Here is a 140,207-nt window from a genome sequence, read left to right on the forward strand (position 1 = left end):
CGGACTCGATGGAATAAAGTTTTCTGTACGGCGCAGGGATTGCTGGATATGTTGGACGTATGCCACCCACATAGGACGAAATTCCAAGTCTAATATGCCATCACCACCAGAGTCAAATAAATACGCTCGATACATTACTAAGGCAGTCTTCAGAGCCTGTGGAGTCAAGCTTTCTTTCCTTATTGATGACGCTGTCTAACAAGTACATGCAGTAGAGAGGAACCAGGTGCCCATCAGCTTGATAATGGGAACGGTAGGTAGCGTTTCCGCGCCGGCAGAGATACCGCTCAAACTAGGAAGACAGAAAAAAGAAAACTCCGAAATTAAGGGAAATAAAAATAAAAATAAAAAAACAGATTGCAAAGCAGAACTTTTGCTCATCGCCAACCACCCGTTGTCAACAGCGAGTATGACTTCCCCACCTTTATGTGTGATTCTTTCCGTCTTGCGCTCTCCACCTTGGGTAGGAACCGGGTCTACTTCTTGACTGATTGTCTTACGAGTAAGGCCTCTCTTCTCCGTCGTGACGGGAAATGTTCTCTCCTAAATTTATCACGCTATTCCCCATGGGAGTAATCTCTCTGAAATGACAATGAAAGAACGGTGAGAGGGATTGTCCGGTGAGCGGGAAAGTGGCTGAGGGCTGGAAGCGGGCACTGTTATGAGATAACACATTTCGGAGGAATTTTGGGTAGACGAGGAAGGGAGGGTCGAGTTGCCCATCGTCATCAACACAAAAAAGGGTGCTCCGTAAGGGCGTGGATCAACGACGGGGTCATTTGATGCTCTTCAGGGTTCCTGGCATGGAGTTATTGCAGTCACTGACGTGATTTTGCCCAGCTGGAATATGCTGGCCTGATTAGAGAGACAGAGAGTCATGCCCTCTGTCAGCTACGCACGTAGGTAACCACGGAACACAAGGATTCGGCAATTCAACCTTGTTCGAGATGCCATCTTTGAGCAACCCAAGCCAAGCCGGAACTCGTGCCCAACATTGCGGCCCCGCGCCATTTTGATCCTGTACGGTACCAGTTATTATCGCCTCAGATTCAGGCTGGCTGTCACATTCTCGCTCGGGAGTGGGAAGACGGAACCAAAGTCTGAGTTTGGATACACGTATCGCCCCCATCCACGCAACAGATAGTCTGAGACTTCCGGGGCAGGATTGCAACCACCCGCTTCCCGATGTTCGGCGGGTGTTGTTGGCGATTGTCTAAGACTGGGACAGCCCCTAACCTAGAGCCCAATGTTTATATGGACTGATGAGTACCCATGAGCGTCGTTGAGTGCGCAAACTTCTCACCAGAGGGTTGGTGGGCAGTTAGCGACAAGTCAAGGTGGAAACATATCGGTCAAGATCCTAACTTGGGCTGACGGTAAAATAAGGGGGCAGATAAATACTACGTGCTCAGGGAAGATGGCGGTTAGAAAATGAAGGCTTGTCCTTTTTACCACCTCAACTACATCTGCCAATTGGCTGATCCAACTCCATTTGTGGCAGTCCGTAGATCTCTCGACAACACCTCCCAAGATCTCTACTCAGAACAATGTAACATGGAGAGGACGTTGTAGGGCTGTTAGACATGTGGAAAGACAGATGAATCGCATTCAAGAGGATCAAATAGTAATAGAATGTATTCCTGGGGCGCTTTTGATTCCCATTCCCCGCTATCGAGGAAACACTCCCGCCAAAATAAAAATAAAAATCAAGGCATACACAAACTCCAGTGACAGAACGCCGTCCCATATAGGATAATGCTGTTCCTGTCATCGCATGCTCTTTCGATCTCCGGAAACAGCTACTTCCGCTTCCTTTGTATCAGCCTAAAATGCTGTCTGAGTCGATTTAAGCCAACTCTCCTCTTCCTTTAATGACGGCCTAACATGTGCCGTTGTGAAACATCAGTATTCCCCCTCACTCCTACTTCTTGATCCGGGGCGGGCAATTTCTTTGCCTGCTAGCGGGTTCAACTAGGGAACATCTTGTCTTTACTGCTGGAACCCTGTGAGCTAATGCTATTGCGACTGTTGGTATGGTAAGGCAGATTCTCCGGCTTGTTGTCGGCATCCATCGAAGATACCGTGCTCTGACGCTGCGGGGTCCTTTTTGTGAGGACTGCTCGCGGCTTCTCGGCTGGAACAGATTCGCTGTTGTTCCGGGACTTGGTGAGCTTCCGCGATGCTCTCTTTTGCTGAGATTGCGTCTCGGTCAGTGAACTTATGTCGGTAGTAGACCGAGTGTCGCTTGAGATGTGACTGGGCGTTACATTGCTGCCCGTCGGGCGGCTATAAGCTGGATTATCCCTAATAGGCAAGGTGAAGTTGGTTGCAGCACCGTTCAGGTCTGTAGTTGCATACGTTGGTGAAGTGGCAGTGGTACGAACTCCGTCAGGGGAGGAAGCATTCTGAGCGGCGGTTAGCTTGGGAGCCTTCAAATCCCCAGCGGAGTCTCGCTTACGGATACCTGAGGGCTAACGTAGGTATCCAGTTTCTTCTTTAGCACCTCCGACCTGACAGGTTTTGCCAGGTAGTCGTTCATACCAGCTGCCAAACACTTCTCCCGATCGCCTTGGATGGCCGAGGCCGTCATGGCAATAACCAAAACCTTGCGTACGACGTCAATCGAATCTTTTCGAATCATCTTGGTCGCCTCGTAACCGTCAAGCACCGGCATCTGTACGTCCATGAGAACCACATGGTATGGCCGGCCGTCTCTGGCCTTTTGTCGCAAGCCCTCGACAGCCTTCAGCCCATTTTCGTACGCATCCACCGTGCTATACCCAAGCCGTTGGGCGTATTGAATGGCAATCTTCTGATTAATGGGGTTGTCTTCCGCAATACAGATTCTGATCTGATCCTTCGGAATGGCAGTAAGATCCAGGAAGGGATTAGGTGACGCAATCCGCCTCTCGGAGACGGGCAGAGCAGATCTCTCAATGGGCGGCGGCGACTTGATTTGTTGTGCGTCCCCGGCAGACACGTCTGACTTGGCCTTGTCAAATGTGACTGTGAACCAGGCTGTCGTTCCCACGTTTTCTTGGCTTTCCAACTGGATCTTGCCCTTCATCATTGTTTCGATGAGGGACTTGCAGATGCTGAGGCCGAGGCCACTGCCACCGTACTTCCGCGCCGTGCTGGTGTCGGCCTGGCTGAACGGCTGGAAGAGCTTGACAAGTTGTTGCTGCGGAATTCCAATACCAGTGTCTTGTACTCTGAAGGTCAGCGTCGCCTTGTCCTTGGTTTCAGAATCAACCCGGGCACCAATGGTGATTGAACCGTCTTCGGTAAACTTCAAGCTATTGCCAATAAGGTTCCCTAGGACTTGATGCAGTCTGATTGGATCTCCATAAATGAGCATTGGTGGCAGATTGATATCTTGAATGATCTTGACATTCCTCCGTTGCGTCTTTTGCCTGTTGCTGTAAGAAACAGCGCGAACAACCTCCCGAACCATTTCCTCTGGATTAAAGGCAATGACGTATAATTTCATCTTATCAGCCTCCATCCTCGAAAAGTCAAGGATGTCGTTGATGACGGTCAGCAGCAAGTCGGCTGACACTCTTATTGAGTCGGCCATCTCCTGCTGGTCCTTGTCCAGGTCGCTGTCTCTGAGCAATTCTGAATTGCCTATGACACCGTTCAGTGGCGTCCGCAGTTCGTGGGAGACATTGGCCAGGAAAATTGACTTGGCCTTTGCAGCTTCTTCAGCCAGCTTAACGTTGCGCTTAGCTTCAGCCTCGGCATGCTTAGCTTTGGTCTCTGCTTCCAATGCCTTGGCAAGAGCACGCTTCTGGAGAGCCACCATGGATACGTTCTCAGCCGAGACCTTTTCAACGGCTTTCATTGCCAGAGCATTGGAGTAACTGATGCCGATTTGATTCACCAGCAGCTGGAGGACAGATACGTTGCGGTCAGTGAAGGATCCCGGCTCGCCCTCCAGATATAAGACCCCCAGTAATGGTTTCGAGCCGTGGCAGATGGGAATGGCGATGATGGCTTTGCTCAACACATTGCGCTGCAGCCAGGCCTCGCTAACGTTGCCAAAACGCTCATCGCTAATAATATCGGGAATGAACACGGCTTCACGGAATCGGGTGCAGTATAAGATCACGTTCTCCGCGACAAGGGATGTTCCAGCAAGGGGCAGCCCCGGAATATGCGCTGACGCACCTTTTTCCGGATCACCGCTCGCCGCGAGGCACCAGCCAGATTCATCCAAGTCTTGAACGACAATGGCGGCGAGTGTGGCTGATCCGCCGCAGGTCTGTAGAATGACATCGCACATGGTCTTGAGCAGCTCATCGACTCTGAGGACACCTGAGATGACCTGCGAAGAAAGCAGAATCGCGTGCAAGTCAATCATGTCGAGCGCAGGGAGGCCTGCACCGGGTTCGTGGTGTTCATGCATGGAGCCGCGCCACGCCCCAATGCGTTCGCCTTTGATGTCAGCTATGGCGGTCTGGTTGGCTTGTTGGAGGGAGTCTGGGCCCTCTTCCCCTTCGACCGCGCGGTAGTCGACGGTACCGCTGTCACCGGCGAAGTCTGTCTGCACGGCGGCATCCGTCGTCCTTGGGTTTCTTGTCGGGCTGTGGAGTAATATCGCATGCTCCTCTTCCAGACGATCGGCTACAGCTACCGCGCCAAATTGTCGGTAGAACGCAATGGCATCCCTGAAAGAGGAGCGAGCCAGTCTTCGAGCTTTGCGCCTGACTAGGGTACCCGCCATCAGCGTATTGCCCAACGCCGCCTCAAACAAGTAATTATGTTCCTCGGCGTTATCCAGGGCCTCTTCGTACAACTTGACCGCACCGCCGTAATCGCCGGTCAACTCGCTGATCTGAGCCTCCAATATTCTAGACCACGAGAGGTAGTTGACTTCAGTGTAGACTTCCCATTCCTTAATTCTCTTCGTCAGCTCACGAAGTTTGTGCAGAGTCTCCTCCGTTTCCCCAGTTAGACTGCTGGGATCCATGCGAGGGTCGTTGAGCCTGCGGAGCATTCGTCCCGCGAGAGCAAGACCGTAGAAGAACATTACCAGCCTGCTGTTCCGCGCAGACCAGAGATTCTGGACGTTCTCATAGCATGCTTGTCCAATCTCAATGGCACGGTCATAATGACCGTATATGAAAAGGGGCACAATCTCAATACTTTCGTACCACAGGATGGATCGATTACCGTTCTGCGTGTTGGCTCTCAGCCAGGATTTGTAGCTCGCAGAGTTATGCTGGTCATCGGTCATGACTTCGAGTGCCTCAGTTGTTCGGGTCTTCCCTTGCAAGGCACGGCAGGCCTGTCGAACTGAGATGAGAAGAGTGCCACCTCTCGTATCTTGGTGCCAGTTGGGAATCTCTTCGCACCCATACTGGCAAAAAGACTCAAGGTCGGAACAGTTCTCGCTGGAGAAGAATTTAAGTTGCGCAGCCAGGCCGAAGCTAAGGATCGAGGAAATTCTATCTCCTGCAGCCGCAGCATACTCAACAGAGCCTTCCAAGTGACTTAACGCAACGGCCACCGGTATTTGTACATGACCAAGAAAGTTGGCATATATCATGTAACCTCTAGCCATGGAAAAGGGGTCCCGGTATCGATCAAGCAGCTCGATGCAGACGTTGCCCACTTCGACAGCGAAACTAACCATGTTGAACCTGGCGAGGGCAATGATTCCGATGTGAAGGAACGCCATCCCGGATTGCGGGAATGCGCCATGAGTGAGATGTAGGTCCAACATGACGAGAGAAAGATGGTAAAACCGCAGGTAGTCGCTCCACCATGCGGCGCTGACAGTCTCTGCTAGCACTGCGCCAATAGATGGCAGGCCGGGATCCAGGGATGGTGCTGGGTTGAGGAGTTCATTCTTGTCCATTGTCTGAATTCTTACTGACATCTTCTCAAATTGGTCGTCACACTTCTCAAATGTCGGCTCGTCGTCGAACTTTACATCTAGGGCACGCAGGCATTCTTTCAACGAAGCCAAAGCTCCTTTGGCGTTGCCACTCTGTGCAAGGGTCCTTGACTGCAAGACGTAAGCGGGTGCTTTGTCCAAGGGACTTCGGGCGCATTTGAAGACTGTTTCGAGCAAGGCATTTGCTGCAACGTGATTGCCCATGTAGAGATTGCATTCGGCAGCGCGGAGGTGTAGTTGCATAGTCTCATCGTAAGAAACATCTTCCAGTTCATCGTCCCAAGAGTCTGATTGCAAAAGTGCTACTGCTGCGCTGTAGAACTTGGAAGCGGTCGGCCTAGCACAGTTTTCAACGGCGGCCTGCGCACACTCAAACAAGAGCTTCCTATACGGTTCACGACGGGGGACCCGCTTTTTGATGATATCGACAGACTCACAGATATGTGAAGCCGTGTTGTCCTTTGCCCTGGGGTCGGCAGAGTAGTACTTCAACAGCGTTTGTGCAATCACAAAATGCATCTTTCGTGCATTGCACTCCTTCAACGCTGCTGACGCCTGGATGAATCGGTCGTGGGCGAAGCGGAATCTATCATCCGTCTCGCTTGGAACAATGATATAAGCTTGAACCGCAGCTTGCAAGCCGTTGATGGCTTCTTGTTGAGAATATGATGCATGGTATTGTTCGTTGCCCGATCCTTGACATGTGGTCTCATCATCGTCCTCGTACTGAAACTCGCCACTAAGGAGCCTAGATATGAGCTCAAATGAGAATGATGACCCTAACAGAGCAGCCCAGGCGAGTATCGCCCTAGAAGCCGGCGGCAGCTCGTTCAACCTCCTCGTGATGAAACCTGTGTCGAGGATATCGTAGTCGCTTTCGCCTTGAAAGTGCTCGAAAAGTCGATCTAGGTCGAAATGCCAATTACTATCTCTGTAGTCGTACCAGATACACTTTTTCCGGTAGCAGGCGCTCAGCATTTCCCGCATATAGAACGGGTTTCCTGCTGTCTTTGACTGTATGACTATGGCTAGCGGCAAGACCTCTTCCTTTGGCCTGCAAAGCGTCGTCGAGACATATTGGATAATTTCTTCCTCGCCCAAAGGAGCCAGTCTGATTCGCGTAACGACCGGGCCACCTGATCGTGGAAATTCTAAAGGTTATCAGCAGGTTGTGGTAGTAGGAGGAACATTGGTAAGACTCACCTTCGGATTCGGGGGGTTGGATGATGGATTGGACTCGCTCGGGAGACAACTCCTCAGGGCGATAAGTTATGATAACAACCATCTTCATTCGCGCCCCAATAATTTGAGTGATCAACTCCATGGATTCGTCATCGGCAAAGTGGAGATCATCTAGCACAAAGCATATAAACTTGTGTGATGTGAACATACGCAAGACGTCTAGGAAAGTGTTCATCAAACGCATGGTTTTGGTTGCCCCGCCAGCTCTCAAGAAGTCTTGAGATGCCTGGGATGAGATAACAGTGGGTTTTGGCAGGCGCCCGGGGGAGCTACCCGGGGATGATCCGCGTCTCTTGAGCCCTGCCCTGATGCTACGAGTCTGGGCAACGCCGTGTGTAATCGAGGCAGATCGCGGCAGGGAGTTGTCTAGTGCGCCGATAAGGAAGTCAGGTAGCCCAAGAACCTTGTGGAGCGTCGGCCAAACAGGCCGGACGTACTGCTTCAGAGCCTGGTGGAACGGCGTATCCGTATTACGCTCCCCGAAGACCTGCTTGAACAGTGACGACAACAACTTGAGGAGCGGTCCAAAAGCGGTTCGACGAGCTGTATCGAATTTGGCCGTTGCACAATACCCTCTTCGTCTGGCTTCCGCAAGAACAGACTGATATAAACAACTCTTGCCGAGTCCACCGGCACCTTCCACTAGGACAATCTCACAATGGCCGCGCCTCCGAAACTTTGCTGACCCAAGTTGACGCGACAAACTGGATGACGATGACTCGACAGCGCTGTGCCGGTTGCTGTCTGTCGGTGTGCCCATTCCATCTATAAGACTCCGAGTTTCGATGGATACAGACTGGTGTCTCTCCCAAGGCCTCGTCATGCGCGCAAGTGGGCCGGAGTTGGACGAGGCAATGGTGTCTCCAGATATCGTCTGCGTATCAGATAAGATGGATGGTACAAAGCTAGCCTTTGATTGCCTAGGGTCAGAAGACGTAGTATGCGTGAAGGATCCGCTGCGGCGCGTTGTGCCCTCTGCTGAGCTGGCACCTTCGCTTGATAGATCCACGCAGTCTGGCAGTTCGCTCGAGAGTTGGGATCCGTCAGAAAACCGGTTGTTTGCTGGTTTTTGGTTCATTGAATGGCTCTTCGCGACCCGCTCAATCACTCTGATTAGCTCTGCCCTTTCCCTCTGACGCCCGATCATCATGCTGGGCAAAATAAAAAAGGATGATATATCCTTCTCTCCTATCTTCCACTCCTTGAGCGCCAGCCAGTCGCCATCGGTCAAAAACTGCTGTACCTTCAACAAGTCATGCTTCAAGCCGCTTGCCGAGTGATAACGGTCGGCGACATTCTTGGCTGTACATTTCTGTATGATGCGCCCAATGACGTCGGGTATGTCAAGCCGAACCTGAGAAACGTTGGGGATCCTTCGACCCAGAACACCCTGCACAATGTCCAGCGGTGTCTCGCCCTCGAACACAGGTTGTTGTGTGAGCAGTGTCCAAAATACGACACCGAGTGAATAAATATCTGTCCGACTATCCGGCTCAGCTGGCATACGTCCAGTCTGCTCCGGGCTGATGTAGAGAAGCTTGTTCTTGGCGCCGAGTTCTTTCGATAAGCTAGACCACGAGGTACTCGACAAGCCTCCCTCGAAAGATCTCGTACCGGTGCCGAAGTTTATCAACTTGACAGAATTCGTCTCAATATTGAAGTGGAAAGAATCGGGCCGAATCTCTCCATGGGTTATAACCTGTCCATAGTGAAGGATCTCCAAGCACTGACTTGCGCCAATGGCAAAGTCGAGAAAATCTTGTAGGTTGATCTGTTCCTTTAGGCGGAAGTTTTCCTTGCGATATGCCTCATATCTATCGTCCACCTTTCTGGCCTTGTAGAAGGCGGGCCCCAGATCTACGAGGTCGAATAGGTAGTTTTGCCCCGGATGCTGGTAAATTGCGACGACGATGGAACCTCGGTCGCCCGGGTGTGGTGCGAGGCGAATGAGTTCAAGCGGTTTTACAATATGGAGCCCATTTGGATCGGCCGTGGCGAACAGATTTTTGGCTATGTGAAAGGCCCTCTCTTCACGAAGAACGTGGTACGAGACGCGGGCGACGACAGGCTCTTCTATGTATGAAATCTCCGCAGCGCCGACCGAGTTCGCAGGCGGTGAGGTGGCAGAGAAGTCGCTACTGGCATCGCTAGGGAGGCCCGAATGAAGGCTCGAGGAGCTCGCATGTTCTGAGGGAGAGGGTCGACCCGACTGTAGTCTCGCAGTTGATCCAGGACTCGAGGCGGGGTGGGACGAGGACGAAGAGGGCTGGTAGGGGGACACAAATCTAGTACCGCATATGTGCCTGCGATAATCAAGTTAGACAAGGGACCGTCAGAAGAAGAGCAACGAAGTGTCGCGCAAATGAGATTTGGACGTGGTTGCACAAGGACGCACCAGATGTCGTAGGAGGTATGAAAAGGAAGTCTAGACTCGTCCCAGGTATAGCCAGCGATCTGGCGAAGGCGCTCGAAGAGGCGCGAGGGGGGGTCGAAGTGGTCATCCGACACGATGGCAGTGCCGTCCATCGTTGAGGCCAGTCATAGGCGCAAGCCAGTCGCTTGGAGGCCGGGTGTTGTGGTGATGATGGTGGGGGGGAGGCCGAATTTTGGGGATGAAGTAATCAATCCAGAGGGTCTCGCGGTATAGATCGCGACGGGCTAAGGAGAGCCTGGAGGAAGTCGAGCGGGGTTCAACGGCGTCAACTAGGCACGGCAGGCCATATCATGTTTTGGTGATGTTATCTGACGATGTAAACGGCGAAGTTGTGCGAGCTGTGCGTGGGGAGGACGGTGGTGGTAAGTCTATGTAGCAAGGTCCCGCAACGGCCGAGTACGTGCGTCCGATGCAGTGTGATTACGCGCAAGACAGGGACACAGAAAAAGATGGAGAGGTAGAGACCGGGCGCAAGCGGGTTTACGGGTCTATATTTTGCAATGAAGACGACGACAACGGCGACAGACTCTCCGAGAGCACGGAGACGACAGGTGACAGCGAGGCTGCGTCTGGCGGTACGTCGGCGGCGCTTGTCGGTGATTGACGGATCGGGAGGTGCAGCTGTCGTCGGTGGGCGAGCAGGGGCAGAGAGTGGTAAAGAGGAAGCTCTCTTTGGACCTCACCTTCACCTTGGCCTGGACTCTGCGGTTCAGCGACAGCGGCACAGGGAGCATAAAAGAAGCATGTGGAGTACGTAAGTGGTTGGTTTTTTCCCCCTTCCCTTCTTCTTCCCTGCGGCGAGCGGATGGAGGGGTAAGGGTGCTAGAGCGCAGTAACGTAGTGCATTAGGTACTGTTCCAGGCACTGCAAAGAACTATCTTAGGTGCTGCGAGGACAGGTAAAGACCCTCCCCCCATCTAGAAAATACCCACTGACTTAGTGGAGGAGAAAGAGAGAGGGACAGAGGGAGGGGGGGAAGATAAAAACCAGAATGGCATCAGTAAAAACAACTCAGGCTCTGTGAAGCTAAAACGATGGATCCACGCCGGTGGAAACTCCGCGTTACTGCTATGTCTTGTCATGCTAGACCCTTACTTGTAGAATAGATGGCAGTGCGTTTCTCACCATGCCATAATTGCAGACATGTCAAATATCCTATGTACACCGCCAGTAATAGCAACAGCGACGGCTACCCTGTGCGGCACATATTCCTATAGCTGCGACCCGGAATCAGATGCCAAACCAAGAGACGCTCGAGATGGTGGTTTCCAGTCCCCTGCTAAAAATGCAAGGTGGAGCTGGAATCGATCCACTCATTTGGGGGCTCCAAATGGTATTACTATGTGCTTGACCAAGCACGTACCTTGCAAGCTCAGCAAACCAAAACAAGCTCGAGAAACAAAATCCAGCAGCGGTCAGTGGCAAGCTATTGCGACGGGACGCACAATCAAACGACTAAGAAGTGGCAGGGACGAAGGGGCAATGATTGGCAGGGGCCGGACGATTTTTGCCGGCCTGGTTGGCCGTTCACAGTGATCAGCATCTCCCCGATCAGCAGAATCCTTTTCGAAATTGGGTATGAGGCTAAAAAAAAAAAGACTTCACAACTTCACTATGGGGGCGCCGCAATATTAGCAATATCAGAACGTGGTCCCCGCCCCTGTGGGCAAGTACACCGGTCTTTTGTCCGCTGCCTTTCCATCACCCAAGTCAGGCAGTAACGGGTCGCTGGGGATGTGGATATGCTGTTGATGGTATAACCGTTTGACAGGAAACCTTCAAATTCGCTACCGTCTCGGCGCGACTCGCTCTTACCACTATTGCCGCGTATACATTGTATAATGCCAGGGAACATGATCCGCTTCTTTGTGCCCTCTTTCCACCTCCCTCCCGCTTTCTCTCAGGGTCCAACTGTTTCTGCCACTCTCCCAGCAGGCCCACCCCGTCTCCTATCCTTAGTACTATGTAGTCGATGCTAGTAGGACTGCCTATTTCTGCCCGGGACACTGGTCTTGTCTCAGTCTCACTTACACCACCCACATACACACACCCGGCCCGCTTGCCTTACGCCGCGCCGTTAGCTGCGCCAACCTTTGCGGACTTCTGCTGTAGCAATTACTTCAAATGCTGACATGGCACATCGTTAGGCGCAACCACAACAACGCCGTCGCGACTCAGACAGCCAACCAAGCAACAGACCCCTGCTGCAAAGGCCCCTATCACGTCCAACATCAAGCAACCTGAATCGCGGTACCCTCGCATTTGTCCCTCCTTAAATGCCACGCTCTTCGTCCTTGCACACACCAGACAGGCGTATGTTGTACACATGACTTCCTAAGAGGCTATCCCAAAACTCGGGACGGAAATGATGTCATCCTCGACCGCCTGCACGTTTCTTTTGGTCCAAATTGTTTCGCACAGTCCTCATCCTGCCGCCTGCCACCTGTTGCCCAGCTCGTCTTAGGACCCCCGACGCTCTTTGCAAGTCGAGAGGTAATCCGCTGCAACAAAGCCTCTCAGAACTTGGATGATAACAAACTTGACGAGACCTGTACCCCTCCGTCCATCCAATTTTCACCTTGTATAATTCTTGAATAACCTGAGGGAGGAACGTTGTAAACAAACCAACCCAGCCTTTCGCTAACGACCACACTCGTTAATTGCTCCCTCAGAATAGCTCTTGCCAAGTTGCAGCATCGTGAAGAAGAAATCTCATTTCCACCACATCATCGCAGTTGGATGAGCCAACACAATGCTACCAGTTAAACGTGTTGTCGTGCTGAGCAGCGATACAAGCTGTTGCCCACTTAGATGAAGCTATTCAAAGCTCTGTCACAGAATTGTCTTCATCTACTGTGAAAAGGGGGAAACCCCGCGGCATAGGTCTAGTGCGTCACTTTCGTAATTTGGCAATCTTACAAACACCGTGACAGCCTGCTCGTCAAGTAATAAATGGTATCAGCATACACGCCAAAATATATCTATACTCTATATAGGTATCCCTTTTGACAAGGTCAAGCAGGCGCTATGCCTACGTCTGCGCACGATTCGTTGATATCGTGGGTATGGCGCAAAGTTAAAATTCCCCCGAATTCAACAACATAAAACTCCCAGGTATTCTTATATGTTTAGCCAAAGCTCTTTTTCCCTAAGCTTGCCTCCTTCCATTGGTCATGCTCATGCTTTCTAATGCTTTACAGCCAAAAGACGAAAAATATCAACACATTCCTACTCCTGCCTCAGGATATCCCGCCACCACATCGCAGCCTTACTTGCTGTGCGAGGGGAGGGCGGTGCCGTTGACATTAGACTTTGAGGCAAAGTTGTATGACTGGGCTAGGCGACGTTCCTCGTTGCGGCGCGTGTTGACGAAATCAGGGTAGTTAAGCGTCAGCTCGACAGCGCCGTTGACGATGTTGTCAGCGGCCTCGACACCAAGCATGAACGAATGGTCCTGGTTGCCGACCTCGTATCTCCAGCTGCCGAAGCGTCCACGAGAGTAGATGTCGAGATCCTGAAGCTTGGGGAGAAGGTCCTTGAGAACGCCCTCTCTCTCGAGCGAGGGAGTGGGGTAGCCGTGGTCGAAGCGGCGGTGGTAGGTAGACACGATCTCGTCCTCGGGCTTAATCATATCGGTGTTGATAAGACCCTGAATGCACTGCTCAAGAATCTTCTCCTGGTCGACGGGCTTCATAGAAGACTCGGAGACCTCCAACATGATGGACCAGTAGGGGCCCTCCTTGGCGTCGGCAGAGTCGGGCTTGTTGCCATTAGCCAGGTAAAGGGTAGGCAGCTTCTTGCTGGACTCGGGCTGGTTGTAGGGTGAGTAGTTGGAGAAGATGGTGGCGCGGTAGAAGGGGCAGTTGTCCTCGGGGAAGTACAGCCAGCACTTGTCGCCAATACGCTCGGGACGCTCTCCACGAATACCGACACCGATAACGTGGGTAGAGGAGTAGAAGAGACCCTTGGACAGGTTGACGAGCTCTTGGTTGCCCATCTTCTCGACAAGGTGGTCAACAGCCATGGTGGAGACAAGCTTGTTGTACTTGACGGTTGTGCCGTCTTTGAGAGTGACGATCTTGCCCTGGGCGTCAACCTTCTCGACCGAGCCCTTCTCGCCAAGGCGGATCTTCTCCTTGGGAAGCGTGTTCGCAACAGCAATCCAGATACCACCAGTTCCATCGCGGGCGGGGAAGCGGAAAGTGGCGTTAGGACCCCAACCTCCAGCAACCTTGTTCAGGACGACGTTCTTGGTGACGAGCTTCAGGTCAGGAGCGGCGACGCGCTCTCCGAGCCAGGCGCATTGCATCTGTAAATATTGTCAGAGGCTTGGTGCAACATGCTAATTCGAGAAGTGTTTACCTTGGTAGTAGGGACAGCCCAGACCTTGTAGTTGTAGGGGCGCATAAAAATGTCGGCCACACCCTCACCACAGTTGCGAACAATCCACTCGTCAAAGTCCTTGGGCTTGGTGTTCGAAACGCGGGCCTCCAGAGCGGCGTCAATGAGGCCATCCATGCACTTGACCTGGTCCTCCTTAGGCAGAATGGAGATATTGTTTTGGAAGGGGTAGGGAACCCAGAGGTTCTTGTAGCGGACATAGGAGATGCGCTGGTGCGTGAACCAGTCATCGTCCTTGGGCAGGGCCTCATCGATACAGTCGTCAAAGTACTTGTAGTGGGAGAAGATAACATGGCCACCGACGTCGTAGAGCTGCGTGCTTTGGTCAGAACGTGTCGGCGCAACATGAGGGAAAGCTCAGCTGAGGGGAAAGAACTCACGAAGCCCTCGGGAGTGACATCAGTAGAAGCAAGACCACCGGCCTTGTCGGCGGAGTCGACAAGCAGCCATGACGGGCCGTCCTGCAAGCACCGGTTAGCACGCAAAAGTAAGGAGACAGGGGTGGCTGCCAATTTGGCGGTGAGCACTTACGATCTGGTTCAGGCGTTTGGCGGCACCAAGACCGGTCGGTCCAGCGCCAATAACCAAGACATCAACGTTACTGGATGACAAGAGGTCAGTAAGTGTTCCATTGTACTAGTCTGGAATGCAGCAGAGTGGTTTATGGCGGAGTCCAAGACGAGAGCGAGCCCAAGAGGCGGAGAGAACGGGTGGGAAAATACTCACATGTCAGCCATGGTGGGGGATGTGTGATGTTGTTGCTACAGGAGGTCTTCAAGACTAAAGGCGCGGCAAGGAGAAACTCTCGATTGTCTAGCGATAACACAGCTTGCGAGACAGCAGCAAGAAGGTGACCGAGAGGATATAAGCAATGAGGATGAGGAGCGAAAGTTGGCAGCAAAGAGAGAAGGAGAGGAGGTCGCGCGTGGCAGCAGTCGTGGCTGTCGCTGTAGATATGGGTTTCGTCCGGTTCCAAAGAAAAGGGGACCGACTGCTGTGATGGAGGGGCCAAAATTATTATTTGGGACAGGGGGGATGGCGGGGCCCCCTGGTCGCGACCTCGAGGTGCTGGAAATGTGTGTGAGTGAGAAGTTAGGTAGGTGGCCCGGTGGCAGGAGGCAGGGACGGCAGGCGGAGGTACCTGCAGATGGACAAGATTGTTAGTGCAATTGGCTCCCCCCCCCCCCCCCCCACTTGGAGATGTCGCACGCGTTGCTGGCTTTCGCAGAGAAGAGGAAGGAAATGATGATGATAGTCCAAGAGCCATTAGCTACCCGTACTGTACGTACATGTGCAGTTAAAGTTCAGGTATATTGGATACTGCATACGTTCTGCGTACCTGGGATATGCCCCCATTAGAGCGAATTGCAACTGACAGTACTTACCTCAAGGCAAGTGAACGTAGGCGGGGAGTAGTGACAGGTACTACAGCAACGAGATTCTTTCCTTCTTTCGTTCTTTCTTTCTTTTTTTTTCCTTTTTGCCTTAGCTATCTTTTACTAGCGTTCGGTGCGAACTCCAGGTAACGTCCCTCGACTCGCAGGCTGGTTCCTATGCTAATTAGAAAACGGCCCTTCTGGGAAATAGCTTGGCAGTATCTTTAGACCACAAATACTTGTTCCTACATGGCTTTCCATCACAGCCGCCACCAATAATACGTACAACCCTCACTAATATCCGCACCGCTGCACTACGCAGGTCTTCATCGTCGTCAGTATCCACTGTTGTCATTGGGCTGTTAGAAGCTGGTCCTGGGTCTAAGGCAAAACGGCTTTATTGTGCTCGCCCTATTCTGCACTGCATTTGGAATGACAACTGTGAGGACATGGCGAGGCCCAGCAGCAAGCAGCAACCCCAGGTCGACCCCTCGTAATCCTTCCCCTACCTACCCTGCGCTGCCCTGCGCTGCCGAGAGCCACATGTGTGATGCAGCAGCGGACGTTGGTCAGCAGCACAACGCAGCCCACCGCAGGGCAAGCGAGTATGCGGCGGGAAGAAGGAAAAAAAAAAAAACGAGAGGCGGTGGTAGTGCAAGGGGGGAGGGGCAAGCGGACGGGTACTAATGCCAATGTTACAGCCACAACAGTGGAGGCCAGAAGCTTGTCAAGCAACCGCAGATTTCAGTTCCCAGCAGCGGCACTGGATAAGTCTGGACCCACGGCTGGTTACAGAGTTGCGACCAGGTTTCTGATTGGGATATGCCTGAGGGTGAAGTCACCATCCGTGCCTTTGAAAGACACCGTTATGTAGTGCGCTGCAAGGTACAGGTCAGCCACCACATATGCATACTGTCTATACTTACAGCAAAAGTTGCAGCGGCAGCAAGGGGCCAGAGACACTACAAGACTTGGTTGTCTAACACTGTCTATGTGAGGCACCTTTCGTTAAACCAAAATTAACCCAAACTGGCTATCACTTATGGGCCCAATGGCTGAGACGAAAGATGCTGGGCAAACCAAATGGATCACAAGAGATCAGATCAGTCTAGTGGGATGAGGATGGAGCTCCTCCACTCAGGTCTGGTCTGGTCTGGTCTGGTCTGTCTGGAAACTGGGAACTGGGGGAGAGTTGTGGAGGCAAGTCGTCTTCGCTTCCCCAAGTCCTCGAGGACACGTTCCCAAAATTCCCGGTTTTTTCCCTTCCCATCTTTTTTTTCCCTCCCCCCAATGGTCCATGGCCTTACAACCACTTACGCACACGCACGCATGCACACCCACCCGTCAACCCATTCCATTCCGCTAGTAGGGGTGCGTGGGACTGTTTCCACCTCTGTCCAGGGCTTCAGGTTCCCAGTCTCGGGACCCAGTCCTGCTCACTTCTCACCCAGCACCCCTGCACCTCCTTCTCACCCGCGATGTCTATTACAGTCCGGATTAACGAACTGGATCACACCTTGGTTGTCAACACGGTAAGCTAACAAACTGGCAGACGGGCAGACAAATAGACAAACACGGGATAAACAGGATGCCCACATCAACAACGCCAGTAGCCATGTATAGCCTGTATATCTTCCCATCTACCAGTGTCGATGAAAGGATACATATGGGGCTACAGCATGTTTCGACCCTCGCATAGATTCGTTCGTAGCCGCTCGTCATTCTGATTGATGAATCTCTAATCTACCCTCATACGCCGCCTTGCAGCACACACCACCCTTTCATCCCAGCCCCATCTTAACCTACCCAACAGCGATACATAGTAGACCGCCAAGTGGATGGCTATGCTGTGCCATCTGTTGACCGCTTCCTGCTGAGAAGGAGCAGACCGGCACAACCAGCACACAACCAGCGCGCTGCTACACTAGGCTCAAGGGAAGGAAGGTATCGACGCAACACCGGCAAGGATCCTTGTCCTGCCGTCGTACTATGTAAAAGCAAGGGACCCGAATGACCCGCTACCGCCAGCCTGTTGTCTACGGAAGGACGCTGGATGGTGCGGTCGGCGTCGATCCGGACTGCTCCTGGAGATATCATCAGCTCGGCCACCGCCTTCTCTGCATCTTTGACTTGACATCGTCCCCCCGTTCGGCAACAGGAAAGCATACAACTGTTTGATACCCAAAAAAGCCTGCAATGTCATGCCGGTAGCTGCGCAGGAGTGGGTTCTCTGTGGCTTGCGCTAATATTCTCTCATATTCCGAGTCAAATCCACTACCAATCTGCATTCACACGTTATTTTCGCCTCCATTTCCTAGTTGGGCAGCTGCTGTCCGTCATTTCGCTCAAACTCGCACACTTGTGTTGGAGCTACAGCACATCGCTGTCACTGCTTGCGTGTGTATGTCTGTGCCTTGCCCCGCGGATGGCTCTCCGCTACCGCTACTAATGCATGCTGTTGTCGCTACCGACTTGTCACGCTGTCGTTCTCAGCCATCTCTCTGGGTCGAGCTAAGGTGTTTTGGAGCCGCTGGCCGATGGCAAATCCCTTGTTTTGGCTCCTGTCCGCGTTGTTCAGATTTGGTCAATGGTTTGCGTGCTCTGAAGCGTCCATGGTGACATAGAGACCAGTTCTTTAGGAGTTGAAGGTCCCAAGCCAAGTTGATAACGCCTCCAGATAACTGAACCCTGCTCAACGTAATCTCTTAAGATTGAACGCAATCCCACATTGGTTGGTACGCTGCAGCTTGCCATGAATCCATAATACAAAGAGAAACTTGGTTTATTAGATTATTCGAGCGAACGACAACAAGATCATCAGAGCCAAACACTTCTCTCTACTGGACGGGTCATCTGCGGTCTTGCCACTGTTTCGGCTTGGCGGAAACTCGGCGGTCTCTCCTGAATGCGTGGCCTGAGTCGTTGCCGAATTGGCAGTTAATAGAGTGAAGCCGAAACGGATAGAGGGGAGAGGGGAGGGGAAGAATGTAGACGTTTTGGACTCTGGTTACGCCAACGTCCCAAATATGTACCATCCCTGACGGCCAGCCAGCAAGCCGGATGAGAACCGAACGGCGAGCGTGCCGTATGCGACTTTGTGATTCAGTGTGCTCCGTTACCTCGCCTGTTCGTTATTTCCCTTGCCACACAGGACAGGAAGGTCGGCACTCCAATCACCTATTTGCGAAAGCCCATGTTCCCTCTGCTCATTTTCATCAACCTCGTGCATCGCCAATCAAGATGCGGACAGGGATATCGCTGTCTCCCTTGATAGTGCGTGGTTGTCTGCATCTCGCCTCCTGGCCAGCGATCGGCACTTAAGAAATTGAAGTCAACCTTTTGTTTATTTTCTAATAGCTCAGCGATTTAGGAAGGGGAAAGAAAATCCCCTCCAAGATGAGCGAGGGCAGAAACACTCGAGCCAGGTGTCATTAGTTGGACTACTGGCAATCTAGAAATCTTCCCGTCTACTGCCCTCCGTCCGACTGATCCTGACCGTTGTCGTCACCACTGGGCCAGGGTCGGACTGTTGATGGAGCAGGCCGAGTCAATTTCGATCCGTCGGTAGTTGTTACAAACAGACGCTGTTCTGGAGCTCCCCTCTACTGGCTCTCTGCACTGACGGTTGACACCCCCATCCCAATGCGGGATTGCCCCTGTCTTTCATCTGCGGAGTAGAGTAGCAAAGGAGGCTGTGAGAGAAGATCACCAACTTCAACATCGGTCCGCTGGTGGCCAGTGGCTCGACCATCTAGTATAGCGACCTTGTGCGAGTGTGGGCGCACCCATTTGGAGACATGCTCCGTGTGTACACTCTACGTGATTGCGCCAGCATGCGTGTCTCCTCCACCCAAAGAGGACCACTCAGTGAGTGACGGCCACTTCCCCGAGCAAGACACATGTTGGAGAGGCTAGCCCGACAGCCGGTGCAGGGATGAGGCCCACCCATCTCATCAGCATTCTGAAACGGACAAACTGGATCTCATGTAGATCGACCGGGTCAGTTTCGAGACACCGCATAAACCTCGACGTGGCCAGCAACTGATTCAGGACGATTCCAAACAGCGTATTCTATTAACAGCTCAAGTCAGATGTCAAAAATAAAATAAATAATACAATAAATGAAAAAAAAAAAAATAGTTACGGCGGAGACCTTCGCCAACAGAATGCTTGGTAATGAGGCTGTTCACCAAGTCGACGTGGGATTAGGAATGGTTTACTGGATCATGTATATTCGTCCGATCAAAGCTGTTGGGCGGCTGGTACATGGTATATTCGAATACCGTTCGTAAGACAGGCGAATGGAAAGTCTAGCCATTTGCCAGATCCAATACGACGGATCCAGAGCTGTTTGCTGCGGCCATGTGCAGAGTTACGTCCGCAGTTTCCGCACCCGCACCCGCGCGCACACACACACACACACACACACACACAAGGGTTCTGCGACATAGGCAAGGGCGATGAGCAGCTCCAGAATCTTAACTGTCATGCCATGCGCTACGGGCTTGGTACGGCAAATGTGGCAGCCGCACAAGACCCGGTCAGAGTAAGGCTGAAGTGAGACCTGGTTGGGGACGGAAGTTCGAATGAACCTTTCTAGGGCCCGAAAGAGCGAGGGAGACGGATTAAGGGAACATGGTACTCGTAGCTGCGAGGCGACTAGCGTTAAAGCTCCCTTCCGAGGCCAGTAGACGAACCAGCTGGTGCCCACCATCTGTCATTTGTTTGAGGGAGCCCGAGACTGACGAAAACGCCGAGCGGATGCGGCCAGTAGCGGGTGACGAAAGGGAATCATGATGCTTCACGTCTAGGCAGGGCGGCAGGCATATCAGAAACAAGCTTCAAGCTTTCAAGTATTGCACAGTAATACTCGTCCCGGCCATTGTTTGCCGGAGCACATTGGCGGTCGACATTATTGTTGAGTCGCTCCGAAAGGGTAACTACAGAATATACCAAAGATGAGGAAGCCTCGCCGTGATTGACGAGAGTCAATGCTGCTCGGTTGCCGTCGCCTGCGAGCCTACCTAAGGCCAACCTGGTCGAGGCTTCCTCTCTGGGTATCTGTACCTATTACGTAGTGCGGAGATACTTGCTAACTTAACACTGAGATAAGGGTCCTACCCTGTCGCGACTCACGGGACGGGAGAGCTGCCCACGATACCACGAGGATACAATGCCTCCCTCAAGGACAAACCTGAAATAAACGGAAGGTGCCTTGCCCTACCACGTACTGCCATGGCTTTGAATAGACGGTTACAAGTAGCAGTTAAGGTAGTTCAACCTCACGCGGCAGCCCCCGGCTTCAAATTGATCTTCTCCCGATACGTTAGGTTCAAGTGTAAGGTTTTATCGAGAAAGGGGAATGGACAGACAAGCATTCATGGGATCTTAGCGGCCCTCTTCGACGAAGAAAACCGTCGGGTCTGTAACTAGTAAAGCAAGCCCCAAGTTCCGATTTGATTGTGGTCCCCCATTGCTCTACGAAGTACACCACTAGGTATCAGTGCCTCTCTTTTTTTCAGAAAAAAACTGCTCCCAAGCTGCAGCAACCTTAAATGGAGTAAAGAGGAAGAAGTACCATGTAAAGCGCCTTGTTTTGAAATAGCTGGTTTGTCTTTACAAATTCTCCGTCGCTCGGTAAGGAGCTATATCCTAAAACGCAATAATATCATCGATGTTCATGTTAACGCACACCTGGAAGAAAATCCACTGATACCTGCTACTCGCCGCTGGAATAGCATGGTCTTGGCCGTGGCCGCGTTCCCAACCATGCCGCTGCTTTCAGTGCCCAGGCGAAACGGAGACCAGACATGGGGTGTGTGCAAGAGACGACCAGGAAAGGCATCTCAAGCCCCTCGTCTCTTTTTTTTCCCTGTCCGTTTGAGGCGTGCTGCTGTCCAGCTTCCGCAGCCGGCATGAGCAACAGCCGCCGTCAGTCCAGCACTGGTGCCAGAGCTAACAGCGTGACAAAATATTAGCTCGATCAAGTAGTGAGCTTGCTTGCTTGGAAAGTACATAGTGTCATTTGACAGATGAGAAGACCTAGTTCATAGGCAAGGTTCATGATTGTAAGTCCGGATATACACCCCAGGAATACTCGTCCTGGCCATGAAATACATTTCGCCTTGGAATTGTCTCCATAGCTGGTATCGGCTGGGGGGGCCTCCTCTGTTCATTCATCAAAATAGTCCATGCAATGCCTCGAGATCGTCAATTCGAAATACAGGTCGGGAAGGTAATCTGTAATAAAGGTACCGACCGTCACTTAGGTGAAGACCTGGTGAAATGCCAAGGACCAGAACGTGGGCGAGCGGGCAGAGCTTGATTTGCGGCCCCTATCCAAGATTGGCAGCACTAATATTAGGCCCATCGGAGCCCCTGAAAGGGTGGCGTACCACAGTGGCCCCTCCAAAGTGGCTCTCGTACCAGATACATGCGGACTGGACTGAGGCAAACTTGTCACCACCCACTAGGTCTTCCTGGTAGTCTCGTGGGCCCACTGCATCAAGTATCTGTGACTGAATATCGCCTGCCAGATCCTGGATTGGGCGGGTTCGATCGCGTCAACGTGAACCTCAATTTCCAGAAACAAGAGCGCAACGCAACAGTAGGGAAGGGGGACTGGAGGGTGAAAAAAACCATTTCGAGGTTTTTTTTTTTTTTTTTTTTTTTTTTAAACTGCCGGCACTTATCTTTACAGCACCACAACCTCGTCGTGACCTTCCACACCCCCCTTTCCACTCTCCTCCTTTTCACTTCCCAAGAGGAAAAGTAACCAGGGAAACACCGCACTTCTCTCATCAATTGACCTCCTCTCAAACTCTGTTCCATACAAGTCGCAATTGTCGACATCTTCTCGATTTTCTTCTTCACTTACTCCCACTTTGACCACAAGTTCGAAGCCAAAGCCGTGCTTAGCCAAGGTTTAGTTGCGGCTCAGGCCAAAAACCCGTGTGTCTGCTACCCATTTACCCCTGGGACCCCCGAACATTGTTAAAGTATTTGTCGCTACCCCACGACACCTTTAACCAGTGCTTGGCCGTCCCGTCCGCTCGCTCGCTCGCTCTCGTCTGGCGCGTCCTATCCTTTTTATTGCATTTTATTTTGCATCTGAGTTGTGTCGAACTTGCTCCTTCGACAACATCAACCACCGTCGTCACCACTCCCTCGCAATCCTTCTTTCCAACACGAACCCACCCCCGTCTCTTTTCCCACGCACCTGCAGTACCGTCACAATGGGCGCCGACGAGAAGACGCGCGTTTCGGGCGAGGTCCCTCGCGGAGAGAACAACGGTTCTATCCTGCCCACCACGAATCCTGACCTCGAGAAGTCTCAACCTCCTAAGGCTTCGATTCATCCTGTATTTTACGTTGTGTAAGGATCCCAGAAATCTTGCAATTCCTTCTTGTCTACTGGCCGCAGCGACAGCTTTGCTGACATTTTCTTCGCCCAGTGTTTGGATTTCACTGTCCTCTTCCGTCATTCTCTTCAACAAATGGATTCTCGACACACTCAAATTCCGTAAGCCGGTCACCGCACGAAACGATACTTTACCTGGATGCTAATGGACATAAGGTTACCCGGTCATTTTGACGACCTACCATTTGACCTTCGCGACTATAATGACCCAGATCCTTGCTCGGTGGACTCACGTTCTTGACGGACGCAAGTCGGTCAAAATGACTGGTCGTGTCTACGTACGGGCTATTGTTCCCATCGGCGCCTTCTTCAGTTTGAGTCTGATCTGCGGTAACTTGACCTACTTGTACCTGTCTGTCGCTTTCATCCAGATGCTCAAGGTAGGAACACCGCCACACTTCAAAATCGTCAAGCACTAACGACCTCAGGCCACCACACCCGTTGCTGTTCTGCTTTCTGGATGGGCTCTTGGTGTTTCCCAACCCAATCTGAAGGTTTTCCTTAATGTCTCTGTAATCGTCGTCGGTGTTATCATTGCTTCGGTTGGAGAGATCAAGTTCGTCTGGATCGGTGTCATCTACCAGATTGGAGGCGTTATCTTCGAGGCCTTGCGCCTGACCATGGTCCAGCGTCTGCTCAGTTCTGCCGACTACAAGATGGACCCCCTCGTGTCTGTCTACTACTTCGCCCCAGTCTGCGCCGTTATGAACCTGGCTGTTGCCCTTGTTTGGGAAATCCCCAAGGTCACTATGGTTGAGGTCCACCACGTGGGCCTTTTTACTTTCTTCCTGAACGGTCTCTGCGCCTTTTTGTTGAACGTCTCTGTCGTTTTCTTAGTAAGTTATGGTCTAAAAATCAGTTGTGGCTCATCAGCATATATTAATTTTATCCCAGATTGGCAAGACCTCTTCCCTGGTTCTGACCCTCTGTGGAGTTCTCAAGGACGTCATGCTGGTCGTTGCTTCTATGATGATCTGGAACACCCAAGTTACCGGCCTCCAATTTTTTGGTTACAGCATCGCTCTCGGTGGCATGGTCTACTACAAGCTTGGCTACGAGCAAATCAAGGGCTACATGGGAGAGGCTGGCCGTCAGTGGGCCGACTTCGGTCAACGCAAGCCAATTTTGCGCAAGCTCAGCATCATTATCCTCTCCGCCTTCGTGCTCTTCACGCTTCTAGGTGGTCTGGCTCCGACATATGCTCCTGAGTACGACCCGCATAACTTGATCAACGAGGTCAACAGCCACTTCGGTAGCAGCAGGGCGTAGGTCAAAGATATTCAGACCCCTGTTTTCTTTGACCTGTCATTTCCTACTTGTAAGCGTAGAGATGTGACGACTCCAGATTCTCTCCGCGACGAAATTACCCTGTTCTGAGTACATATTGCGAACTTCATTTCATCCTCGCGCCTTTTGGCCTCTGTCTTCATTTTAATCCGGAGATCGGACTTTTCGTATGTTTGGGAGTTACACGTGTACAGCTATAGAGCAAAAGCGCAGAGCGCACAAGGGCCTGGGTTGCATGGCTTGCATCAAGAAGTTCTAATCTGATGTACTCTAGAGGGCAGAGATTCATAGACATGTACGTACGCAATGATATACAAAAACTTCAAACATTGGAAACAAGGATCCGAGGCATGATTGTCGACTGCTGTCAGGAAACAATTGGGTGAACCACGTAGTTCTATTTACATCAAACTGCCACCAATCTTTACAAGATCATCCAAAGAGTTATTTGGTGCTGGTCGTATGCTATCATGACCACATAACAAGTTGGATTAGCCCCGGCATGTCACAAGTATCAGGTCACCACTGATACAAGGTCATTTGGAAGTTGATTTAGGCTTGCTTATTCATGTTCATTGATCATGGCCGTCTCCCACAGCCGAGGGCTGAATCGTACCCATCAGTCATCAAAGACCCTTCCATCACTCTCTTCGGTCACAGCAGCTGCATCCATTTTTGAGGTATCACAGGCAAAAGTCTTGATTTCAATGGTTTCTCATTGGGAGCCCTTAAACCGAGGACCTCAGATGCCAATTGATGCTCTTTACAAGCCAGCCCAACTCCCCGACCTGTTGACGATTGCAGAAATGGTTTCCCTTTTTAAAATCCTGTGTCATTCGTTAGCACAAACTTCGTTCGTCCGTACGTGATATGCTTTCCCCATCACTTCTCGCCGTCACGAGTAATTGAAGGACGCAGCAGGTATTCCAGCGGGCGGGGGTTTCCACATACTCAGAGGCGTGAAGAACCACCGGTTCTTGCCGCTCGTGTAACGCTCCTCCAGAACCTTCTTCACCGTCTTCTTGGCGTCCTCACGCTGGGTGACCTCCTTGAAGGTGTCGTTGGAGACGACGCCCTTCAGACCCTCAAGCTCAAGAGTGTAACGAGTAGGCATCAAGTGGTTGTAGTTGACGAGCTTGACGAAGGGCTTGATCTTGTTGCGCTTCTCCTGGCGGGTCTTCGACATGCGGCGGGTGATCTTGGAGGGGTAGCGCTCGATGCCGGCGACGAGGGCGTGGCCGAAGGGGTGAGCCTTGTTGCCAGAGTCGACAGGCTGAATGATGACAACCTGCAGAGAAAAAAACCTTGTCAGTTTCGCTTCACTATGTCGATTTGAACAATCCTTCCAAGCTCAAGAGTCCGTGGGAATTCTAAAGTCAGCGTCGTCGTGGACTGAATTGTGTTTGCGCGTGTTCCTTCTCTTTAATCTTGGTATTGCAATTCATTTCCTTCTTCTTAGACCCAAGACGCGCCGAACGATGTGAATTTCCCACCCCTCTGTCGCCAGGAGAAATTGTGCATTGTTGATAAATAATCGTGGGTTCGTACCTTCTTGCCGGCGTAGCGGCCGTGGGTGATGATGGCGACTCGGCCGACCTTAAGGAACTTCATTTTGACCTGCTGTCGGGGGGCTTTGGGCGTGCTGATGAGAAGTTTCGTCGTCGTGAGGGCCGCTTGCCTAAGAATTTGACGAGAAATTGGAGTTTGTGGGCTGGGTAATTTTTTCGGGGAAGCGACCTAAGCATGTGCGCGGTCACCTGACCATAAATTGTGGGGGTGCATGGCCCTGGATGACAGTGCAAGGTCCATTTTTTGTCTGCTGTGGTGCCTGAGTGTCTACCGTACCCGTTCACAACTGGCTCCACATCTGCTCAGTTACTTCGCTCCATTTCTTGAACATGTGTTAACCCAACTCGCCTCACGTTGACCACATCAGTATTCCTCTCTCCTAAGCAGCTCCTTCTATATAGCAGGACAACAACATTACTATTGCACAACATGGCTCCTCCGCCGGCCTACATCATTTCCAAGGTTGCCGACCCCATATTTGCTCTGGCTATCGGTCTCGGTGCTGCCGCAACGAGGATCAACCGCGAAGAAAAGGAGAAGGGCAGGAGCACACAGGAGACGATGACAGCTGCCAAGAGGTACATCAGCCCCCGTTTTACAGGCTGACAGAATGAATGTTTCTCGTGGTGCTTGAGCTGAACAGTGTGTGTGATATAGACGCCTAGGATTGGCCAGAGCTTCTGCTTAGATTCAAGCTCTTTCAATTGTTGAGCACAAGAACCGACGCAACACTGGGACATCAATTTTGATTGAGCAGGGCTCTATCAGAATACATTGCCTATACATCTTAACCACCATATGAAGGGCCGTACTCCTTCTTCATCGCCTCCCGAACCATTTGCCCGCACAACTTCGCCGTTGGGTTGGTGCTTACGGCCAGGCCTTTAGCTATTTCGTTCCCGTATCTGCCGCCCATTGCAAAGTCGCGCGATGCTGCTTCTTCGAAATCAAGCTTACTCCATTTTACCTCGCGCCTTGTCTCGTCAACATTTATACTGAGGCCAGTCATCGCCTTGGCTGTCATGTGATAGATGGCCGCCCTCTGTGTGTAGGCAAGAGACAGAGTTTTAGCGGCCTGAGGGGACATGGCGGCGAACATTGCTCGAGGTGTTAGAAGTGAGATGGACTTCTCAATATCTTCTAAAGCAACTTTTGATTGCTGGCTCATCACAATCAGGTGAGGTTCGTCGACGAGTCGCTGAGAAGAAGGCGCGCCTGCCAACAGCATCGTGTCTCCATAAAGACGCCTCAACGCCTGCACACGATTGTTCCTCGCGCTAGCATAGTTTGGGTATTCGGATATGAAGTCGCCCAGCTTTGCCAGGAGGGCCGTGTACTCTTGAACCGGTTCAGCCGCAGTCTTTGGCCTCAGCCCTGCCAACTGCAGTTCGAGCTGCTGCATCGATATGACGATCTCTTTTTCCTTCTGAATTACACGTTCGTAGACGGATGTATCGGTGATTTGTGGATCTCGGGGCAACGACGGATCGAGCAAGACGTTTGTGGAAGGGTCGGACTCAGGGTCTTTGATTTTGTCAAGCACATTAAAGTCGTGCCGGCTCAGCATTGAGGAAGTCATACTTGCAGCACCGACGAGAAGGGTGATAGTCAATTCGGGAAAAAATACCAATGTCCTTTCTTGGAGACTGCGGATTTGGAATGGTTGAGGCTACCGCGATATGTAACGGATTTGACGACTGTCTGGTGTAAAGTTCTGAGGACAATTAGCAGCAAACTCAAGTTGCAGGCAACTCTAAGGATTTATCAGACGCCTCAGTATCCGAGCGGATACCACGGGAGAGGCAGTCTGACCATTCCGCACTCCCACGGCTATGCAAGGGTTTCAAAGGAGCCGATAAGAGACGCGGTCATCCAGAGTGGATACCAGCACATTAACGTTCCCCGGGCACATATATCCCTGGAATGACGGAACCAGCGGCTAGGACGGGCATGTTATCAGGCTCTTTGCAACCATTACCTGAGGATGGCGAGTATAGCCTGGAGCATCCGAAGCAAGGTGGGGGCCGTCAAAGCCGCGCCGCGCACATCGCCCGGCCAGCACCGGCTTATCTCGGCTCAGCACGGCGAACTGTCGGCCGGCGGCTTTCCGCGTGCGATTATACTGTCAACATTGCACGGCTTTGCTCAGCCCGCTGCCTGCCTCTCCTTCTACTTTTAGCAATATTATCTGAAATCGAAACGAGTCTAGGATGGTGTCCGCCATGGATATGTGCCAGGTCACTAAAACAGGATCAGAGTGAACCCCGCCCCGTGATTAACCAGTGGCAAGCGTTAGATGCGGCGATTGCAACTGCCAATGCATGGTGCGGAACGCGAGACCACATCTTAATGCGCCTCCAGCCTGTGTGGAAGTCCGTCATTGAGACGGCGTGCTGTTTTAGGTTCATCCATGGTGTGCAGTGTCAGTATTTGTTTGAGTACTTATAGCAAGGACATGTACGCCAAACCATGCCCTTTCGATTCCTCTTGCCCCTTTCCAGCACAGTATCATAAGTTCATTGCAACTCACTTTGATCCCTTTCAACACAGAATCCAACGTATTCTAGGCATTATCCACGCCATTAGGTCCACGATACCCCCAAAAACTTCTGAGTGTCAATGTCCCCTTCTGCCATCACAAACTCTCCGCCACAGAACGCCGCCTACCCGGCATCAACAGATCTCGGCGATGGACTCGCAGTTCAGCACCCACCGCCGAACTTTCGTGGCTATGACCACGTAACATGGTGGGTTGGCAACGCGAAGCAGGCTGCTTCGTACTACAACAATCTCTTTGGATTCAAAACCGTGGCATATAAGGGACTCGAGACAGGCAGTAGGTACATTGCCTCGTACGCCGTCGCCAATAACGACGTCCGCTTTGTCTTTACTTCCCCAGTACGGTCCCATGTCCATCTCCCCGAGGATGAGCCCATCTCTGTTGCGGAACGAGAACTTCTGCACGAGATTCACGCCCATCTCGAGAAGCATGGTGACGCCGTGAAAGACGTTGCTTTCGAGGTGGACAACGTCGAGGGCGTGTACAACAAGGCAATTCAGGAGGGCGCCAAGTCGGTTCAGCCCCCTACTGTGCTCACCGACCCTGAGCATGGCGAGGTGCTGACTGCCGTAATCTGCACTTACGGCGATACCACTCATACCCTCATTTCGAGGAACAGCTACAGCGGACCGTTCTTACCTGGCTTCCGCGCCGCGAAACCCTCGTCAGCCTCCGTCACTCTCCCCGTCGCGCCACTAGCCCGCATAGATCACTGCGTTGGCAACCAGTCCTGGAATGAAATGGTTTCCGCCTGTGCTTTTTACGAGCAATGTCTCTCGTTCCACCGCTTCTGGTCTGTCGACGACTCACAGATCTGCACGGAGTTTTCTGCCCTCAACTCTATCGTCATGTCCTCGGCCAACAACCTCGTCAAGATGCCAATCAACGAGCCCGCTCCAGGCAAGAAGAAGTCGCAAATCGAGGAATATGTTGTCTTCAACTCAGGTCCTGGAGTCCAGCACATCGCTCTTCTAACCCCCGATATCATCACGACTGTGTCAGCGATGCGTGCCCGCGGCGTTGAGTTTATTGCCGTTCCGTCGACATACTATGATACTATGCGCCATCGCCTGAAGACGGAGAAACGTAATTGGGAGCTCAAGGAAGACCTTGCCACCATCGAGTCGCTTAACATCCTTATTGACTACGATGAGCAGGGCTACTTGCTCCAGCTCTTCACCAAGCCGCTCATGGACCGACCCACTGTCTTCATCGAGATCATCCAGCGTAACCACTTCGAGGGTTTTGGCGCGGGCAACTTCAAGAGCCTGTTCGAAGCAATCGAGAGAGAGCAAGCGGAGCGTGGGAACTTGTAATCACGTCACTTCGTGTGCGTGGCTCTGTGGGCAAACAGCATTGTCATTCAGATTGTCCTTCTGATTGTACTCGCAAATTGTACTCGTGAATAAACAACGGGTAATCCAAAATCGCATATCATGAAGAGGAGCGTGTATTGAAGCATGTATCAAGGATTCTGCGGTGAGGGGAGTCACCTTTTATTCTGATATGCATAATATCATAGGTATCTCTGAAATACGTTTCTAAATCGGACACCCCTTGCGCCTGTTTGTTGCTTCCATGTTCACTTTCCCCATGCTACCACACGACCGTCATTTATCCATTATTCGGATCTTTCGATGGAGCAGTGGCCCTGCAAACCCTGTTTCCTAATGTACATGTGTAGTGATGTTTATTTTTGGGCATCTCGCTGTGCTGTCTCTTGCTCCAGTGATATCTCCCCACCCCTGGCCAGACGTAAGCAAATGGAGCCCACCTATGGGTTAGGATAATGCCGCTGTCAACTCCCATGTCATGAATCGACCACCATAGCTGTTCCATTCGTCTGATGCTCATGTGCCCCATTAGTCTCGACAACAACCTCCATCCCCGCCCCACGGATGTCGCTTTGGCAACCCGGGCAGTTATGGATGACCTCATGGGCGTATACATCGCAGTCGATGCAAAAGTGGTTGTTGCATACTGTACAGGCATAGCGCCCGCTTTCGCTCACTCCTTTTAGTTCCGATGGTGCCACAGGAGTAGGTGCAACAGCCGGCGTGGTGGACACACCATTTCTATCCTTTTCCTTGTCCTTTTCCTTCTTTTTGACCGCTTTGGGCGGCTCAGGAAATGCCGTAAGGCAGGAGTAGCAAGCTTTACTCTTGGCAGCATCGGCCCAAGGGACTTCGACCCAGTTGCGTAGTGGAAAAAGATGATGATATGAGCGTGCAAGATGGGTGGACAGAATAAGGGTCAAACTGCAGGCTGGGCATTCGATAGGCAGACGACACACGCGGGTACGGCAACGCGTGCAGAGATAGCCCTCACGGACTGGTTTGTTGTGACACGCACAGAGGGCGGTGGTCTCGCCCTGTGCAAGTGTACGAGAAGGGAACCCCATCATGAGCAAGGAGGCCGTGCTCTGGGCAGCGGTACGGGTAACGGGCGGGGTTGTGGCAGCGAGGAGTAGGTCCCGGAAGTGAGCGTCATTCATGCAGACGCTGTACTGAGCGTCGTCCCCGACATTTGTGCGAGTGCATAACTCGGCGCAGATAGCGACCTGGGCCGCAAGACCAACAACAGAAACACGGATCCGGTCGGTTATGAGAGATGAAATCGTATCGTGAATGTCACCGGGATCCGAGGAGAGCAGAGCGCCGAAAACCACAAGGACTTCTCGTGTGCCATGGGAGGGGGCATGGCTAAACAGAGACAGATTAGCAAGCGGCTAGGATAAGTCAAACATAAGACTGTACCTACAATAGTGCTCCGCGACACATCTCAAGCGCATTCTGTAAGCTTGGATTGCCAGACGGATCTTGACCCTCGAATGACCTCAGCTTCTCGAGGTGGTCGGTAGGGTTGCCGCTCATGTCGCTGATCCTCACTGCTACACCATCGCGCATGCCAATAATTCCCAGCTGAGATATTGGATTTTGCTCGAAGTAGTCCTTGACAAAGTCCGCAGCATATGCCCAGGCAACGCGATAGCGATTCGGCAGCATATCCTTCTCGGTCATGGCGAAGGACATGTCCAGCACCAGGACCAAGTGCCGTATGATGCCTCGCTGTAGCGGTGTGGTATCTCTGAGCAGTCTTCTCCTCTTCTCCGCCTCGAGGCTTGCGCCCACCGCTAAACTGCCATCAGCGCCCTCTGTGACTTCCTCCCAGCTGCGCTTCACATCCTCCCACCGCGCCTTGGAATGACCACTCTTGCCCTTTTTGCCATTTCCACGCGCTTTTCCAGATTTTCCATCGGGACCATTATCTCCTGCTGCTTGATGATCGAGAAGTTCGTCATCGGACATGTCCTCGACATACTCGCCGTCGGAGTCGGCCATAGCGAAGGGTGTTGGTTACGGTTGAAACCCTAGGTCTTTGTACTCCCTTCGTTAGCAGTCTAGGTTGAGAAATCTCAGATCGTGTTCGGTATCAAAATGAGCGAATTTGGAGGTCAATACACCACGGTAGCGGGATCGAACATAGGTTATGGTGATGACGCGGGACAGATTGGACAGACAAGGCTGGATAATAAGATCTCAGCCTCGTAGTTTCAGACCCCAATTAGCTGAAACAGCCAATCAAAATGAGCGTAATGCACCCCCCCCCCCCCCCCCCCCCCCCCCCCCCTTGTCAAGGTCACCCACCCATCAGCATGCACAGAAGCAAGCAGTCAATCTCATGATCATGTTACAAGTCGATTACTGCCAGCTCATACAGTATGTTTTCTCGCTCTTTGACCTCTTTGATGCTTTCTTCTTTAAGCCATGGCAAATGGTTTGGCGTCTTATGCACAGGTCGTATCAGACATAAGCGTGCAAGAATGGTCTAAGCCGTAGCAACCATACGGAAGGAAATAGGGCAGCTTAATTCGACCAAGAGCCTGGCAAGCCTAACCTGCCCCGAGAAAAATCTTCGCCAGATGAAGTGCTTCATAAGTTTTAAAGGAATAAGCGTTTCCTGGTGGTTTTGGTGAAGTGTTCGCTCTGGCCTGTAATACTTCACCAACGCCATCCCGGAGTAGAATGGATCAGTGGAGTGTTTTTTTTTTTCTCTTTGCAACTTGGTTCAGTTGGGTAGGGACTCTAATATAGATATATCCTCATCACTCTTCATGACTCATTCTTTATCACGTATATGGGTGAGGCTGGTACGTAACGGTGCAGAGCCGACAGCTCGCCTTGGGTGGACTATACGATTGGGTATATTTCACGACGGCTGCAGGTGTCACCATCGCATAAGGAAATTTCAATAACCCTCATGTGTGTTTGTTCGTGATATTATCAGGAGCCGCAGTTGAATTCCAAATGATTAGACAAGTCAATTATGTCATTCGACCTTCATGTACATTAGTCGCTTCATCAGGGTATAACTATCTGCTACTACGTAAAGTGTCTGTGTCATGTGCTATACAGTCATCAACGGGTTGGTTGATAATGTATCCTGTCGTTTTATACATCCAAGCTAGATCGACATGAAACCATATCCGCCATGTTATTCTCATCCTACTCATAAACTTCACAGCAAACCGGTCTCCGCCACTTCGCCCCAGTAGCAACGTAAATATGAAGTTGCTACCCTGGCCAGTCTCATACGCCGACTCCGGCGGTGATTGGAGAATGTGAATACAAACAAGCCGCCAAGTGTGTCTCACATCTCAAAATTAAATGTTTGTCGCGTATAATTCGACCTCGTTGGTCGTCCGCAAAGAGCGTCTAGAAAGTGCGCAACCGCGGCCCAGTTCTTCATCCTCCGATGTTTTCGACATAGCGTTAGATACTGGCGCTTTTGTTTCTGCCTGCTGGCTGGTTTGGCGATTGGATGTCTGTCCAGGCCAGAGTAGTTCCCCCAGTGTAGGAGAATTTTCGCCTTTCAGGGTATCAACAAAAGTCGGTGTGCCAAAAGTCATCGTTGTTGAGACTGGTCCGATGCATTAGGAGCGTGCAGGAATCGTAAGCGTCCCAGTTGCTGCAATATCATTAATACTAACTTGTGCCTATTCTTATGGCACAGTCTTGAATGTTCTCGGCTGTCGAAGCGCCGATGCTTCTTCAACAGTGTCGCATCCTCCAAGCTTGACCGGAGGGTTCTCGCGGTCTCACTCTAGGGATATGTGTTTCCGACAGGCATCGGCCAGTCATCTTCGGTAATACTTGACCAGAAAATCCACACCGTCGCGACAGCCAGAAGAGTGAACAGTGTTTGGAACAACGAGCCATCGATCTTACCGGCGGTTCCGTTGCAAATGTGAGGGCTGACGACATAGTTGAAAATCTGGCCAATGGCGAAGAGAACCAAGGCGGCAGCCAAGTAGATCATAGGTCGCATTTCGCCGAGGATTCGGATGACGAGGATAGCTTCTAGCACGAAAAAGGCAACGAGGAAAACAAGCGGCGCTAGCTGATACAAAACGTAGAGGGCAATGTGTCGGTTTGGTGGCTGGTACGACGAATCCCAAAAGTTGGTCCATTGAAAACCGGTATCGAGCGTGATGTAAAGCGTTCCGCCGAAAAGGATGAAGGCAGAGCCGATAATCAGCCCCATGGACAGCGGCGTGCCGTCATCAACAATTTGGTAGCCAACGACGGCGTTCAGCATTAGTATCCAAGTCGTCGCTATAATCATGCCAATGTGAATGCCAGTAAATGCCTAGTAATGTGTTAGTTACACGGCAAGTGAAAAGAAGAAGAAAAAGCAGAAAAAGCAGCAAGGTTGCAACTGACAATCCGAACAGTGTCTTTTAATGGAAACTCTCCAATAGTAAATATTTCGCATAATTGAATGATGCCAAACCCGATGAGAAACAGTTGCATTTCCCTGTGTGTAATAGATTAGCACGATGGAAAAGAGCTGTGCAGATGCAGTCCTCGAGGACTGTGATAAGCTCACCTTCGGCCCACCGCAGCCTTCTTGCGCTCTGATCTGAAGTAGAGGTAGCCGGTTGTGAGGATAGCAATGAAACAAAGTAAGATGGAGCCCAGATTGCCCAGTTTGCGGTCATCGCCGAGAGGGATGCCGGTCAGCTCACAACCTCCCCAGGGCCCCTGTTGGCTGTGACTACTCGAAAGCACCTAAATTATGTCGTGTGAGAATTTGAACTTGACCAAGCTGAGAGGGACAGCACACGACGCGGGTGATTACTTACATTGCAGACTGGCAGTGTGGAATCTCGGCAGAAGTTCTATGGTGTGCAATCAGCATGGAGAACAGCTTTGGGGTGCGTTTGCATGCAAAAGATGTGCTGCGTAACTACTTACAAAGAAGTTGCCGAACTGCGTGGAACCCATTGTTACGGACGTTTGCGATGGAAATCAATGGCTAAATGCCAGTGGGTGTTAAATGTTTACTTTGCAACACCAAAGCCCCCAATTCGTGTCGCGGGGCGAACAATGGCTTTGAGAGCTGAACACAATAGGTTCAAACGGCACTGCTTAGACTAAGGGGTGTCGTGGATTCCGAGCACGAAGCCGCAGCCAGATATCAGGAATAGCTGATAAAATTGTAACCGATGCGACTGCTCTCTTTACTATCGTATACGGAGTAGATGCTTGGAGGACAGCAATCAAGAGTTTGCGTTGTCGAGTGGCTGGTCGAAGGGCTGGTGGTGTTGGTTGTGGATATTCTCTCTCCTTGTTTTGAGGCCTCGTATTAAATTCTTTCTCCCAAATGCGATGCGACAACTCTCCCTCTTTTCGGCAGATTTCATAGGCGCCCGCTTAAAACAGTTTCAAGCCCTCTCCAGGCTATTATTGGAAGGCTTTGCTCGACCAAACGAACGGGTGAAAGCACTCAAAGCGAGCCGTTCGAGTTTGGAAGAATAAAGAGAGCGCGCGTAGTTTTTCGTTTTCAGTGTTGCGACGAAGAAGCAGTGGGTGCAGGTTGCACGTGTAGGCAGGTGCGTGCGGATGCGCAGGCGCAACTGACGGAAAAGGCGCAAAAGAAGTTGGAGGCGACGTAGTGGGCGGTGGGACAATATAAGCCAAGTTGGTAGGGAGTGGAGGCCATTGAGCCACTCAGTGGTCGCACCGCTTCCCTTCAGTAATATCGCCAGGGGTGCTAAGGCAGGAACAGGGGCAGTATCGACTGGCCGTGGGGCCCGCTGCCCTGTCCTGCTGCCAGCATTTTGAGCCAGCATTTGAGCCATCGTACACAGAGAGGAAGAGCGTGATTAAGGTGGGTAGGTCACAATCAATGCGGAAGGATACGTACTGATCGCAAAATAGGCAAGGGTAATCAAACGCATCCCTGCTTGATGACGCTAAACCAATTGGCACTCTCAAACTGCGGCTGCACGCGCCATAATTGGATGATGCAACTTTGAGATGAAGGCTTTCCCGGCCAGCCGCGAACAACTGGTGGGTCCGCCAAAAGTGTATTCTGGCGACCCTCGTCGCCCGCCCTGTGTGTTTTTCATGTTCGCCGACAGCTAGGCAGTAGTCATCCTCTCTACTAGTAAATTCCGAGGACATTTCTTTCCACTCGTTCCTTCTCTTTTCCTCTCTCCAGCCACTCTCATTCTCGGCGCCTTGTGTGCCGAGCGATGGTCAACCAACGACGATTCGCATTCGGCTCAGCAGTGGATCCTTGACACAATCAAGGTCCCGAGAATATAATGCTCGTCCGAAGTTGTAGTTTGGGAGGGGAAGCGCATACATCGTAACTATTAGGCCTCGGAGTTATTCACTAGTGAATGCGATCTTCTACTACATACTACTGGTTGTCGTCACGATAAAAACCACCCATCCCCTTCCTTAACCCTTGGCTCGGACTGGCATCCGTCAGCCTTGGGATGCCGCAAAATACATCATACTACCGGTATGAAGACCGAGCCGATTCACACCAGGCTCATCGGTGGGCAAAGACAGGACAAAGCGCATCCATAACTAGGTTAAGACACGATGTAGCTTCATACGTTGCGTTGCATTGAGCTTGCAGTGATGTGATGGGCCGGGCCAATGTAGGCAGCATGTTGGTAATTTGGCATTTATTATGCAGGATGGGCTCGAAGACCAATGGCAGTGCTACTAGTGAGTAATTTGACACTGACATTGGACCGGTGCACACACCAAGAGCCAGCCACCAGCCACCCACATCCGCCACCACGTTCTTGAAACTGGTATTCTCCCACTCCCTTCCTCCCTACTTTACTCCCTCCGCATTTGTTGAACGCCGATAGAATGTGGCCGCTTCTTGCCATCTGGTACCTCGGTTCTGGAAATTGGCTTCCACTGTTTAGCTTCGCTGCCACTGTCCTTGTGCTCACCTCTCTCTTACCTTTCTTTCTACTCTCTTGGTGGGGACTGAAGACATCAAGCCTCCGACCTTGCACGCGATCCGTGCAGCAAATAGGTGCAATCTACCGTTATAACACACTACGTAGAAGCAGAATCTTCAAGTGGGTATGCATTGGCCGATTCCCCGTCTGTTCCATGCATGTAGCACCCCGGAGCCCGTGCTTTGCGACATCGTCACGTCCTTGACAAGCCATTTCTGAATCTACAACGGGTGACAGGCTGCGATTGCTAGATTCACATCAGAAATTCCTGGACTATCGCCGCACTGTATTATGTGTTTGATCGTATTGCTTGCTCAAACTACCCGTTCCGAACAGAATACTCCTCACGAACAAGGCACATGGGAACGTAAATCCAGAAAGCAAACAGCACTACTAGGATTCCCTCTGCACCCCCCTTGTGACACCACTGGCAATACCGATTTCAAGAAACAATCGCCTGGGTCATCCCTCCAAATGTCTGCCGACCGCCCAAACACTTCCTTGTGATGCATTGCTGCGATAGGGCATGCCGTTTGGCGCTAGAAGATCGCCTCTGCGAATGCAGGGAGCAACGACGAGCACGATAGGAGGAGTGCAAGCCGTTTCGATAATGTGACACTTCAAATCATTTAACTTATTGCACAAAAACTGGTACTACGGAGACAGGAACAGTCAATTGCAACGCGTCGCGAAAGAATCCGAACAGGTATGGATGCCACCTTTACACCTATGCAGAACGGTCCTCACACAGAACACTAGCACGGAACCAAGCCGGGACAGGAAAGCCGCTAGCCTTGCTCTCGCCCCAGCCCCCCATTCTCACGCGTGACGTCCTGCAAGCTCAGTCGGTCAACCTTTGCTTATTTTCATCGCCTCTACTATGTAACCTGGAGAACCCAGGTTGCCCGTCAACCAACCTTGCAAGAGGGCCGTTTTTACACCGATTGTTTACAGGCAATGGAGGTCATCAGCGATGTGGCCACCGCCCACTGTTAATCGGTGAGGAAATGCCACGAGGACCACCCTGCCATCACCGTAGCCTCAAATCTATTCGCTGTCAACCGGTTAACGACTTTGTCGGGAAAACAGGGATGGCCCCATGGCCTTGGCAACATTAATGGAGCCTTCTCGTCGCTCCCACTGGTCAAGGAGTCAAGGCATGCCGCGAGCCTTCGCTGCAACCACCATTTGCCTATCGTCACCGCTACCAACCCAGCCGGCTGGCTAGCATCTGCTGTTCGGGTACCTAGGTGAAAAGGCTCTGTGAGAAAGGTATTGGCTGAGCCAGTGTACCAATAACTCAGTCCAACCCATTTAGATGAGCACGTATCAGGGCACATAGAAGAACAGACTGTGCAACTGCGACGGAAGCAGGTCTGCCTGCCCTGATGCCTTGTCTCTTAATGCCGCCTGTTGATGGCAAGGGTCCTTCCTGGTGTCCGATGGAGTCTGACGTTTTCTATACGGGCAGCATGATGAATCCTCGCCACCCCTCACCCAGGTCCGACACCTCCAGAGGCCATAGTCCTACGATATGCCTGAAAGAAGTTTTATCATCCTTTCTCCCCCCTTGACAACAAGAAAAGCAGACCATCAACACCAATGCAGCCTAACTTCAATGGCGGACGGTTTGAACTCGAGCAAGTCTCTGTTAATAACCCCGGTTGCCACTTTCTGTCTAGATTTAACACCATCAAGGTACCATTAAGCTATCTGGTCAACACGCTTTGATACTCTAGTTATTCTTAAAACCCTGTTCTAGAACGTTGCGTCAGAGGGCACCAAGTAGTAGCATTTTCCGGCCACGAGCCCTCACATACTTGGTATACTACTTACCTAATTTTGCTTCCAAGCTATGGCACGGCTTGTTTGTTTGTCAGCAATCACTGCAGATGTATTCGACGTAGGGGCACTTTGCCATCAGAAACCAATATGCGGCTCGCGGTACTTTGCTCCTGTATTTTTTTTATTTTCGAAGCGGAGAGACGTGTGTGCCATATGAGTTGGTTTGTCGAGTACGCACCACTAGGACTATCCAAGAAAGGTTGAAGTGAATCAACTTGAGCTGACATTGGGAACTACTAACTCCGCTCTTCCAAGATGCTTCCGCGAATCTCAGATTGTAAAAATTGCAAGATGCTCAACCCTTTCTATTTTTTTTATACATTTACTTTTTCTACATTTCTGAGATCGATGACCTTTCCGCCGCAAATTAGCCCCCGCAATCGTGGGGTCTGGCATCCGAAAATAGAGTCGCGAGATCCCTCGCGACGATCATCAGCTAGCCTGAATCGAGTGGGTTAGACTATTAGACAATCTGAGCTACCAAGGAGTGAGAACGTAATTATTCCCTTGCTGGGTTGTATTACCGATTCTGTTGTTCCTCGGCGGCTTGCAAGTCACATTCATAATAATTGAAACTCCCAGAAGATGTTGGTATGCTTGCAGTCCTGGCCCTTGCAAGCCTTACGAGTTACTTCAATGGGCAAAATGAGACAACCCATACGCATTAGACAAAACTGACAGATTATGTACCTTTTATTTTGAATGTAAATCGAGCGTGGTTGTCCATTGATAGCTGCTTTCCCGTCTGACATTGTCCGATAGAGTCTGAATAAGTTAGGCATGCTGCTAGAGATGCGCGGAGGACCTCGTGAGAATCACGACTAGCCCTGTCACTTGGTTCTCTGCAGCACGAATAGGTCCTTTCCTCGCCGTGCTTGGCTTTTCTATGCCTAAATTCTCCCAAAATCAATCTCTATTGGGTTCCAACAAGCGGGTTTTTCAAGTCTGTAGTTTCGTTATCCGAGGCCCTCTCTGATATATGTCTACCTGAACTCAGCCAAGCGTTCAAGTAAGGGTTAAAAATGGTGCGGGATACCATCAGGTTCCTTCTGTCTCAGTCCTAATGCCAAATTCAATACTTAGACAATGCTGTCAGCGAAAGCAACTTACTCAACCGCCCAAAGTTGTCGTGGGGGCTTATCATTGTGGTTGCAACATTGTTTTTCGAGGCCCAGCTCAGAAAGGTCTTGAACAAATCAAGTGCTTTGGCACGATTGGGCATGCACGTCTTTTCTGTTGTATAGTCGTGCTTCCGCTACAGGATACCAATGAAGCGTCCCTCTGTAATGTAGACTACTGAAACTTAACGTGGCATGATCGCGACACTCGTCGTTTCTTTCTTACACGTACGCCTTGGGCTGTTTGCCTTTGTATTATCGAACCTTTCCGAGTTTGGCATCTTGTATACAGGCATCTTACTAGCGGCCCCCGCCTCACTGCAGGCAGAGCGGGTGCCTGACCAACGGAGCCCAAAAGCACAACCAGTGTGGCAGGGGCAGCTGTGGCTCGTTGCCCCGCAACCGGTCAAAATAAACGCCTCAACGGCACTGCGCGTCCTGGTTGGGAGGTATCACCGCCGACGCATCACACCGCAACGGACCAACACACTTCGCAATCCCTAACAACTATCGGGACCGCTCATAAGAAGGGACCCATATCAACAACGGTCACCACCGACCCGAACCAAGCCCACGGCCTAACCTACTTGACATTGCTCTGCTTTTGCATCCCTCTTCTGCGCCTCGTTGTGCTACTTTATTCCCCCTCTCGATCACCAGCTTGCTCCATCCTTGGAGGACACCTCAAATTATTGTATGCTTTGGTTGTAAGACGAGTTGTCACAAGCGTATTACTCGCTCGGTCATTAATTAGGATCAGAAACACCGTCAAGGTTTTTATTTGCGTTTACCACATTGGCTTCGACTTCTCCGCTACGACATTCCACGACTTTACGACTAAACGATTCTCTCTTTCGCTACTCAGCCACGACAGAATTCCAGAAAACAGTCGTCTAATTCGAGAACAATGGCACCCGTGGAGCGTGAAGCTCCGAGAGACGGGGATCGTCCTCTGAGACACCAACATTCAATGTCCTCCGATCAGGGGAGAGCGTTGGTGCCTATGTAAGTAATCAAAATACAGCCTTCCAACACAACAACCAATAGCTTTCTCCATCCTCTTCCGACATGAATTGGCCATGTCTGTTATCTGGCGTCGACTAATGAAGAATAGGTGGGATAGCTCAGATCCTGATAGAGCGCCGCCGCCCCTACCTTTAAACCCACAGTCGCCCAGCGTTGGCACCTCTAGAAAAGGAACATCGAGCGCCATCCAGTCTGCCCATGCCGCTCTCACAGAGAGAGCGAGAGAGAGCGCAATGCTTCCGGCACCGCTCACCAAGAGGAACACCGATATGTCGCCTGACCGTTCGCTTATCAGAGGCTCTCAGCACAAACGGATGCAGTCCCTCCAGCCAGGAACTGTCAGAGACCTCAGTTTACTCCTAGAAGGTGGCCAGCAGTCAAACCCCCCATCCCCAACCAAGTCGCCAGAGCGATCTACTCGACCCTCAACCCCGGCGTCGAAAAGGCGAGATAGCTTCTCAGATACTAAATCCTCCGAAAAGGAGGCCACAACTCCGTCGTCAGCTCCGAGTCTGACACCAATCGTCCGTCCGACTGTTAGGAGGCAACAACAGAGCATTTTAGGCGAAAATACGCCACCCCAGTCTGCGACGATGCTTGCTATTCAAAACATGCCACTCCAGGGGCCAAAAGAACAGGAAAACACACCCTCCAATGGTGGTAATGGCTCAACTGCCCTCATGAAAGCACCTCAGTCAGTTGAAGCCCTTTCTGGACAGCTTCTTAGCCTCACCAGCATTGCAACTGCTCTTCAAAAGGACATGGCTCAACTGAGCCGTAGAAGTCGGGACAACGCTACGGACTTGTTGAGCCTAAAAGAAGCTACTAAAGCGAGAGATGAGGATATTCGCAAGAGTTTGAGAGAGCTCATCAACAATGCCCACGACTCAACCGTAAGGCCGTCTTCCCGCGATCATTTCACCAGCAGTCTTTTCCTCGACACGAAGTCTCAGCATACCTCCCCGCCTCCTCCCAAAGCTGCTCGCCCCTTTTCATTGCCCAGAATCCCGTCCCCTAATAGCTTCGCTGCATCAATTGACAGAGACTCGCTGAGTACTCCATCCCTCTGCAACTCGGAATCTCCTGCCACGATAGCCATACTGGACAAGATTATCAGAGACATGGGCACAAAGGAGGGGCATGATCTGCTGCTGGCCCGTCTGACTGATGTGGCTGAAAAGCTTGCCGGTGTTGCTCCAGCTTCCAAAGTGGATGAACTCATACAGTTAGTCAAAGACAGATCAGACAACAATGTTGCCGTATCTCAAGGCAACAACGGAAATGGGAGCGGTAATGAGAACCGACCCCGTATGGCTGGGTTTGACGACTACGAAAACAGCAGCGTTTTCGACTTCGACCCTGGCTACGCCAGCCAATTGACTCATAGATCAGAGAGGGCGGCATGCAATGAGCCGGATTCAAGATCTGCCACAATGCCGACCAACGCCTCTGGCCTCGTTAGTGACGAGCTTCTCAAGATCATTCGTTCCGTGAAGGACAGCGTCGCTCAAGGCGGTGGCCTCACTGCTGAAGTCAAGGCTCTAGTGAGAGAGCTACGCGGGGAAGTGTTGGGAATGGGACGTGAGATCGGCAGGAAGTTGGACGAGGTCAACACGCAGATTGTGCCGTCAGAATCTTCAGAAACAAACGATCAAATGTCGAGGATCATCCACGAGGGCCTTGACCAAATGAAAGAGCAGATGGATGAGGTGCTTCGAGAACATCGAAGACAGTCAACAAACTCCGTGTCTTCGAGAGCCAGCGTGGTGGACTACCAAGAGATCTATAACGCCATGAGAGCCGCTCTCCGAGACTCACAGGCCTCGCAGGCCAAGGCTCCTGAGCTGAGTCGCGAAGATGTAATCGATGCCATCAAAGATGCCTGGGAAAATTATAAGCCCGAAGTTGAGCACCAGGACCTTGGTCTTGGACAGGAGGAGATCTTGGAGTATCTCAAGGAGGGCCTGCAGGAATACGTCAAGCAAGACCCACATCCCGTTGGAGCTTCCAGGGAGGAGGTATTTCAAGCAGTGGTTGAAGGCCTGAAGCATTTTGTGCCACCGCGTGTAGATACACCAGCCAGCCTCTCCAGAGATGAGATACTTGACGCAGTCCGGGAGTGCTTGGAAGAATTCGAATTTCCGGTAGCCCCCTCGGCTTTCAATTCGGAACTCACCCGGGAAGATATGCTCCATGCTGTCAAAGAGGGCCTGGGTGAGTATGAGCTACCGACCGCGGGTTCTCTCGTCCCTCATCAAATCAAGAATGATGAGATTGTTGCCAGGCTGCAGGAAATAACGGACTATATGCGGAGTGAGTTCCGAACGGCATCAGAGGTGGCAAAGCAAAGTATTGCAACCAGTAGCCGCAACTCGGAACAGCTTCTGGGAATGACTAAGGACGGTCTCGATAAGTTACGGAACGATATGCAGGAATACATGAGCCATCTCAGTACTAATGCTTCTGGTAATGATGAAATCACCCAGACACTGCTTGGTACTTTGGATACCTTCAGAGACGACATGACTTTATTAGTCGATCGCGTTTCAAGCGACTCAAGATCAACCATTGAGAATCATTTCGAGTCTTTGCGCGACACCGTCAACTCATCCATGGTACCGGTAACCCCCCAAATTAACCAAAAGGAAATTATCGAAGCTGTGCGGGATGGTGTCGACAGCGTGCGTGCAGAGTTGCGTCGTCCCTTTGCTGGGGTCACAGAAATTCTCGATGCCCTTCATGATGGGTTGGCGGATCTGCGCATAAGTATAGACAAGGTCAGCAACCGCCCTACAGATCTAACTGCAAACGACGAGATTCTTGACGCATTAAGATCTGGGCTTGACAGTGTTCGCTCAGATATCGATGGACTCCGAGAGCAGCATGGTCAGAATGACAGGGCTTTGACGACGATGAATGATGGCGCTGTTGTACCGGCAGATGCACTGAAACAGGACGATATCAAGAACCTTGAAGTACTCATCACTCAGCTTCGCATCAAGATTGAGGCGATAGAGCCGAGCAGTCTTGAATCAGCCTCCAAGGAAGATCTCATGCGCATGGAGGGCTTGCTTCACTCTCTGCAGGAATCCGCCTCCAAGGACGATATGCTACGCCTTGAGGACATGCTCCGACTTGTTCAGGAGTCGGTGTCCAAGGACGACTCATCCCGAATTGAAGAAGTCTTACTTAGCACTCAGGATTCTGTATCCAAGGAAGACCTGGCACGACTCGAGGAGGCGCTCCACGATATTCAAGAGACTGTTAAGCCCAAAGGCAGCGGGACAAGCAATCCGGCCAGCAATGAAGCTGCTTCAAAAGAGGATGTCCAAGCTATCGAAACTATACTCCGCAATACCAAGGGCCGGTTAGATGACCTTATCGACAGCGAACAGGCAGTACGCAAAGAGCACCTGGACAGTCTTGAGAACATTATCCTAGAGACTAGAGAGACTATCAATCTCATCACCACCCAGATGGACAGTCTTTCACGAAAGGACGATGTTACGACTGTCGAGTCGCTGGTCACACAGGTCGCTGCGGGCTTCGAAGAAATGAAGGAAAATGCTGCGAAACAGCTAGAAGATCCCGAACGCGTGACTAAGACCGATGTCGACGCTGTCGAGGCTGTTTGTTTGGATATCAAGAATGTGTTTGATCAGATGCTTAAAACAGACCTGGCAACGCTTGCGACCAAGGAGGATCTGAAAAGGACGGAAACAGCGCTCGAGGAACTCAGGGCACCGGTGGAGGGCCTCAAGGCTCCTCTAGACGAGCTCAAGACTCCGCTTCAGGAGTTGAAGTCGCCCTTAGAGGAACTCAAGGCACAGCTTGATGCTTTGAACGAGTCTCACGCCAAGGGAAGCGAAGAACGTCAAGCTGAAATTGTTGGTGTTAGTGAGAGGATTTCCGAAGTCAAGACGTTTCTGGAGGAATTTCAAGGTCTGTTCAAGAGCAGGCTTGGAGATGGAGTTACTGGTATTGAAACTCTTGCCAAACTCCTCGAAGGCGTTTCAACCACGGTGGAGCGCAACTCGTCAATAGGCCAGGAGCTGAAAGATCTCACTGACACGATGAAGATGGAATTCGAAGAATCCAAGGCTGGTGTAGTTGGCGCCAAGCTAGAGTCGGATGAGAAGTTCCAGCAGACTACCGAAGCTCTGAGTGCCAAGATCGACGAAAAGGTAACAGAACTCATGGTCAAGTACGACGAATTCCAAGTTGCCCTCGAGGATCGCACGAGGACGGGAGAGGCTCGAGACGCCGATACTGCAGCAGCTGTGCTGGGTACCAAGGCAGTCGCGGAGGATCTCAAGTCGCTCGTCGACACATTAGGGTCAGCTGTTACCGATTCGATGGAGAAGATGGAGGAAGCGTCCAAGACCGTTTTTAACAAGGTGGAGGACCTCATGAGTCGCTCGGAGGAAAACCACACAGAAGGAAAAGCTGAGCACCAGCAAACCCGCGATCACTTGAAGCAAGCTCTTGAAGCCGTCGAAGGCCTGCAGGGACATGTAGGCGAGGTCCAACCACAGATTCTCGAGGCTGTCAAGAATATCTCCCTCATTGTCGGTCAACATTATGACTATGCCAAGGCGTCAACAACAGATATCCAGCAACTTATTGAGGAAGCCAAACCACCCGAGCATGCGCTCCTACCACCGCCTGAAAAGTACTACGACGACACAGTGTTGCTTGAAAAGCTTGACAAGCTGACCGAATATGCTATGATTCCTGTCGAAAAATATGACGATGCACCAGTCCAGGAGAAACTAGACAAAATTGTCGAACATGCATTGGTACCTATCGAAAAATACGACGACACAATCACTCAAGAGAAACTCGACAGGCTCGTCGAACACGTATTGATGCCTGTTGAGAAGTATGATGATGCGGCTGTTCAAGAGAAACTCGATAAGCTCGTTGAACACTCACTTGTGCCTATTGAGAAATACGACGACGCAGCTGTTCAGGAAAAGCTGGATAAACTTGATACGCACTTACACGAGAAGCTTGACAGACTCGTTGAGCATGCCCTGCTGCCTGTGGAGAAGTACGACGATGCAGTTGTCCAAGAGAAGCTCGACAAGCTTGTGGAGCACTCGCTCGTACCTATCGAAAAATACGATGACAAGCCGGTAAACGAGAAGCTTGACAGGCTTGTTGAGCATGCCCTGTTGCCAGTGGAGAAGTACGACGATGCAGTTGTCCAAGAGAAGCTTGACAGGCTTGTTGAGCATGCCTTGCTGCCAGTGGAGAAGTACGACGATGCAGTTGTCCAAGAGAAGCTTGACAGACTTGTTGAGCATGCCCTATTACCCGTTGAAAAGTACGACGATACAATGGTTCATGAGAAACTAGACGGACTAGTCAATCATAGCCATGCAGCTGAAAAGGCGTTTTCCCAACTCGATACCCTGGAAAAGGTCCACCAACAGGTCATTCAAACAGCTGCGGATATATCACTCTTCCTCGCCAATCAAACCAAGAGAATTACGGATGAGGATAACGAGAAAGAGAAAATGTTACAGGAGACGATTCTTGCCTTGGAACGCAAGCTAGTTCTTAAGGAGCAAATCGAGGCAAATCTTCTTGATCTGAAGCAAGAGGAAGAGCGGCTAAAGGCGTCTGTGCTTGGACTCAGGACGGAGCATGAAAGTCTTTTCCGACAGAAGACAAGATTGACGGGTGATGTATCATCTTTAGAAACAGCGTTGCATTTGCGCCGAGAAGAGCTTCACGACATGGAAATTCGCGCTGAAGGGTTGGAGCGTCGCATCCTAGAGGGTGTTATGGACCATTCCCGAGTCCTCCTTATGTCAAAAGCAACCAGGGGACGTGACGCTATGAGCCGGAAACGCGTCCAGACCAAGAAGCCCGGCGGGGAATCAGGAGCTCCTGAGAAGACCTCGCCTACCGTCAGCTTGGCTCTGTCTGCCAAACGTAATTTGAAGCCGCCAACCCAGACGGGTGCAGCTCGTCGCATCTTGTCGCTCAGCCAAATTACAAACAATGTGCCCACAGGTGGTGTTCAGCGTAGCCAGAGCGTGAGAACTGCTGGCGCTGGCGGAAAAGGCATGCGGAAATCAAGCTGGGCAGGCAGTTTTGCCAAAGGCTATGGAGATTTGGACAAGGAGAACATGACCCTGAAAGAGAGCGAGGAAGAGAATATGGCAAATATCCCATTATCTGAAGATGCTGTTATTGAGGCAGAATCTCGGATAAGTGGCGATGATGCGAGCGACGCCGAAACCTTACGACGAAGCAGCCGTGGCACGACGGTTATTACGGAAAGTACAGACAACTATACCGGCGACGGCGATTACTCGGATTACTATGATGACATCCAAAGCGACCTGCAGAGCGATTGGACAGAAAGCGTTGTGAGTTCAACGCTTAGCCAGGAGACATTGGGAAATGAGGTTGTCGTGTACGGAGAGCACTAAAGGCACAGTTCAGAGTTGATGGAAAACGTTTCATACTAATTATTGGGCGGTTGTTGAGAAACTGTTAAGCATGTCTATTCCGGTTTTGATGTTTCTGGTAGATTGTATCAAAAGCAAAGCTTGGTCAAGTGCTTTTTTATTTGCTTGTACTAGGCGTGGTACGATGACTGGTCCTGGTAATCGATTGCGGTTGTCAGTAGCGTCGTTGTTAGGTTGATAGAATGATAAGAATAGCACCCAGAGTCGCTACATGGCATTGCATCAATATTACTATTAGGGTTCTCTCGACACTTCAGTCCTGTTTGGACTTGCCGCTTGTGTCTGCTGGTGTGTGTGCCTAAATGAAAGCAAATCATAGTATTGTAATGTACAAGAAAGTACTCGTATCTCACTGTTGACGGCCAACCTACATCGACGAGGCGGCTCTCCGCACAATCTTTTCTTTCCCATCCATCCATGGCCGCAGGCATACTGGAATGACGACCGACATGTCCTTTTCGTCCCATCCCGCTTCAAGAATGGCTGCCAGCACTCTTGGGATGGCGAGAGCTGTGCCATTGACAGTCCACGGGAACGTAAGTTTGCCATCGATTTTAGCCCTCGTAGCAAGTCTTCGGGTCTGGTAGTCGGTACAAATACTGGTAGATGTTACTTCGCCCCAGCCGTCATTTTGCTGCTGGCGAGACGGGAAAAATGCCTCGATGTCACATTTACGTATGGCTGAGGCGCCAAGGTCAGCGGTAGGCATTTCGAGGACACGGCAATGCAGGCCAAGGGAGCCGAGAATCTCCGTCTGGATATCCAGTATCTCCTCAAAGACATCGGTTGTAGCGTCAGCTCCTGGACTCGTCCAGGCAAACATTTCGACCTTTGTGAACTCGTGGACGCGGTAGAGACCTTTGGTGTTGGCACCGCGGGCCCCCGCTTCGGCGCGGTAGCATCTTGAGACGGCGACCCTCTTCATGGGCAAATCGGAGATGTCAAGGGTCGCCTCCGCCTTCATGCCGGCGAGAGGGATCTCAGAGGTGCCCGCAAGGCAAAGTTGTGGTTTACCTTTCTCCGCATCGTCTTGAGACTGTGCGAGGGTGTAAATTTGTTGTTCATCGTTTTGGTCGCGCGGCTGGAACCCGCAGGCAGAGGCAATATGGCTGTAGACCACGCTCGGCGGTGCGACTTGACGCCAGCCATGCTTGGTTGCAACAGCTAAAGCGTATTGGATAAGAGCTTGCTCTAACTGGGCAGCCTCGTCAAGGAGATAATACCATCCCCACCCGGAAGTGATGCCGCCGCCGGTGAAGTCAAGCAAGCCAAGCTCCGATCCAATGTGGACATGTGACCGCCATATTTTGTCAGAATTACTGGCGGGTTCAATAGGGTGCTCGTTAATGTAACTCAGAAGCAGCGGCTTCTCACCCACAGGAGTCACTTCGCTGGTGAGATTTGGTAGGCCTAAGGCGAGGCTCTCCATCTCATCGACCAACTTCGCCTCGTCTTGCTCGACGGCTGATAGCTTCTGTTTCAGCAACCGGGCTTCTTCGAGAAGCTCTTCGCGCTTTAGTTTTCTTATGTCAACGAAATCATCATCGTCGCGGCTTGAAGATGGGTTGGCAATCTGGCGCCGGAGCAGGTTTGACCTTTCTCGGAGGACGCGGCTGTCTTTCTGTAGGGTCTGCCATTGCGCAAAAAGTTCATTGATGCGGCCAGGGCTCTTGCTTTGGGCCACGTAGTTGCGATCAAGACAGTTTTGCTCATAGAGTTCTGGATTTTCTCGGATGTGCCTGATGTCGATGATGGGCTTGGGCGCAGTGGACGGCCGCTTCAAATCAGCAAACGTGCGAAAAGATGCGATCCGACGCGGCGTTGCTGAAGCCGGTGACCATAGCGATGGCTGCGATAGTAGCTTCGCCGCCTTAAGCGAGTAGTGCAAAGAATTTACACGACACTGCCTCATCTCTTTAATTGGGCTAGAGCGTCGTTTCAAGATGGGCTAATGTCCTTCCGTGATGAGCTTCCATCAAATGGACTGAGCTATAAGTATGTGGGAGATGATTCGATGTTTGCTGAATTGTTTACAGGGATATGGACATGGATCAGGGGGTTTCCTATCCGCTTTATGCAATCAGACGGACGTTCTTCACCCCATAATTACTGATTGGAGCTCACCGTCTCCAGTTAACTTAGGCTCCGGCGCATGGGAAGATGGAAAGAATTCAACTAGATAAGGCTGGCTAGGCTACAGAAGTATTGGTGTATCTTTAGGGTATCGTTGCCGTTGCAGTGCGTTTAAAATAAAAGTTGGTGTGCTTTTACACCCAATGCTAGTCACAGCCATCCCCTAGTGGTAGGGGGGTTGGATGCTGCACAGGCGTTGACCTTTGACCATTTGTCTTGTTTACTATTTAGACTGTTCCCCAGGCACCCAGCGTCCAGGTTGGTTGCCCTCCGTTGGCAGCAGCCCGCATCAATCCACCCGGTCCTATGCTTTGACGTTGCTGGGCCTTGATATCTACTTCACTCGGTCGCGATGCGCCGTTGAGACCCTGTTGAAGCCAAATCTCGCGGTCAATGTTGGCCATGGCCACAACTTTCAACTGACAAGTCAAGCTGGCCCCTCCCCATGGTCCAAGTGACTCCAAAGGCCGTACACAGCCCTGTATCTTAGGATAATGATCATCTCGCTTCATCAACGCTTCTTCAATGATGTCCGCAGCGGTTCGAATGTGGCCTTGTTCTGAGCTTGTCTCATCTGGTAAATTGGTCGAGGGCATGCTTTCCGTTGAATCGCCAGTGGCTGGCTGAATATTGTGTCTTCGCAATAGGGTATTGTTCTTGTATTGCACGGGAGCGTGCCCCTGTACAAGATCCCAGCCATGCTCTTGAACTAGGCCCGATACTTCATCTAGTATCCTGCGTCTCAACCCAATCACCTTGGAGCAGCCACCAACGAAGACAATCCGTGACATACAGATTGCTCGGGCGTCGATCGGTAATCTCAAAAGGTGTTGGTAGATAAGATACGGAACTGGAATCTCATTGTCGTCGAAGCTGCTGCGAGAGCATTGTGGGGCAAAGAAGGTGTTTTCACACGGCTCGGACAATTGCTGGAACTGTAAGTTAAGAGTTTCGGGTGGATCAACGGATTGTATTGGGATTTCAGCAATCCCATCTGCAGGTTGGGGAGCTGTGGGTGATGCAGGGGCTGACTCGTCCTGCTCTTCTACAGTCGGCAAACCCTCTCCATGGTGCTGCTGCTCTCTAGACGAGATGCCGCTTCTTTCTAACTGACGACACCAAACCAAACGGCAGGCAACCTCCTCGCACTCCTCAAAGCTTACCGAGTGTTGTCCACGCTCTTTCTCTCGATTGACTCTTTGCGAATGGGCAGATGATAGCGAGAGTGCACTTTGAATCAGACCGTGGACTTCCCCAACCAGCATCTTGCCGGCACGAGTAGTTCTCGTGGTGCGGATCTCACGGTATTCATATACACTTGTTACCACGGTTTCCGACCAGCCAAGGTCCACAACCAAGGCTGAGCGAGCGCCGGCTCCAACCGCTGACATGACTGCAGAGGATACAAGCGAGACGGTCGGCGCCTGGAATCGATTGAAGAGCACGTCAAGAGATATGGAAAGCAACGGCAGAGGCACCGATGATGATAGAACAAGTACAGTTTTTCGGGGTCGTGAATCGATAAGTAGAAATCTGCAATGCAAGAAGAGTAAGCAACGCGAGGCTCATGAGCAATGCATGGCATGGCAAGGGCGAATTACTTGGTCAGGGCCTCTCGAATGGCCCGGTCAATCTTGTCTTCGACAAGTCCTAAATCGAGTGACCGTACATCATGCTGCCAAAGTTCGTGGTCAACCCCCCAGGCCTTGCCCATCGGGCGGCGTCGCCAATCATCTTTATGATCTGGATCCCAGGCGCGGAAATCCCCAACGCGACGATGTTCTTCCGATCCAAGTGATAGTACCGCTTTGGGCGCTGGCTCACCAGCGAATCCAAGTTTGATAAATCGGGAGCCTATTTCAATCACGATTGTATCTTCTTCGGCGCGAAGGCTGGACGGCGAGCCGAACGCGGAAGAAATCGTGCGGGATGGCGTATGCGGGCTGACGGGTCCAGCGACAGTAGGATTGTTGCCAGGCTCAGTCCTTATGTTAGTGACTGATCGATGCGTAAGGCTAGGCCCTACATCAGATGACATGTTGCAGGCCTGGCTTTGTGAAGTACAGCGGACTTGCGATACAGAAGTCCGTTCAACGCCATTAGATGCACTATCTACACTCACATTGATTACGTAATATGGACTCGGAGATCTGGTGTCTGGTTCAGGAATAGCGTAATCATTCAGTGGACGGAGTGTGCACGCCAGGGGCTTTGGCGGGACCGTCTACAGCAAGTCAACAAAAGTAGTGTGGATAGCGGTAGCCCGAGTAACCAACCTACGGTCCGTTTCACAAACCAGTATGCCAGTTTACTTACTTTCAACCGCCATCATACGAAATCATCTGCCCGTCCTTGAGGCATTGGCATTGTACGGTGCTTGATTTGGGAGCATTATCCCATCTGACTAATTCATAACTTCCAACGTATCCTGCGTCCGATATTGGTGGCTCTACCAAGCCCTATTGTGAGCGGCCTCAGCGGCTGGCACAGCCCAAAAACAACCCCTGCATTTGGACTGCATGACACCTGCTGAATCGTCGATGAACTCAGCCATCACCTCAACTCAATCTGCTTCTGTTTAATGAACGATCCGCGCCACAGGTCAATGTCACCCAATAGCTAGATGGCCAACAACTACAAAGATTACAGCTGATACTTGCAATGGGCATTAAAGGGTAAGCCGGATACTGAATGACCTTCCTGGTTGTCTCTCCAGCCATTACTCACCCTTCTAAATAACAGCATCTATCGTGAGCTGGGACCTGGCAAAAGGGTTTCACTTTCCAGGTTGGCGGCAGAACACCTCGAAAGTTCCGGCCGGCCACTACGCATTGCCGTTGACATTGCTATATGGCAATTTCAGGCACAGGCCGCAAAAGGTCAGGCTCAATATACCACCCAAGTACTCTAGTAGACTCTGACATTTTCGACAGGCGGCACAAACCCTGCCATAAGGACTCTGTTTTATCGTCTGGCACGACTTCTCGGCCAAGCAATACACCCTATTTTCGTCTTTGATGGCCCTCATAAGCCCGCTTTCAAGCGCAACAAGCGCTCGGGCAGAGGAAATGGGGGCGCCACAGCTATGGCCAAAAGGCTCATTCGTCTTTTTGGATTCCCTATTCATGATGCTCCTGGTGAGGCCGAAGCTGAGTGCGCCTTACTACAACAACAGGGCATTGTCGATGCGGTGCTGAGTGAGGATGTCGACACCATTATGTTCGGTTGCACAAGAACACTTCGAAACTGGTCGGCAGAGGGGAGTCGTGGGTCCAAGACACCTACTCATGTCAGCATGTACGATGTCACTAATCTCTTGTCTTCCGATACCGGTCTAGATAGGGAAGGGATGGTTTTAGTCGCCTTGATGAGTGGTGGTGACTATATACCAGAAGGTATTCCTGGCTGTGGGGTCAAGTTAGGCTGCGAGGCCGCTAAAGCTGGGTTCGGAAAATCTCTATGTCGGCTTAAGCTTGACGACGATGTGGCATTCAAGCAATGGAAGACATACTTAGAGCATGAGCTTCGTACCAACGAGAGCGGCTTTTTCCGAGTAAAGCACAAGGCCTTGTCCGTCCCGGACGAGTTCCCTAATCGACAGGTTTTGCGTCACTACACCCATCCAGTCGTCTCAGATTCTGCTACTGTCGATAAAATAAATACAGCAATCGGCCTTAGCCGTTCGATTGATGTGCAGGGTCTTCGATACTTCGTTGAAGAGACGTTGGATTGGACTAACAAAGTGGGTGCCGTGAAATTAATACGAGTTCTGTCCCAAGGTTTATTGGTCCACAAGCTATTGGAACGGCATTTATCTGGACAACCCTCTAAGGCAATCGAGCAAATGGAACAGGAAGAGATGGCACTGATCAAGCGAATATCCGGAAGAAGAAGCCACCATAGCATGGACGGTATGCCAGAGCTACGGGTGGCGCACATTCCGGCCCAAATCGTCGGGCTAGACCTGTCACAAGAATTAGACGAGGCTACGGCAGTCGATCGGCAGGGATTGGCTCTTAATAGCGACGACGAATTCGATACAAATATCAACAGTACCTTTGAGAGCGACAGAGCTAAATCGAAGCCTACTTTTGATCCAATGGTTGCCGAGTCCATCTGGTTGCCAGAATCTCTACTCAAACTAGGTATACCTCTTACTGCCAGGGCTTGGGATGAGAACCAACAGTCCAAAACTGTATCTCGCGCCTCAAGTAAGGTTAGTAAGAAGAAAGCCAACGCGGCTTCTCCGACGGAACCCGGTTCGCTCGACAAGTGGGTGCAAATCACAAAGAACGCTGGGACAAGAAGGTCAAAAATTACAACGACTATAACTACTTCTACCGGCACTATGACAGCGGCAAGCCAAGTCAAACAGGCAGAAGTATCGTTGCTTGACGATACTGGCGAAGCATCATCGGTTGCGAAGCTTCGGCCGCGGAGCTCACCTGTAATTGCTCCTGCTGTATCTTTGCGATCGAATAACAATGCAAGAAGTACAGTTACTCGAAGTAAGCAGTCCAGATCCAACGGGAAAGCGATTGCTGCAGAACCTACTGGGCATAAGAACCCCTGGGCATTCGCTAGCTCACAACACAGGCCTAGGATCACCAAATTTCAGCAGGCCTCAGAGCCGATTACTCTGTCATGTAGCCCCCTGCATTCGTCGCCTGCGCCTCCTTGTACACCGTTGATTGCAGCGCCGTCGCTGCATATCATTGATTTATCTGGTGCCGAAAACACTTCAACTTTCAAGGCAGCCACGACGCTTGTTGTATCCTCGGCATCCTCAGCTCAACGAATTGATTATAGTCGCGGGGCGGAGGCCACACGTCCGTCGTATCCCCGTACAACCAGCAAGGGCACCCAACCGATGAAGCAGACACGCATATGCTTTAACACCGATTCTTCTCGGGCACAGCTGAGAAACCATGAAACAAATATCAGAAAGACCTACGGGGTCGACTGCCAGCCGAAAGTAATGACGCATATGGAATGCAAATCCACCAGCCTTCCCAGTCAATCATATCTCAGACAAGATTTGTCGATACGAACGATTAAGGACAACTCAAGGGTGTCCTACACTGCAGGGCAGTCGACAAGAGCAGTACCTCGCATGAGTGCGGACGGGTTCTTCAAACTCGTGGAAGTCGTCGACGAAGAACACGATGCTTGCAAGACAACCGAGAAGCCGAAACATTCTGTCTCCAAGACAAGGAGGGAAAGTGGCGTCTCGGTCATAGATCTTACAGGAGACGACAAGTAACACCTTGTGCCCACATATGCAACTGAATCACAAAAATAAAGCATGATAGCTTCTGGTCTTGAGGGACCCTCACTTTGTTCCATTTGATTGTTTTCCTGTTAGGTCTTCACTATAGACACTCGTTAAAAATAGCACCTAGTATTATTCCTGTAAAACGCAAACTCCTTCGCAGTGTTCAGGCGCGGAACACTAGCTTCTCAGTGGGTATACAAGGCTATATATATCTGCCTTACTGAAATTGAATCACATAAAAGTCATTTCATAGATCGTTATTCAAACAATCGCCCAGGCTTCTTTACCCTTCTGCTGGACGACAGACGGGTATCCGTGCTAACCTGTTCAGCTGGCCTTAGCCCAGATGCTCAACATGCCAGGGAAGATCGTGGTCCCCCACGGTAACACAAGTAAGGTATCCAATCCCATCCGCTATCCTTCCACTACTTATGTCAAGCTCAAGCCCGCTCTCCATCAAAGGCCAGACAATTTCACGAGCCATTATCTTGAGTTCATCCACGCGCTTTTCGAAGCGACGGAGGTTGTCACGGCTGTACAACTCAGGCGTCAATTTCAAAAATCGCTTGCATTCGTCATGTCCAAGATAGGACTGCAAGGAAGCGCCAAGCGTCCGATACGTACGGCCAACAGTTGCTAGACGCGGAGCTGTAGCTGAGAATGCAAGTTGTTGGGAATCCATGCCGTGGCCGTCACGTGAGGTTTGAGAGCGTCGATCTGGTGTGTGAGGATTGGTGTTATCAGCCAACCATTGCCGAAACAGGCTGACAGCAAGCCAGTCCAGGTATGATGTGCCAGGAGTGACACGTTCACCTCGGGCTGTCATGAGGTTAAGCCGAAATAGGCGGCCCTCGATGCGGCTGACGATTTTCTCTAGTTCATCAGCCTTGTCCTCGATAATATCTAGAACCGTGTCGGGAAGAGCAGCACGCAGACTTCGCTCTCCAGCCGGCCATTGGCCGACTACGTGTATCAGAGCCTCCTGAAATATGACTTTGCTACGTGCGAGATAGCCAAGACGAAGATAGGAGATGGGATATTTGGCAATTTGCTTCCAGAGTCTCGACTGAAATTGTAACAGATGGTGATCCACCCGAGGCCCGACCACGGCCAGCGCGTCATATTGGTCCGCCAAAGTTAACAGCGATTTGCAGTGCACGTAAGCGTCAGCGATGTTAACACCATCCAGGGTGGGAGGGTAGTTGTAAAAGATGCGAAATAGATTGTCGTAGTCTCGTAGCAAGTCTTGGTCAACCTGAGAAATAGGTGAGGCAGATGTTGAACCAGATACCAAGCTCAAGTTGGCTACGGAGCGGAAGAATTTATGGCTCGAATGCGCAGACGAAGAATGTGAGTGGCTGGAGGTCTTGCTTCGCATAACGGGCAGCGCTTGATGGCTACTGTCGCCGGTGCCGGAACCAAACAAGGAGCCGGAGGCAGCACCAGACGTCTGGGGTCGGTCTTCGTCCTTCTGAACCAACATGGGAATATCCCCATCGCCGGTGCCTAGGTCCAGCTCGTAACGCCATCGTCTCCGTGAACCGGTCGGCACAGTCAAGGATCGGCTCGGAGCGGTGGCGGAGGAATCGGCGGATGAGCCGTCGCTGACACGGGCTAGATCGCCCAAGGCCGCATCTGAAACAGGTTTAGACCACTCATGGCTTGTGCTAGCCTCAAAGAAACCAGAACATCGAGTGAGGGTGTGGCGATGCAAAAGATAGCGGTGTTGGTAACCACCTGCCTTGACTATGATCTCGACATCGCCAGAGTTGCTGAAGACCGGGAACTCATTCTGGGGGATGTGGGTAGAGCCTCCGACATGGGACCTGTTATACCGCTTCGTGCGCGAGAGGGAGGGACGCGAAACGACCGAGGAAGGGCCTCGCAGGGTTAGGGAGGTCGAAGAGTCGGGCTGCGATACCATGAAGACGTCTCGTGATCGAAACTAAGGGTTCGAGCAGGAGACCAGATGGCCTACGGCGGCTTGGACATGGGGATAGAAGCGTAGATGAAGCCGTTTCTGCTGTTAACGAGTGGGACAGCCACAACAAGGCGAATCGATGTGGCAGCTGTCAAGTGAGGGGAAGGTAAAGACCGATGTTGAAGTCAGGCAAACTTTTCTGTAGACAGTTGAGCGCAAGAGTTTTCTAACTCTTCAGCCACTTTGGCTTGTCGATGTCGGACAGTATGTCCTTGTGACGTGGGGTCGCGCGATAGAAGCGATCTAGGAGTAGAACAGGCGCTAACGCCAAAACACACAAGGGTAAGCTAAGGCAATAAGAAACAAGAACAGAGCGGGGCGGACAAAAGTGACAGTTTCGCAATCCACAACATATACGTGCACGTAGCTAAGGATGATGGTGAGCGATGCTTTGCAAGAGTTAAATACTGCATTTGCAAAGTGATCGTTATTTAGGAAGAGGTGGAGATGGAGGGCGTAGAAAGTGCAGTTGACCTAGTTGGAAAAAGGGAAGTGAACAGGCGAATTAACTGGACGACAAGCTAGTAAGGGAAATCAACAAGGCACAAGGCCAAAATTGAAAGCAGGGGAAAAAAAAAAAATTAAAAAGGGAGGAATAGCTCGAGACCAAGACGGAAATGGAGACTGGTTGGATGGACGAGGGCAGCGTAGTAGATGCAAGCCGGGACGTGACGAGTAAAGAAGGCGAGAGCATAAGAAGCTCAGAGAAAGCGGTAACCAAGCAAATGGACCACAACAGTCAGTCAAGCAAGGTGCTTTGCACCGAGTGCGTCGAGATTGGATAACAGGAGCCGCCGTTTCGACGCTCACCACATAAGCGGGAAACTTGCATGTACTAGGCCTTCTTACAATGGGTGTGGGGAAAGATGCCTTGGTAAAAAGGCATGCCTGTGTGAGGGCAACGTGATGGTCGTAGGAAATGGGTGGAGAAGATGAATCTACTCATCCTCGTCTGCAAATTCAAGGCAGTAAGCGGATGCAAGGGCCATCATCGTACAGTGGCAAGGCATTATTAGCATCCACATGCGTGCCGCCTCGTCACCCACAACAACACGCCAAGCCAAGCAGGAAGTGCCAGTATAACTGGTCATGGGAGCAATGTGATCAGGCACTTTGGTCTGAGGGCGTTTCGTACGGGTCTGAACCTTTCTACCTCATCCTGACTGTTGATGCCCCAGGCATCAATATCCCCTTACATAATGCCTTACAGCCTAGTAACTTTTCGGGACTGTAATACTCCGCACTCCGTGTCGTCTCTGTCTGCTGGCCTTACGTGATGTATGCGTTCAGCTTTGTCCTGATCTTTTGCCGCCTACCCGCCTTCTGTTTAGGTTATCCTCCAAGCCATACCTCCATGCATGGGATCCGAACATCTCCGCCGTAACTAGTGCTACTCTTCTCGTACGCTCTTACTGTACTTGATCAATGTAGATCTTGCTAATTCGCGTTGATGCACCATGTCTGTTACCATATAATCAGGTACAATAGTATGGCCAGTGCGCACGTTTTCTTGTTATTTAAAGCGCAAGTGCATATTCAACGAAACTTACCATGAGGTAACAACGAACCTTGACTAGGCTCAAGCAAAGCACCTAGTCACCCGTACGACTTCATCACATCTACATACTATATATATCGTAAGAGAATTCAAGTCAAATTTGGATTTTAAATTCAGTTATGAAATTCCTTGATATGACTACCCACGTTCAATTCCGTTAAAGGAAACAGAGTAAGCCACTGGGAACAAACCAAACTGGCCGACAAAGGCCTGCTCCTGTTAACGATACGCCGAAATGGAGGTAAAAAAATACAATTTTGTCGATCGGCCCTCGAGGGCCTCTGGTAATGTGGGCGAGTACAAGTGCTCAATCCCATCGAACCCGAACCTGAACCCATCAAGCGAGCCCTTCCATGGAAAAATAAACGCGCCTCCACCTAAGCCTGTTGTTTTGTAGTATAATACCCAAATAAAAGAAAACAAAAATGTAAGTCGCAGGACCGAGTTTGGATATGCAGCGACGAACAGGTGAAGTAAAGCACTTCAGCACATTTCCATGTGGCTGTCAACCTCCGCTGCTGCCATTGTGTTGGATGCTTCGTTCGCAATGGGCGACTCGCTTACGATAAGAGTCTCCGGGCCATCAAATGCTGGAGGAATGCATCTTAGATTTCTCAAGGCTCCCTCAGAATCCTTGCTAACAAGCCGGCCTTGTCGTAAGTCTTCAGAGAAAAGGAAGAAGCCCTCGGCAGCTTCAACGAGGTACGACTGAAGGCCTTTACTTTCAAGTCGAATGACGACAGATGAGACAGGGTAGTGGTTTTCGATGTAACGAGCCCATCCCCGTGCGGCGGCTTGAATATGCTGATCCTCGCTGATGCGCCTCCAACCAATGCCAAGATGCAAGGTAAAATGGTCGACTACCGGGTGTGCCGAGTTCTCAAGAGGAAGAGTTTCAGATCTAGAAGCCACAAATTGCTGGCTAGCAGCGCCAAAAGTGGATGTAGTTTCTTGAGTTAAGCGTTGGGACTTGTTGCTGCGAAGAGACGGGCGTTCCTGCTGGTCGTGGAGACGCGTAATTGCGTCCTTAGCCTTGCGAACTTCATCCTCCGCAGCTTTCTCCTCGACCCAAGTGCCTGATTGACTGCTTGCATCGGCGACGTAGCCACCCTTCTTGATAAGCACCATGCCCGGACCGTACTCCCATTCGTCCTCTGGTTCTTTAGGTTCGGAATGGGGTTCGGGCTCGTCTGTTACAAGGTTGGGAGCGGCCTCATCGCGAGAACGCTTTCGACCAGCGGTTTTGAGATTTCCAGGGGACGCCATCAATGGCGCAGCGCATCGTTGGAACGTGGTAGAGTGTCCAAATGGCGTGGCTTGAACATTGTACGACTCCATGCCGAAGCTCGCTTGATGGGCAGGCTGCGGTGGCAAAGCCATGACGGGGGAAGCAGAAGAAAATGATCGACCGAAGGATGACATTACTGCTGTGTTAGACCTGTGCAAGGTAAGTTTCAGACGTTTGCTTCAAATAGCTCTTCTACGCATTCAAGTGGTTAGTGGCTGTTGAATAACCGTGTAAAGCCTGGTAGCAGGTGCAAGATGTGTCGGTAGGTGCAGGATGATTGTTTAGCGAGGTTAAAGGCCGGTCTTTCTTGGTCGCGATGGCAATTATTAGCCAATTCGGGATGGAGACGAGTTGTAACCAGAGTTTGATATAGTAATCTTGAGGTCGGACAAAATTGCAGACCCGGTGTGAGTGGTCGATGAAGAATGGCGTAGGGGACGACAGCAACCTGAAGGCGTGACAGTAAGGCAAGGTAGGAAGACTGGCCAGCGCAGAGATGGCAGGAACAAAATGACGGAAGTGCTCGATGGTTGATAGCGAGAAGGAGGCGCCAGCTCAGCACAACAGAAGAGTAACTTGACCGAGCTGGTAAGGGTTGAAGAACATCAATTGAAAGAGGTAAAAAAAGTAAAGAGAAGGTCGGATTGGGAACAACCCGAACTTATAAGCGTACAATGAGGCTGTCAGAAGAGACGAGACGAAACGAGATGAGGCACAAAGAGGATGGATGAACTGACGGAGGATGGAGAATCGAGGCCGTCACAGTCTGGGTGGAAGTAGAGAGGGCTTTCCTTTTGTATTTGGAGTATAGCCAATTGAGAGACAGGAAGAAAAGGCAAGAGCAGAAGGATAAGACGAGCAAAAGACAGGTCAGGGCCGACGAAAAAAGGTTGGAGGGTGGAAGACAAGGGAACGCCGCCTTTCTAGCCTTTCCACCCCAGTCCCAGTCGCACGTCGCAGTGTCGCTGCTCTTGAGGTGCGTTTGGTGCTGCCGGGAGAGCCTCTTGAGGTAAGGAAGTACAAGTAGACCGCCAGAGGTACGTACTGCATGCTTGACTCGGCTAAGGATGCGCCCAGATATCGTTCCCAGTAACAGAAAGAATCCTGGAAAGCAATCAAGTACTCAGACAAAGGCGGGAGCTACTTGATTAGCATGCTATAATTGTCTGGAGTAAAGGTAGTGAATACCCCACCGGCTGTCGTGACTTCTCCTCACTGTTAGTGTCTGTCAGTGTCGCAGCTACGTATCTCACCCCTTCTCGTTGCGCTTTGGTGCAGGGGCCCTCCATGTTGTTTTCCGTCCTTGCCAAATCGGGCTGGGTAGGCGGGCTGGTCGCCACAGTTGCTACAGCTGCAGCCGTCGTGTCGTGCCTTGGTGCCGCCCAGTGTTCTACGTTCCCATTCGCTGGCCGGTGGCTTAGATGCCTGGGGAATGATGCCAGGTGCAGCAGCTCCTGCATCGCATCCAAACACACATGCGTCGGCAGCAAGCAGCCAGTCAGCGAGTGTACCAGAAGGTGGATACGACTTTCCACCTAAGACTGCCCATTTCGTCGTTCTCCGATCCGCGCCTCGTGCCTCAATTCGCCCGTCATTCCGGACAGAACAAACGAGGTTGCTGTGTGTGTCGGCTACCGACCTTGGATAAAGCAGGCATATATGTACATTATATATTTACAATACACGGTAAGCGTTCTGCTGTATACGGAACCATCGGCGACCTGTTGGCCCAAGGCACGGGTGATCAGCTCGGTAGCTACATCCTTCATGCAAGATTTTGGCGGCGGCACACGGTCTGTCCATTGGCCATCTTACAGCTACCATAGCTAGCTAGGTACTCTGCTAGTGATTACCATGAGGGACCTGAGGGATGCCTGAGGCTAAAACACCTAGCAGTTTTTTTCTTGAAGTCGTTCCTTCAATGTGCTCTTGCGGTATGAGCTGCCTAAGGCCGAAAGCATTTTGGCTGAAACCTCCAGGATAGCCACAGGCATAGCACGTGATGCCAGTTGACCGGGCAAGAAGAAAGCGAACCAGAGCACATAACTTTCAAATCCGACGAGAAACGGGAAACCCCTGGCCAACAGCACTCGCCAGCGGCGCCAGATCAGCAACGCTTTATCTTTCGGATTGATGAACCAAATCGCCAGCTGGAATCTCTTTGGTCTTTTAGATGAAGCGTTACCCAGCTTATGAACTTTCTCTTTCCTTGATTCTGCTCAAACTCAACCTAGCCTATTACTGTGCTGGCGATTTCATTCTCCAGTCAACAATGTCAACCATGCATGTATTAAAATACAAGGTCTGCTGGGCCGACGATGTTTATTTTTCATACTCAACACAGCCTAGTGATGACGTAATACTCTCTATTGGTTGATTCTTTCGAAGACTTGGATCCAGCATCATGTACTTACTTCCTCTTGCCTCAACAGCCCTTCAAGGTATACGAGGTCAAGATATACGAGGTCGGTAACTTCTCTCTGGGCTTCTCTCACTCCCCACACTTGTCCTGCAAGTCGTCTATTTCAACTTTTCTGTCTCGATTCTCTGTCGACGGGCGCTCAGAGTTGTTATTCCCCACAGGACTGATTGAGCGGAATTCCCTCGTGCTACCACCGAACCTAGAAGTTTACAGTCTGACTGGTCTCGGTGTCCTCACACTGCGATGTTGGTTCGCTATGTTCCGAGACTTATTCAGCGTCATTCTATTTGGTAATTCAGGGAGTTGTTGTGTTTGTATCCACTTAAACCTTCCACATTTTATGCAAAGGCCTTCGAGTTGCTTTCTTTCGTCCCGTATGGTGGTATTCAAATGCTCTATGTATAAGATATCATTCAATCTAGATGCGAGAGCGCCCAAAACCACTTCAACCTTGGAAGAAGGGCATGCGCTAACCGCTCAAAAGCAATCGTTCCGGATAGCGCCAAATGAATGGCCATGTTTTAATGTCGGAGTATTATCCGCATGGCAAACTGGTGATGAAACTTTGCGACGAGGAAATTGCTACTTTGTCGTTTTCGTAGTACAAGAGTACGGGCATGGGGGCTGAGTATTGTGACGGGCTTCAACGGGTAGTCCTTCGGCTTCAGAAAAGGTTGAGGGGGGAGAAGGCGGTAAGTAGCGCCGATTGCCTCAGAGATGGCGACAATGTCTTATGCTTCCGTCAACTTGCCTTTTCATATCTCATTTGTCTTTTTTCAGCCGTTATCAAGTGGCCATTTACACCATCATTTGATCAACACCTTTGGAAATGTCACTATAATCAGAATGAATGCCTCAACTCGGTCGGGCCTGTTAACACACAAGAACGGAATGAATGATCTTGAATAAAGGTAATGCAGTTAAGTCATGGGTTGTCATGAAATGGGCGTGGGCGATAATGGAAATAAGCATCATCAGCTGATGAAGTGCTGCCATGTTTTTTCTTCACCCTGCCATGCTGACGATTATCTTGGTATCCATCTCACCTCTCTGAAATTAGATGCTCCTGCGTTCCGTATAACATTAGGTAACAGTCCTGTAACTCTTTCAAGTGCCACTGCCATTTAGTGGTCACCTAAAGCTCTAGCTCAGCAAACCCCCCCCCCCCCCCCCCTAAAGTGCCTACTTGCCTGTGGCACCCGACCATCTACCTACCTGGTAACCTAACACGACCAAACCACACTGAACAAGGCCCGACTCAGATGTGATGGTCAAATGCTTCCTGACTGACGGTGCTCGTTTCTTATCCGTTTTTAACGTGCTGCGCCGCCGCGTCGTACCTACCCAACCTGACGACGCTTCGCACATCGCACGAGGCACCTGGAGCTATTCGTTATTCCTTGCTATCCCTTTTTATTTCCTCGTCATTTCTTCACCTTCTGTCGTCCATTATTCCTTCTCTTCCACTCCCTTTCCACCCCACGCCCACAAACACGAATCATGAATGGGGACCTCAGTTTATCGAGGGCCCTCGGAGGATTACGAATAGCAAATCCAGACGATGCGTCTCCGAACAATCGCCAAAATGTCGACGCACCCGCTCATACCGATCAACAATACGATGCCCCTTTAGCACCCTTGAACGACCCCAGCGCCGTACAATCTACTTCCCCAAATGCCTCAAATCCTTCGCCTGAAGGTGTTCTGTCCTCAATATCTCACGGCCAGTCTCCCGAAGGGCTTCGCAACGCCCACCATGCCCCTCATGCCCAAGTCGAACCGCACCGAACAAGCCTCGGCACAGCCATGCGAGCAGATGCGTACCGGCAGCCCATACCTGACTGCTCAGATCCTGACAGAGCCCAAGGCAGTCGATCTTCGGCATCCCCGACAGCCCGTCCGATGTCCGGCATCTACGGCCACTCTCCCATGCCGTCTGATGATGGACGGGGACTGCACCACCAAGCTGTGCCACAGAACGAACGATCACGATCTTCAATGTATGGCATGCTTGCGAGGCAGAGTTCCGGCAATGGCTCGAGCTATCCGGGCTCCATACCTACGAGAGAGCCAAGCCACAAGGACAGTTCTGTAAATCCTGCTCGGCAATCACAGCTGCCTCCCGGCTCCGGGCCGCTACCACCACGAAGGAGTTCTAAAGGCATGGGCGCTAGCTATGTATCAGCCCATGCAGGCACCCCTTCTCAACGAGAGTCCTACGTTCCTGAGATGCCGTTACCCAACAGCAGCGAGGAGTGGAAGGATCGTGGTGCCGCCGTCGGAGTACGGAGGGAAACAGACGCGAACGGAAAGACGATTGTTCGACATGTCAAAAAGGGAGTTAGGGACTTCAGTTTCGGTCGAGTACTTGGCGAAGGCTCGTACAGTACGGTCTACTTAGCCACTGATCGACAGACGCTCAAAGAGTACGCCATCAAAGTCCTGGAAAAGAAGCATATCATCAAGGAAAAGAAGATAAAGTATGTCAACATCGAGAAGAACACCCTGAACCGCCTCACCGAACACCCAGGCATCGTGCGGCTCTACTACACATTCCAAGACGAAGCTTCGCTTTACTATGTCCTTGACCTATGCAACGGTGGCGAGCTGCTCGGGGTACTCAAGAAGACAGGCACCTTTGATGTAGAGTGTACACGGTTCTATGGCGCCCAAATTTTGGATGCAATTGACTATATGCACTCAAGGGGAGTCATTCATAGAGACCTCAAACCCGAAAACGTTCTTTTGGACGATCATATGCACGTTAAGATCACCGATTTTGGCACCGCAAAGTTGCTCAAAGACCCCAGAGAGACACAGAACTCTGGTGAAGGGGCAAGGGGGCTGCCGGAGAGCAGTCGCGGCGATGGAGAAGACGAAAGCCGTGCAGCTTCATTTGTAGGGACTGCCGAATACGTCAGCCCTGAACTTTTGACAAGCAAGAATGCTTGCAAGGCGAGTGACCTTTGGGCATTTGGTTGCATAATATACCAGTTACTAGCTGGTCGGCCACCCTTCAAAGCCGGAACGGAATATCTCACGTTCCAAAAAATTGTCAACCTAGAGTACGATTTTCCAGCCGGGTTTCCGCCTGCAGCTCAGGATCTAGTGGAAAGATGCTTGGTTTTAGACCCAGCGCGGCGACTTACGGCCGAACATATCCAGAACCACGAATTCTTTGACGGCCAGCAGTTTGGCAAAGGTCTTTGGAGAACCAAAGCTCCGCGGCTCAGGCCTTATAACCCTGCACCGCAGGAACCAGCTCTGATCCAGCTTAACAGCTCTACCGGCAGTCCCAACCCTGTTTCCACGAGAAATTCACAGCCACCGCCGCAAAGCTCAGCATTGAATGGGAGCTCCCGGCCCACCAGAATTATTACAGAACTACCCCCCCCAACTCAGCTGGACATCGAATGGTCGCCGGTCCTAACACGCAATAACGAAAGGATTCTTAAGTTGGGTGACTTGATGGTCGTTTCTAGTCCGTTACCCAACGGCTCTCATGGCAAGAGTGGTGAGCACGAAGGCCACAAAAAATTGTCACGATTTTTCGGCGGCAGCACGACAAAGAAGAGACAAAGGCTGGTTATGGTAACCTCTAGTGGTCGGATACTGCTAGCACCAGCTGGAGGAGACGAAAAGCGCGCAAAGCAAGAGATATCGCTGCTTTCGCCTGAATGTACATGGAGGACGCAGCTCGATGTGAAAGGACAAACCGTTTGGTGTGTCGATGCGGTAAGTGTCCTAGACAGAAAGTCTCGCCGCTCATCTAAAATCCGACAGGGCGGCGTCCACTATACGTTTGAGGAACCGAAGGGAAATTCCAGCTCCCCTGACAGTGGCTCAGCCGCCAACGATTGGATAGAATCTTTAGAGAGGGCCAAAGAATTGGCCGTTTCTCAAAATCTTGTCGGCGGTTACGTCAGCGATAATGGCTTTGCAGATATGTCATCGGCAGTGTCAAGTCCAGCAAGCACGTTAGGTGGACGAGGAGCCTATCCAGAGAGCTTCAGTGTCAGCGACCGGTCCGGCCGAAACCACCTTAGCAAAAGCCAGGCAAGCTTAGAAGACTCGTCTTCCACCAAGCGCAATCGATTCAGCAAACGACAGTCCAAAAATGGACTGGGAGCACAATTTTAGATGTTCAGAGACACTATGAGCATTTTCATGGGTGTCGAATGCTGGATGGACTTAGAGAAGAACCGACTCAGACATCTCGAACGGAAAGCAGGTGGGGGGACGGCTAATTAGGACATCGTAGTGCGAGGAACTGGAATTGAAAGTTGGCATTCGGCAGCGTGGCGTACCGTTGGCTATGCACCCTTCGATGAGTCGACCTCTTGTAAGAGGGTTTTGCGATTTCTTCGTTGGGTGGAACATTCATGAATCAAGGTCTTTCTTATTACCGGGAGTTCAAGTGTTTTAAGGGGAATCAATGAAGACAAAAAAGACAACTCTCTGGCTTAAAGAAATCACATGATGTAACCACTTTCCCGAACAGCACATACGTCTTCTGACGAGAAGACTCTTAATAGTTATCCTGGCTTGGGCCATGTCTCTGAAAGACTAAACCTGCAATTGACCTGTTTATAAGGAGTAGCGTCATTGGTAAATGAACTACATTATTCGTGGCCTGACAAGGGAAAGTGGGACTAATCGGGCCCACCGAATTCAGCCAATCGTTCCTCATGTTACAAAGGCAAGTGCCTCGCGTCAGTGCCTGTGCCGCCACCCATTTACTTTGCATCCGCGCCCTGAGGCGAGAAGCGACGCGACTTCTTTACCCAGCGAATTACTACATCGTCACGCTCAATTTTCCAATAGAAATACTTGCGGACTTGGACTTTTTGCGAGTCTCATCTAGAGCCATTGCCAAAATGCAGCCCCAATACCGTCAATATACAGCCCATGCTGGCGCGCCGCAAGTTCCCCAGCGGGCTCCACATGCCCCAAATCAACGGAGAGGCGGTATCGGTATGCCCGTTCTTTTCTTTAGCCGCTCAACCTGCCCCGTCATCCGCTCGATTCACCTGTCCTTTGCTCTACCCGAAGTTACCCGAGTTGTGACAAGGTCAAGTTCGCTGACGTCCAGCTTCAAGGGCCCATTATGCCCCCAGGTCATCACCAACAAACAGCGATGAATCAGGCCGCCATGGCGCAACATCATCCTTCAGGCCAAGCCCTTACGAGCGAGTTGGCTAAGCGACGTAGTCGAAAGCCTACCGATAAGACGCTGCCGGATGGTGTAGAGGACTGCATTATCGATGCCGAGGTTGCCCAAAGGTATAAGGGACTACGCGATTTCGAGCGTCGCCTGGATGCAACCATGACGCGAAAACGTCTGGACGTCGTCGAGGCTGTGGGTCGCAATGCAAAGGTTGGTCGCTGTCTTTAACTGACTGGTAATCCTTATTGCGCCTGGCACTGTTGCTAATAATTCTACCACATTAAGCGCTACAAAACTCTCCGTATCTGGATCAGCAATACTGTCGAAGATCAGGCATGGCAAGGAAGTGGGCTTAGCGTTGACAGTTTCGACTTTACACCCAGTGCTGAGCCTTCTTATCGCGTGAAGATCGAAGGCCGCCTGCTCGAGGATGGTGAAGATGAACCATCGGATGACCAGACCTTGTCTCGTGTCGACGGAGACAGCGGGCCTGGCTCAAGGCGGCAAAGTTCCGCAACCACGCCTCACAAATACCGACTGTCTCACTTTTTAAAGGCCCTCAACGTTGACTTCGATCGGAGTCGCTCACGAGCAGCATCGGATCAAACTGTTGAGTGGAAGAAGCAGCCTGCGCAGAACGCCGCGGCTGGCACAGACTTTGATGAATTTACTTTCAAGCGGAGTGGAGATGAGAACATGAACATCACCATCAATTTGCACAGACAGGAAGACCCCGAGCGCTATCTACTGAGTACCGAGCTGGCCGATATTGTAGACATGGCAGAGGCTTCCAGACAAGAAGCTGTGCTAGCTGTATGGGAGTATATCAAGATGATGGGCCTGCAAGAAGACGAAGAAAAGCGCAACTTCCGTTGCGATGAGCTTTTGAGAAAGGTATGTTGCCCTATTCCGATAAACTCTCGTTTTCTGCTGAGCTGACTGCTGTTTAGATTGTCAATGGTAACGAAGTCGGCATGATTCCCAACCTCAATGACTACATCCAGCCTCATCTCCGACCACAACCTCCTGTCAACTTACCTTACACGGTTCGAGTTGACGAAGAGTTTCATAAAGATCCTCAGCCCACTATATATGACGTTCGAGTCGCTGTTGATGACCCTCTGCGATCGAAGCTGCTACCATTCATGACAAATCCAGCATACGCTACCGCTCTTAAGGAGGTTGCCTTAATGGATGAGCAGTTAGCGACTGTGGTATCGGCAATTGCCAGTTCAAAAGCGAAGCATTCATTCTTCACCTCGTTGAGTCAAGATCCCACCAACTTTGTGAGGAACTGGATCAGCTCACAGAAGCGAGATCTGGAAGTGATCATGGGAGAGGCAACGAGGGGCGGCGGAGAGGATGCCACCGGTGACGATTGGAGACGTGGCGGAAAGGATAGTGTTTGGGCATCGTCCAATGCGCGTGAAAGTGTTAGTGTGATGCTGGCGAAACAGCCAACTCAGTCTTCTCGGTAGTAGACGTATGAGCAGTCTCACTTGGCTCCGTCTCTCATTGTAACATCTCGGTTTGGCCAAAGGAGTGAGGGTTCTTCCTAGGTGGGTAAGGACGGGAAATAGGAAGGGCGTCTAGGGTTGAGATAAGTTCATGATCGTGTGCTAACAGGGACATTTGGGCATTAATACCACGGTAACCAACCAGTTCAAAATTGTGACTGTTGCCGACAAAAAGCCCACAAATGTGACCGTATTTAGCTCGTCAAGGCAAGAAACAGTTTCCATTTGCACTTACACGTTAAAGTGGTCGACTGCGGCGCCGACGGCAACAACAACAACAATGATAATGAAGATGAAGATGAAGATTCCCTATTGAAATATCGAGACGCACCCTTGATGATGAAGTCAAGTCATTGACAGCATCGGATGGCAAGTAGATTGATCCTCCTATAGCTGGTACTTGTATAAAGGCATTAAAATATTCGTCGCCTGTGCTTTGTGGTCGCGTTCGGCAAGGACAACGGCTTGAAAAACTCTCTTGGTGCTTCCATGAGTGATTTCTGCACTCCTTCACTCTCATCGTTTCATCTTATTAGCATCGCTTGAGACGACAGCCTCAGAAATCCGGATTAGCTCGTCGTCGTCAAATGTCATCTGTCGCTACAGACCCCCAAATTGGACAACTTCCACCACATCCTTGAAACAAACTTGTACGAAGCCATCAATGGTGTCAGTTTTCTTCAGCTGTTGTGATCCACGCTCAATCGACAAACCAACCGCGATCCGTCCAGGCTCCAAACAAAAAATCTTCTCTTCCCACGGCAAAAACCGACCTAATTCTCAAGAAATGTGGTATTACGCTAGCACTATAACTCGAGATCAGCAATGTTGCGATGGTGGTACAACTCCTTTTGTGACAAGAAAATAAAATTAGGTGCTTGCATTGATACCCAAGCAGTACCAGTGGCATATTGCAATTAGTCGGCATAAAAAACAGCAAAAAAGGGGAGAGAGAGAGGAAGAAAAGGGGAGAACCAATCTTTGATTCTGCATGTAGCGAATCATACAGTAAAGGTAATATCAAGAATATTCAGTCTTGATCGCGGCTACAGTATTGACAGGATAGAACAGTACCGTACGAAATTATCTTCATATTAATGCCTGGATTGGGAATTTCTCGCCACAAACGCCAGACGCAAATGCATGTCCCATCGACACAACCACAACGCCACTTCGAACGAATAGGTATCCTGGCTCTGAATGGCCCATAAATAGCTCCCTGTGTGCGTACTCAGTCCAGGCTGTGCTCTACGTCAATAGTTGGCCATCGCTTTCCTCCTTGTAAATTAGCTGCCTCCAGGCACACCGTGCCTCTGAGGCTGTACTGGGTTCGGCGGCATGTTCCTGATCTGTTTGATCAGAAACTCCCTTTCATCAATGAATTGTTCGTCATCAGTGCGATCCTCCAGAAAATGAGACAAGAAAGTAAGCAGCTTTTCTCGGTTCATCAGTAAAATCTTCTGGACGGCAATAGACTTGTGTGGATTGGCGACAAAGACCTTGAAGACGTGGAAGCCCTCGTACTGAACCATTTTGCGATCATCCCTAAGGAGATTCATGCAGATCTTGAGATGCTCTCCACGGTCCACATAGGCGGTCATAACACTGTAGTTGGAGCGATCCAGCAAAATCTCGCCAAGTAGCTTGATGGACTGCCGTTTCGTAACATAACTGTTGGATTGCACAAGAGTGTTGTTGTATTTGTCGAAGAATAGGTCAAAGTTTACTGAAAGATACCGTGGTACCAACTCCTTGTGTTTCGTAAGTAGTTCCTGGTTGTAAGAGAGTGTGTTAGACAAAACCCAGTGAGCCGCGGGGCCGGGGAGGATGATTGCTCACCCTGAAGGTGGTGAAGGCGTCCGCTGCGACCTCAAAAGAACTCTTGTCAACCCAGTCGAAAAACCTCCAAAAGACACCGTTGCCGCTTTGCCGACGATCCTTATCGATCAAATTAAGACCCTTATTGCTGGAGCCAGATTCTTCGTTGTCGTCATATAATATAATGGCAGCAGCAGCCTCTGATTTCAAGACTTCTCGTAAGACAGATCCAGCAGGGGTTGCGCTTTCCTTGTGCTCGTACCCTCGGCAAAGTTCGAGGAGGACTTGTGGACGGTTGTTGACAACGTAGGATAATGCAAGTGGATCGCTTTTGGGCGAAGCAGTAGACGGGCGGAATCGGAAAACGTAGGAAAATATGACTTGCGTATCTTTACGAGATTCGAAGGGCAGGCGCCACAGGTTCACGGCAAGCAAGTACAGGAGGTCCTCCTCGATAAGGCCGGTGACAAGTTGGTATATCTGCTCTGGGCTACTATCAGCCTCTGAGTTGAAGTTAGTGGCTACGATTCGAGGCCCAAAGAGAAAGGGGGGGAGATACCCTGTGTGCCTTGAAGGATGAGCTTCATCTGACTCAGAACTTTAGCCAGTTCTTCAGCCTAAACAACAAAGACAGTTAGCGATCTAGGTAGTCATGAGCAAAGGTGAGGTCGAATTTGCAAACAACCTTTGCGGCGCCGTTTGGTCCTTCGAGTTTCGTTACGTGGTCCCTGGCCTGTTTGGGTAGATCAACAGCCGGCCTTGTCCTGGCCCTGCCGAAGAGAAAGGACATAACGGGCGAGATGGACGAGATGGAGAGTTCAAAATGGTTTGACAGTTGATGATTGGGAACTGCGGAATAGGGCCAAGAAGATTAATAGGAGCCAACCCCGCGAAGGGTAGAGCTAAATTCGGCTCGATTCGACTCGACGTAACAACTGAGGCTCGATGTGGTTCAGCAGGCCAAGCGTCAGGAGATTTGCCAGAGGCCGCTACGTAGGGAGCCTGCGTAGAAACGTGCTGGCATGTGCGGAGCTCAGCACCGCTCTGATGCACCGAGAGAGATGCAATTGTGCGGGATCGAGGATATCGTGAATCGTTATGGGGTTATCATGGAGAGGGGGAAGCGACGACGGTGTGGCGTTTGGTTGGGTCAGTTTGTTTTGCTGATGATCGGGACCTAGAAGCCAGAGTGGGCGTTGCTCAGAGACCTCCAGTCAAGGCTAGACTTCTATGACCGAGGAAAATAGTCACTGTCTGAAAGCAAATTATGGAAGGTACTACGTAGACCAGCGGCGGCGCTCCCTAAAAGAGTACCATTGGCACTGGATGTTCCTTACCTGGGTAACGGGCAACGGGCAAGGTACCAGGTCCCCTGCCCATGGTTGTGGGCATGCACCACCTGATGTAACCAACAACTGGCAGTTTGGTAAGGGTTGCTGGCGGTCAACACTTTCATGGGAAAAAGCAGTGACCACCCCTCTCCCATCAGAGCCTATCCTTTTAGCTTAGGTAAGGCATTGTACCTTACTGAGGGGGGGGGGGTAGTTAGGTTGCCCCGCGCCGCTCGACATAAGTCAATTGAAAAAACCCCACTGACTCACTTGCCCTCCAAAAAGACCCCGCCGCAAAGTGTCACACTCCTAAGAACTTGTGTGCCCTGCCTCCCCTTTGGTTTTGACTCACTTCATCCATTCTTCTGTTCTGCATCTTTTGTCTGCACCGCTGCGGCTTCTTCTAAGAATAAAGCCCGGTGCACCTTCGCAAAAGGCTGAGGCACAACGTCCTTGATCGTTCACCTATAACCCCAACAAAACGGACTCCTTCCCGCCGAAGACGGCGTATAAATCTTTTGATTGCTGCGCCACGACTTGTTGCGCTGCCACCGCGCCAGACATTGCTTCTGTCTAAGTTTCCGCCAAAATGTCTATCGATTTCCCAAAGGAGGAGGAGGAGGTCATCAAGAGATGGCGCGAGATCAAGGCCTTTGAGCGTCAAGTAAGCACACCCTCGGCGGATTTCCCGCCACTCGTGTATTTCGTATTACCTCGTCTCTGACTAACATACTTCCAATGTAGCTCGAGTTGACCCAGGGCAAGCCCCTCTACACTTTTTATGATGGTCCTCCCTTTGCCACCGGCCTTCCTCATTACGGCCACTTGTTGGCGTCCACCATCAAGGACATCATCCCCAGATATTGGTCTATGAAGGGCTTCCATGTTGAGAGACGCTTTGGGTGGGACACTCATGGCCTACCCATCGAACACGAGATTGACAAGAAGCTGGGCATATCTGGTAAAGCTGCGGTCATGAAGCTGGGCTTGGAGAAATACAATGCCGAATGTAGATCCATTGTCATGCGCTACCGCGAAGAATGGCGTCACACCATTGAGAGACTTGGCCGCTGGATTGATTTTGATAACGATTACAAGGCAAGCTTCCCATAACGCCCCCAATGTTCTGGCACTAGTTACGACGTGCAGGTGTTGCTAACATGATGGTCTAATTTATAGACCATGGATCCGACGTTCATGGAATCCGAATGGTGGGTTTTCAAGCAGCTATTCGACAAGGGGGCAGTCTATCAGGGTCATCGCGTCATGCCCTATTCCACTGCCTTGACCACAGCCTTGAGTAACTTCGAGGCCAACCAGAACTATCAGGATGTCACTGATCCTGCTATCGTCATCTCGTTCCCTCTCTGTGACGATCCCGAAACCCACTTGTTGGCTTGGACGACCACACCTTGGACATTGCCATCACATCTCGGCCTGGCTGCCAACCCTGACTTCGAATATATCAAAATACACGACGAAAAGACTGGAAAGAAGTACATCATTTTGGAGAAACTGCTCAGTACCCTGTACAAGGATCCCAAGAAGGCCAAGTACAAGGTCCTTGAGAAGATTCAGGGCAAAGACATGCTCGGCTGGCAGTATGAGCCCCCTTTCAACTATTTCTACGAAGATTACAAAGATGTTGCCTTCAAAGTGTTGAATGCTACCTATGTCACCGACGACAGCGGTACCGGTATCGTTCACCAGGCCCCAGCTTTCGGTGAGGATGATTACAATGTTGCTGTCGATGCCGGTATTGTTACCGAAAAGAGACCCCCCCCAGACCCAATTGATGATAGTGGGCACTTTACCTCGCGCATCTCTGACTTCGCGGGGATGCATGTCAAAGAGGCTGACAAGCACATTATCAAGCACCTTAAAGGCACGGGAAGAATTGTTGTTGACTCTTCGCTCAAGCATTCATACCCTATGTGCTATCGTTCGGATACCCCTCTCATTTACCGAGCCGTGCCTTCTTGGTTCGTTCGTATTCCCGAGATTATCCCTCAGATGCTTGAGAACATTAAAGGGTCTCACTGGGTGCCCTCCTTTGTCAAAGAACGCCGTTTTGCCAGTTGGATTGAAAACGCCCGCGACTGGAACGTATCGAGGAACAGATATTGGGGCACTCCGATCCCGCTGTGGGTGAGCGAGGATATGGAAGAGCGGGTCTGCATTGGCAGCGTGCAGGAATTGCGAGAGCTGAGCGGCTATACCGGGGACCTGTCTGATCTTCACCGTGATAACATTGATCACATTACGATCCCCAGTAAGCAGGGCAAGGGCACTCTGAGGCGAATCGAAGAAGTCTTCGATTGTTGGTTTGAATCCGGCAGCATGCCTTACGCCAGCCAGCATTACCCCTTCGAGAATGTCGACAAATTCAAGGCTGCTTTTCCAGGCGATTTCATTGCCGAAGGCCTTGACCAGACAAGGGGCTGGTTTTATACACTCCTGGTACTCGGAACCCATCTTTTTGGGAAGTCTCCTTTCCAGAACTGTGTCGTGAACGGCATTGTTCTGGCCGAGGACGGCAAAAAAATGTCAAAGCGTCTCAAAAACTATCCGCCGCCAGACCTGGTGATGGACAAGTATGGATCCGATGCCCTCCGTCTTTACCTCATCAATTCCCCCGTGGTTCGTGCCGAGCCTCTACGTTTTAAGGAGTCCGGAGTCAAGGAGGTTGTACAGAAGGTTCTATTGCCACTCTGGAACAGCTACAAGTTCTTCGAAGGTCAGGTATCTCTCCTCAAAAAGGTCGAGGGCATCGATTACGTTTGGAACCCCGAGGCCCAATCAAAGAACGATAACGTCATGGATCGGTGGATCCTGGCCAGTTGCCAGAGTCTTCTGCAATTCGTCAATGACGAAATGAAAGGTATGTGAGAAGGGCTCGGTACACGAATTTCAAGTTGTTGCTGACTTGATATCCTTTCGACAGCATACCGTCTGTACACTGTTGTTCCACGTCTTCTCGGTCTCATTGAGAACACGACAAACTGGTACATCAAGCTGAACAGGAGACGTCTCAAGGGCGAGAACGGTGTTGAAGACACCAAGCATGCTCTCAACACCCTGTTCGAAGTTCTCTTCACCTTATGCCGTGGCCTCGCTCCTTTCACACCCTTCATCACCGACACCATCTACCAGAAGCTAAGGCCTTTCATTCCGAAGGAGGCCGAGGCTCAGGACGCGCGTAGCGTTCACTTCTTACCCTTTCCTGATGTGCGCCAAGAGTTGTTCGACCAGGAGGTCGAACGCAGAGTGGGTAGAATGCAGAGAGTCATTGACTTGGTCCGAGTCTCGCGCGAGAGAAGGGCCATTGGGCTCAAGACGCCTTTGAAGACGCTTGTAGTGATACACCGCGACCCTCAGTACCTCCAGGACCTCGAGTCGCTCTCTTCATACATAAGGGAAGAGATGAACGTCAGAGATCTCATCCTCTCTTCTGATGAAACTAAGTACAATGTTCAATATAGCGTGACTGCGGATTGGCCGGTTCTTGGCAAGAAACTCAAGAAGGATATGGCGAGAGTGAAGAAAGCACTTCCTACACTCAGCAGCGACGCCGTCAAGGAATACTCAGAGAAGAAGGAGATTCTCGTGGACGGTATCCGATTAGAGGAGGGCGACCTAGTTGTGAGGCGCGGGTTGAGGGAGGATGAAGCATCCAAGAACTTGGAGCCAAACTCGGACAATGATGTGCTCACCATTCTGGATGCTGAGCTCTACGTGGATCTCGCGCATGAGGGTATTGCCCGAGAGATCATCAACCGTGTCCAGCGTTTGAGGAAGAAGGCCCAACTCCAACCAACGGACGACATCAAGATGGAGTACCGCGTTCTTAGCGACCCGGATAACATCGGCCTCGTGGAGGTATTTGAGACCCAATGCAAGGCTATCGAGAAGGCGTTACGCAGGCCGATGGACAAGCACGAGGTTACGCAGGTGGACGGAGAGATCCCCTCTGAGAAGCAAAAGGGAGTCATAGCGGAGGAGGAACAAGAAGTTCAACACGCGACATTCTTGCTTCGACTACTTGAGCTGTAAAGTCTGATGAGGCATGAGTAAGTCTACTTGAAACGCGCAATCATCCAGAGCCTGAAATTGCAGACAAATGTCTTTTTCGTGTAGCAATATATCTAGACTTTGAGCGAAATGATAGTAGAATTCTGAGAGGAGCACTGAACGTTTATGCAATCTTTGATATGACCTAATTTGTCCCACTGTAATGTTTATTTTCCTTTGCGAGCCGCTGCCTGCAATGCGCTTGGTGTTAATAATGTAATTGGAGTGTAAACAAGTTATTTTTAGGGGGATTACAAGATAACAATCTTTCAACCTTAGAAACTCCTTTAAACACTTGTCCTTGTGAACTGAGTTATAATCGGCGACAATGCATTTGCCATACAATGAGGTCTGTTGCACAACCCGCTGTCAATGCCAAGATCGTAGTTGAACCGAAGACCAGAGAAAGTGTCTGCGTCTGACAATGGGAACCAACCTCTGCTGAGCATTGAGACACTGCAACTGCAAACTTCTGAATGGGACGTATACGCGCCATGACGATAAAGTAAACCGGAGCAAAATGAAGAGTTTCAAGAAAGCGCAATGGATCTGATTGATGGAAGTGACAAGTTTATAAATTCGTGCGGCAAAGAGTGATGAGGTAAAGAAGCACAATACATTATAGAAACATCGAAGTGTATTCCGAAAGAGAGGTTATGCAATTATGCATTCAAGACATGGAGTCACAGTGCGGTGGTTGCTGTCCATGTCTCCGTATGTGTTTTTACACCGCCTATACCCACCAAATTGAACAGCGCTACACGGTACGCGATCACTTCACCACTACAGTGCATACAGCTACTGCTAGTAGTCCTTAACTCGATGACTGGCCAATCACAACACCGTCGCGTTCACAACGATCGTGCAGCCTGGCCAACTTAGTTCAACGCGAGGTCTCCACAGTGGTCAGCCTGCCCACCGCTTCGGTGCAACAAAACGGAGCGTAGAACGCGAGATAAACAGGACAGTCTGAAAAGACGGGAGGTCGGGATGCTCTAGCTTTCACAACCCACCCACCTGGCTACGAATAAGTTGCACACTCTTCTCTCACTTTGACAAGTTTGCCAGTTTGCTACCGCCATTGCCATTGAAGTATTGTTGCGCTCAATTGGTCTGTTGCTCAGCTGCATCTGTCTGCAAACCGCGCGATGGACGCGACAGGCTAGTTGTGTCGTTCAATTCTTGTCGCTAGTTTCAACAAGTCTTTACAGCGCGCCAAACTTGCCTGCAGCTCCTCATCTGCGAGAACTCGTCGCATCGCTCTTTTGTTCTGGCGAGGACTTCATTTGCTTCTTAGGCTTGTCGCAATTCGTGTATTTAATACACATGGCATACGGCTCTTACTGCGTTCTGCTTGACAACACCTCAACACCTGTTCCTAGTGTTCTGGCACTCTGGGTCGTGGTCGCGATCGCAACCATAGTTACTTAGTGACGGCCTCGCTGCTCCCCCACCACCATCGCCGCCCCTGCCGAGTTTGCCCTTTTATTATGCTCCCAGCACGCCGCCAGTTCACATGCCGTCGCTGCCGCATCGCCCAGCGCTGGCTCCTCGTGACGGCATATCCAGCTTTGTGTCGGTCCAAAGTTCAGACTCGTATTACAGCAACGAAGGTAAGCAGGCTCGTTTCCATTCTCTGCTTGACATACCTAGTTCTTCGAAAATAGATATGCCCCTCGTCGTGGTTTGTCTAACATGGTAGCCCAGAAATTGCTATTCTCCACGATGTCGTCGCAGCTGCCCAAGATAATTTGGACCTCCTCCCCGAGGGTGAGAGGCTGGCAACAAATGCCCTTTTCCAAGCCTACGACACCGTCCTCCCTAACTACGGTATCGATCCGGAGGAAGACCACCATATATCGCGTCTTGTCTTCCGGGTTGGTGGTGAGCGCGGCGATGGCTCGCTTCTGGATAAACTACGCAGCGTCTTGGAAAGGATGGGCATCGAGCTTGAATTCGACAGTCGCAGCGAGAGTTCAAGGCGGCTTTCATACCAGGAAGACGCACGAAACGATGATGCTGTTTCCCAGCCGTCTTCCCTACGCTCCATTGCCGGTCAAGGCTCTGCTGTCTCCGAAAGTGAGAACTCTCAATATATCCAGTCGCATCAGCAGGACGTTCTTAAGTCTCGATCTGTGTCAGCCGAGTCTGGATACCTCGATCATCATTCATCAAACTCAAAGTTGACATATGCAGCCTCGGGCCTGAGACACTTGGATCACAGGCCAGTCGGACCCCTGGAACACCCACCACCAAGCCACTCGCCGTCCACGGCTGGAATTACAGAGCAAAGCCGCCAAAGCCCGCGGTCTGGCGCTGGTTCGCACGAGCAACATAGGACGAATGACACCACTGTTCAGCCTGCTGGCCCTCCCGCTGTTCTCCATTCTGAAAAGAATAGGATTATTGCTTCTTTGCCTTCGGTTGAATCCAGACCTGTGCGAACGGTTAATTGGCTTTTACCAGATGATGCTAATGCTGAGCACTTTCCTAAGGGACATAACGCCCCCCTTACTGAGCATAAGACTCAAAACCAGCAGTCTCAGCAGGACCAGCAACAACTTGCAAATAAAATACAGCATTCTTCCGATGAAAAGACCGTTGATGACAGCGTCAACGGCCACAAGCAAGGTGTATCAACCAACGAGCAGCAGAATGTCGAAAACCATCGTCGTAGTGATGCCAACGTTGGGGAGCCTTTCATGCACAACGAACTACAGCAGCTGCAGCCACCAATATCGGCTGAACAACATCCTTCAAAGAGTGTCGAATCTGACCCGCAAAATGTACCTGATGGCGAAGAGCCGGAAGGAAATGCTGCGATGGAGGCGCAATATTCCGTGCTAAAACGTCGGGCGGCTAAGGCATCACGCTACCTGCAACTCCTCAGAGGTATATCACATTGGAAACAGTACGCAATTGAAAGACTTGAGCGAACTGCTGTAGCGAGGAGACATATTTTGCGGATGCGTCACTTTGACCCTTGGGAACTAGTCACAGCTGATACTAAGCTCAAGGGACGCCGCATCTTCGCCTTACGCATAGTGACTCTATGGCTTAAGCGGACCGACAATGTCATGGTGGATGGGCATCGAGCCTTGGTGAACACTCAACACCGCTTGACCAACAGTGCACTTGCTGCTTGGTTTACGTCCTGTCCCGCTTACACGGAAACTCTGAACCAACCTCGATTTCTAGCAGCCCAAATTCGCAGATGGCAGTTAAGCTCTTCCGTGTCCCAAGCTCTCTGCACTCATGCAAACGAGTTCGGTAAAAGATTCTTCATATCTCGGGTTTGCGGTTCCTGGCAGCAGCATGTGCTGGCTCATCACCGAGATATAGATACATTCCGGCGACTCAGGGTAGTCCAAGACTCCTTGAATCAATGGCAACTGGAAACGAAAGTTGAGCTTTTTAAGGCCCGGATGGGTTTCAGACTTATACGCGATGCACTGTCTAGATGGCATAGCACCTGTCGGTTCCCTCCTTCTTGTGGTCCACCCATAAGACATGGCCACAGACGATGCATCAACGATGCAGTCGATCAAACCCGGGCTCACTTGACAATCAGTATCGTTTCGCCCTTGATAATTTCACAGAAGATGCTTAGAACCAAAGTTCTGGATACTTGGCAACGACAAGCATCAGCATCAGCTAGGGCCAGCACAAGGTCGCGCCGTTTCGCCGCGCATCAAGGGGCACTAAAAGCGGTAAATTCTTGGTATCTCGGCGTTCATCAGAAGCAAAGCCTTTCTACATGGGCGCAGCGTGGCTTCTTTTACGTTCAAGTCACTGGGGCCTTAAGCACTTGGCGCTCAAAGGGAGTGTGGCGGTCTTCTACACGGAAGGCTTATGCACGATGCAGACAACATGTCAAAACTGCCTTTACGAAAGGATACCTAAATCAATGGAAGGCCTCCTCTCAACTCTACTCGACCATGGATTGGCAAGCAGCTAAGCGGTACAACATCATGAAGCAACATCGTTTGGTCTTTGTACTGGACGTGTGGCGGGACGAAAGCAACAATGACCGAGGCGCCTCCAGGCTTCTGACGGCTGCCTGGTTGGGAGAGTGGCAGGGCATGTCTCATGAGCTCGCTGGCATACACGGCCGCGCAAAAGAAGCTTGGAAAGAGAATTTGAAATCGCGTTACTGGGGCCAGTGGCAGTCCACTCTGCTGCGGCTCAAGAGCCGAGAGTACGTTGCCTCAGATGTCAAGGAACGAAACAAAAAGAAACTTGTGCGCCGGCTTCTCCTGTATTGGAAGGGAGATGGGGACCTAAGCGGATCGCAGCAGACCAATATCATGAGAGCGAGTCTTGGGAAGTCACGAAGGGACCTTGGATTGGGCGCAAATCTGAACTCCCTACAGCTGTCAAGGGCAGTGTATGAGCAGTCAGGCGCAACCTCCTTTAGGGATTCAAGGTTGGAAGAATTCGGACCAACAGTAGAAGAGGATGACCAGGACGGGGTAGGTTCTGGGGCTGATGTTGACGGAATTATTGTCAACACGCCGACACGGTGGACGGGCATGGCATCGTCAGTCAGGTTACCGTCGATGACACCGTTTGCCCCATTACCAACACCTTTTGAGCGAGAGCTCCGTGAGCGGTATAACAAGAGCATGCCGTTAGCACCAAGCGGTCAGTTAAGCAGGCTTTCATTTGCACAAGCGCAAAGACTTTCCGCGGCCGAGACGAATACTCGACTGACAAAAACAAAAGCAAAAACAGATACGGGGTCTTGGGTTGAGGGGAACAATAAAGCGCTAGCAACTGATGAGAGAGTGTAATGTCAGCTTAGAATAAAGAGATGCAAATAATGATATGATTTAGGTGATTTCAACTCTGTCTTTAGCAGGTGCTGGATAGTCTACTCCAGTTGAACAATTCGATTCAGACTGCCCAGCACGCGCATTCACGTACATTGATGTGTTGATGAAGTTGATCGGTCAATAGCTAGTGCTGTCTGTGATCGGGAATATAAATGCCGAGATATTAGTTGTTCTCTGCAACCTGGCGTCATCGTTCCATATCGTCTTATCTTATCGATCTTTGGGCGCAGTCGCTAGGCTAGTCCCACTGTGTAGCCCCCATGTTTACCCGTTATACTAGTGTAGGTATGCACGTAAACCAGGAGTCTGAGTTCCTGTTAGACAGCCGAACCACTATTCTCGTTTTACTTTTGAACTTCGCCTTATTGCCCAAGCTCCAGCGCCTCCTCGAAACGTACCACAACAACTCCTGAATTTAGAGGGCAGGCACAGCATTTTGTCGGTCGAAACAATCCCGCGCTAACTACGTCGAGAACGCCGATAAATATCACGACCTAGACACCTGAGCAATGCTTCTTCAATCCTAGTGCTGGTAGGATGAGAGCAGTCCTTCCAGGCAGGCCTAGGTCGGGGCTCCACGCTCTCGCGACAGGATTCTGGGATTCGAGACATTTCAATGTGAGCTTTTGGTGCCATAGATCTTTGCAGGTCTTATCTCAGGCGCTGACGGCTGATCCTCCAGGTCTACATAACGGGTAGCGCCTTTACTATTCTCGGCGACTCCAACACCATCATTCAGACCATCTACGATGACGACCCAAGTCATTTGCAGGCTGTTGCCTTTGACGAATCATCAGGCAAAATTGCCACTTGCACCGGCTCCCTAATTAGGATTTACAGACCATTTGGACAGTCGGAAGACGCTCTAAAGGTATGTCTATAAATCATCTGCTGTAAAGCTGCTCTGGGTCCTGTCTTATCTTATTGTGCTGTATGCTACCAAGCGAACAGCTGCTAAGTTGACGTGTCTGAACTAGTGGGGTCTTCAATCCTCATTCCCGATACCTGATTCTCGAGATGTCATCGACGATATCGCTCTAAGCTGGGGCGCTTCCGAAGAACTTCTTGTTGCGCATTCCACCCTTTCCATGTATTTGACAACCGACGAGCCAATACCGTTATGGGGCAAAGCCTTACCGAATCCTTCAAAGCTTGCAGAAATGTCATACGACTCGGCTTACATCGCATCGGTTGGCTTTCAGGACTGCCTCGTTAAAGTCTGGCGACGTTTGACATATGGGGCTGAAGAGGTACGTTTCGACTTGGCCTACTTACGGCATCCAGACGTTGTAACGGGCATTCGATGGCGGAAGCCTTATCATATTCAACAAACTGTCGACAATGTCCTCTATACTGTATGCGCTGACAACGTAGTCCGTGTTTGGACTGGATCTGATGCCCACACGCCCCAGCAGCTGAATTTATGGGGGACTGTTGACCTGAACTCCTCGTTCAGAGACCAGAGCCTCCAAAGCGAGATGTTCACAAACCCAGTTCTTGCTTTCATACTCGACGGTAGGGAAGTTTCTGCTGCTACGGAATTGGCTGTTCAGCGTGGCCCAGTTCAAACCAGAAATCACGATACCACCCTTGAACATCTGATTTCACTCGCAAATAAAAGTCCCGAGCTCTGTATCGCATCCAATGGCGCCGGGGACATGGTCGTTTTTGCTTTAGAGGACGTCGGGTCCAAGAATAGCAAAACCAGGACCATAAACGACGTAGCACACTTGAAGTCGCAGTACCTTGACTTCTGGCCCAAAAAGCATGCTGAAGTACAAAGCTATTGTGACCGTCGGACCGGGCGACTTCACATATTGATTCACGACTTTGATGGCGAGATTCAACTATACGAAACTGAGTTGGCAAATTTTCTTAGCCCATCCACAAGGGAAACCCGTCTCACTCGACATTGCACTTGGTCTGGTCATTCAGCACCCATCAAGAAGATGGTTCGCAATTTCAGTGGTCGTGCTGTGGTTTCTAGGACTGCTGAGGGCGAAAGCATTGTCTGGACCCATGCTGAGAACAGCAAGTCTAGCCTTTCAAGGCAGTGTGTAATTCCAGTGAACGGCCGCATTCACCGCATTTGTGTCCTACGAAAAGGTCGGTTCGTTGTGTTTTTAGAGCATAGGGCCATATCTCTATGGGACTGCTCGCACCAAAGGGCTGTTCTCTTAGAGCGTCAATCTTATGAGGTTTCTGGCAAACCTCTATGTTTGTTAATTCTTCCTCGACGGCGACTTGATGAGTATGCAGTGGCTCATATTGCTACCATTACCTCGGAGCAGGAAGGTCTTGTCTGGGAGATTAACCTTCCACACTACTCTCGTCAGGGAAATGAGGCTCAGCACAATGGTGGCGAAGACACGTCGATACGAGAGTTTTGCAGGTTTCAGCTAGAGGATGCACAGGGAATCGCGTATGTGTTGCCTGTTGATCCAGCAGGTTCCGCGCCTGTTACGTCGGGTTTTCTCGATGTCTTTGCTAGGGACATTGCCATTTCATACACCCACAACGGACGCGTAGATTTCTGGACAGCGCGTGTTGACCGTACAGAGGACCATGTGGGGTGGCTTTCGACATCATCAGCAGAAACCGGTCTGTCAGAGCCAGCTCTTGTGAGTGGCAGTACTCTCAAGAAAGCGGCGCTCGTCGACTCAACCAGATCTCAGCTATTCATATGGGACATTGGAGGTGCTCGACTCGAGTTCACACAAGACTATGGAACGAACAACACTATCCAAGACCTTGACTGGACATCGACACCAGATTCTCAATCTATATTAGCAGTCGGCTTCCAGTCTAAAGTTGTGCTGTTATGCCAAATGCGCTTCGATTATCTCAATAAGGGGCCGGCTTGGGCGGCTGTTCGGGAAATCAGCATTCGAGAATTGACGCCTCATCCAATTGGTGATTCTACCTGGCTGGGCGACGGACATCTGGTTATTGGGTCCGGTAACCAAATGTTCGTTCACGACAGGGAGTATGACTTGTCTAGCTCACTAGTGAAGAGTCTACAACTCCCGCACAAAAAAAATGGCGTCTGGGATTTGTTCGAAGCTGTGCAGCGATTTAATGGTCCGCTACCAGTCTTTCATCCACAATTCCTCAGTCAAAGCATCCTTGCGGGGAAGAACACAGTGGTCCGAAAAATACTCATATCATTGCACAAGACACTCAAATTCCACGTTGCAGGCGAAACTATCGACGATTATCTTGGACTTGATCCAGCATCATTTTATCAAGATGAGGTATGATTATGATTGTTTTTTGGTCATGGTGCTTGCCAATGTGAAATGCGAAACTCACTGATATGCCCGTAGATATCAGAAATGCCAGCATATGACTCCCAGTTGGGGAACCATTTCAATGTCCAGGCATCTGCCGATGAAGATGAGACCTTTACCGAGGACGTGGCTTATGCCATAAACGAACGGTTAACAAAAATTGGTCTTCAACAGCTTTCGGGACATGAGCAAATTCAACTGGCAGATATCATTGAATGCATCGGGCTTGTTGAGAAGCAACGCAGGTCGTTAGATGAGAATGGCGCGCGTTTTATGCTTTTCTTCCGTCAGCATGCACTTCGAAAGGGTCGAACAAGTGAGATACAAATGTCTTGGCGAGAGATTAACTGGGCCTACCACTCTACCAGCCAAGATGTTCTCATCGATTTTGTCACCAAGCAATGCCATGGAAGAGTTCGTTGGGAGGATGCAAGAGAAAGCGGCATGTTTATGTGGCTCAGCGATCACAATGCCTTGGTATGGCTCATCTGCATTCAGGGACTGTTACATGATCCACTGACAAAGGCTGCAGCTGGCACAATTCGAAAATGTTGCTCGCAATGAGTACACAAAGAGCGAGATAAAGAATCCCGTCGATTGTAGTCTTTATTACTTAGCTCTTAAGAAAAAGACGGTTCTCCAGGGACTTTGGCGCATGGCAAACTGGAATAAGGAACAAGGTGCAACACAGCGATTGCTGGCCAACAACTTTGATGACCCTAAGTGGCGGACAACGGCACTCAAAAACGCATATGCTCTGCTAAGCAAACGTCGATTCGGTAAGAAAGAGGATAAATATACTTTGAGTGCAGATCTTGATGCTAACAATATGCATAATAGAATATGCAGCTGCGTTCTTTCTGCTCGCAAATCACTTGCAGGATGCTGTCAACGTCTGCTTGAACCAGCTGAAAGACCTTCAGCTCGCAGTGGCCATCGCGCGTGTCTACGAGGGCGATCAAGGCCCAGTCATGCGGAAGCTCTTAGAAGAAGAGGTGCTCGCAGTAGCAGCCAAAGAAGGAAATCGTTGGCTTGCATCATGGGCTTTCTGGATGTTAAATCGCAAAGATATGGCAGTAAGAGCCTTAATAGTAAGTGTCTTTCTTCTGGTGTTGGGGGTGCTGTTGAACGTATTCTAACTCCGCATCTACCTGCAGTCGCCAGTATACACGTTGATTGAAACGCCTTGTGCTCCTGACATGAGATCCAAACTATTCCTTACAGATGACCCGGCGCTCGTGGTGCTCTACTCGCAACTGCGACAAAAAACCCTGCAGACTCTCCGTGGAGCCTCAAAAGTCACTCCTCGCGTCGAGTGGGAGTTTGTGCTTCATAGTGCAAAGCTGTATGACCGAATGGGATGTGACTTACTCGGCCTAGACCTAGGTATGTTTAACGTGGTACACGTGACTACGATAACTGTGCTAACATTTTTCAAGTTCGGAACTGGGAATTTTTGAAACCGGCATTGAATACAGCAAATGAGTTTGGCGGCGAGATCAATCCATTGAAATTGTTGCGACGCCGTAGCTCGCTTGTAGTTGCAGACCTGCCTATTTCAAACCTTCACGTTGAAATGAGGTCGGGAGGGAGCAAGAGGAAAGATTCGGCGCCGCCAACTATATTCCAAGAGCCTGACTCAAGCTCGCTGCTCGACAGCTTTGGGTTCTGATCAGCTTCAGGGCCTCGTTGTTGTCTGTTCGGTTGGGTTCGTGTTTCAAGCTTCCTTTGTCTTGCCCCATATTGCTTAGTCATGGTCTCGGACATGACAGTTTAGTCCTAAAATGAGACAGAGAAGGCTCTGGATGGGCTACCATGTATGAATAAGAACCTAGCTGTCTGTGGTGTGCTATTTGTTGGCAATGAGCTAAGTTGTAAGGAAAGTGATGATGAATAGCCAGAGACGACGGCGTGCAAAATTACTTGGGATAGGTGGTGTGCTTAGTAATTACATCTTCTGTGGCTAGCGACAGTCGCACATCATTGGCTTGTTGACAGGCGGCCAGACTAGCGCTGTGGGTACACATAGGATGTGGGGATGACCTACTCTCAAGTTGCAACGTGAGCTGTGCCAGCGGCGGGCAAACGTGGACATTGAGTCTAAGAAACAGTAAACCTATTTCGAATACGAACCTTCCATGCTCAGCTCGGCCCTAATGTGCAAATGAGTTTGGACGCATTTCGCCTTGCTTGGATGAACCTTTAGCCCCTGTCGCGGCCTTTTATCCGTCCAAAGTCAGGTCTTCGGGGTCCCACGGAAGCGGAGTCTGCTCGTCTCCTCCAGCCTGTGTGAGCTGAGCTTCGATATCAAGATTGTCAGCACGTCATCAATAATCTTATCGTGATCTCTACCTTCTCCATAGGCATTCATCAACTCTCTCAACACCAATCAACTTCCCACCATCAAGCCGCCTTTAGTCAACCAAGGGAAATTTCGCTTTACCATGGCTCCTGATCGGGGTTTTCACGACAACGACCTTGCTGTGCAGATTGGAGCAGCGCATGCCCGTGGCACCAACCGCGAGGATACTCCTGAGCAAAAGCTGATGATACCTGGCCGCAGCTTCACTCTTCGCGGTCTCTTTGTTGGCCTTTTGGTCGGCCTGGTAATCTGTTTCTCAAACATGTACTTTGGCCTGCAGACGGGTTGGGTGAGTACTATGACTATGCCCGCCAGTTTGATGGGGTTCGGCATTTTCAAGGCACTCGCCCGTCATCTAAAATTTCCCTTTAGTCCTGTTGAAAATGTCCTCGTGCAGACTGTTGCTGGGAGTATGGCTATAATGCCGCTTGGATGCGGCTTTGTCGGTGTAGTACGTTCACCCGCTCCCACATACTGGCCTTTGCGTGTTCATCAAATCTTAAAAACCTCCTACTTATCAGGTCGACTTAACATGACTGACTATCAAGACAGATTCCTGCGATGAACTACCTGCTCACTTCTGAAGAGCAAGGCCCACTTCACATCAGCCTCTGGAAGCTAGTCGTTTGGTCCTTGGGTCTCTGTTACTTTGGTGTTGTATTCGCAGTTCCTCTGTAAGATAACCATTAGGAGATCCCAGATTAACGTCTGGTAGAGGACTTCCGGTGACCAGCTAACTATGACTAGGCGGAGACAAGTAATCATACGTGAGAGGCTGCGCTTTCCTAGTGGCTTCAGTACTGCCGTGCTCATCGGCGTGCTGCATGGACAGACTCGAAAATCTGGCCCCGGGGGGTCGAGCGATACCGTATCTGGTGGATTCGCGAGTCTGGTACCACGTGGCGATTTGTCGCCTGAAGCAACTCTTAACTCTGGCTACAATGCGAACAGCAATACCGAAAACTCCAGCCTAGAAGACCCGGAGAGTGGGACACAGAAGGAATGGGCCGAGAACACGAGGCTATTGCTGATATGCTTCGGAATGTCTGGCTTCTACACACTGTGTTCCTACTTTTTGCCGTCCCTTCGCAACATCCCCATTTTCGGAACCACCGCTGCCCGGATCTGGCTATGGACTCTTAACCCAAGCCCGGCGTACGTTGGCCAAGGGATCATCATGGGGCCCGAGACGACTCTGCATATGCTTTTGGGTGCAGTCGTAGGCTGGGGTATCCTTTCTCCTCTGGCTAAGTTCCAGGGCTGGGCACCTGGCTCCATCGATGACTGGGAGACGGGAAGCAAGGGCTGGATCGTTTGGGTCTCACTTGCTATCATGCTTGCTGATGCTATCGTAAGCCTTGGGCATATTGCATTTCGACCACTTATTCACCGGCTAGGCACTTCTGAGGCCAAAATGCTTTGGCAGCAAACGCTACATATGCTGCACCATCTCTTAGGAGCCCCGAATCACTCCATGCGAGGTTACTCGGCTTTAACCACTGAAGAGCACACAGAACCGACCGTTACTTCACATCTCCTACCTGGACAAGAGCGAAACTCGGTTGAACGATTGACTGCTTCAACCCCGACCAATGAGAGCCCAACTGAGAATGAGGTGGACGCCCCTGCGGACCAACAAATCAGCAATAGAGTTGTATCGCTAGGCCTCATCTTATCTATTATCCTTTGTATTACGACGATCCATATCGTCTTTGGCGACCTTGTTCCCCTTTACGCGACCATTGTCGCTGTTCTGATGGCACTTCTTCTTAGCATTATGGGAGTACGGGCGCTTGGCGAGACCGACCTGAACCCCGTGTCCGGAATTAGCAAACTTGCACAGCTCTTCTTCGCTCTGATCATCCCGCAGTCGAACAAATCAAGTGTTTTGATTAATTTAGTTGCGGGAGCTGTGGTAAGTTTCTCAGCTGGCCAGTGCTTCATTGACCTTGAATTTGCGAAAGCTAACCTTTCTCGTTGGTATCTAGTCTGAAGCAGTACGTTCAGTGTGCCCAATCACGCAAACAGATTCACTGCCTTCGATTGCGTACTAATGAACTCTCAGGGTGCTCTGCAAGCTGGTGACCTCATGCAGGACCTGAAGACTGGCCATCTTCTTGGAGCCGCACCTAATGCTCAATTCTGGGGTCAGGTGATTGGTGCGACGGCTGGTGCTATTGTGAGCGCTTTTGTGTACAAATTGTATACAGCGTGAGTTCGCCTGCTTGCTCTTCGTTGTCACGTTGCTGGTATGTCCCTGGTAGTTGCTAACAAAGTATGATCTCCTAGCGTCTACACCATTCCTGGCGACCTGTTCCAAGTTCCAACGGGATACGTCTGGATTTTTACGGCTAGGCTCGTTACAGGCAAGGGGCTGCCGCCCATGGCAAAGGAGTGGGCGTTCGGCTTTGGTGTCATATTTGCCATTATGACCATCGTTAGGATTACGACGAATGGAAAGCCATGGCGGTCTCTAGTACCGGGAGGAATTGCTGTGGCCGTTGGTAAGTGCTTTTTTGAACCAAAAATTTCAGTTGTTGGCAGTGGCGAGTCGAGACTAAAAGCACATAGGGATGTACAATGTTCCGTCCTTCACGCTGGCCCGGACTATAGGTGGCCTATTGAGTTGGATTTGGATTTCTCGACGACGCCAGTCAAGTACGCCGTTGATTGTACTCGCATCGGTGGGTCACCCCGGTCTCCCTCTAGGGACCCTTTGATATAAATTAAATGAGCCTTCCCTTTTCTATCGTAAGATGATGACTAACACTGAATGTTTTCCTGCTCAGGGCTTTATTCTCGGAGAGGGATTCATTAGCATAGTCAATCTTGTGCTGCAAAGTCTTGGGGTGCCACACTACTGAATTGTATAACACTCAATACGTTGGAAAGGCTTATGTGAAGAAAGAGGTTGATCGTGTTTTATCAAGTGATATGTTGGGCATGTCTCACGGGCATTATAGTGGCATCGGTCGCTTGGTAAATGAAGAAAATTCTGCAACACAACAGATGAAAACAAACTTGGCGAGCCTGGTACTTTGGTTAGCTATGTCGTATGTTTGGTCAACTGAAAGCCAAGAAATGAAATACGTTGGAATATCAACCGCTTGGGGGGCAATGAAGTGGTGATTAAAGAACTGAAATATAAATACAATCACCATTAGCGCATGACTCGCAAAGAGTTATAGCCAAGTACCCAACTGTTATCGCTGCAAGAATGGATGCTGGGAACACGGAGTCAGGCCAGTTGATCTTGCTAGTCGGCCGGAGAAAGACCGGCGGCGCACGACGGGCCAACCAGGCGGCACACCCATCCTAGATTTGATCTGCGCACAAAAACGGAAATCGCGTGTGGTTGCCCACGCGCCCCAGCAAGGTCCCACAGCTGAGGCAGGAGAAAATATCCGTCACTCGAGTTGGGTGGCATTGACTTCTGCGAGTGATAATTGCAGCAAACCGTCCAAAAATGCAGTTCGGTGCAAACACGAGCGATTAGGAATAAGACGCAAACAAAGGTGGTATTTTAGGACAGAGAAGTCTCAGGGTAAAGAACCACAAAAAAGTAGAGAAGAAGAAAAAAGGGAAAAGAACACAACCCCCAAAAGAAACACAAGCACAACTCAATCGCCACCATGGCCGACGACGCACTCAACAAGAAGAGCATCATTGACTCTGACGTCTCATCGGACGAGTCCGATTGGGAAGACGCCGAGGTCGAGGAAGAAGAGACATTGACTTTTATCTCACTCCTTGATGACTCGGTCTTCACCAGCCACGCTGCCATGCTACAGCACTGCCGGGAGAAACATAATTTCGACCTCCTGGGTGTCCGTCGCCGTCTCGGTCTCGACTTCTTTGGGACCGTCAAACTTGTCAACTTTGGTGAGATGCCTATTTCCTTCCTCCCTTCATTCGTGAATGTGAGAGTGAGGCTTCTCCAACGCTAACACTGTTGCTGCAGTTCGCCAATGCACCCATGATGGCACTGGGTTGCCCCAGAACATCTCCGCTGACGACATTTCTGATGACCGCTTTCTCAAACCTGTCATCGAGGACGATGCCCTCATCATGGCTCTCACAGAATTGGACCTTGACTCGGAACCCATTGAGAGTGCGCAAGTGGCACCTCATTCGGCCTCCAATCGCGAGGCTTTTCTCGAAGAGGAGTTGAAGAGGGTTCAGGACCAGTATGCCAGTTATCGTCTCGCTGTTGAGCAAACTTTGGACAGGCGTTGGGGAGATGACGCTCCAAGCACCTCTAGTGCTCGCAGCGAGAAGCCAGGCGAGAAGGAAGCTCGAAAGGATGAGTCTCAATACTACTGGGAGTCGTATGCTGGCAATGGTAAATCCTTCACTCGCAACTCCCAGAAGACATGGTTGTGACGTGACACATGGTCCTCTAACAATTCTATCAGACATTCACGAGACCATGCTGAAAGATGCCATTCGGACGGATGCCTACCGTGACTTTGTCTATGGCAATAAGCACCTGTTCAAAGACAAGACTGTTCTTGACATCGGCTGCGGAACTGGTAAGCACACAATCAACAGCGCTACTTTCTAAGATGCGCGTTCGTTGTTCTAATCTTAATGAAATGGCGCGCAATAGGTATTTTGAGTATGTTCTGTGCCAAGGCCGGTGCTGCCAAGGTCTATGCAGTGGATAAGTCGGACATTATCGACAAGGCCCGGGAAAATGTGTTCCACAACGGACTTGCCGACAAAATCACCTGCATAAGAGGAAGAATTGAAGAGATCGATCTTCCAGTAGACCAGGTCGACATTATAATCAGTGAGTGGATGGGGTACTGCCTTCTCTATGAAGCGATGCTTCCTAGCGTTCTTTGGGCCAGAGACCGTTATCTGAAGCCTAGTGGGCTTCTCGTCCCGAGCGTTTCGACCATCTGGGTAGCTCCTGTCTCAGACCCCGAGTATGTCACCGACAATATTACTTTCTGGGATGACGTGTACGGCTTCGATATGAAGTCGATGAAGGCTGGTATCTACGACGAGGCCCGGATTGAGGTTATGCCCGAGGATGTCGTTTGTGGCTCACCTGCCCAAATCGCGTTGCATGACCTACATACGGTCAAGGCCCAGGACCTCGATTTCGAAGCCCCGTGGAAGTCAACTCTGTTTAAGGATATACCTTCGCTTGATGGATTCTTGATTTGGTTTGACATTTTCTTCACCACTTCACGGAGCAACACGATCCCAGCGGACTTGCAGGTGAAGCCTGGTGGGAACAGCGTGAGCAAGCCTGGTGAGGTGGCCTTTACCACCGGTCCATTTGGGCCTGCCACTCACTGGAAGCAAGGTTTCTTGATGAGCAAGCATCTCGAAGAGAACGTCGGAGTCAAGGCTGATTCTGAGATATCTGGCCGGATTGTTTTCAAAGCGCCCGAGAACAACCCGCGCGCGCTTACGATCAGCAACACATGGACTACGACGGGCCAGGGTGTGAAAAAGCAATTATGGAAGTTGCGATAAATGCCGTGCTTTGTCAGACAGTATCTTCGCCTGTGTAGGTCAGCAGAGGCTCCAATTCCTTGCCCTTCAAGTAGCATTAGGCAGGCCGACATCAAGCCACGGGGAGCGGGTTATGACGAGTTTTCTGCACGTGGAATGTTGGCATGGATACAGGTGTCGATTTGCTACCTTGGTAGGACGCAAAACTATAGCTAGCTAGCTGGGTGACGGCATCAGAAGACCATATATGAGAAGTCAGGCGTGTTCTGTGCACTGAGGCCAACTGCATTAGCGTCCCATAAGAAGCCAAGTAGGCTGAACGCAGCCAAGTAGAAGACAACAAAACACACTCCCTGATGGTTGTCATACACAATTGGACTCACTGAAAACCTCGAAGAGAGACACGTCATCACTCCTTTCTATTTATCCTTATATGGGTATTGCTAGTAAGTCGCAGGGGCTTACCAATGTAGGCCTAAAGTCAACTGATATCGAGAGGGGCTGTTATTTAATGCTTTTCACATCTTCACTCCTCGCGTCTTCGTTGTCGTCCTCGTTTTCCGCGTCACTATTCTCTTCATAATCTTCACCATCTGAAACCTCCTCCCCGAGTGCCTTGAGTTGAGCCTGGTAGTGCATGCAGCATTAGCGTCCAGATTGGATGATATTGTATCGGATCACATACCTTATATTTAGCGACCTTTTCTTCCAAGTCACCGAACACCATGAGCAGATCATCTAGCTCGTTTTGCGTTGTCGTTCTATCTTGCTCGGCCTTTTTCGCAATTATATCACTCTACAGCAACGTACGTCAATATAAAGACAGAAGTGTGTCCAAGTTTGAGGAGGGTCTACCAACCTGAGCTACCTTCTCCTGCGTCTTCTGGAGATCGTGTTCCAACTGCCTGACCCGTGATTCTGCCTTTTCAGTAGAACTTGCTTGCTCCTGTAATTTCTTGTCCATTTGATCTTGAATCGTTTGGATTTCTTGCGCTTTGGTTTTCTTGGCCTGTTCCATAGTTAAATGTCGTGCTTATCTGTAACCTCATCTGACCCAACTCACCTTCATTAGATCAACCTCAAGCCGACTAATGGTGGCTTTTAGGTCAGCCATATCAGCTTCCGCCCGGTGACGAATGCGATCAGCATCTGACTCTGCAGCCTTCCGGGCTTGGTCTAGCTGCTTGCGGTGCTCTTCGGCCTGGCTCGCAGCTTGGGCCTCGGCCCTTTGCTGGATCTGGCCCATTTGTAACGTATGCTCCTGCTGAATGGTGGCATGCTTTTGCTCAAGGGCTGCCATCTGACTACTCGTCTGTCTTTGGAATTCTGCGAATTCTTTCCTGTGCTTTTCCTCGAGAGCAGCAACTTGGCTTTCCGTTTTTCGTCGAGTCTGTTCCATTTCTTTTTGATGTTCCTCTTGTAGTGACATGATTTTATGTTGCATGTTCCTAACCAAGGCCATTAGCAAAGCCTTGCACAGGAGCTCCAAAAAATGCAACTCACCGTAACTCTGCGTCATGCTGCCTCTGGAGCCCTTCATTTACCTGTTTGATCCTCGCCAATTCCAAAGCAGACATCTCCCGACTTCGTCTGTGATCTGCTTGTTCTTGGCTGATCTGCCGCCCGATGGTTTCCATACTGATTTGTGCTTCCTGTAACGCCCGTTCTTTCTCCGCTAACTGACTGCGAAGCGAATCAACTAGTTCTCTTGAGACACCCTTCTGGACTCCGTTAGAAACAACAGAAATCTCTAGCCCTGGATCGCGGTCTATGCTACGGAGAACACGGCTGTAATTATCCTTAAAAAAGTCGACAAACGTGGCATCAAAGTATACGTCGGGCAATTTGCCAGACAACGAGCTACTCAACTTCTGAGGAATAACTTCAAAATCTCTCACCAGCGGGTTGCTTCTCAGTTTCGACAATTTGTCCATGTATCGTTCACGTCCCATTCGCGACAATAAAATGGAATGGAGATCAGTTCGCGAAATTGGGGAGTCCTTGGTCGAAAATTCGTAAAGAACGCCAAGGAGCATGGCGCAGAGCCCTTGGACGATATCCCCTGAGGGATAAGGATGATTGACTGCCTGTATGAGGCTTTGGGTGTTGCTTCCCTCGCCAAGGAAGTCATTGACTGCATCCAGATCTTCGAATAGCCAACCAAGAAGCAGCATCATGTAGCTGACTACCACACGAATGTCCTCTTCACGGTTCAGTCCCGATATCAGGTGGGCAGCGATAATCTGAATGCTGGTAACAACTTCCTCGCCGCTCTCTGCATCACCCTCTGTGACAGTCATGGCAAGGCTTTTAGCTTCCGGGTTGTCAAAGATAAGATGAAACATGATAGTGGCAGCAAACCAAATGCGGTAAGGGTTGGTGACGGCAGCGTCTGGTGATGGCCTCAAAAGCACTGTAAGCACATTGGCCGTTTCGTCGCCACCGGTTTTATGCCCTTCGATGGCTCTTCTGAGAAAATGAAGTCGAATGTCTGCGTGATTGTAGAAGTATGCCTTCAGACAGTCAGATGCTGCCAACCGCAAGTCGAACGCTTCCAAATCCTGCACACTGAGCGTAAGGTCTAACAGACCATCAATCACATATATTTTGACGACTCCATTCTGTTGCCCAGGGCCGCGTTCTGCGTGAGACTCGAGGGGCGAAGGGACTTGGAGCTGGGCGAAGCCCTCCTGAAGGTTAGGGTTGCCTTTGATAATGTCGGCGCAGGTTACAAGAGCCTGCGGGTACGAAGTAATTTAACACCATAGTACAAGCAATGTAATTGACGGGAAACAACCAACCTCGGCTTTGATTGGAAGCTGGGCTACAAGGCTGAAGGCGAGTTGGAGGGCATTGTACAACAAGCCGTGCTGCCAAAAGGCAAGCTGATTCTGCGACGTTCCTACAGCCCCGGCCACTAGAAACAGGCGCACGACGGCTAGAAGGGCATAAATGTTCCGGTTGCGTTGGGTTTGCGCCCAAGCAGCAATCTCTGCGTCCTCCCGCTGGGCCTTCTCCGCACCTTCTAGCAACACGGCCAACCGACGGATTCCACCCGACTCGCGGAACAGAGACTGGTTAGACGGATTTCTCCTGAGCAGGTTTGCGACTAAAATAAGACAGTCTTCCACAACACGGTCGCCTTCGGACAAGGAACCCTCTGAGATAATGATGTTAAAAAGCCGATCGAAGGCGTTCTCGAAAGCGACCAGCTTCTGGATATCAGCCGAAGAAGGGGTTAGATAAGTAAGAAGTGTGATAGCCTCATTCCTGATGGCTTCGCGGCTGTCGTCTAGAACAGCTACTAGACGAGATATGCCCAATGGAGCCGTGAAGACGCACTCCTCAGTTCGTTCGGTGCGAGCAGAAAGAATTGCGGCGAGAAGTTGTAGGGAGTAGAGTCGGGAATAGAAATCCGTCGAGTCTAAGAAGTCCAGCAGCAGTGTAATATTCTCCTGACGCTGGGTAAATTCGTCAGCCAGCCACAAAGCGATTTCTTCGGAAGCCTCTGGGCTATCTTCATTAGGACTGAAGAGCATTAGCAAGGTCTCAAGGACCACCTTAACGGTGTCGACATCTTCAGCATCCTTGCTTAGGCTGCCTATCAGGCTACGTAGTGCCCCGGAGGCGACGGAGGCAGGAAAGTCTTTGGCAAAGCTGCGCAAACCAAGTATTGCTGCACGACGATCTTCGAGGAGGGTCGCCGAGCTCAGACGGCCGCTCAGGACTGTGATGGTCTCGCCGACCGACTGCTTCGCTGGAGCAGTGGAAATAGAAAACATGCTGGTTCGTCATGCGCCGGCCATTGGTGTTTGCAGTGATGCCATGGACAAGACAAACTTAAAGAAAGGCGCAGTGGTAGTGACAGTTGGAGAGCTGGGTGTATTATAGAATCAAGAGGTAACCGTCTCTGGAGAAAGCTTCAGGTTGTGTCGTATCACTCGCGTGTTAATCAAACAGTGAAGTGGAAAGGTGTACTTTGAGCGGAGCAATCTGTGCAACAACCAAAAATATTATGCATGCATAACGTGTTTTTAGTTGGTTTCGAGAATTTCTGGTTGAGGCAGGGGTGAGTTTTCAGCGAACTTTCAATTGCCTTTGCATCCACCATATTAACCCTCTGTGCTGCGCCTACTCACACAGTGTTAATTACTGGCAACTAAAACTGCCCTCTCAATGCTAGCAGATTGGTGCTAAAATAATGCTCAAACTATCTGTATTGTTGACATGAGACAGTGCGTGTCCGCTCCTGGAGTGTTTAGTGGGGACTACTGGCCGGCAATGCAGAACCTGTGGAATTGGACCTGTGCAGGATTGATAGTTTATTCGAATTTCTGCATCTACATCTCGACGTTGTCCAAATCCCTACCTTGAGCAGATCACCCTTGCGATTGTTTTTCAGCATCGCGGGTCATAAATCATTCAGTTTATTACAAAGGTGTCGAAAGCTAGGCACGCCTGTGCCGAGACAGCTTTAAATTCTCCGTCCGGCATCTCATCGCATTGGCCCTGCTGGACTCAAACCTTACCTCATCTGTCTCTTGATCATTCTGTATCGCGGCTGTGAAGGTGCACGCGATTGCAACCGTCATACCAGTTTGTTCAGCACATTCTCGACTTGAACAATACCGACCCAGAGAACTCTCAATATCCATGCTCCAGACGCCTCCCACTTTACTGTTTCCTGCGACACAAAGAGCTTTCTGCTCTATTCGCTCTCTACGCTCCATCGCCAACCTACACTCTTCATCTTCAGCCTATTTACCATCAATTTCGAGACAAAATGGGTATTCCTGCGGCTTTCCGATGGCTTTCCAACAAGTACCCTAAGATTATCTCACCGGTAATCGAGGAACAGCCTGTCAAGATGGAGGATGGATCTACCATACCAGTCGATACCACCGGACCTAATCCTAATGGCGAAGAGCTCGACAATCTTTACCTCGATATGAACGGTATCGTCCATCCTTGCTCTCACCCTGAGGATCGTCCAGCTCCTAAGGATGAGGAGGAGATGATGCTTGAGGTATTCAAGTATACCGATCGTGTTGTTAATATGGTCCGGCCGCGGAAGCTTCTCATGATTGCTGTCGGTTAGTTCTTCCTTTCCTCCTGCATAGGAACCTTTCTCCACTCCATTCAGTTCTTTGCTTAACACAACATTCAGATGGCGTTGCGCCCCGTGCCAAAATGAACCAACAGCGTTCCCGACGATTTCGATCCGCTCAAGAAGCCCAGCAAAAAGAGGAGGATAAGCAAGAGCTTCTAAAGCTTCTTAAGCAGCAAAGCAACGACGTCACGTCTGACAACACTCTGGAAACTGTGACCAAAAAGGCGTTTGATTCCAACTCAATCACTCCAGGAACCCCGTTTATGGATATCCTAGCCACCAGCTTGCGATACTGGTGCGCATACAAATTGAGCACTGATCCTGCCTGGGCTAGACTCAAAATTATTATCTCAGATGCCACAGTACCTGGTGAGGGTGAGCACAAAATCATGTCTTTCGTGCGGTCACAGCGGATATCTCCTGATTATGACCCCAACACTCGCCATGTTATCTACGGTCTAGATGCTGATTTGATTATGCTTGGTCTCGCGACTCACGAACCTCATTTTCGAGTTCTGCGTGAGGATGTCTTCTTCCAAGAAGGCAAGACCAGAATGTGCAAGATATGCGGACAAAAAGGCCACGAGGCTCGTAATTGTCGGGGAGAAGCCAAGGAGAAGGTTGGCGAATTTGACGAACAAGAGAAGGGTACAGCACTGAAACCCTTCATTTGGCTTCATGTCTCTATCCTACGGGAGTACCTGGCTGTGGAGCTCAATGTACCAGGTCTTCCTTTCCGCTTCGATCTGGAAAGAGCAATTGATGACTGGGTCTTCATGTGTTGTTTCGTAGGTAACGACTTTTTGCCGCACTTGCCTGCACTGGAGATCCGTGAGAATGGCATCGATACCTTAACCACCATATGGAAAGACAACCTCCCGTACATGGGCGGCTACGTTACAAAGGATGGTCATGTTGACCTTGGCCGCGCGCAATTGATTCTAAACGGTTTGGCGAAACAAGAAGATGCCATTTTCAAAAGAAGAAAGGAACAAGAAGATCGAAGGGAGGCTAACGCCAAACGTCGGAAACTTCAGGAAGAACGCAATCCCAGGAATGCTCGGCCCAAGCAGGTTGACAATGCTGCTTCAGGTTTACCCCTATTCCCGGCTGCAGGCGGTCCCGATGGCATTACTCACGATATGGTGGTTGGCCGATCCTCTAACATGAGTGCCAATTTTGCCAATAAGAGCGCGGCAAGCGCCATTCGGGACCAGATTAAGGGCATGATGTCCAATGCAGAACCTCGCCAAGAAGGCGACTCGGCCAAGACCGCAACGGACGATAGTCAAAGCACCTCTTTGGATCAGAAGTCTGTTCTTGGCAAACGCAAAGCTGATGACGAGCTTGACCAACCTGCCCCCACCCTTACAACAGGGACTGGGCCTAGCATGGCGCCTGCTACTTCTTCAGCTGCCGAAGAAGCTGCAGTAGATCACGTCAGAATGTGGGAAGAGGGTTATGCTGACAGATATTACGAACAAAAGTTTCACGTCGATCGCAAAGACGTTGCATTCCGACAAAAAGTTGCTAAGGCTTATGTCGAAGGCTTGTCCTGGGTCCTTCTGTACTATTTCCAGGGTTGCCCATCATGGGAGTGGTACTACCCATACCACTATGCTCCATTCGCAGCAGATTTCGTCGATTTGGACAAGATGGAAGTCCAATTCAACAAGGGTCGCATTTCCAGACCTTTCGAGCAGCTGATGAGCGTGCTTCCGGCTGCCTCTCGTCACGCGATACCTGAGGTTTTCCATGACCTTATGTTGAACGAGGATAGCGAGGTCATCGATTTTTATCCAACAGATTTCGAAATCGATCTAAATGGGAAGAAGATGGCCTGGCAGGGAGTGGCATTATTGCCATTCATAGAGATGCCGAGGTTGCTGGCTGCCGTAGAGAAGAAATATCCCCTTCTGAATGCCGCAGATCAGGCACGAAATGCTGTAGGTAGAGATGTTTTGCTCTTGTCAGATGCTCACCATGAGCTCTACGACGAAATTACGACCAACTTCTATTCCAAAAAGCAAGGACCGCCTACATTGAAGCTTAATCCTCGAACAAGTGACGGCTTGTCTGGCAATATTGAGAAGATCCCTGAATATTTGCCCCATGGCGAATTACTTTATCCTCTGGAGCGTGGAGGTATGCCAAGCCTCGATTATGACAGGTCGCTTAGGTATGTTTGTCCTGAGATGGGATAAGAATCTCTGTTAATTTTGTTTTCAAATATTAACTTGCGATGCAGTGTCTGGTACTCTTTCCCAGAGAGCTCTCATCCTCACAAGTCGATGCTGCTGCGGGGTGTGAAGCTGCCCACTCCTGCTCTCGACCGCAATGACATTGAAACACTGAAGGGTAAGGCATCTCGGTCCGGGCGGGGCTATGGCGGCGCACCGCTGGGGCGCAATGGATATAATGACGGTGGCCGGAGAGAGCATTTTAGTTATGCCCCAAGCGGTGGAAACGGCCGGCAAGATCGCCCTCCTCCGCGCTCGGGTAATGGCACTTACGGACGATACGGAAACCAGCCGTCGGGGGCGCCGCAAGCACAATTTTGGCAGCCACCGCCACCAGGTCATCCCGGATTTGGCATGGGGCTGCCCCCTCCTCCACCAATGTATCACAGCGATGGGCGGAATTCGAATGGGTCCTATGGCGGTGGGGGTTATGGACAGCATCAGAATCACGGGCCGCCGCCCTCGGGACCCTCCAATTCAAATCATGGCCATCATGATGGCGGTCGGCGTGGAGGTCGTGGGGGTTATCAGAGTAGAGGGTACAGTGGTGGGCGGGGCGGGGGCTACGGCGGCGGGCGTAATTACAGGTAGACGATTTGCACACCGCTTGAGGTTCTCTATGAGAGATGGAGTTTGTGTGACATTTCATTTGCAAGTCAGATCGAGAGGGATGATAAAAGAGGGCAGAAAGCCTTCACAAGTGTACCATTACAATCATCAGAGGACAGCCAACAGCTGTCAACATCGGAGGTTTGGTTTCATAGCCTTAACAGAAGAACATGAAGATTTGACTGCTACCAATTGAGACCAGACTTCGGGTCCGCAGCTGGCTGCTTCGGCCGAGTGGATGCTCCGACGGCATATTTGTAAGGAAGGAAAAGCATCTCACCTCGACTATGCGACATTTGAGAAGCTGGTGTAACTGGATCTCAGTCTGAGCACAAGCTCAAAGTGCCGCCCTTTGGTGCGTTTGGAACTTAGCTAATGGGACTAGTACATCACTTTTGGCCAATCATAGCGGACCACCACAGTAGAGGAAGCCCCCCTCAGCAGATCGAAACGGGGTTAGAGGCTAATCAGACGATCCTATCCTAGGCCGGTACCTACAGTAGCTCGACGAAAGACAGCATTATGCGTACCCGCTTAAAACGACATCCACTGACACACGACATTGCTAGCTTGGGCTCTTTCTGGGCTTTCAGGTTTCCATTACCCCTCCACCGCCTGCCCTAGTTTACGTTGGGATTATGGAGCTAAGATACTAACCTGCGCACTCCTACTTACCTCAAACTCCAAGAGCCGACTTGGAGAAGGGATCTGCAGACAGATTTTACCCAAGATTGAACACGAAGAACGACACCCTTCGAACTAAATGCGAGGTACCTTACCTCTTGTGTCTCCACACCAAAGTACGGTGCCCGGCGCTTGCCTCGGTTCAGATACCTCACAGGCCTTCTTTAGCTTCAGCGGCTCAAAGTAAAGCCAGGATCCGCATCTCAGAAGTGGGTTGGGTGTCATCCGGTCTGCTCTCAATCAACAATACCAACATCATCAACCAGTTCATCTGCCCGCTTCCCATACATCGCGCCGCCAGCCTGTAATACCCCATGCCCAATTGACACCTTCTATCCCCATTTGTTGTTGTTCTACGTCGAATGCTGCGAGCCTCAACTTTCACTGCACCCCGCTGCCATCGAAGTCATATCTCGAGACGAGGCCTTGTATCGAGTTAAAGGAGGAAGAACAATACAGGGCGCGGGCGCATGCGGACATGAGCCCGACTGTCTCGATCTACCGAAATGAATGGCGATGCTGGTCTCGTCGGGTGCCTGGTTGATAGACTTGCTACCAGGGTATGTTATGGTTATAGTCATTATTATCTTCATACCATCCCGTTGGCTTCAAACTGGAAGACACTTAGCTGACAAATGGTGGTTACGCGCGCCGACAGCTCCCGCACAGGACAGGAACACACGGTCAGGAACTTCAACAAGACGATGTTGTCCTCATTACAAGAGCCACGCTCGTTAAGATTAGCACTACTGCTGCTGCTTTCGTCCTAGACGCTCTCATCGCCCTCCTCGAAGACATAGTCCGAAACTATAAGGGCTTGCCCCCGCCTACTCACCCACCGCATGTTCTGCTCTCTGAAATTTATGTCATCACTTTGGCTGCTGATTGTTGTACTGCCCATTGGGAGCACATCAAGTGCCAGAGCCTACGTCAAAATTCTTCCGAATCCGAGTCGCGTCGCAACCCTCTTAAACACGTTCCTGAGCCCTTAAAGGAAGCGCTCGTCAATCGTATCTTTGATCTATTTAAGTGGCTTATTGAGCCTATACCCGAAGGCTACGTTCTTCCTTCGTCCACCATTCTGGATGACACCCCGAGACCTGCCGACCCCATATCTGGCTCTACGGATGGTTTCACCTCGTCCTTATTTGGCGGTACCAATGGGCCCCAAGATGAGGTCTTTTCTGCTGCCCATCTTACCGTTATGGAGCCTTGCATAAGAGTAGTTGTCGAATATGTGACCGCCTCTACCTGGTCTTACTCCTTCGACTACTTCAGAAATGTTGTATATACTGTTCGTACTGCCGCCGTCGTACAGGCAGCACCTGGCCAATCTGCCACCGCACCCGAGGACGACAAGGCAGCTCTATCCGTTCTTAAAATTTTATCCTTCTTCTGGGTCGATGCACAGAAGCTGGGTCTCATCATTCAAGAAATATGTTCCAGCTTCTTACATTTTCGGAAAACTTTTCAGAACACAGTTGCTGTGGTAGCCCCGTTGCTCATCACTCGATGGCTCGAGAGGTATCCTCATGAATTCGTGCAGCAACATACGCTGCACAGACGTCTTGACGGCGGTGCTGACACGCTGTTTGACATGACGCAGACCGTTGTAGACAACGGTCGAAAGAAGGGGGTACTCTACCCTTTACAAACTACCCTGTTGTTTCTCCTTCCAGACGTTTTCGAGGTCGCTAGCAACCTTCGCGAGGCCAAGAGTGGTAGCATGGCCAAAAAGGTTGGCTTTCTAGACGGTTTAAGAAAGGCATTAAGGAACAAGAACGAACAAGCTGCATACTCTCTTGTATCATTGCTGAGGGCTGCACGTCATTTTGACGCAGAGGACGATGCCGCACTGGTTAGCTACGCCATGGATGTCCAAGATGAAGTTAGGGAGGCAGTTTTTCGTCGCGGTGGCAATGATGCTTCCCTACTTGACCAGGATCTGATGACAGCGGCTTTTGTTAGCCTAGCACAACTGAGTCCGGACAGCTGCGTTGATTCACTTCAGTCATATCTTAGCCCATCTTCACCACAAGGCTTCAAGACCGCTGTCGTGCAGGGTTGTCGTTACTTCGCGCGGCAAAACGATTCACACATATACGAGCAGTTGTTCACCGTTGCCGGTCCGTACATGCGCACGCAACTTAAGGTATGCCCGGCATACAGCCCCTTTCCTAACTCTAATGTTTTCCCATTGTCTGTTCGTGGACTTGGTATAATAACCAGATTGTAGGCTGTGGCGGATTTGCCAACAGAAACCTCCGCTGTTGTTCTCTCCATGCCACGTCGTGATTCGAACCTTCACTCCTCCACAAATATGACTTGTGATGTGCTCAAATTCTTAGATGCATCGCCGCACTCGCTCTTTGGTGACAATGGATCAGGCGAGTCTGTGGCGCCCGCCACAGAGGAAGATGTCTTCTTATCGTTCTTGTCCTGCGTTGTGTCTGTAAACCCCACGGTCCGCAGACTTGCGACGGGCGTTGCAAAGCGGCTGTTTTTCGACAAATCTATCCTTGAGGTACTTCGCACTCGTAGCAAACTAACTTCCCCAGCTCTCAAGGGAGAATTTTGGAGACGAAGGTACGAATACTTAGTTTTCTTTGCCTAACCATGTTTCATCTTTAGCTAACCCTATCGCGGCAGTTCTCTTGTGCTACTGAATATGTGTAATCAAGTTACGTCGGATGGCGACGGCCCAGAAGTCAAAGCCATCCACGAGTACCTTGAAGCGCGAAAATTCGTGATTGCGTCCCTTCGCGTAAGTGTACTCTCGTAAAGTATCTATGATGCAGTTCTCAGTCCTGCCATCTAATAATCTTTTGTCGGGCAGGAACTCTCTGAATTACCAGACGATGTACCAGAGCTAGAGGCGGCTTCTTCTAGACTCGAGACAACTCTACTTGTATCTCTATGTTCCGCCGATGTTGAGACCTGTCAAACCGTCACTTCATGCATCCGGATCTTTTTTGAGGAGAATAATCTGGTGGACATCACGTCAGATGCCGCCAAGACTTTTGCTACGTTACTACGGAACGGTGATGTATACGGCGAAATTGCATCACGAGCTTTCCGCTTTACCGGCCTAGTCGCCTTCCAAAAGAGAGTACGCGGGCTGCTCCGGCAGCTACAGTACCCTACCAGCGGGATTCTTTCAGCGTGGGAATACGGTTTCGAGAGGTGGCTTCTACTCTCAAGAGAGGTTTCTATGGCACCAATCGATGCGATTGATGAGAGAACTCTGACCGAATGGCGGAATTACTCTGGCTTCTTGGCGTCCCTTGGGGGGATCTGTACGGCGAACCAAGCAATTATACTCGAAGAACCAGCCATCAACGGCCTTAAATGGATCGATAGGCTTCCATCTGAAAACTACGAGGAGCCCTTACTAAGCAGGTATCTGAAACTGAGCATTCAACTCCTTGGGTGCGCAAGCGTCCGAATCAGGGAGGCTACAAGAGAGGTTCTATCCAGCGAGGTTTCGTCCACATTATACCAGTCCTTATTTAAGGCGCTCGAGTCTGAGCTCGAAGTTCTTTTCACTGGCGCACTGGCACCGAGTGATAAAGCACAGGATGTTGAGATCATTTTTGCCGAGCAGGCTATTTCCCTCTTAAAAGCGTTAGTTGAGCGTCTCGAGAGCCCCTCGGATCTCGGCGCAGCCTCCTCCATTCATCTTGGCGCACTTGCTCTCAACTTTGCGAAATTCCTCGACGGTGTAAACGATAGCAACAACACTCTGCGAGTCAAGATTAAAGTTTGTCAGTTGTGTGAGGCCGTAACCAAAAGGAAAGAGCACTTAAACCTGAGGGACGATGTGCGTATCAGGAATCAGCTTCTTGAATATATCTTCGGTTGGATCGCTCGACCTCGATCTCCTCGCCTAGATTCAACCTCAAGCACGAATGGCCGCCCCGATGAAACGACAAGGGTGCAGAAGGATCTTGACAGGGCATGCCTCAAGTCCCTAGCTGAGCTCACATTTCGTCTTCCACTCCAGCCAGGAGAGGGTCAAACTGATGCCGGCATGAGCGAGCTCAAGTCGCAAATGTTCCACACTTACTTCAATCGGTTTCTCTCCTTGCTCAACCATGAATCTCCCGAGAACGGCAGAAACGAGCATCTAACGGGAATGGCAAGTCGGGACGAGGGTACCCCATCTTCTGAACTTGCGATAACCATTCTTTCAAATCTGTTAAGCGCAAACATAGATGTCGGTTTAAAACACTCCCTGAACATTGGTTACCACGACAATGTTGAGATCAGGACAGCCTTCGTCAAAGTTTTATACAACATACTCATTCAAGGAACTGAGTTCAGCAACTTAACAGATGCTGCTGTGAGCGAGAAGTATGATGAGTTACTAGAGGTGAGTACAAAGTTCTGGCTCCTACAAGGACTTATTCTGTTCGCAACAATGTCTAATGCGACTCATAGCTCTTGACCAAGGATATGACACTCGTTGCCGCTATGAGCGCCGTATGTCCAAGCAGTGAGGTTGATGAATTGACCATTTCTTTGCTTAACATTTTTGAGCATCGGGGCTTGAGCTTTGATTTATTAGAAACCCTCATCAAGCAGGAAATTGAGGAGACAGGTGAGCGGTCATTAAATATATGATGCTAACCACTCGGCTGACCCCTGCACGAAGATAACGAATCTGAGCTTCTTCGGCGAACTTGCGTTGCGACAAAAATGTTATCTGTTTACGCCAAGTGGAAGGGCCAACCATATCTCAAGGCAACACTACAAAAGGTTGTGGAAAGGTTGATGCTCACATCCAAGGATCTCGACCTCGAACTGGACCCAGCGAGAGTCAGCTCAACAGACGAGTTACAGAAGAATGCCCTCCAGCTCCGTATTGTGGCCAAGGTGTTTATAGACGATATTTGTGCTTCTTCATCCAGCATGCCCACCTCGTTCCGTAAAATTTGCAACATTGTAGGTACTCTAGAGCTAAATACACCTGTACAGATCGCGCCTAACGAGAACCTCTTAGATCTCTGCTGCTGTACTTCCAAGATTTCAGGAAGCCAAGTACACAGCGGTGGGTGCATTCGTTTTTCTTCGTTTCTTCTGCCCGGCCATAGTCGCGCCGGAGGTTGAAGGTCTCGTCACAACAGCTCCCTCAAAGGAGATGCGTAGAGGTCTCCTTCTAATTGCCAAAGTCATTCAAAATCTCGCAAACAATGTCTTGTTTGGGGCTAAAGAACCCTACATGTTCCCTCTGAACGACTTCCTTACCCAAAATATATATCGGGTCACGACGTTCCTCCGTGAGATATCTGTCAGTTACCCTGTGACCCATTTCCGCGCTTCAAATCTTATTGACAGGATTGCAGGTGGCGCCAGAAAGTATTGATTGCCCGCCCAGCATTGAGTCATTCGACTTTGGCTCGTGCGTTGCCCTGCATCGTTTTCTTTACGATCACTGGGATCATATGCGGCAGAGGCTTGTAACTCAGGAACGGAAAGATTATGTACGGTCTCCAGCGGAGGTCTCACGAGGCCGGTCGCCAGTCCTCGAGCCTCTTCGCAATCTCATCACCAACCTTGGGCCGCCGCCGTTGGCTGTAACTTGGAACAGACCGCAAATATCAACGAACACCCCGCCGTCATACTCACGGTTCCAGAACTTCATGCTTCGCAATGCATTTCGAAGTGCTGAATCTTTTGTAACAGCCAGAGCTGTGTACGATGGAGGCGAGAGCAAGGTATGACGCTACAGATTCAGTTCATCTTGACGATGTTTGTCGCATCGCTAGACATAGGCTAACTGTGGCTCACAGGATTCTCTTTCGATCATTTGCATCATCTTGCGGCACATTGACGCCGAAAGCATAGATTACGATACCTTGCTGTACTGTTACCTAAAGGTGTGTCAGGTGGTCACAAATTCCTCATTCACAAAGCTGTCCTGAATCCGCACCAGCTCACATTCCCCTCTTTAATACATTGGCTGATTCTTGGTAGATTGCAAGCCGTCTATGGCACAAGCCCTTTGGTCTCCTTATCGATGCCACCTGCTACAATGGCCAAAACGAACCACAAGATGAGCTTTTCAAAAAGCTTGAACTGCTAACCCCTGTGGAGTTGTCTAAGAACCTAGTAAGAATTTATGTGTACAATATGAATAGCGCATTCAGGTATGAACACAAGACCAAGGCCAGGAATGACCGTAGCTGAGACTCCGTTTCTGTTGGCGGCATGCGTGGCAAGGGCTGACAAGCACCAGGAAATGCTTCCGGAGACTTCTCCGGCTGTCGGCTAAGAGCGAAACCAGCGTCTTCAACCCCAAGAATGTCGACTACCACTTGATTGGCAGTCTTCAGGATCTACAAGCCCATTTTCACCTCAGCCAACTTCATCTGCCCAAAGAGACGATCAGCGTAGTAACTGATACCCGCTACGTTTTTCAACCAATCACTAGACTTTCGAAGACTAAGGGCAAAATCGAAGTGGTCATCAAGGTCGGAAGTCAATTTGTGCAAGTGACAACGACCAAGAAGCAGGAGGTCTTTCCCGGCTATAGATTAAGCACTACAGTCAATGACATCTTCCGCCTTGGAGAAGTGGAGGAGGCTCCAACTTCGATTCAAACGGAGGATGATTCAGCCTTTGGCTTGCGCGCTGACAACGGCAAGATCGTCATGTATTTCACAAGCCCCAAGAAGGCCGACGTATTGCAGACGATTCGTGGGGCCAAGGCTAAATATGGTAAGGATACGAGAGCGCATAAGGCCTACGAGCGACTTATCCGACCGCAAGATGTCCCGGGAACCCTACTCAACTTAGCCCTAACAAACTTATCAAGCTCTGACCATGTATTGAGGCTGTCTTCTTACAACCTGCTCGGCGCCCTCTGCAAAGCATTCAAGTTTAGTGCTGCATCGAACTTGATGTGTACCAAAGGTAAGCCGATGTTGCTGCTGTGAACTCACAGTGCATCATTGCTGTCTCCTTAAGAACATATTAAACCTGACTAATTGAACTTCTTAGACTTGTCTGTGCCTATGGACCCTTCGCATTTCGTAATCAGGATCAGCAAACAACTCGCCATGTCCGAGCCGCAACTAACGTTTGATTTTTTGACTGAGTTCTTTGTCGGCTGGGAGACTTTCACCGAAGAGCAAAAACCTTTAAGTCTTGCATACATGGCCCCTTGGCTTCCTGGGCTGCGGACAGCCGTGCTCGTCAATGAAGCAGATGCGGAGAAAGGCAAAGAGAAGATCGCAGTGCTTTTCCGAAAGCTTATTGATATCGCCATGACGGACCATTCCTTGACCTTTATTTTGGAACAGACTGTGTGGCCAGCCATTTACCAGGACGAGCCAATACTAGATGTGTTTCTTGAAGAGGTCATGCGCGCAGCGTTGAGCTTCGGCTTTTCCGAAGAACCGATGGAAGCCCTATCATCCATTGTCTCAGGTATGGGCAGCATTACGCTACGCGGCAAGGTGATATCTCGATTACGCAAAGCTTTGAACCGATCTTCCCTTCGACCAACTCGATACCTTCCTGACAATGCTGTTTGGGCGGAGATCTGTGTTCTGCTGCATTTCTGTCTGTCATTGTCATTTGACAACGGTGTACAGTCTCAGCTTTACCTACCAGAGATCTTCCACGTTGTTACCATCTTAGCGAACACAGGATCCCCGGAGGTACGCTTATTGGTTCACAGGCTCCTAATAAATACGGTACATGCGGCCTGTACGTCTTTCAATTTGGACGACACCCGATTCAACAAGCTGAGGGGCAGCCTGGATTTCCTCAGTGAACCGAAAAGTGAAGTATTCTCTACTCCTCCTCCGTTCTTGCGTGACGGCGCTTCCATGTCAACGACCCAAGATTCAGGACCTTCATTGGCTGCGACTGAAAATCTAGCGGCTTTGCTATTCGAAGTGTGTTCAGTGGCTGCACCTTCTGTTGACATCTCCAACGCCTGGAGGTCTCGCTGGATGAGTCTAGTGGCAAGCACTGCATTCCAAAACAACCCGGCCATCCAGCCCCGCGCATTTGCCGTCATGGGATGTTTGGCTCGTGAGGAGGTGGATGACGACCTCCTTTACCAAGTTCTCGTTGCACTACGCAATAGTGTTGGGCGTCTAGGAGAGGATACTAATAGCGACATGCTCATCTCTATAGTCACATCTTTATCCAAGATGATGGCGAAGCTACCCTCAGCATCGCGGTACGGCCTACAGCTATTTTGGCTTGCTGTCTCCCTCCTGCGACTAGTCCCCCCCGCCCTGTTCAACTGCACTGCCCAATTTCTGGAAGCTGTCATGACCAACATTAGCACAGTGGGAGATTTGAGGGGGGATAAGATGGGCTCACTTTTGCTCCAGGGTCGCGTTCAACTTGAGGATGCTGCCCTACCCCTGGATGAGGCTTACGGCATACACTTCACACACGACAACTTCCACTTCGCCGTATGTGCCTGTCTCGCTCGAGGGCTTGCCGATACAACAACAAAAATTAACGCTATGCGGGTGTTATCCGCGTTCCTTGACATGGCTGGCAATTCTGCCGGGGATCCAGGCAATCCATCGGGTGATATCTCACGATCGCCATACATGGCGCTCATCCTGGCTCGAACTGTTGGTAGCGAGGAGCTAAAGGATAGCTTGTGGCTCGCGGGTATCAATCCTTCCGTCCTCGGCGACATGACCAGCACACGAAGGTACAGGGACCTTGATGGCATGAAAGACAAGGACCTATTATTGAACACTGCCATCGAGTTGATCGATTTCCAGTACTTGGAGGATGGTCTACAAAATCGAACTCTCCGATGGCTGACAGAGCTTGCTTCAGCCAGGCCGGCTGTCATTATGCACCTGTAAGCTCGTTGCTTTCTTCCCTACGGTCCAGTGGACATGACGACTAACTTGGCTTTAGCTGCGGCCCTATCGTCTCTATCTTGGATGAAGTTCTTCTTCACTGTCAGAACTCGTCTACTTTAGAATGTGCACAGACCCTCCTTTACACCCTCACATCAAATCCTAAATTCAGCTCTGCATTAGAGTCATCGAATGTCCTAAACGATATCCTTGAGGACATGGGATTTGGTGGACTTTGGCGGTCATGCTCATTTAACTTTACTCAGGACCAAGACCGTAAGTGCTTCATACTTACGGAAAAACTAATTGAGGTAAATTAAATAAGTTCTTTACTATATATAATTTACTAACATATATATAGCTTATTATTATTTGAGTATTAGTTAAAGTATTAATATTATATTCTAATATATGCTTTTTAAATATATATAATAAGTTATAAAAGTCTTATATTAAGAGACTAAGCTTAGAAATAAGTCTTAAAGCGTAATAAATAAGTAATAAAATAAAAATAAGTAAGTTAACTAAAGCTTATCTAGTATATAATAAATTATATATAATAGTTTAAAAACTATAATAATGTTAATATAAATAATAAGAATATAATTTAATAAATATTATTAATAGTTATAGATATTAAATATAATTATTTTTATATTATATTTTATATATAGCTTATAGTTTATATAGTATAATTAATTACTTACTTATAAGAAGAAACATATTTAAATTATTATTTTAAGCTTAATAAATTAATAATAGTTATAATAAATTAAAAACTTTCTATACTTTCTAAATTATCTATATTATCTATATTAATATAAGATTATCTATTAAAATAAGAAAAGATTAATACTATATTATATATTATATATTAAGCTAAGTATTTAATATACTTAAGTTAAATAAGTATTTTATTTAGTAAAATATAGTCTTTAATATAAATATTAAATAATAGTCTCTTTATTATAGTTATATTAAATAATTTTTAAGAATAAGTAATTTTTAAAACTTTAATTATATTTATATAAGAGAAATTAATAATAGTATTTAGATTAAAAGAGATAATTACTAAAAATAGTAAGGTTTTATTTTAGATTATTTACTAATATAAAATTATCTTTTTAAAAGGCTAGTACTTTAATTAAATATATATTATTATTATAATTCTAATTTATTAGTATTAAAATAATATATTTTAAGAGTAAGTATAATACTTAGATCCTTAGTTTTAAAGTAAGTATTATACTTAATAAAAATATAATCTATAGCTTAAACTATTTATTTAGTTAAAAATTTTATAAGTTAGTTTAACTATAGTTATATAACTAAATATTATTAATATAATAAAAGTTTTAGTTAGTAAATAGAATAGATATTATTATTCTTTTATAAGTATAAGATTATAATACTTAGATAATAAACTTATAAGTAATAATATAGTATAAATAGATAATAATATAGAAGCTAAGTATTAAATTATAAAGGATTAATAAGGGGGTATAAGGAATTAATATAGGGGTATAAGCCTTAGGGAGATATAAGAATACTATTTTATAACTAATTAGAAAGTTTTTATTAATACACCTAAATTCTATTATTAGTTTCTTAACTATTTATTTTAGCTTCTTAACCGTATTTCTTATTATTATAAATATTATAAAGATATACTTAATATATCTAGTCTTTTCTCTTTAATAACCTTAAAATATCTACCTTAATAAATTAATTAAATCTTTAATTATATTACTAATTTAATTGCTTTAACATGCTTAATTAATTTATTTTTAAAAATATTATTATAATAAGATCTTAATTAGTAGTAGTATTATTACTAGTTAATATTATAAAAATAATAAATAAGTTAACTTAACTTAATCTTTAAGATCTTACTAAAGTTATTATAATATAACTTTAATATAACTTATAACTTTTAAAAAGTTAAGTTTTATTTTTTAGATTCCTTCCTAAAGAAGGTAAAGTATAAATAATATATTTTACTTAAATATTAATTTCAAGAGAGTTAATTGATATTATATCTTAAAATTTAATATTTATAACTTATATTAAATTAGTTTATTATTCTATATCTTATTTAAGAAGTTATTAAGATAAACTAGTATCTTATATATACTTTCTTTTAATAATATAAATATATTTATTAAAATAATAAAGCTTAAAGATAATAATAATAATATCTCCTCTAAGTATTATATTTTATATTATAAAGAAAAAGTTAAAATTACTTGTTTTTAAACCTATCTTTATTAATTATTAGTAAACTAGAAATAATAATTAAATCTTTCTTTAATTAATTTAATATATTTATAAAAGCTAGTAAACTTAATATTACTAAGTAATAAGTATACTTATTAAAAGATTAGCTAATAAGTAAAGTAATAAAGAATTCTTATAAATATATAAATAAGAAATTAATTGTTACTAAGATTATAAATAAAAAGTATTTTTATATTAATACTTAAAGTCTATATATTACTAATATAATTATAACTTTATATTAAAACTATTTATATACTTATTATATAGAAAATTAATTAAACTTATTAAGGTTATAATTAAGAGAAGACCTTTTATATTATAAAATAAGGAGATAATAAGTTAAACTAACTTACTAGTTTTATTTATATATTCTTTATTACTTTTAAATATAAAAGTAACTTATAAAAGTTATTAGCTTTAATAATATATAACTTTAAAGTTTTTAAGGCTTTGTTTTCTAAGTTATAAAATAGATATATTTTAAATAAGTATTAAATATAATATTTAGTTTAGTTAATAATAAGAGATTAAAAAGGTTTTAGTTTTTATTATAAAGTCTTTTATAATTTATTAATTAAAACTTTATTAAATAGCTAAATACTATTATTAGTAATTATAATAAATAAGTAAAGATAGCTTTTCTTAGATACTTTCTAAACATATAATAATAGCTATATAATTATTATATTAACTTAAATATTCTATTTAAAGCTAAATAGAATTCGTTTAAAGACTATTTTAATAAGGGAATTGATAGGGACGTATTACGAATTGATAGGGACGTATCATCCTTAGGGACGTATTATATTCTAAGGTTATGATTAGCTTAAAATTTTATTATTAGTATATCCGAATTCTGCTATTATCTAATAAAGTATCTTTCTTATCTTCTTAGCCTATCCCTTTATAACTACGAAAGCGTATTAGATATATTTAATTTATTCTCTTTTATAACGTTAAGATGTCTACCTTTATAAGTTAATTAAGGCCTTAATCGCGTCGCCGACCTAGCAGCTTTAGTATATATAATTAATTGCCTTCTCCTAAGCGCTAACGCTATGCTATCTTAGTTAGTAGTAATACTACTATTAGTTAATTCTATAAAGCTAGCGATCGTAAAGGTTAACTTAACCTAATCTCTAAGATTCTACCTAAATAATTATAGTAAGATTCCGATATAAGCTATAACCTTTAGGGAGATAAATTATATCTTCTATATTCCTTTCTAAAAAGGATAATACGTATATAGCGTATAATTTTACTTAAACGTTAACTAAAAGAAAGCTAATTAGTATTATAACTTGAAAATCAACCTTTATAACCTACTTTAGATTAGTTTTCTACTATTTTAAGCCTTATTTAAAAGGTTGTTAGGATAAACCGACGTCTTACGTATGCTTTCTTCTAATAATATAAACGCGTTCGTCGATATCGTAAGGCTTAAGGCTACTTACTATACCTTTTAGACATATCCTTAATCGGTAAGTCTCCTCCTCCTCTACCTTATTTACCTCCCCGATAAAGCCTAGAAGTAATAGCAATACTATCTTCTCTAAGTACTTTATTCCTTACTATAAGCGAAAGGTTGAAATTACCTACCCCCGAAACTATTCTAAACCTACCGATCCTTAGCGAACTAGAAGTAATAATTAAAACCCTCCTCGACCGAGTTAATAAATTTGCAAAAAAGCATAGATTTAGGATTGCAAAGTATAATAGATACTATCGTAAAGGATATATAATTCGCTATATACTTCGTTACGATCGATTTAGGCTATTAAAGCAAGGTAGAGGTATTAGTATCTAAGCCTATATATCTCGGAAGTATAATTACTAATAACAAATTATTATTAAAGTAATAGAGGAGGGGAAATAGCTTTTATATTAGCATTTTAACCTAATATATAGCTAGTATAATTATATCCCTAGCTTAGCATTATCTATATACTTATCTTATAAGAGGTTAACTAAGCTTATTAAGGATATAGTTAAGACTATTAGTTAGTAAGTTAGTATTTAGGTATACGACGTAAGTATTATTATTTAGAAGTAGTTTCCTAAATCTATTTTTACTTAGTAGGATATCTATAACGCTAAAGCCTAAATTAATTACGAAAAGCTTAATAGGTATATACTAACTATAGCTTTAATTAAGCTTTTTAATAAGTAAGAGATCTTTTATATTATAAAGTAGGCGGATAATAAGCTGAATCGGCTTGTTAGGCTTGTCTAGATATTTCTATACTCTTTCTAGATATAAAAGCGGTTCCCCGAGGTTATTAGCTTTAATAATACTTATAATACTAATCGCTTTAAGCTTCTACTTTTCTAAGCTATAAGGTAAATATGTCTTAGATCGGTATTTAATATAGTATTTAGTCTTATTAATAATAAGAGACTAGAAGGGTTTTAGTTCTTATCGCAAAGTATCTTATAACTTATTAATTAGAACTTTATTTACTAACTAGATATTATTATTACCGACTATAATAGATAGATAAAAATAGCTCTTAATAAATACTTTCCGAATATATAATAATAGCTTTATATTTACTATATTAACTTAAACGTTATACTTAAAGCTAAGTAAAAGTAGCTTTAAAGCTATTCTAGTAGTAGTAGGTTTAAAGAAGACGATCTAGCTTTATAACTAGATACTAAACTTAGTAATAAGGACTATGCTTATATCTATACTTTAGTAGATAAGGCTATGCTATATAGCTACCGGGGGGTTTTTATAATATAGAAGTTAGTTTTATTTACTAAGATAGAGGATGCTTTTAGGAAAGTATAAGCAAACCTTTGCAAAGAGTTTAAAGACTAACGGCTTATTCTAAACTACCTATATAGAATATATCTACTATTAAGGGAGTAGTAGGTATGTTATTCTATTTGCTAGTATCGAAACTTCGGTATCCGTATAACCTTAAGGATAGAATTAAGTAATAATAATATTAAAAGCTATCTTCTTAATAGACTTAGCTACCTATATTACTTAGTTAATATAATATAGGATATGCTTAAGGATTAAGAGGTTTGCTTTAAGCAAGCTTGTATATAGGATAAGATCTTTATAAGCCGTAAGTTTATAAGAAATAGATCTAAGTACCTTAGGGAGCTTCGAATAATACTTTTATTATAGTATCTTAGTTTAATTACGAAGCAATACCGCTTAGTAAAGAAGGCTTTATTAATAGGTAGAAATCTATTTTTAATACTTCTTAGAGACTATATAGAAGACTATACTATCTCTATAAAGTATAGTATCTTATACTATTATAAGATCTATTCTAAACTTATAAATAGGGTATAGTTTATAAAGGATAAGGTTTACTTATAATAGCGGCTATAAGAGTCTTCTTCTTAGGATCTATATTAATAGATCCTTGATTCGAAGATTATAAGAAACCTCCGTAATAGACTTAAGAACTTAATATAGCTAGTCTTATTATCCTTATTATTAAGGGATAATACCTAATCAAGTAGCTAGCTAGCTAGATAATTATATAGCTAACTATAAAGTTAACAACCTAGCTAATTAGTAGTAAGGCATAAGTATAGTAGACTACTAAGAAGCCGTAATAAGATTACCTTAGCAAGGCTTATATAAGAGATAGCTAGTAGCTAGGCGCTAACCTCTTCCTAGCGGTAGATACGAAGCTAAGTAACTATTCTTAGTACTAGCCGATCAACTAGCTTTCGTTCGAATAGAAAAAGATTATAAGCAAGCATCCGTAGGACGAAGAGTTAATAGGAACTACTTAGTAGTAGTAATAAGAGTCTTAAACGTTAAGGGTAAGGGGGGTATTCTTTATTATTATATAAGAGGAAATAAAAGTAGAAATTAATTAAGATTTATAAAAGCCGTTTTAGTTTAGTTTGATAAAACCTAATTCCTCTTTAGAAGGGAAGAAAAAGACTTACTATTTAAGATTTGCAAAAGCGGTCGTTTAGATAGTTTTGCAAATCTTAAATAGGAGGAATAGCTAAGAAACGTAGGCTAGTAGGGCGGGCCGGCTTTATATCTATGAAACGGAGGCAGGCCTCTTATGGCTGTGAAAAGGTAGGGCGTTAGCAACGCTAGCCTTACCGCCTTCGCCGACTTATACCTGTAGGTTACTAAAATTTCTAGCTAATCACAACCTTAGAATGTAATACGTCCCTAAGGATGATACGTCCCTATCAATTCGTAATGCGTCCCTATCAATTCCCTTTAATAATAATAAGTTTAAAAATAATAGTATAACTTTATAATTAGTTACTAAGCTTAGTAATAAAGACTAAGTTATATTTATATTTATATTTATAAAGCTATTCTTTATAATTAATAATAGGTTTTTTTAATTTAAAAGTTAGTTTTATTTTTTAAGATTAAAGGTATTTTTAATAAAGTATAAATAAATCTTTATAAAGAGTTTAAGAATTAATAGTTTATTTTAAACTACTTTAAGAAGATATATTTATAACTAAAATTATAAAAATATTACTATTTTATTTTTAGTATTAAAACTTTAGTATATATATAACCTTAAAGATAAAGTTAAATAGTAAGAATACTAAAAGCTATCTTTTTAATAAACTTAGTTATTTTTATTACTTAGTTAATATAATATAAAATATACTTAAGGATTAAGAATTTTATTTTAAATAACGTAGTTAATAAGCAAGTAGGCTAGATAAGCAAGTAGGCTACCTAACCAGGACTATAGTATATTTACGATAGATATATAATACCTACGAAGTTAATTAAATTAAAACTAATCAAGGTCCTCTTCCTTAGACATTTCTTTAGCGAATTAATATATTCGTATATTATAACTAGTATTCCTATAGACGCTATACCGCCGTTAGCCTGTCTTAGTCCTTGGTTAGTAACTACTACTCCGGCGTATTTCCTCCTTAATTTAAGCTATAGCCTCCCTCTACGATTATAGGTCCTTAGCATCGGCTATAGTAAGACTCCCTCCTTGTCTAAGCTAGGCTTTTTTAGTCCTCTAGCGTTAGCTAAGTAGGTTATTCTCCTCCCGAAGGATTTTATTCTTAAACCTTGATAAGGCAATCTAGTATATAAATCTATATACCCCCTTTAATAAATACTTAATAGCCTTAATAATAGAAGTTAGCAAGCTATTTTAATAGTAAGAGATTCGATTCTTAATAAATTCGGATTAAAAAGATACTTTTATTAGGTTATTTAAGGTCTAAGAAGTCTATATAGGGGGGTATTATTAAGAGGGACCTTAGAGGTATTAAAGTATATAGCTTTATATTAAGCTTTGAAAGTATACTTTCTATACTTAGAGGGATAAGCCTAGCCTTTCTAAAACCTTCCTAGATATTTTTTACTATAAAAGCTTATATAAAGGCGTTACGAAATATAGGGAAAAAGTCTTCCTTTATAATATAGGTATTACCTTAGTATATCTTATCCTTGATTTTTTAACTATATACCGTTTTTAATAGTTTAAAATACTTAATATCTAAAAGCTAAAGTAAATAAGAAGAATAAGTAGGTATATAAAAGGTAATAATATTATTTTCTTTATAATATATTTCGAAGTTAGTAATATAATAACTTTTATAACTATTAATAATAAAGAGGTGATATTTACTATTTATATATAGTTTTATATACTAATTAAAGTATTTAACTTAGTCTAAGCCTTTTTTATTTATTATCTATCTATTTTTAAATATTATAATAACCTAGTCGTATAATAAACCTATTTCTATATACTAAGTAGAGAAGTAATATTACCTTATAATAATAATATATAGTAAGATATTATAGCTTAATAAACTAATAGCTTAAATAACTATAACTTATTTATAATTATTAAGCTACTTTATTTTTATATTTAAACGCTTTTTAGCGTTTATTATAACTATTCTAAACCTAACTTATTATAAACCTAGTCTTATTAAAGTTATAGATATTAAAGTCTATAATACTATACTTTATAATTATATTTATTATAAGCTAAAACTATATGTTTATTATGTCTAGATCTTTATATTAAGCTTTCTTATAGTTATACTTATGAAAAAAGCGTATCTAAAGTTATAATTATTACTTAACAAAGTTTAAGGCTTAGCATTTCCTAATAAGGGGTATATCATAGTTAGTAAATAGTCGATTAGCTATATCTTTAATACTACTAATATAGGGAGGAAACGATCGGGAATCTAGGTTAAGAATATACTTAACTAGCTTTTCTTCTTTAAGAGATATCAAGTTTTATAACTTAAGAGTAGTATTACGTCGTAATAATATTCCTTTTAATTTATAGCCTAAGGTAACGCGACTAGTTTTATAAATATTTACTATAGCCTAAATACTAAGATTAGGGTTTTTTCTAATAGCCTAGATAGCTAAGTTTAATTAAGCTTCTTTAGTTTATAATATTATTATTATATTATAGCGTCGCGTAGGTTATAAGGTAGAAGATAGGATAGTCGTAGTTAGGTAGCCTACTTACTTATCTAGCCTACTTGCTTATTAACTATATTAAGCTTATATATAAAATAAAGTTTTTATAAATTATAACTTTATAAAGAATAAATCTAAAAACTTTAGAAAGCTTTAAATAATACTTTTATTATAATATCTTAGTTAAATTATAAAGTAATCTTAATTAGTAAAAATATCTTTATAAATAAGTAAAAAATATTTTTAATACTTTTTAAAAACTATATAAATAGTTATATTATTATTATAAAATATAATATCTTATATTATTATAAAATCTATTTTTAACTTATAAATAAAGTATAGTTTATAAAGAATAAGGTTTACTTAGTATAATAGTTATAAAAGTCTTATTTTTAAGATTTATATAAATAAATTATTAATTTAAAAATTATAATAAACCTTTATAATTAACTTAAAAACTTAATATAATTAGGTTTAATATTATTTTTATTAGAAAATAATATTTAACTAGATAGTTAGTTACTTACTTTATTATATAGCTAGAAATAAAGTTAATATTATAGCTAAATAATAGTAAAATATAAATATACTAAGTAATTAAGAAGGTATAATAAGATTATTTTAGAGAATTGATAAGGACGTATTACGAATTAATAAGGACGTATCATCCTTAGGGACGTATTATATTCTAAGGTTATAATTAGCTTAAAATTTTATTATTAATATATCCGAATTCTGCTATTATCTAATAAAGTATCTTTCTTATCTTCTTAGCCTATCCCTTTATAACTACGAAAACGTATTAGATATATTTAATTTATTCTCCTTTATAACGTTAAGATATCTACCTTTATAAGTTAATCAAGGCCTTAATCGCGTCGCTAACCTAGCAGCTCTAGTATATATAATTAATTGCCTTCTCCTAAGCGCTAACGCTATACTATCTTAGTTAGTAGTAATGCTATTATTAGTTAATTTTATAAAGCTAGCGATCGTAAAGGTTAACCTAACCTAATCTCTAAGATTCTACCTAAATAATTATAATAAGATTCCGATATAAGTTATAACCTTTAGGGAGATAAATTATATCTTCTATATTTCTTTTTAAAAAGGATAATATATATATAGTATATAATTTTACTTAAACGTTAACTAAAAGAAAGCTAATTAGTATTATAACTTGAAAATCAACCTTTATAACCTACTTTAGATTAGTTTTCTACTATTTTAAGCCTTATTTAAAAGGTTGTTAGGATAAACCGACGTCTTACGTATGCTTTCTTCTAATAATATAAACGCGTTCGTCGATATCGTAAGGCTTAAGGCTACTTACTATACCTTTTAGACATATCCTTAATCGGTAAGTCTCCTCCTCCTCTACCTTATTTACCTCCCCGATAAAGCCTAGAAGTAATAGCAATACTATCTTCTCTAAGTACTTTATTCCTTACTATAAGCGAAAGGTTGAAATTACCTACCCCCGAAACTATTCTAAACCTACCGATCCTTAGCGAACTAGAAGTAATAATTAAAACCCTCCTCGACCGAGTTAATAAATTTGCAAAAAAGCATAGATTTAGGATTGCAAAGTATAATAGATACTATCGTAAAGGATATATAATTCGCTATATACTTCGTTACGATCGATTTAGGCTATTAAAGCAAGGTAGAGGTATTAGTATCTAAGCCTATATATCTCGGAAGTATAATTACTAATAACAAATTATTATTAAAGTAATAGAGGAGGGGAAATAGCTTTTATATTAGCATTTTAACCTAATATATAGCTAGTATAATTATATCCCTAGCTTAGCATTATCTATATACTTATCTTATAAGAGGTTAACTAAGCTTATTAAGGATATAGTTAAGACTATTAGTTAGTAAGTTAGTATTTAGGTATACGACGTAAGTATTATTATTTAGAAGTAGTTTCCTAAATCTATTTTTACTTAGTAGGATATCTATAACGCTAAAGCCTAAATTAATTACGAAAAGCTTAATAGGTATATACTAACTATAGCTTTAATTAAGCTTTTTAATAAGTAAGAGATCTTTTATATTATAAAGTAGGCGGATAATAAGCTGAATCGGCTTGTTAGGCTTGTCTAGATATTTCTATACTCTTTCTAGATATAAAAGCGGTTCCCCGAGGTTATTAGCTTTAATAATACTTATAATACTAATCGCTTTAAGCTTCTACTTTTCTAAGCTATAAGGTAAATATGTCTTAGATCGGTATTTAATATAGTATTTAGTCTTATTAATAATAAGAGACTAGAAGGGTTTTAGTTCTTATCGCAAAGTATCTTATAACTTATTAATTAGAACTTTATTTACTAACTAGATATTATTATTACCGACTATAATAGATAGATAAAAATAGCTCTTAATAAATACTTTCCGAATATATAATAATAGCTTTATATTTACTATATTAACTTAAACGTTATACTTAAAGCTAAGTAAAAGTAGCTTTAAAGCTATTCTAGTAGTAGTAGGTTTAAAGAAGACGATCTAGCTTTATAACTAGATACTAAACTTAGTAATAAGGACTATGCTTATATCTATACTTTAGTAGATAAGGCTATGCTATATAGCTACCGGGGGTTTTTATAATATAGAAGTTAGTTTTATTTACTAAGATAGAGGATGCTTTTAGGAAAGTATAAGCAAACCTTTGCAAAGAGTTTAAAGACTAACGGCTTATTCTAAACTACCTATATAGAATATATCTACTATTAAGGGAGTAGTAGGTATGTTATTCTATTTGCTAGTATCGAAACTTCGGTATCCGTATAACCTTAAGGATAGAATTAAGTAATAATAATATTAAAAGCTATCTTCTTAATAGACTTAGCTACCTATATTACTTAGTTAATATAATATAGGATATGCTTAAGGATTAAGAGGTTTGCTTTAAGCAAGCTTGTATATAGGATAAGATCTTTATAAGCCGTAAGTTTATAAGAAATAGATCTAAGTACCTTAGGGAGCTTCGAATAATACTTTTATTATAGTATCTTAGTTTAATTACGAAGCAATACCGCTTAGTAAAGAAGGCTTTATTAATAGGTAGAAATCTATTTTTAATACTTCTTAGAGACTATATAGAAGACTATACTATCTCTATAAAGTATAGTATCTTATACTATTATAAGATCTATTCTAAACTTATAAATAGGGTATAGTTTATAAAGGATAAGGTTTACTTATAATAGCGGCTATAAGAGTCTTCTTCTTAGGATCTATATTAATAGATCCTTGATTCGAAGATTATAAGAAACCTCCGTAATAGACTTAAGAACTTAATATAGCTAGTCTTATTATCCTTATTATTAAGGGATAATACCTAATCAAGTAGCTAGCTAGCTAGATAATTATATAGCTAACTATAAAGTTAACAACCTAGCTAATTAGTAGTAAGGCATAAGTATAGTAGACTACTAAGAAGCCGTAATAAGATTACCTTAGCAAGGCTTATATAAGAGATAGCTAGTAGCTAGGCGCTAACCTCTTCCTAGCGGTAGATACGAAGCTAAGTAACTATTCTTAGTACTAGCCGATCAACTAGCTTTCGTTCGAATAGAAAAAGATTATAAGCAAGCATCCGTAGGACGAAGAGTTAATAGGAACTACTTAGTAGTAGTAATAAGAGTCTTAAACGTTAAGGGTAAGGGGGGTATTCTTTATTATTATATAAGAGGAAATAAAAGTAGAAATTAATTAAGATTTATAAAAGCCGTTTTAGTTTAGTTTGATAAAACCTAATTCCTCTTTAGAAGGGAAGAAAAAGACTTACTATTTAAGATTTGCAAAAGCGGTCGTTTAGATAGTTTTGCAAATCTTAAATAGGAGGAATAGCTAAGAAACGTAGGCTAGTAGGGCGGGCCGGCTTTATATCTATGAAACGGAGGCAGGCCTCTTATGGCTGTGAAAAGGTAGGGCGTTAGCAACGCTAGCCTTACCGCCTTCGCCGACTTATACCTGTAGGTTACTAAAATTTCTAGCTAATCACAACCTTAGAATGTAATACGTCCCTAAGGATGATACGTCCCTATCAATTCGTAATGCGTCCCTATCAATTCCCTTTAATAATAATAAGTTTAAAAATAATAGTATAACTTTATAATTAGTTACTAAGCTTAGTAATAAAGACTAAGTTATATTTATATTTATATTTATAAAGCTATTCTTTATAATTAATAATAGGTTTTTTTAATTTAAAAGTTAGTTTTATTTTTTAAGATTAAAGGTATTTTTAATAAAGTATAAATAAATCTTTATAAAGAGTTTAAGAATTAATAGTTTATTTTAAACTACTTTAAGAAGATATATTTATAACTAAAATTATAAAAATATTACTATTTTATTTTTAGTATTAAAACTTTAGTATATATATAACCTTAAAGATAAAGTTAAATAGTAAGAATACTAAAAGCTATCTTTTTAATAAACTTAGTTATTTTTATTACTTAGTTAATATAATATAAAATATACTTAAGGATTAAGAATTTTATTTTAAATAACGTAGTTAATAAGCAAGTAGGCTAGATAAGCAAGTAGGCTACCTAACCAGGACTATAGTATATTTACGATAGATATATAATACCTACGAAGTTAATTAAATTAAAACTAATCAAGGTCCTCTTCCTTAGACATTTCTTTAGCGAATTAATATATTCGTATATTATAACTAGTATTCCTATAGACGCTATACCGCCGTTAGCCTGTCTTAGTCCTTGGTTAGTAACTACTACTCCGGCGTATTTCCTCCTTAATTTAAGCTATAGCCTCCCTCTACGATTATAGGTCCTTAGCATCGGCTATAGTAAGACTCCCTCCTTGTCTAAGCTAGGCTTTTTTAGTCCTCTAGCGTTAGCTAAGTAGGTTATTCTCCTCCCGAAGGATTTTATTCTTAAACCTTGATAAGGCAATCTAGTATATAAATCTATATACCCCCTTTAATAAATACTTAATAGCCTTAATAATAGAAGTTAGCAAGCTATTTTAATAGTAAGAGATTCGATTCTTAATAAATTCGGATTAAAAAGATACTTTTATTAGGTTATTTAAGGTCTAAGAAGTCTATATAGGGGGGTATTATTAAGAGGGACCTTAGAGGTATTAAAGTATATAGCTTTATATTAAGCTTTGAAAGTATACTTTCTATACTTAGAGGGATAAGCCTAGCCTTTCTAAAACCTTCCTAGATATTTTTTACTATAAAAGCTTATATAAAGGCGTTACGAAATATAGGGAAAAAGTCTTCCTTTATAATATAGGTATTACCTTAGTATATCTTATCCTTGATTTTTTAACTATATACCGTTTTTAATAGTTTAAAATACTTAATATCTAAAAGCTAAAGTAAATAAGAAGAATAAGTAGGTATATAAAAGGTAATAATATTATTTTCTTTATAATATATTTCGAAGTTAGTAATATAATAACTTTTATAACTATTAATAATAAAGAGGTGATATTTACTATTTATATATAGTTTTATATACTAATTAAAGTATTTAACTTAGTCTAAGCCTTTTTTATTTATTATCTATCTATTTTTAAATATTATAATAACCTAGTCGTATAATAAACCTATTTCTATATACTAAGTAGAGAAGTAATATTACCTTATAATAATAATATATAGTAAGATATTATAGCTTAATAAACTAATAGCTTAAATAACTATAACTTATTTATAATTATTAAGCTACTTTATTTTTATATTTAAACGCTTTTTAGCGTTTATTATAACTATTCTAAACCTAACTTATTATAAACCTAGTCTTATTAAAGTTATAGATATTAAAGTCTATAATACTATACTTTATAATTATATTTATTATAAGCTAAAACTATATGTTTATTATGTCTAGATCTTTATATTAAGCTTTCTTATAGTTATACTTATGAAAAAAGCGTATCTAAAGTTATAATTATTACTTAACAAAGTTTAAGGCTTAGCATTTCCTAATAAGGGGTATATCATAGTTAGTAAATAGTCGATTAGCTATATCTTTAATACTACTAATATAGGGAGGAAACGATCGGGAATCTAGGTTAAGAATATACTTAACTAGCTTTTCTTCTTTAAGAGATATCAAGTTTTATAACTTAAGAGTAGTATTACGTCGTAATAATATTCCTTTTAATTTATAGCCTAAGGTAACGCGACTAGTTTTATAAATATTTACTATAGCCTAAATACTAAGATTAGGGTTTTTTCTAATAGCCTAGATAGCTAAGTTTAATTAAGCTTCTTTAGTTTATAATATTATTATTATATTATAGCGTCGCGTAGGTTATAAGGTAGAAGATAGGATAGTCGTAGTTAGGTAGCCTACTTACTTATCTAGCCTACTTGCTTATTAACTATATTAAGCTTATATATAAAATAAAGTTTTTATAAATTATAACTTTATAAAGAATAAATCTAAAAACTTTAGAAAGCTTTAAATAATACTTTTATTATAATATCTTAGTTAAATTATAAAGTAATCTTAATTAGTAAAAATATCTTTATAAATAAGTAAAAAATATTTTTAATACTTTTTAAAAACTATATAAATAGTTATATTATTATTATAAAATATAATATCTTATATTATTATAAAATCTATTTTTAACTTATAAATAAAGTATAGTTTATAAAGAATAAGGTTTACTTAGTATAATAGTTATAAAAGTCTTATTTTTAAGATTTATATAAATAAATTATTAATTTAAAAATTATAATAAACCTTTATAATTAACTTAAAAACTTAATATAATTAGGTTTAATATTATTTTTATTAGAAAATAATATTTAACTAGATAGTTAGTTACTTACTTTATTATATAGCTAGAAATAAAGTTAATATTATAGCTAAATAATAGTAAAATATAAATATACTAAGTAATTAAGAAGGTATAATAAGATTATTTTAGAGAATTGATAAGGACGTATTACGAATTAATAAGGACGTATCATCCTTAGGGACGTATTATATTCTAAGGTTATAATTAGCTTAAAATTTTATTATTAATATATCCGAATTCTGCTATTATCTAATAAAGTATCTTTCTTATCTTCTTAGCCTATCCCTTTATAACTACGAAAACGTATTAGATATATTTAATTTATTCTCCTTTATAACGTTAAGATATCTACCTTTATAAGTTAATCAAGGCCTTAATCGCGTCGCTAACCTAGCAGCTCTAGTATATATAATTAATTGCCTTCTCCTAAGCGCTAACGCTATACTATCTTAGTTAGTAGTAATGCTATTATTAGTTAATTTTATAAAGCTAGCGATCGTAAAGGTTAACCTAACCTAATCTCTAAGATTCTACCTAAATAATTATAATAAGATTCCGATATAAGTTATAACCTTTAGGGAGATAAATTATATCTTCTATATTTCTTTTTAAAAAGGATAATATATATATAGTATATAATTTTACTTAAACGTTAACTAAAAGAAAGCTAATTAGTATTATAACTTGAAAATCAACCTTTATAACCTACTTTAGATTAGTTTTCTACTATTTTAAGCCTTATTTAAAAGGTTGTTAGGATAAACCGACGTCTTACGTATGCTTTCTTCTAATAATATAAACGCGTTCGTCGATATCGTAAGGCTTAAGGCTACTTACTATACCTTTTAGACATATCCTTAATCGGTAAGTCTCCTCCTCCTCTACCTTATTTACCTCCCCGATAAAGCCTAGAAGTAATAGCAATACTATCTTCTCTAAGTACTTTATTCCTTACTATAAGCGAAAGGTTGAAATTACCTACCCCCGAAACTATTCTAAACCTACCGATCCTTAGCGAACTAGAAGTAATAATTAAAACCCTCCTCGACCGAGTTAATAAATTTGCAAAAAAGCATAGATTTAGGATTGCAAAGTATAATAGATACTATCGTAAAGGATATATAATTCGCTATATACTTCGTTACGATCGATTTAGGCTATTAAAGCAAGGTAGAGGTATTAGTATCTAAGCCTATATATCTCGGAAGTATAATTACTAATAACAAATTATTATTAAAGTAATAGAGGAGGGGAAATAGCTTTTATATTAGCATTTTAACCTAATATATAGCTAGTATAATTATATCCCTAGCTTAGCATTATCTATATACTTATCTTATAAGAGGTTAACTAAGCTTATTAAGGATATAGTTAAGACTATTAGTTAGTAAGTTAGTATTTAGGTATACGACGTAAGTATTATTATTTAGAAGTAGTTTCCTAAATCTATTTTTACTTAGTAGGATATCTATAACGCTAAAGCCTAAATTAATTACGAAAAGCTTAATAGGTATATACTAACTATAGCTTTAATTAAGCTTTTTAATAAGTAAGAGATCTTTTATATTATAAAGTAGGCGGATAATAAGCTGAATCGGCTTGTTAGGCTTGTCTAGATATTTCTATACTCTTTCTAGATATAAAAGCGGTTCCCCGAGGTTATTAGCTTTAATAATACTTATAATACTAATCGCTTTAAGCTTCTACTTTTCTAAGCTATAAGGTAAATATGTCTTAGATCGGTATTTAATATAGTATTTAGTCTTATTAATAATAAGAGACTAGAAGGGTTTTAGTTCTTATCGCAAAGTATCTTATAACTTATTAATTAGAACTTTATTTACTAACTAGATATTATTATTACCGACTATAATAGATAGATAAAAATAGCTCTTAATAAATACTTTCCGAATATATAATAATAGCTTTATATTTACTATATTAACTTAAACGTTATACTTAAAGCTAAGTAAAAGTAGCTTTAAAGCTATTCTAGTAGTAGTAGGTTTAAAGAAGACGATCTAGCTTTATAACTAGATACTAAACTTAGTAATAAGGACTATGCTTATATCTATACTTTAGTAGATAAGGCTATGCTATATAGCTACCGGGGGGTTTTTATAATATAGAAGTTAGTTTTATTTACTAAGATAGAGGATGCTTTTAGGAAAGTATAAGCAAACCTTTGCAAAGAGTTTAAAGACTAACGGCTTATTCTAAACTACCTATATAGAATATATCTACTATTAAGGGAGTAGTAGGTATGTTATTCTATTTGCTAGTATCGAAACTTCGGTATCCGTATAACCTTAAGGATAGAATTAAGTAATAATAATATTAAAAGCTATCTTCTTAATAGACTTAGCTACCTATATTACTTAGTTAATATAATATAGGATATGCTTAAGGATTAAGAGGTTTGCTTTAAGCAAGCTTGTATATAGGATAAGATCTTTATAAGCCGTAAGTTTATAAGAAATAGATCTAAGTACCTTAGGGAGCTTCGAATAATACTTTTATTATAGTATCTTAGTTTAATTACGAAGCAATACCGCTTAGTAAAGAAGGCTTTATTAATAGGTAGAAATCTATTTTTAATACTTCTTAGAGACTATATAGAAGACTATACTATCTCTATAAAGTATAGTATCTTATACTATTATAAGATCTATTCTAAACTTATAAATAGGGTATAGTTTATAAAGGATAAGGTTTACTTATAATAGCGGCTATAAGAGTCTTCTTCTTAGGATCTATATTAATAGATCCTTGATTCGAAGATTATAAGAAACCTCCGTAATAGACTTAAGAACTTAATATAGCTAGTCTTATTATCCTTATTATTAAGGGATAATACCTAATCAAGTAGCTAGCTAGCTAGATAATTATATAGCTAACTATAAAGTTAACAACCTAGCTAATTAGTAGTAAGGCATAAGTATAGTAGACTACTAAGAAGCCGTAATAAGATTACCTTAGCAAGGCTTATATAAGAGATAGCTAGTAGCTAGGCGCTAACCTCTTCCTAGCGGTAGATACGAAGCTAAGTAACTATTCTTAGTACTAGCCGATCAACTAGCTTTCGTTCGAATAGAAAAAGATTATAAGCAAGCATCCGTAGGACGAAGAGTTAATAGGAACTACTTAGTAGTAGTAATAAGAGTCTTAAACGTTAAGGGTAAGGGGGGTATTCTTTATTATTATATAAGAGGAAATAAAAGTAGAAATTAATTAAGATTTATAAAAGCCGTTTTAGTTTAGTTTGATAAAACCTAATTCCTCTTTAGAAGGGAAGAAAAAGACTTACTATTTAAGATTTGCAAAAGCGGTCGTTTAGATAGTTTTGCAAATCTTAAATAGGAGGAATAGCTAAGAAACGTAGGCTAGTAGGGCGGGCCGGCTTTATATCTATGAAACGGAGGCAGGCCTCTTATGGCTGTGAAAAGGTAGGGCGTTAGCAACGCTAGCCTTACCGCCTTCGCCGACTTATACCTGTAGGTTACTAAAATTTCTAGCTAATCACAACCTTAGAATGTAATACGTCCCTAAGGATGATACGTCCCTATCAATTCGTAATGCGTCCCTATCAATTCCCTTTAATAATAATAAGTTTAAAAATAATAGTATAACTTTATAATTAGTTACTAAGCTTAGTAATAAAGACTAAGTTATATTTATATTTATATTTATAAAGCTATTCTTTATAATTAATAATAGGTTTTTTTAATTTAAAAGTTAGTTTTATTTTTTAAGATTAAAGGTATTTTTAATAAAGTATAAATAAATCTTTATAAAGAGTTTAAGAATTAATAGTTTATTTTAAACTACTTTAAGAAGATATATTTATAACTAAAATTATAAAAATATTACTATTTTATTTTTAGTATTAAAACTTTAGTATATATATAACCTTAAAGATAAAGTTAAATAGTAAGAATACTAAAAGCTATCTTTTTAATAAACTTAGTTATTTTTATTACTTAGTTAATATAATATAAAATATACTTAAGGATTAAGAATTTTATTTTAAATAACGTAGTTAATAAGCAAGTAGGCTAGATAAGCAAGTAGGCTACCTAACCAGGACTATAGTATATTTACGATAGATATATAATACCTACGAAGTTAATTAAATTAAAACTAATCAAGGTCCTCTTCCTTAGACATTTCTTTAGCGAATTAATATATTCGTATATTATAACTAGTATTCCTATAGACGCTATACCGCCGTTAGCCTGTCTTAGTCCTTGGTTAGTAACTACTACTCCGGCGTATTTCCTCCTTAATTTAAGCTATAGCCTCCCTCTACGATTATAGGTCCTTAGCATCGGCTATAGTAAGACTCCCTCCTTGTCTAAGCTAGGCTTTTTTAGTCCTCTAGCGTTAGCTAAGTAGGTTATTCTCCTCCCGAAGGATTTTATTCTTAAACCTTGATAAGGCAATCTAGTATATAAATCTATATACCCCCTTTAATAAATACTTAATAGCCTTAATAATAGAAGTTAGCAAGCTATTTTAATAGTAAGAGATTCGATTCTTAATAAATTCGGATTAAAAAGATACTTTTATTAGGTTATTTAAGGTCTAAGAAGTCTATATAGGGGGGTATTATTAAGAGGGACCTTAGAGGTATTAAAGTATATAGCTTTATATTAAGCTTTGAAAGTATACTTTCTATACTTAGAGGGATAAGCCTAGCCTTTCTAAAACCTTCCTAGATATTTTTTACTATAAAAGCTTATATAAAGGCGTTACGAAATATAGGGAAAAAGTCTTCCTTTATAATATAGGTATTACCTTAGTATATCTTATCCTTGATTTTTTAACTATATACCGTTTTTAATAGTTTAAAATACTTAATATCTAAAAGCTAAAGTAAATAAGAAGAATAAGTAGGTATATAAAAGGTAATAATATTATTTTCTTTATAATATATTTCGAAGTTAGTAATATAATAACTTTTATAACTATTAATAATAAAGAGGTGATATTTACTATTTATATATAGTTTTATATACTAATTAAAGTATTTAACTTAGTCTAAGCCTTTTTTATTTATTATCTATCTATTTTTAAATATTATAATAACCTAGTCGTATAATAAACCTATTTCTATATACTAAGTAGAGAAGTAATATTACCTTATAATAATAATATATAGTAAGATATTATAGCTTAATAAACTAATAGCTTAAATAACTATAACTTATTTATAATTATTAAGCTACTTTATTTTTATATTTAAACGCTTTTTAGCGTTTATTATAACTATTCTAAACCTAACTTATTATAAACCTAGTCTTATTAAAGTTATAGATATTAAAGTCTATAATACTATACTTTATAATTATATTTATTATAAGCTAAAACTATATGTTTATTATGTCTAGATCTTTATATTAAGCTTTCTTATAGTTATACTTATGAAAAAAGCGTATCTAAAGTTATAATTATTACTTAACAAAGTTTAAGGCTTAGCATTTCCTAATAAGGGGTATATCATAGTTAGTAAATAGTCGATTAGCTATATCTTTAATACTACTAATATAGGGAGGAAACGATCGGGAATCTAGGTTAAGAATATACTTAACTAGCTTTTCTTCTTTAAGAGATATCAAGTTTTATAACTTAAGAGTAGTATTACGTCGTAATAATATTCCTTTTAATTTATAGCCTAAGGTAACGCGACTAGTTTTATAAATATTTACTATAGCCTAAATACTAAGATTAGGGTTTTTTCTAATAGCCTAGATAGCTAAGTTTAATTAAGCTTCTTTAGTTTATAATATTATTATTATATTATAGCGTCGCGTAGGTTATAAGGTAGAAGATAGGATAGTCGTAGTTAGGTAGCCTACTTACTTATCTAGCCTACTTGCTTATTAACTATATTAAGCTTATATATAAAATAAAGTTTTTATAAATTATAACTTTATAAAGAATAAATCTAAAAACTTTAGAAAGCTTTAAATAATACTTTTATTATAATATCTTAGTTAAATTATAAAGTAATCTTAATTAGTAAAAATATCTTTATAAATAAGTAAAAAATATTTTTAATACTTTTTAAAAACTATATAAATAGTTATATTATTATTATAAAATATAATATCTTATATTATTATAAAATCTATTTTTAACTTATAAATAAAGTATAGTTTATAAAGAATAAGGTTTACTTAGTATAATAGTTATAAAAGTCTTATTTTTAAGATTTATATAAATAAATTATTAATTTAAAAATTATAATAAACCTTTATAATTAACTTAAAAACTTAATATAATTAGGTTTAATATTATTTTTATTAGAAAATAATATTTAACTAGATAGTTAGTTACTTACTTTATTATATAGCTAGAAATAAAGTTAATATTATAGCTAAATAATAGTAAAATATAAATATACTAAGTAATTAAGAAGGTATAATAAGATTATTTTAGAGAATTGATAAGGACGTATTACGAATTAATAAGGACGTATCATCCTTAGGGACGTATTATATTCTAAGGTTATAATTAGCTTAAAATTTTATTATTAATATATCCGAATTCTGCTATTATCTAATAAAGTATCTTTCTTATCTTCTTAGCCTATCCCTTTATAACTACGAAAACGTATTAGATATATTTAATTTATTCTCCTTTATAACGTTAAGATATCTACCTTTATAAGTTAATCAAGGCCTTAATCGCGTCGCTAACCTAGCAGCTCTAGTATATATAATTAATTGCCTTCTCCTAAGCGCTAACGCTATACTATCTTAGTTAGTAGTAATGCTATTATTAGTTAATTTTATAAAGCTAGCGATCGTAAAGGTTAACCTAACCTAATCTCTAAGATTCTACCTAAATAATTATAATAAGATTCCGATATAAGTTATAACCTTTAGGGAGATAAATTATATCTTCTATATTTCTTTTTAAAAAGGATAATATATATATAGTATATAATTTTACTTAAACGTTAACTAAAAGAAAGCTAATTAGTATTATAACTTAAAAATCAACCTTTATAACTTACTTTAGATTAGTTCTCTACTATTCTAAGCCTTATTTAAAAGGTTATTAAGATAAACTAACGTCTTACGTATACTTTCCTCTAATAATATAAACGCGTTCGTCGATATCGTAAGGCTTAAGGCTACTTACTATACCCTTTAGACATATCCTTAATTAGCAAGTCTCCTCCTCCTCTACCTTATTTACCTCCCCGATAAAGCCTAGAAGTAATAGCGATACTATCTTCTCTAAGTACTTTATTCCTTACTATAAGCGAAAGGTCGAAATTACCTACCCCCGAAACTATTCTAAACCTACCGATCCCTAGCAAACTAGAAGTAATAATTAAAACCCTCCTTAACCAAGTTAATAAATTTATAAAAAAGCATAGATTTAGGATTATAAAGTATAATAGATACTATCGTAAAGGATATATAATTTGCTATATACTTTGTTACGATCGATTTAGGCTACTAAAGCAAGGTAGAGGTACTAGCATCCGAGCCTATATATCTCGGAAGTATAATTACTAATAGCAAATTATTACTAAAGTAATAGAGGAGGGGAAATAGCTTTTATATTAATATTCTAACCTAATATATAGCTAGTATAATTATATCCCTAGCTTAGCATTATCTATATACCTATCTTATAAGAGGTTAACTAAGCTTATTAAGGATATAGTTAAGACTATTAGTCGGTAGGTTAGTATTTAGGTATATAACGTAGGTATTATTATTTAGGAATAGTTTCCTAAATCTATTTTTACTTAGCAAGATATTTATAACGCTAAAGCCTAAATCAATCGCGAAAAGCTTAATAGGTATATACTAACTATAGCTTTAATTAAGCTTTTTAATAAGTAGGAGATCCCTTATATTATAAAGTAGGCGGATGATAAGCCGAATCGGCTTGTTAGGCTTGTCTAGATATTTTTATACTTTCTCCGGATATAGAAGCAATTCCCTAAGGTTATTAGCTTTAATAATACTTATAATACTAATCGCTTTAAGCTTCTACTTTTTTAAGCTATAAGGCAAATATATCTTAGATCGGTATTTAATATAGTATTTAGTCTTATTAATAATAAAAGACTAGAAGGGTTCTAGTTCTTATCGCAAAGTATCTTATAACTTATTAATTAGAACTTTATTTGCTAACTAGATATTATTATTACTAACTATAATAGATAGATAAAGGTAGCTTTTAATAAATACTTTCCGAATATATAATAATAGCTTTATATTTACTATATTAACTTAAACGTTATGCTTAAAGCTAAGTAGAAGTAGCTTTAAAGCTATTCTAGTAGTAGTAGGTTTAAAGAAGACGATCTAGCTTTATAACTAAATACTAAACTTAGTAATAAGGACTATGCTTATATCTATACTTTAGTAGATAGGGCTATGCTATATAGCTACCGGGGGGTTCTTATAATATAGAAGTTAGTTTTATTTGCTAAGATAGAGGATGCTTTTAGGAAAGCATAGGCAAACCTTTGCAAAGAGTTTAAAGACTAATAGCCTATTCTAAACTACCTATATAGAATATATCTACTATTAAGGGAGTAGTAGGTATGTTATTCTATTTGCTAGTACCGAAACTTCGGTATCTATATAACCTTAAGGACGGAATTAAGTAATAATAATATTAAAAGCTATCTTCTTAATAGACTTAGCTACCTATATTACTTAGTTAATATAATATAAGATATACTTAAGGATTAAGAGGTTTGCTTTAAGCAAGCTTATATATAGGATAAGATCCTTATAAGCTATAAGTTTATAAGGAATAGATCTAAGTACCTTAGGGAGCTTCGAATAATACTTTTATTATAATATCTTAGTTTGATTACGAAGTAATACCGTCTAGCAAAGAAGGCTTTACTAATAAGTAGAAATCTATTTCTAATGCTTCTTAGAGACTATATAGAGGACTATACTATCTTTATAAAGTATAGTATCCTATATTATTATAAGATCTATTCTAAACTTATAGATAAGGTATAGTTTATAAAGGATAAGGTTTACTTACGATAACGGCTATAAGAGTCTTCTTCCTAGGATCTATATCGATAGATCCTTAATCCGAAGATTATAAGAAACCTCCGTAGCAGACCTAAGAACTTAATATAGCTAGTCTTATTATCCTTATTATTAAGGGATAGTACTTAATTAAGTAGCTAGCTAGCTAGATAATTATATAGCTAACTATAAAGTTAATAACCTAGCTAATTAGTAGTAAGGCGTAAGCATAATAGACTATTAAGAAGCCGTAATAAGATTACTTTAGCAAGGCTTATATAAGAGATAGCTAGTAGCTAGGCGCTAACCTCTTCCTAGCGGTAGATACGAAGCTAAGTAACTATTCTTAGTACTAGCCGATCAACTAGCTTTCGTTCGAATAGAAGAAGATTATAAGCAAGCATCTATAAGACGAGGAGTTAATAGGAACTACTTAGTAGTAGTAATAAGAGTCTTAAACGTTAAGGGTAGGGAAGGTATTCTTTATTATTATATAAGAGGAAATAGAAGTAGAAATTAATTAAGATTTATAAAAGCCGTTTTAGTTTAGTTTAATAAAACCTAATTCCTCCTTAGAAGGGAAGAAAAAGACTTACTATTTAAGATTTACAAAAGCAGTCGTTTAGATAGTTTTGCAAATCTTAAATAGGAGGAATAGCTAAGAAACGTAGGCTAGTAGGGCGGGCCGGCTTTATGTCTATGAAACGGAGGCAGGCCTCTTATAGCTATGAAAAGGTAGGGCGTTAGCAACGCTGGCCTCACCGCCTTCGCCGACTTGTACCTATGGGTTACTAAAATTTCTAGCTAATTATAACCTTAGAATGTAATACGTCCCTAAGGATGATGCGTCCTTATCAATTCGTGATGCGTCCCTATCAATTCCCTTAAAAAATTACTTAGTATTAATACTTCGGGATAAGCAAATCTGTCACAGTTCTATTAGACACAACAGTAGGGATGCCACAGTTATGGGGCTGCCAGTGTGGCTGCCAGTGGGGCTGCCACACGTGGGGCGATACTGTCGCCCTAGACCGCCCTATAGGTATATTAGACCACCTGTTCGCTAGACCTAGGATAGACCTAACCTAATAGACAACAATGACTAGAACGACTTATTAACTGTGACAAGTGGTAGCACAACCTACTTTGCGATCCCTCGCGACCTCATAGTTAATTTTTCAGCATGGGCAAATAAGCTACTTTTTTCAATCCGTTGAGAAACACCAGACCGTGGCCAATCCGCCCGCACCAGGCTAATTCTGCTGCTAACGCGGCTGCTAACGCCGACGCCGCCAATATGCGCGCACCAGCTATACTATTCGCCTCCCCTCAAGACCCTACGCGAGACCATCACCCCTCGTACCGTCAACGCCGTTATCCCTCTACGCCTACGCCAGCGTGGGACCCAACGGTATGGCCGTCAATTGACGACCTCAAGGCTATCCAGACCCGCCAACAGCGCCCAGAGCCCTGCCGGAAGTGTAGCGCTAGATTCCCCAGCAAGAACGCTCTCTTCCGCCACGTCTATGCCAATAGCTGTGGAAGCCAGTTTCGCTGTCGCATCTGCTATAGCGATTTCACATCTCGCAACGCCCTATTCCGACACCTACAACAGGGCTGCCAGCCCTCAGCCTGTAGGGCTGGAATCCCACAGCAGGAGACTGCTAAGACTGCCGAGATTACTGAGACTGCCGAGACTGCCGAGACTGCCGAGACTACTGCCGAGACTACTGCCGAGACTGCCGAGACTACTACCGAGACTACTGCCGAGACTGCCGAGACTACTGCCGAGACTGCCGGCCAGACCATAGAAGTTATAGAACGGGCTTCTGCGCCGTTTCTACAGACCCTCTTCAACGCCGCTAAGCATGCCCATATCTATACCGAAATTAGCCTCTGTATGACTATGCTACAGTCTCAACGACAACAACAGCAACTGCTTTTCCTACCAGACCCAGGGAGAAGATTCGCAGCCATAACGAACATTCAGCAACGATACGGAGTATTCTGGCCCGACGCCGACAGCAAGTACGGCAGGGAGCCTATATTCTATGACCAACAGACACTATGCTACCGAGACGTAGATCTATGGCTCTTAGCAATTGGAAGGAAAATCGTTAATCCATACGCTCGAGACGAAGTCCTCCGAGAATGGCAGAGCCTACTCAGAGGTAAAGCACTCAGCTGGTGGGAATATCACCTTAGGCCCGTGGAAAGGAACCGGTATAGGGCCCTAGGATGGTACGGCCTACAGAAGGGACTAAGTGCCCGCTTTGGGCCAACCCAGCTAGTTAATTACAGCCAGCCAGCCAGCCAGCCAGACAGTTACGCCCAGCCAGACAGTTACGCCCAGCCAGTTAATTACAGCCAGCCAGCCAGCCAGCCAGACAGTTACGCCCAGCCAGACAGTTACGCCCAGCTAGTTAATTACAGCCAGCCAGCCAGCCAGCCAGACAGTTACGCCCAGCCAGACAGTTACGCCCAGCCAGTTAATTACAGCCAGCCAGCCAGCCAGCCAGACAGTTACGCCCAGCCAGTTAATTACAGCCAGCCTTAGGCATACCCCCCTATTACGCCTCGCACTAATAGAGGCCTAAGGAAGTCATGTTATTAAGCCGTTTAAAGTCATGTTTAGGCAGCCGAAACGATCGGGACGATCGTCTTTTTCGGGACGGGCACCTGTCACAGTTCTATTAGACACAACAGTAGGGATGCCACAGTTATGGGGCTGCCAGTGTGGCTGCCAGTGGGGCTGCCACACGTGGGGCGATACTGTCGCCCTAGACCGCCCTATAGGTATATTAGACCACCTGTTCGCTAGACCTAGGATAGACCTAACCTAATAGACAACAATGACTAGAACGACTTATTAACTGTGACAAAATCCCCCTACTAATCTAAAAAACCTAACTAAATTAAAGACGACTATATAGATATAACCTTATAAGACATAGTTAGTATCGATAATACTAGTCTTAAAAAAGACTAGGAATAATAAGATAGGATCCGATACTTAATAGAAATCTTTTAATACTAAGAAATTAATCCTTACGATAATAACTAACAACTATATTTCTTCGAGATACTAGCTAAGAAGAAGAAAATATACTTTAAATCTTCTATCTAAGCTAATAACTACTTAATCCTCGACCTAAAAGCTAAGAAATACTATAACTTATTTTAAAGATAATATATTATTAATAGCTATAAGCTATATGTTGTTAATAAATATAAATATAAATTCTACTTATATAGATAAGGTACTAAGCCTATTATGTAAGTCTATACTAAAGTCGAACTACCTATATAGGATTTAGTAAGATATGAAAAAGAAGAAAGTATCGCTATCTTTATACCCAATTATAAATACCTAATAAGATACTAATACAATAAGACAATATTATAAGAAGAATATACTTAGGATATTTATAAAGTATATTATAAAAACAAATCTAAAGCATAAAGACTATTATAATAACCTAGTAGACTATCTAAAGAAATACCTAACCTTGCTATCTTATAAAAAAATAAACGTAAGAGAAAGAAATCGTTAAAAAATAAGCAAAGCTATTCTTAAAAGGATAAGAGATAAGCTTTAAGGAAAAGTCTTTATATATAACTATAGCAAACGATATATATCTTAAGATTATAGTAAACCTAGGAGGTTATACTATAAAGGCCTTGATCGACTCGGGAGCCTAGGGAAACTTTATATCCTTACGAATAATATAAGAAAAAGAAATACTATAAGATAAGAAATAAAACCCTTACCTTTTAAATACGGTAGAAGGGAAAAAAGTTAAGTATAGTAGAGGTATTATTAATTCGGAGACTATGCTACTCCCTTTGATTTACTATAGCTATTAGGAATATATTACGCTTAATATTACTAAGATAAGACGATATAAAGTTATTTTTAAAATCCTATAGCTAAGAAAGAATAACCCCTAGATAGACTAGGGAAAAGGCTTAATTATATACGATAATCTAGCCTTTAAGTAGCGCTTGCAAAAGCCTTTACGCGGATTACTAGCAGTATAAGGAACCGGACTAAGCTTATTCCTTAAAACGAAAGACATATATACTAAGACGCTAGCTATAATAGCTATTAACAAAGTTATAGAAAACCTACTATCGAAGATACTTATTAAATATAGGATATATAGCAAGCTTTTTATATTAAAGCTTAAGACTAGACTACCGGAATATAGTAGATACGACTATAAAATCGAACTTAAGGAAGGTTATAAACCTACCTTTAGTAAAATCTACCCCCTTAACTAAGAAGAAATAGACGCTTTTAACGAATAGCTAGATAAAAACCTAGCTAAAGGATTTATCTAACCTTTAATATTACTAGCTAGATACTTAGTACTTTTTATATTAAAGAAAAATAGTAAGAAACGACTATACGTAGATTACTAGAAATTAAACGATATTATTATTAAAAACTACTACCTATTACCCTTAATCTCGGAACTACGAGACCTACTTTATAACGCTTAATAGTTTACTACCTTAGACCTTAAAAAAGCTTATAATCTTATCCGAATAGCTAAAAGAGACGAATAGAAAGTAGCTTTTAAGATAAGGCGAGGATAATTTAAGACTTTCGTTATGCCGTTCGGACTTACTAATATACCTACTACTTTCTAAACTATAATTAACTACGTACTTAGGGAATACCTAGACAAGATAGTTATTATCTACCTTGACGATATACTTATATTCTTAAAGATACTTAAAGAATATAAATAATACGTCTATTAGATCTTTAAAATATTAGAAATAGCTAAACTACTTATAAAACTAGATAAAAGTCTTTTCTATAAATAAGAAGTCGAGTTCTTAGGATTTACTATTATACCTAGATAAATCAAGATGTTAGTAAACAAGGTTAAAGCTATTAGGGATTAGCTTACGCTAGAAAACCCTAAAGACATCTTAGCATTCTTAAGATTTATTAACTTCTACTAAAGATTCTTTAAAAACTATTCTAAGACAATATTACCCCTTACCAAGCTTATACGGAAAGACGTTTTATAAGAATAGTTAGGAAAATAATAAGAAGTATTTTAGAAGGTAAAAGACTATGTTAGCTTAGAACCTGTTATCATAATCTTAAACCTTAAGAAACCTTTCGAGTTAGAAACCGATGCTTCGGATTCTGCTATAGGAGGATAACTCGGGTAACGAGATAAAGACGGTATTCTATACCTATATGCTTTTTACTCTCGGAAACTTTCAAGACTAAAGCTTAATTACTAAATTTATAATAAAGAACTTATAGTAATTATCAAAGTATTTAAAAAATAGAGACCGTAACTTTTAAAAACTAAGTATTAAGTTAAGGTCTATACCGACTATAAAAACCTAGTATATTTTATAATATCTAAAGAACTTAATAAGTAATAAATACGATAGTTAGAATTCCTATTAGAATTTAACTTTAAAATTATCTATTATAAAGGATTAGAAAATAGCAAAGCTAATACTCTTAGCTAATAACTAGACTTTATAGTCCCGGTCTTAGAAGAAACTTAGGTTATCTTTAAAAAATACGACGGAAGACTTATGCTAGCATAGAAACTCTTAATAATTAGTAAAAAAGTCAAGACTAGCATAACTAAAAGAATAACTTACGACTAGATTATAAAAATCTATACTATACCTATATATAGCTACTAAAGTATTACTAAAACCTAAAAGAGAATTAGATAATATTATAATAAATAAGTTACTTATAAAGATATAGCTAAAGTAATTAAAGATTATAAAGTTTATACTAAAAGCAAGCCTAGTAGATATAAACTATATAGAGAATTATAGCTACTACTAATACCTCCTATACTATAATACTTGATTTTACTAGACTTTATAATCAAGCTACTATTATTAAAAAAACCGCTTACTAAAGTAAAATACGATAGTATACTAGTTATAATAAAGCGACTTACTAAATACGCTTATTTCATACCCTACTTAGAATTAAGTATAGCCGAAGATTTAGTATATACCTTCCTTAGAATTATCGTTAGCTAATATAGACTATTATAAGAAATCGTATCTAATAAAAGATCTATCTTTATATCTAAGTTTTAGAAATCCCTAATCTTATAACTAGGAGCAAAGTATAAACTTAGTACTACTTTCTATCTATAAACTAATAGATAAATAGAAAGAATTAATTAGATTCTAAAAACATATCTTAGATACTATATTAATTATAAATAAGATAATTAGGTTAAGTTACTACCTATAGCATAATTTATATATAATAGCATAGTAAGAGAAAATACTTAGGAATTACCTTTCTTTCTTAACTATAGATTTAACCTTACTATATATAAAAAACCTTGACAAGGTTCGGTAGTAATAAAAGCTATTATAGATATTAAGAAACTTAAGAAAATCTAAGAAAACCTACTAAAAGATTTAGAATTCGTATAATAATAAATAAAAAAATACGTAAACCGTTTAAAGATAAAAAGACTATCTTTTAAAGAAGGAGATAACGCCTACCTCCTTAGACGTAATATTAAAACGAAACAACTTAGTAATAAACTCGACTTTAAAAAACTAAGACCTTTCGAAATTACTAAGAGAATTTCTAAAGTTAACTATAAGTTAAAACTATTAGAAATTATAAAATATTACTTAGTCTTTTATATCTTACTTCTTAAACTAGTATTAAAAGGTTTATATATAAGCAACTATATCG

General features: G+C 45.4%; 29 protein-coding genes across 29 annotated transcripts; 17 read left to right on the top strand and 12 right to left on the bottom strand.

The window, feature by feature from the left end:
• Window positions 1-1,967: 1,967 nt before the first annotated feature.
• On the bottom strand, window positions 1,968-9,670 carry CTRU02_203545 (hsp90-like protein; the record flags this gene model as incomplete). The annotated part of the gene is made up of 4 exons (XM_036724171.2): window positions 1,968-2,405; window positions 2,453-7,053; window positions 7,106-9,447; window positions 9,540-9,670. 4 exons carry the CDS (start codon window positions 9,668-9,670, stop codon window positions 1,968-1,970), a joined length of 7,512 nt encoding a protein of 2,503 aa, XP_036584285.2.
• Window positions 9,671-12,846: 3,176 nt separating this feature from the next.
• CTRU02_203546 (udp-galactopyranose mutase) lies at window positions 12,847-14,716 on the bottom strand (the record flags this gene model as incomplete). The annotated part of the gene is made up of 5 exons (XM_036724172.1): window positions 12,847-13,887; window positions 13,941-14,291; window positions 14,360-14,440; window positions 14,511-14,580; window positions 14,706-14,716. The coding sequence occupies 5 exons, from the start codon at window positions 14,714-14,716 to the stop codon at window positions 12,847-12,849; spliced, it is 1,554 nt and encodes a 517-aa protein (XP_036584286.1).
• Window positions 14,717-22,590: 7,874 nt separating this feature from the next.
• CTRU02_203547 (DUF250 domain membrane protein) lies at window positions 22,591-24,044 on the top strand (the record flags this gene model as incomplete). Its single annotated transcript, XM_036724174.2, has 5 exons — window positions 22,591-22,730; window positions 22,810-22,877; window positions 22,932-23,155; window positions 23,204-23,611; window positions 23,670-24,044. 5 exons carry the CDS (start codon window positions 22,591-22,593, stop codon window positions 24,042-24,044), a joined length of 1,215 nt encoding a protein of 404 aa, XP_036584288.2.
• An 837-nt stretch (window positions 24,045-24,881) lies between these two features.
• Window positions 24,882-25,673, bottom strand: CTRU02_203548 (60S ribosomal protein eL27; the record flags this gene model as incomplete). Its single annotated transcript, XM_036724175.1, has 3 exons — window positions 24,882-24,889; window positions 25,014-25,350; window positions 25,611-25,673. 3 exons carry the CDS (start codon window positions 25,671-25,673, stop codon window positions 24,882-24,884), a joined length of 408 nt encoding a protein of 135 aa, XP_036584289.1.
• A 387-nt stretch (window positions 25,674-26,060) lies between these two features.
• Window positions 26,061-26,237, top strand: CTRU02_203549 (uncharacterized protein; the record flags this gene model as incomplete). The annotated part of the gene is made up of 1 exon (XM_036724176.2): window positions 26,061-26,237. One exon carries the CDS (start codon window positions 26,061-26,063, stop codon window positions 26,235-26,237), a length of 177 nt encoding a protein of 58 aa, XP_036584290.2.
• Window positions 26,238-26,418: 181 nt separating this feature from the next.
• Window positions 26,419-27,210, bottom strand: CTRU02_203550 (Tetratricopeptide repeat protein 36-like protein; the record flags this gene model as incomplete). Its single annotated transcript, XM_036724177.1, has 1 exon — window positions 26,419-27,210. One exon carries the CDS (start codon window positions 27,208-27,210, stop codon window positions 26,419-26,421), a length of 792 nt encoding a protein of 263 aa, XP_036584291.1.
• Window positions 27,211-27,554: 344 nt separating this feature from the next.
• CTRU02_203551 (uncharacterized protein) lies at window positions 27,555-28,079 on the top strand (the record flags this gene model as incomplete). The annotated part of the gene is made up of 1 exon (XM_036724178.1): window positions 27,555-28,079. One exon carries the CDS (start codon window positions 27,555-27,557, stop codon window positions 28,077-28,079), a length of 525 nt encoding a protein of 174 aa, XP_036584292.1.
• A 171-nt stretch (window positions 28,080-28,250) lies between these two features.
• CTRU02_203553 (4-hydroxyphenylpyruvate dioxygenase) lies at window positions 28,251-29,507 on the top strand (the record flags this gene model as incomplete). Its single annotated transcript, XM_036724180.1, has 1 exon — window positions 28,251-29,507. The coding sequence occupies one exon, from the start codon at window positions 28,251-28,253 to the stop codon at window positions 29,505-29,507; it is 1,257 nt and encodes a 418-aa protein (XP_036584293.1).
• A 494-nt stretch (window positions 29,508-30,001) lies between these two features.
• On the bottom strand, window positions 30,002-31,532 carry CTRU02_203552 (tfiih basal transcription factor complex p47 subunit; the record flags this gene model as incomplete). The annotated part of the gene is made up of 2 exons (XM_036724179.1): window positions 30,002-30,893; window positions 30,952-31,532. The coding sequence occupies 2 exons, from the start codon at window positions 31,530-31,532 to the stop codon at window positions 30,002-30,004; spliced, it is 1,473 nt and encodes a 490-aa protein (XP_036584294.1).
• A 1,762-nt stretch (window positions 31,533-33,294) lies between these two features.
• CTRU02_203554 (chitin synthase export chaperone) lies at window positions 33,295-34,478 on the bottom strand (the record flags this gene model as incomplete). The annotated part of the gene is made up of 5 exons (XM_036724181.1): window positions 33,295-33,840; window positions 33,915-34,008; window positions 34,081-34,262; window positions 34,337-34,372; window positions 34,449-34,478. The coding sequence occupies 5 exons, from the start codon at window positions 34,476-34,478 to the stop codon at window positions 33,295-33,297; spliced, it is 888 nt and encodes a 295-aa protein (XP_036584295.1).
• Window positions 34,479-36,757: 2,279 nt separating this feature from the next.
• On the top strand, window positions 36,758-36,973 carry CTRU02_203555 (uncharacterized protein; the record flags this gene model as incomplete). Its single annotated transcript, XM_036724182.1, has 1 exon — window positions 36,758-36,973. One exon carries the CDS (start codon window positions 36,758-36,760, stop codon window positions 36,971-36,973), a length of 216 nt encoding a protein of 71 aa, XP_036584296.1.
• Window positions 36,974-40,336: 3,363 nt separating this feature from the next.
• CTRU02_203556 (uncharacterized protein) lies at window positions 40,337-46,901 on the top strand (the record flags this gene model as incomplete). The annotated part of the gene is made up of 2 exons (XM_036724183.1): window positions 40,337-40,434; window positions 40,544-46,901. 2 exons carry the CDS (start codon window positions 40,337-40,339, stop codon window positions 46,899-46,901), a joined length of 6,456 nt encoding a protein of 2,151 aa, XP_036584297.1.
• A 406-nt stretch (window positions 46,902-47,307) lies between these two features.
• CTRU02_203557 (seryl-tRNA synthetase) lies at window positions 47,308-48,852 on the bottom strand (the record flags this gene model as incomplete). Its single annotated transcript, XM_036724184.1, has 1 exon — window positions 47,308-48,852. One exon carries the CDS (start codon window positions 48,850-48,852, stop codon window positions 47,308-47,310), a length of 1,545 nt encoding a protein of 514 aa, XP_036584298.1.
• A 448-nt stretch (window positions 48,853-49,300) lies between these two features.
• On the bottom strand, window positions 49,301-51,111 carry CTRU02_203558 (actin-related protein; the record flags this gene model as incomplete). Its single annotated transcript, XM_036724185.1, has 2 exons — window positions 49,301-50,606; window positions 50,675-51,111. The coding sequence occupies 2 exons, from the start codon at window positions 51,109-51,111 to the stop codon at window positions 49,301-49,303; spliced, it is 1,743 nt and encodes a 580-aa protein (XP_036584299.1).
• A 623-nt stretch (window positions 51,112-51,734) lies between these two features.
• On the top strand, window positions 51,735-54,336 carry CTRU02_203559 (Flap structure-specific endonuclease; the record flags this gene model as incomplete). The annotated part of the gene is made up of 3 exons (XM_036724186.1): window positions 51,735-51,748; window positions 51,816-51,952; window positions 52,007-54,336. 3 exons carry the CDS (start codon window positions 51,735-51,737, stop codon window positions 54,334-54,336), a joined length of 2,481 nt encoding a protein of 826 aa, XP_036584300.1.
• Window positions 54,337-54,685: 349 nt separating this feature from the next.
• Window positions 54,686-56,272, bottom strand: CTRU02_203560 (uncharacterized protein; the record flags this gene model as incomplete). The annotated part of the gene is made up of 1 exon (XM_036724187.1): window positions 54,686-56,272. The coding sequence occupies one exon, from the start codon at window positions 56,270-56,272 to the stop codon at window positions 54,686-54,688; it is 1,587 nt and encodes a 528-aa protein (XP_036584301.1).
• A 2,098-nt stretch (window positions 56,273-58,370) lies between these two features.
• On the bottom strand, window positions 58,371-59,309 carry CTRU02_203561 (uncharacterized protein; the record flags this gene model as incomplete). Its single annotated transcript, XM_036724188.1, has 1 exon — window positions 58,371-59,309. The coding sequence occupies one exon, from the start codon at window positions 59,307-59,309 to the stop codon at window positions 58,371-58,373; it is 939 nt and encodes a 312-aa protein (XP_036584302.1).
• A 3,788-nt stretch (window positions 59,310-63,097) lies between these two features.
• On the top strand, window positions 63,098-65,737 carry CTRU02_203562 (AGC PDK1 protein kinase; the record flags this gene model as incomplete). The annotated part of the gene is made up of 2 exons (XM_036724189.1): window positions 63,098-65,332; window positions 65,381-65,737. The coding sequence occupies 2 exons, from the start codon at window positions 63,098-63,100 to the stop codon at window positions 65,735-65,737; spliced, it is 2,592 nt and encodes an 863-aa protein (XP_036584303.1).
• Window positions 65,738-66,285: 548 nt separating this feature from the next.
• Window positions 66,286-68,242, top strand: CTRU02_203563 (SWI/SNF and RSC complexes subunit ssr3; the record flags this gene model as incomplete). Its single annotated transcript, XM_070204225.1, has 4 exons — window positions 66,286-66,571; window positions 66,697-66,974; window positions 67,050-67,658; window positions 67,715-68,242. 4 exons carry the CDS (start codon window positions 66,286-66,288, stop codon window positions 68,240-68,242), a joined length of 1,701 nt encoding a protein of 566 aa, XP_070061988.1.
• A 1,325-nt stretch (window positions 68,243-69,567) lies between these two features.
• On the bottom strand, window positions 69,568-70,686 carry CTRU02_203564 (uncharacterized protein; the record flags this gene model as incomplete). The annotated part of the gene is made up of 3 exons (XM_036724191.1): window positions 69,568-70,053; window positions 70,121-70,602; window positions 70,659-70,686. 3 exons carry the CDS (start codon window positions 70,684-70,686, stop codon window positions 69,568-69,570), a joined length of 996 nt encoding a protein of 331 aa, XP_036584305.1.
• A 1,333-nt stretch (window positions 70,687-72,019) lies between these two features.
• CTRU02_203565 (isoleucyl-trna synthetase) lies at window positions 72,020-75,483 on the top strand (the record flags this gene model as incomplete). The annotated part of the gene is made up of 4 exons (XM_036724192.1): window positions 72,020-72,094; window positions 72,175-72,528; window positions 72,610-74,311; window positions 74,375-75,483. 4 exons carry the CDS (start codon window positions 72,020-72,022, stop codon window positions 75,481-75,483), a joined length of 3,240 nt encoding a protein of 1,079 aa, XP_036584306.1.
• A 1,534-nt stretch (window positions 75,484-77,017) lies between these two features.
• On the top strand, window positions 77,018-80,294 carry CTRU02_203566 (uncharacterized protein; the record flags this gene model as incomplete). Its single annotated transcript, XM_070204226.1, has 2 exons — window positions 77,018-77,114; window positions 77,209-80,294. The coding sequence occupies 2 exons, from the start codon at window positions 77,018-77,020 to the stop codon at window positions 80,292-80,294; spliced, it is 3,183 nt and encodes a 1,060-aa protein (XP_070061989.1).
• Window positions 80,295-80,873: 579 nt separating this feature from the next.
• Window positions 80,874-85,298, top strand: CTRU02_203567 (WD repeat-containing protein; the record flags this gene model as incomplete). Its single annotated transcript, XM_070204227.1, has 8 exons — window positions 80,874-80,954; window positions 81,019-81,207; window positions 81,314-83,590; window positions 83,663-84,103; window positions 84,159-84,405; window positions 84,467-84,717; window positions 84,784-85,012; window positions 85,042-85,298. The coding sequence occupies 8 exons, from the start codon at window positions 80,874-80,876 to the stop codon at window positions 85,296-85,298; spliced, it is 3,972 nt and encodes a 1,323-aa protein (XP_070061990.1).
• Window positions 85,299-86,070: 772 nt separating this feature from the next.
• CTRU02_203568 (oligonucleotide transporter (OPT oligopeptide transporter)) lies at window positions 86,071-88,852 on the top strand (the record flags this gene model as incomplete). Its single annotated transcript, XM_070204228.1, has 7 exons — window positions 86,071-86,439; window positions 86,541-86,662; window positions 86,736-87,903; window positions 88,054-88,199; window positions 88,278-88,492; window positions 88,560-88,672; window positions 88,778-88,852. The coding sequence occupies 7 exons, from the start codon at window positions 86,071-86,073 to the stop codon at window positions 88,850-88,852; spliced, it is 2,208 nt and encodes a 735-aa protein (XP_070061991.1).
• A 768-nt stretch (window positions 88,853-89,620) lies between these two features.
• On the top strand, window positions 89,621-91,478 carry CTRU02_203569 (protein arginine methyltransferase; the record flags this gene model as incomplete). Its single annotated transcript, XM_036724195.1, has 4 exons — window positions 89,621-89,870; window positions 89,950-90,330; window positions 90,404-90,520; window positions 90,598-91,478. The coding sequence occupies 4 exons, from the start codon at window positions 89,621-89,623 to the stop codon at window positions 91,476-91,478; spliced, it is 1,629 nt and encodes a 542-aa protein (XP_036584309.1).
• Window positions 91,479-91,961: 483 nt separating this feature from the next.
• On the bottom strand, window positions 91,962-95,239 carry CTRU02_203570 (intracellular protein transport protein; the record flags this gene model as incomplete). The annotated part of the gene is made up of 6 exons (XM_036724196.2): window positions 91,962-92,084; window positions 92,143-92,247; window positions 92,317-92,479; window positions 92,516-92,905; window positions 92,961-94,195; window positions 94,259-95,239. The coding sequence occupies 6 exons, from the start codon at window positions 95,237-95,239 to the stop codon at window positions 91,962-91,964; spliced, it is 2,997 nt and encodes a 998-aa protein (XP_036584310.2).
• A 1,001-nt stretch (window positions 95,240-96,240) lies between these two features.
• CTRU02_203571 (GTPase-activator protein for Ras-like GTPase) lies at window positions 96,241-99,398 on the top strand (the record flags this gene model as incomplete). Its single annotated transcript, XM_036724197.1, has 3 exons — window positions 96,241-96,550; window positions 96,625-98,746; window positions 98,816-99,398. The coding sequence occupies 3 exons, from the start codon at window positions 96,241-96,243 to the stop codon at window positions 99,396-99,398; spliced, it is 3,015 nt and encodes a 1,004-aa protein (XP_036584311.1).
• A 1,208-nt stretch (window positions 99,399-100,606) lies between these two features.
• CTRU02_203572 (GTPase-activator protein for Ras-like GTPase) lies at window positions 100,607-109,263 on the top strand (the record flags this gene model as incomplete). The annotated part of the gene is made up of 14 exons (XM_070204229.1): window positions 100,607-100,660; window positions 100,759-102,252; window positions 102,337-102,686; window positions 102,750-102,864; window positions 102,937-104,472; window positions 104,541-104,700; window positions 104,755-105,044; window positions 105,103-105,390; window positions 105,446-105,817; window positions 105,893-105,979; window positions 106,077-106,249; window positions 106,339-107,015; window positions 107,103-108,942; window positions 109,002-109,263. 14 exons carry the CDS (start codon window positions 100,607-100,609, stop codon window positions 109,261-109,263), a joined length of 7,698 nt encoding a protein of 2,565 aa, XP_070061992.1.
• Window positions 109,264-134,783: 25,520 nt separating this feature from the next.
• On the top strand, window positions 134,784-135,913 carry CTRU02_203573 (uncharacterized protein; the record flags this gene model as incomplete). Its single annotated transcript, XM_070204230.1, has 2 exons — window positions 134,784-135,846; window positions 135,882-135,913. 2 exons carry the CDS (start codon window positions 134,784-134,786, stop codon window positions 135,911-135,913), a joined length of 1,095 nt encoding a protein of 364 aa, XP_070061993.1.
• Window positions 135,914-140,207: the final 4,294 nt, after the last annotated feature.

This window comes from Colletotrichum truncatum (genome assembly GCF_014235925.2).
Source record: "Colletotrichum truncatum strain CMES1059 chromosome Unknown Contig_0002, whole genome shotgun sequence".
Taxonomy (NCBI): Eukaryota; Fungi; Ascomycota; class Sordariomycetes; order Glomerellales; family Glomerellaceae; genus Colletotrichum; species Colletotrichum truncatum.